At 45.5% G+C, this 113,463-nt stretch overlaps 13 protein-coding genes across 13 annotated transcripts; 5 read left to right on the top strand and 8 right to left on the bottom strand.

The window, feature by feature from the left end:
• Positions 1 to 1,456: 1,456 nt before the first annotated feature.
• On the bottom strand, positions 1,457 to 2,455 carry LOC101520063 (keratin-associated protein 4-2). The gene is made up of 2 exons (XM_058676488.1): positions 2,088 to 2,455; positions 1,457 to 1,712 (listed from the first exon to the last, which is right to left on the bottom strand). Exons 1-2 carry the CDS (start codon positions 2,453 to 2,455, stop codon positions 1,457 to 1,459), a joined length of 624 nt encoding a protein of 207 aa, XP_058532471.1.
• Positions 2,456 to 11,273: 8,818 nt separating this feature from the next.
• LOC101535744 (keratin-associated protein 4-1-like) lies at positions 11,274 to 11,852 on the bottom strand. Its single transcript, XM_058675823.1, has 2 exons — positions 11,785 to 11,852; positions 11,274 to 11,709 (listed from the first exon to the last, which is right to left on the bottom strand). Exons 1-2 carry the CDS (start codon positions 11,850 to 11,852, stop codon positions 11,274 to 11,276), a joined length of 504 nt encoding a protein of 167 aa, XP_058531806.1.
• A 5,076-nt stretch (positions 11,853 to 16,928) lies between these two features.
• Positions 16,929 to 17,414, top strand: LOC131482434 (keratin-associated protein 9-2-like). Its single transcript, XM_058676495.1, has one exon. The coding sequence runs from the start codon at positions 16,929 to 16,931 to the stop codon at positions 17,412 to 17,414; it is 486 nt and encodes a 161-aa protein (XP_058532478.1).
• A 4,491-nt stretch (positions 17,415 to 21,905) lies between these two features.
• On the top strand, positions 21,906 to 22,391 carry LOC131482433 (keratin-associated protein 9-2-like). Its single transcript, XM_058676494.1, has one exon. It carries the CDS (start codon positions 21,906 to 21,908, stop codon positions 22,389 to 22,391), a length of 486 nt encoding a protein of 161 aa, XP_058532477.1.
• A 7,159-nt stretch (positions 22,392 to 29,550) lies between these two features.
• On the top strand, positions 29,551 to 30,066 carry LOC101535979 (keratin-associated protein 9-2-like). The gene has a single exon (XM_058676492.1). It carries the CDS (start codon positions 29,551 to 29,553, stop codon positions 30,064 to 30,066), a length of 516 nt encoding a protein of 171 aa, XP_058532475.1.
• A 4,319-nt stretch (positions 30,067 to 34,385) lies between these two features.
• Positions 34,386 to 34,856, top strand: LOC131482436 (keratin-associated protein 9-2-like). The gene has a single exon (XM_058676497.1). It carries the CDS (start codon positions 34,386 to 34,388, stop codon positions 34,854 to 34,856), a length of 471 nt encoding a protein of 156 aa, XP_058532480.1.
• Positions 34,857 to 38,901: 4,045 nt separating this feature from the next.
• LOC131482435 (keratin-associated protein 9-2-like) lies at positions 38,902 to 39,372 on the top strand. The gene has a single exon (XM_058676496.1). The coding sequence runs from the start codon at positions 38,902 to 38,904 to the stop codon at positions 39,370 to 39,372; it is 471 nt and encodes a 156-aa protein (XP_058532479.1).
• A 10,078-nt stretch (positions 39,373 to 49,450) lies between these two features.
• Positions 49,451 to 50,419, bottom strand: KRTAP29-1 (keratin associated like protein 29-1). Its single transcript, XM_004599143.4, has one exon. It carries the CDS (start codon positions 50,417 to 50,419, stop codon positions 49,451 to 49,453), a length of 969 nt encoding a protein of 322 aa, XP_004599200.4.
• A 6,165-nt stretch (positions 50,420 to 56,584) lies between these two features.
• Positions 56,585 to 58,250, bottom strand: LOC101536470 (keratin-associated protein 16-1). The gene has a single exon (XM_004599144.2). The coding sequence runs from the start codon at positions 58,248 to 58,250 to the stop codon at positions 56,844 to 56,846; it is 1,407 nt and encodes a 468-aa protein (XP_004599201.2). The 3' UTR covers positions 56,585 to 56,843.
• A 5,598-nt stretch (positions 58,251 to 63,848) lies between these two features.
• Positions 63,849 to 64,157, bottom strand: LOC101520962 (keratin-associated protein 17-1). Its single transcript, XM_004599080.2, has one exon. The coding sequence runs from the start codon at positions 64,155 to 64,157 to the stop codon at positions 63,849 to 63,851; it is 309 nt and encodes a 102-aa protein (XP_004599137.1).
• A 13,110-nt stretch (positions 64,158 to 77,267) lies between these two features.
• On the bottom strand, positions 77,268 to 81,846 carry LOC101536721 (keratin, type I cuticular Ha3-I). Its single transcript, XM_004599145.3, has 7 exons — positions 81,487 to 81,846; positions 80,449 to 80,531; positions 79,847 to 80,003; positions 78,431 to 78,592; positions 78,219 to 78,344; positions 77,820 to 78,040; positions 77,268 to 77,623 (listed from the first exon to the last, which is right to left on the bottom strand). The coding sequence occupies exons 1-7, from the start codon at positions 81,832 to 81,834 to the stop codon at positions 77,506 to 77,508; spliced, it is 1,215 nt and encodes a 404-aa protein (XP_004599202.1). The 5' UTR covers positions 81,835 to 81,846; the 3' UTR covers positions 77,268 to 77,505.
• A 7,358-nt stretch (positions 81,847 to 89,204) lies between these two features.
• LOC101516155 (keratin, type I cuticular Ha3-I) lies at positions 89,205 to 94,418 on the bottom strand. The gene is made up of 7 exons (XM_058676487.1): positions 94,071 to 94,418; positions 92,648 to 92,730; positions 91,579 to 91,735; positions 90,554 to 90,715; positions 90,342 to 90,467; positions 89,984 to 90,204; positions 89,205 to 89,322 (listed from the first exon to the last, which is right to left on the bottom strand). The coding sequence occupies exons 1-7, from the start codon at positions 94,416 to 94,418 to the stop codon at positions 89,205 to 89,207; spliced, it is 1,215 nt and encodes a 404-aa protein (XP_058532470.1).
• Positions 94,419 to 102,271: 7,853 nt separating this feature from the next.
• On the bottom strand, positions 102,272 to 105,948 carry LOC101523582 (keratin, type I cuticular Ha4). The gene is made up of 7 exons (XM_058676490.1): positions 105,586 to 105,948; positions 105,402 to 105,484; positions 104,415 to 104,571; positions 103,530 to 103,691; positions 103,317 to 103,442; positions 102,918 to 103,138; positions 102,272 to 102,495 (listed from the first exon to the last, which is right to left on the bottom strand). The coding sequence occupies exons 1-7, from the start codon at positions 105,931 to 105,933 to the stop codon at positions 102,411 to 102,413; spliced, it is 1,182 nt and encodes a 393-aa protein (XP_058532473.1). The 5' UTR covers positions 105,934 to 105,948; the 3' UTR covers positions 102,272 to 102,410.
• Between the last annotated feature and the right edge of the window lie 7,515 nt (positions 105,949 to 113,463).

Raw genomic sequence — 113,463 nt, 5'->3', positions numbered from 1 at the left:
CCCACCAGGCACATCATCTCAGGCAAACCACTAATGCTCTTCTGGTGTGTCTCTTTAGACATTATGGGCCTGCACTGCAATGCAAAGGATTAACCCCTCCATACTTATGAGGCCAGCATCTCATGTCAGAGCGTCAATTTGAGTCCCAGCTACTCCTGGGAAAGCAGCCAAGGATGGTCAGATATTGGGCCCCTGCCACCCACTTGGGTAACCTAGAAGGAATTCTGGGCTTCTGGGTTTTTTTTTTCTCATGATACAGTTCCATAGGCCCAGGGATTTCCCCTTCCACCCTCTGTATTTCCCCTTCCTTGGGCTCATAGTTTGAGCCTGTCCCAACACCAGGCATTGTGGTCATTGGGGAAGTGAACCAGGCATTAAAAGATATCTCTGTCTCTCCATCTTTCTGCCATTTTGCATGTCAAATAAATAAATATTACAAGAAAATAAAAAGATAAATAAAGCATAATGTTAAGAACTAGGCAGAGCACAGGAACAGGAACATGTGGGCCTGAGTGGTGCCTGGGGTGGATGTGTAATGTCCTCCCATGGTGAACCAAGAAGCAGAGAGAATACCCAAGCCTACTCTCACAGCAACTGTCTTCCCATGGCAAGCTCTTGATGACCTAAACACCTCCCTCTAAGACACTGAAGTAGGACCAAACCTCCATTCTTATAACCAGCAATTGTTAATACCAGTCAGTTGACCATTAGCATATGATTACATGGATAAAGTACCCAAACCAAGTTTTGAGAGGGTGCCCAAATGGTTACCCAAACCATAGTAGGAAGGAATCTAATACAAGCAGATGAAATGAGCAGAGGTCTCCCATGAGACACTGGGCTTCAGTCCCTCTGAGTACTCTGGACGACTGGCACAAATCCCAGCCTATCCCCCACTCAGAAGGGCATCCATGAAGCTGTCTATTCACCACTTCCCATGTTTTGATTGAGGTCTGCTTTTAGAGGTTTCACCTCCTTCCAGACATGCCCCTCCATCCACAGACCCTGCTGGGGAGTCCAAGTACTTGTCCAAGCAGCCATGTTCTTATGGTAGAGTGAGAAACACCCAGAGCACAGAGGTATCACCCCTGTGGTTGTCTGTTACTGTCCCCTCTTCCTTTAGAGACGAACAACGGGAAAAAATGCCAAGACTGAAAGCTCCATAAACAAAAATAATGTGATGCGCTTATACATATATGCCTCGAAAATATAGATTTATTTAGGATGTGGGAATAGCTCCATACAAGAAAACATGACAGAAAACAAATATTTCAGTTGCAATGACTTGATGGTGCACATGTTTCAGAGAGAAGCAGTAGCATGATGAGGGTGAGAGAGCAGAGTATTTGGAGGCCAAATTAAGCTAAAAATTCTTTGAACACATAATCCAGCTCACACATGGAATACCCATAGAACATTAGTTTCTCAAAGAACAGGTATGTGGAGGTCCAAGAATTCAGCAGCAAGAACCACTAGAGCAGGTGGGGCGGCAGCAGCTGGAGGTGCAGCAGGCAGGCTGGCAGCACACAGACTGGCAGCACTGGGGCCTGCAGCAAGAAGGGCGGCAGCAGCTAGAGATGCAGCAGGTGGGGCGACAGCAGGTGGGCTGGCAGCATGGGGGCTGGCAGCAGCTGGAGATGCAGCAGGTGGGTCTGCAACAAGAAGGCTGGCAGCACGGGGGCTTGCAGCAGCTGGAGATGCAGCAGCTAGGTCTGCAGCAAATGGGCTGGCAGCACGGGGGCTGGCAGCACGGGGGCTTGCAGCAGCTGGAGATGCAGCAGGTGGGCTTGCAGCAGCTAGAGATGCAGCAGGTGGGTTGGCAGCAAGTGGGCTGGCAGCATGGGGGCTTGCAGCAGCTGGAGATGCAGCAGGTGGGTCTGCAACATGGGGGCTGGCAGCAGCTGAACACACAGCAGGTGGGCTGGCAGCAGCTGGGTCTGCAGCAAGTGGGCCTGCAGCAGCTGGGCCTGCAGCAAGTGGGCTGGCAGCACACAGACTGGCAACATTGCGGTCTGCAGCAGGAGGTAGGGCAGCAGCTGGAGATGCAGCAGCTGGGGCGGCAGCAGCTGGGCCTGCAGCAAATGGGCTGGCAGCACGGGGGCTTGCAGCAGCTGGAGATGCAGCAAGTGGGTCTGCAGCAAGTGGGCTGGCAGCATGGGGGCTTGCAGCAGCTGGAGATGCAGCAGGTGGGTCTGCAACACGGGGGCTTGCAGCAGCTGGACACACAGCAGGTGGGCTGGCAGCAGGTGGGTCTGCAGCAGGTGGGCTTGCAGCAGCTGGAGTGGCAGCATGTGGGCTGGCAGCACACAGACTGGCAACATTGCGGTCTGCAGCAGGGGGTAGGGCAGCAGCTGGAGATGCAGCAGCGGGGGCGGCAGCAGGAGGTCTGGCAGCAGCTGGGGCGGCAGCAGGTCTCCTGCTCAGAGCACACAGAACCACAACAGGAGTTGACCATGGTGTCAGAGGATGGAGGTGGTGTGTGGGTTTACAGAAGGTGGGTTTGACAGGTGTGGATGTCTCCTTAACTTGGGTCCTCTTTTATACCCTGCTGAGTGACGCTGTCACCAGGTGTGTTGTTCTTTTCTTGTTATTGTTTGTCTTGTAAGTAAGTAGTGTGATTATACAATTAGACAAGTGTGTTTCCTGGCTAAATTTCTTAAACCAAAAGGGAAAAATATTACTTCCTTTTCTTTACGTGTTAGAATTCAAGCCATCCACTCTTCTTGAATCACATATGGGTTGTTCTCTTTGAACTTTTAAGAGGAGAACTGTCACATGAGTTCCAGCCTCTTGGTTCTAGCTGCCTCAGTGTCATCTGCTTAGCACACACTATCTACCCTCAAGTGATGGTTCTTCAGGTAATCCAGGCTGATGAATCTGCTGACTCATTCGTTATGGGTCAGATTGACATAAGGTTTGACTGAAGCAGGAGACCATTAGTACAAGAAGGGGAATACTATTGCTACATATCCCCTTCCCTCCATGAATCAGGCTTCATTTCCTTTTTCATGGGAAACACAGAAGTGTTTTAAGGTGGAAAATTAGGCCATAAAATGTGGGTGTTTTGTGACCAGAAATAACCTCCAATGTGCAGTTTTAAGCCCTTTTTTGTGAACTGGTTGCAGAGATCAGCTATGCTACAAGTTTCAAGTGCCTCAACTCTGTGCACTTGTATTTTTGCCTTCTTTGTGTTTTCCTCTTTCTAGCTTTAACAAAGCATGCATATATACTCATACTGTGTTTTCCAATTTTAAACAAACATTTGTTTACTTATTTTAAAGAGAGTGGGAAAGGGAAAGAATGAATCACCCCAGGCAGGAGAGGGTCATGGAAAATTGAACTGAGACTTGCTGGTCGGTAAAAAACCACCATGCCTCTGCAAGAAGAGACTGAAGCAGTTTGTAATGGAAAAGACTTAGGAACTTCAAACTAGGAACTTCAGCTTTAGTTCACACTTCCTACAAACCATATACCGCCATTACACCTTGAGAGAGCCCCTGTGTGCAGGCACTGAAACAGTAACGGAATGTGTTCCTTGTAAAGAATGGCAGTTCAATCTTCTGAACATTCAGAACACATCTGGTAGATGTATTTGATTCCAGGATATGGAGAGAAATCAGGGTTAATGAAAAGGGCAGTTGCAGCAACAGTGGCACCTGGATCAATAAGAGCTGGTGAAGGTGACTTTGGAAATTTAGCGCCAAGGGGAGACAACTGAAGCAAGGCAGGGGTAGGGCAGCAGGAAAGGGGTCTATGAGACTGGACTTGCCTCAGAGGGCTGCATCAGGCTGGATGAGTAGACGGCTGCTGATGTGAACAAACATGAACAAAGGGTAACACCACAGTGAAGACCACTTAGGCAATGGCACGTCTCCTTCATGAGCATGGAGAGTTCACATATGAGCTGGTGTTGTTGAGAAAGATTCAAGAGTCGGGATGAAGGGAACTGCCAGAAATGGTCCAGAGAGTGCCTTTCTGCCCACAGACCCTTTACCCACCTGGAGAACTGACTTTCACTGCCTTTAGGTATGGCTGTGTTCTTAGCTGATTTCTGCTCCTGCTCTGGCCCTAATTTCCAGGTTTGTACAATCAGATGAACAGTCCAGGCTCCATTCTCCTGCCTGGAGCATTCTTCGCTGACTCTGATGACCCTGGATGCAGCATTTGATTAGAATCCTAAGGTTTTTCCTCAGTTAGAAGGAGAAGGAACAAAAGCAGCTTTCAAGTTGCTGTCAGGGGAGACCTGAGGATCCTAGTTGCAGCAAATGACAACCACTGCAAGAGTCCGGGTCGGGACAGGCGTTGTGGCACAGCAGGTGCATAGCTGCTGTTTGGGTGCCAGCCGCCAACATCACAGTGTCAGTTTGAGTTCCAGCTGCTCCACACATCCGATCCAGCTTTCTACTCATGTTCCTGGGAAACAGCGGAACATGACTCAAGTGTAGAGTTTCTTCCACCCACAGGGGGGATACGAATGGAATTCCTGGCTCCTTGCTTCTAGCTGGCCCAGTCCTGATCGTTGCAGCTGTTTAGGAAGTAAACCAGTGGATAGAACATGTCTCCGCTCTCTTTCATTCTCTCCCTCGCTCTCTCTCTTCTCTCCCCTCTCCTCTGTCTTCTCTCTTTTTCCTCTTTCACTCTTCCCTTCAAATAAATACATCGTTTAAAAACTATCTCAAGAGGATTAATTTTTAAATTGGCTTAAATTCTCTGGGGGGAATGATGATGCCCTGGTGACTGATACTCTTGTCTTATGTATTCCTGGAGAAAGCTAGCAGTCCTATACTAGCTCTTCTTTTCCATTCTGACTTTAAACAAGAACTTTTACGTTATAATTAGCTCCTCTAGATTCTTGGGTCTGTTTGTGGACTCTATTCAGTGTCAAACCTTGTGCCCAAGTCATTGAGTTAAGGGTCTGTAATATGGTTGACAGTTTTATCAATGTATAAATTGATGACTATTGTTTCAACTACTTTTTTTTAAAGATTTACTTGACTACTCATAATTCTCCTTCATTTTTCCTGATTACAATTATGCTTGACTGTGTAAAATCACATTTTAAAGGTATTTAATTTTTAGAAAGATTTATTTATTTTTATTGCAAAGTCAAATATGCAGAGAGGAGAAGAGACAGGAAGATCTTCCATCTGATGATTCACTCCCCAAGTGACCGCAACAGCCAGAGCTGAGCTGATCCAAAGCCAGGATCGAGGAGTTTCTTCTGGATCTCCCACACCCGGGCAGGGTTCCAAGGCTTTGGACCGTCCTCAACTGCTTTCCCAGGCCACAGGCAGGGAGCTGGATGAGGAGCAGGGCTGATGGGATTAGAACTGGTGCCCATATGGGATCCCGGCGCATTCAAGGCGAGGACTTTAGCCACTAGGCCACCGCACCAGGACCAAGGGCATTTAATTTTTAAGGAACGTAATTGACCCCTAGTGCTCATCTTAAAAAGGGTAAGCTCAAAATAACAAAGTGCCTCAAATGTCCTAAAGATATATAGATGGAGAATTTTTAAAAAAAAAATCCTTTTTCCTTACAGCTATATTCCTGGGTTAGGTCTAACTTCGTCAATGTTCAGTGACTCTTAGATCTTATTAGGTAGGCTTCAGAAATAAGTACAACATGAACTTATACACTTATAGCAACTTATTTTACCTGTTTTGTGTTTGTCTGCATTTCAGAAATTTACTGAGATATAAACTCTTGATTATCCAATAAAGTCGTTATTTAGATCTTCAGTTGTGAGATTAGAGTTCATTAGTCCAGAAAGAAGACAAGTCTGTTTTGAAAGGTGTGAATCCTAGAGGACTAAGAGATAAAGGAAATAAAAATAAATGGAATCACTCCAAGAATATTAGTAATAGCATGCCTTTCAACTGAAATTTTGGAAAATTTCATTCACAAGTAAGAGGCCCTGATACTTTTTTTTTTCCAAATAAAAACACATGTATTTGAAACAGTCAAGATGCCTTTCAACAGGTGCATGGTTAAGCAAGCCAAGCTTTGATGGATCTATATCATAGGCTACTACTCAACACTATGAAGCAACAAAGTATTCGTGTGGTCAGCAACTTGGATGATATCCGGGGAATTATGCTGTCCATAAAAGTCAATAACCAAAAATGGCTTATGTTTTCATATGTAAAATATCCTTGAAATAAAATTATAAAGATGGAGAATAGACTAGTAATTGCCAAGAATTGTAGGCAATGAATGGGTGAGAATGGGTATGACCTTTCAGAGATGGAACTGTGCATGGATTGTGATGAGGGTAACACAAATTTACACGCATAACAAACATGCACTGAACCGAACATACATGTACCACTGATAAGTTCTGTGGATTTCAAGTTTAGTTCTTGAAATTTGACACACGCTGTTATAACTATGTAAGCACTGACCATTGGGGGTAACTGGGTGAAGTATACAAGAGGCTTTCTTGTGTTTTCATTTCCATGTCCTGTGAACCCATACTTATTTCAAAATAAAAAGTTAAGAAGAAAATACACATGGTTAACTGAAACTAGAAAGGATCATACTTTTATTTGCCTATGAGGTGCCTTTGTTTCATTGACTTTTTATCACAACCTTCATATATAGGCACACACGAGAAAGCAGTGCTGGGTTCCAGACATTGAAATAAAGAATGGTTGGTCTATAATGCAGCCAGAATTCAGCCCCAATTCTAACGCCAAAGGCCATGGACTATCCTTCATACTGAGTATCCCCTATTTAAATTGATTTAAATCTTCATAGTTCATTGAGGACTTGTTTTTCCATGGCAGTTGTGGTCCTTCATTCTCCTGTGAGTAGTGTCAGATGCAAAGCAACCTCCCTTGAAGCCTTTTTCTGAGTTCTACTGTGAGGCTAAATTCTGTTTCAGGTTAAAACCTCATGCGTGAATGACAACTTAAGTATCCCATGGTATATTCTCTTAATATTGTAAGTGCAGAGAGAAAGAAACATGCAAAGGACATTGCATTAACATGAACTATTAAGGGGTGAGCAATTTTAGCAGTTTTGGATATTAAGAAATTTTATTGCAAACAGGAGAAATTATGACATGGAAATGGACTCCACAGAAAAATATTAGAAAGGAAAAAACATAGAAGTGGAACATTTGAAGACTTCTGTGTTCTGAACCAGAATTAGAAAGTCTAAAGCAATCTGACACACAATACAGCTGTAAATTCTGGCTCACAAGTAGTGTTTCTATGAAAGTCAATTAATAACACAGAGACAGGATTTTCTACATCTATTCATTGGTCTATTTATAAATTCAACGCATTGGGACATCCACATGCCCTGTTGAATAAATGCTCTTTGACTGGACTAAAAGGCTGGGGGGGGGGGGGAGAGAAGAAATTCCATGGACCATATCAGGACATTCAGTAACAAGAACTTTCACAGCAGATGAAATGGCAGCAGTTTGTTCTACAGCAGGTGATCTGGAAGCAGGAGGGACAACAGCAACTAGAAACACAACAGGTGGGTCTGCAGCAGGTGGTCTGACAGGCGCTGGAACCACACCAAGTGGGATGGCAGCAGCTGGAATTGCAGCAGGTGGGTCAACAGTATGTGTTGGGAAGGCAACTGTAGGTGCAGTATCTGGGGGGGACAGCAGGAAGGCCTCCAGCAGCTAGAACCACAGCAAGTAGGACAGCAACAGGTGGGCTGGCAGCAAGTGGGCTGGCATCACTGGAGCCTGCAGCAGCTGGAGATGCAGCAACTGCGGGCAGCGGGGGGAGGGACAGCAGGAAGGCTGCTAAAAACACAGCAAGTAGGACGCAGCAGCTGGTCCTGCCTCAGGTGGGCTGGCTGCAGCTGGGGTGGCAGCAAATGCCCCGGCAGAAGCTTCAGCCACAGCAGGAGCTGGCTGTGATGTCAGAGAGTAGAGGGTCTTGTGTTAAATTGCTAGAAGAGTGAGTTTTGTGATTGGGTTTCCTTAGTCTAGGTTTTCTTTTGTATTTTATAGTCTGTGGACAGAAGCTTCATCCTTGTTATTTATTAAATTTTGTAATTGTAGGTATTTTTGAAGTGTTAGATATTATACATATTCCCTTTCTTTGCAACAATTTTCAGTTTAACCTTTTTCACATCAGACTCTTTCTTCCTTGTGTATGTCATCTAGTTTTTGAGTCTGCAAGTTACTCCTCCACTGATGGTCACAGGACTGATGACAACTTGCTAGTAGGTGTCCTTTTTTTCCAACCATGACTCCAGCTATACCTACGCTGTCAAGTCTCCTAAGTCCAAGACACACAGCAGATGGGGTGGCAGCTGTGGGCACAGTCAATGGGGATGAAGGTATCCCTGTGTTAGACTGATGGCATGAGGCTCAAGGAGGATGAGAAGGTCCACCACTGTGACTCACTCTTTTTTTGTTATGTTTTTATTTTGAATGTTTGAATTTTGTGGTGCAATTTTGTATAGACTGGTATTTCCCCCCAAAAAATCCCACCCTCCGACAGATTTTCCTCATGTTGCTACAATAGTATAGTGTGACTCACTCTTGAACAACAAGGAAAGATATAGCTCCAGTGTGGGCTGGTGTTTCATGACCTGGAGAAGGAAATTCCAAGCAATGTATTTTGGAGTGTTTCCTAATGCTGTTAATTTGTATTCATGGATAGTATTACTTTATGTAAGTAGAAGACTTGCATATGAAATGCTTGTCTCTTCTTTCTGAAATAACCAGTTGAATACACAGATTACCCAAGAGTGCAATCCTAAAAATAAATATTTTCTTAAAGATTTATTTGTTTGTTTGAAAGGTAGAGATATAGAGAGGAAGAGACAGAGAGAATTAATATTTCTCAGCAATAAAAAGAAATGCACTATTGGTATACTCAACAGTTGGAGTGAATCACCAATTACACTGAGTAGGGAAACGCAATTCAAAAAATCTATATACCGTGTAACTCCATGTCTGAATAATCTCTGAAATGACAAAATTGCAGAAATGGAGACTCCATCAGTGCTTGGTAGAGATTAATGAAATGGGGGTGGGGCATGAGAAACATACAAATGATTTCAAAAGGACAACTGAAGAGATTCTTGTGGTGTTCTGTGATTGGTACAAGGAGTGGTAGAACTGAAATTAAAATAAACAAAATGAATTTAGTCTTTTTATATGCAAGTAACTATTTAAAAAATAAACTCAGATATACCTAGTTTGCTTTGACAGTTTTCTCAGTCCTTGACACTTGGAACAGATGTGGTATGCATGCACAGGAAGCTAACAAGTGAGAACTGTTGCAGTGGGAACCTCCAGAAGGCAGCAATTACCAGCTGACTATAAATAACTCGTAGCAAATAAACGATTTTTAAGAGCGTGTTTTTCTTTGGCACTGATGTCCTATTGTTCAGTTGGTATCTGGCAACAGTTTAATTTTTGATGATTTTTTTTTCTTCTTTAGCTAAATTTTGCTTCTAACTAAAGTCCGTATTTTGGGGACATTCACTATTATTCTGTAATGGAATGGAAATCTTCTCAAAGACAGGGAAAGGTGTGGTTAGTTTGTACTTCCAAAAAGACAAGAACTTGAAAAACACCGGAGATGAAACAATCAGAATATTGCCCTGGTGGCAAGCTGTATGGGGGTAATTTTTGCAAGACTCAAACTCACTTGTCAGGGTAAGAGTTCAATGTAAAACTGCAGCACATGCTGGGCAGAGTCTTCATGAATATGTGTTGGTGGTTTGCTTTGCCCATCACAAATGTTGACTTTTACTAGCACTGAGCGTAAATGCACTGTTAACGATAATCAAGCCCAGCAAATTTAGCAATGGTTTGAGTCCAGCTGCTCCATTCCAGCTCCCTGTGAATGCGTCTGGGAAAGCAGCAGAGGGATGAACCAAGTGCTTGGGCCCTTGCATCCATGTAGAAGACCCAGATGCAGTCACTGGGTCTGTCAATATGTCTAGCCACAATTTTCCACTGCCTCCCTCTGCAGGCTGTGTGACTCCTCAGTCACTCCCAGTGGCTTCTGCCAAATGTGTTCCATTGGAAAATGTCTGCTGTCACTGGTTATGGTTAAGATCTCTCGAACTTGTTATCAGTGTCAGGAGGATATGATTTTCCCAGTCTCCCCCTTAGCAGAATTTCTTCGTGCTATGGATTCATTTATTTTGCTCAGGTATCTGGTTTCCCTATGGAAGTGGCATCAACCAGGACAAGGGAAGCCATGGGGCAGGAGGAGACCTTGGTTTGCTCTCCACATCTGCGTGAGATGAGAGGCAGCTGCAGGATCCTAGAATATCCCATGTGCAGGCTTGTTATCCTGGCATCCTCTTGCCTAACCACCATCCAAACTGTCCCTAACATCTCTGTGGACGTTCCTCCAAATGAAGCTTTACTTATACACGTGTGGCTTTGTTGACTCAGAGCTTCCTCATGTGCCTGTGACTTTTTATCACAGTGTCATTAACATGAAAGGGATTGGAATGAGGCCAGTGAAGCTGAATTCCACACGGGTCAACAGCAACTGATTTCTTGGCTTCTCTCACACATGTTTACATAAGAATGTGAACAGCCCACCTATTCACCTCCTGACCCTAGATCTGCACATTTCCTCTGAACTTGCAGATTTAACTCACTCAATTTCTACAAAATTATTCCTGCTATATGACCCTTCTCCAAAACAGAAAGATCCCCTTCCGATTAATACTACCCAACATACACTACCTAATTTACAGGTTCCTAGTAGGGACCTCTGTGCCTCATGTAGCTTGATAGAACCTTCAGAGCCCAATAACGTTTTGCATTTGCTAGGTGACATTTCATTGAATAAGATGCCCCTGCTTAGCTAAATAATGTAGATTATCTTATCTTATCTTAGAGAATATATTAAATCTGATTTAAAACATAACATTACATCATATCAGAAAAATTCATTTTCTTTCATGTTGAGAAAAAATACACTAGAGAATAAGCTAATAAATAATCAGCTCCCCAAAATAACTGAAGATACAGGATTTCCTGATATAAAGATAATATTTATTAGAGGAGAATTAACATGTAATTGTGAAGATCACAGAAGATACAATAGTCACAAACCAGGGACTGAATGCAAGGAAGAAATCCATGAAAGATATGAGTGGGAGCAGTGTGATGGAGGTGGGCTTCTTTTCACCTGTTGCTTGGTGGCATAATAAAATAAAGCTAGATGCCATTTAACACCAGGAAAAATCAATATCAGTGACATTTTCACATTTGTGATATGTCAAAGGTTGGCTCATGATTGGTAGGAAATCTTGCAAGAGGAGCATCAGCAGCTGGGGCGGCAGCAAGGTGTACCACAGCAGGTGGTCTGCAAGACTGGGCGGGACAAGATGGAGACACTGGGTTGGCAGGTGGTCTGACAGATTGGGCGGCAGCAGCTGGACACACCACAGCTGGGACGGCAGGTAGTCTGGCAGACTGGGCGGGAACAGATGGACACACCACAGCTGGGACGGCAGGTGGTCTGGCAGACTGGGCGGCAGCAGCTGGACACACCACAGCTGGGACGGCAGGTGGTCTGGCAGACTGGGCGGCAGCAGCTGGACACACCACAGCTGGGACGGCAGGTGGTCTGGCAGACTGGGCGGGAACAGATGGACACTCCACAGCTAGGTCGGCAGGTGGTCTGGCAGATTGGGCGGCAGCAACTGGACACACCACAGCTGGGCCGGCAGGTGGTCTGGCAGATTGGGCGGCAGCAGCTGGACACACCACAGCTGGACTGGCAGGTGGTCTGGCAGACTGGGCGGCAGCAGCTGGACACTCCGCAGCCAGACTCCTCGTGACATAAGTCTTGGCCACAACCCTGGTCAGAGCAGACGGAACCACAACAAGAGTTGACCATGGTGACAGAGAATGGAGGTTCTAGGTAGATTTCCAAGAGAGGGAGATTCACAAGTGTGGAAGTGCTTTCCCCATGTCCACTTTTATACCCAGCTGAGGTGCTACAGTCACCTGGTTAAGGACTATTCCCTGTTATTGTTTATCTTTACAGATAAGCAATTATGTAATTATTTAACTGTGGGAAAATCTATGTAATAGCTAGAATGCATTCTTTCCTCTCTGTTTGTGGGTCATCCAATGCACCATTCCCCCCCTGAGTCACCTCTTTACTCCTTTATTTTGTGTCTCACCTCGTTTTAAAAGCTGTAAATTTTACGCGTCAGACTGATTGCTGCCTGATACGTCATAAGAAACTCAACATTCCTTGCGTCATTCTAAAAGTTTGGTGCCTCACATCAGTCCTCCAGCATGACAGTATTTCTCATTTTCTAAAAAATCTTTTGAGAAAAATAAACTGAAAATACTAGAAGAAAACTTTGAAAATTTTTCTTAAAATGTTTAAAATGGAATTACTTGAGTCTGAAAATCAAATAGAAATAAACAAAATTTAACTGCCTTGCTACTAAAAAAAACTTTAAAAGGCAAAAGAGCAAGCTGGGAATCAATGATAAACACTCACACCAATCTAACAGAAAATGAGCTAAGTTTCTTCACGTAAAATTGAGCAAAGAACATTCATAATCGTATCGTTGAAAAGGAAATTCTAATGCTTTTGAGCGTTTGAAAGATGTGTAGCCTTGTAACTTCAAAAATTTTAATGGAAACATTCACCCATCAATACTCCTACTGAATACCTACTCATGTCAAGTCCTACATGTGCTCTGGGGATTCAACAGTGAATAGTTGCTAACTATATTAATAAATATGAAATGTTTAAGTTTCAAACTTTAATAAATTAGCGAGGTTACAAATAAACACTTTCATATGCAGATGATGAGATCTAAAATGAAGCACCTTTTTCCAAGAGTAATGTAACAAAATCTTAAATGTAACATTATCTTACTGGTATTTTAAATTGTATTTAATGACATCTCAATGTATCCGATTTTGATATTTCCATGCTTTTTGACTGAATGATCTCACTTTTAGAAATGCACACGTAATCCAATACAGAACTCAAGAAAGTTCATTGCGGAATTGTTAATAAGAGCCACAACTTGACTTTGAATTGTTGACTGAATTTGGTTATCCAGGGAACATCCTTGCTACAGGAAACACGCATTAACATTTTAAAATGATGGGGCATCATTTAGTCATAAAAAAAATCTTTGAACTGATCTTGAAAATTTTCTGTAAGTTTAAGCTGTTTCAGTGAAGAGAAATGAAGTCTTCCATTTCCTTAGACCATCGCTCCCTATACAGACCTTGACTCCCCCTGTAGACTGAGTTATTCAGCAGTGATAAAGGAAAGAAGGGAAAGTTACACATGTTTGGTTGTACTGTTTTCCTGTCATGGATGTTTATCATCCTTAAATTTTGATAAAAAGAGAGATGTATTATTTTTTTAAAGATTTATTTATTTGTATTGCAAAGTCAGATATATACAGAAAGGAGGAGAGACAGAGAGAAATATCTTCCGTCCAATGATGCACTCCCCAAGTGACCAAAACAGCCGGTGCTGCGCCAATCCGAAGCCAGGAGTTCAGATTCTCTTCTGGGTCTCCTACGTGGGTGCAGGGTCCCAAGGCATTGGGCCGTCCTCGGCTGCTTTCCCAGGCTTATATTATTTTTACTGTTGGTGCTTTCTTTGTAGCCTGACAGCTTTTGTGAATATTCTGGGTGTATATGAAAATCATGGGAACTTATTTGTTAGGCCTAAGATGACACAAACATGTCATTTGATCCAATGCTTCTGAATTTATCACATTCCTTCCAAAATTCTACAGGGATTGTGTTTTTTTCAAATGATAATGTTTGAAATAAAGCATTAAATTCTCTGCTACATAATTTTCCAATAGTGGGTTAAATGGGGTGTCTTAGCAGGGCTTGGAAGCTGCGTTTTATCATTTTCTAATATTCTGCATTGGTGGAAGTTTTTGTAGTAGTCAGACATTCACAACCATTTTCTTACTCTAATTATTATCATGAACGTAATTTTTAATACAAAGCAATGTATCTAGTTGGACTCAGTAGAATATTCAATTCAGAAAACAATTTAGAAATACTGTTTCTAAGGCTTCATTTTATTTAGAAAAGTGGAATAATAAACTTATTTGCTAACTAAAAAAAAATTCTCTGCTACATTGTGATATTATCTTTTGCTGTTTTCATAGCTGTTTTACACTTAATTGAAACATGCTTCCAGATGTTTATAAAAACAATTAATATTTTAGCGATGTAATTAGTATCACCAGGAGATCACTATCAAGGTCAATCTAATTGAACTACAATTTCAAGGTCCTTTGTGTATTTAGTGATGTTTGGCTATCTGAAAGCATGGAGATAACCTAGCAATAACCCTGTCATAAAAATGACTGTGATGTTTTTGACGCTTCTTAGAAACAATTCTCCTCATAGTGATAGAAATATTCCGTGTTATATGATTCCCTTTCCCTTTGTTTTATGTTTTTGTGAGCTGTACTTATGTCCCTGATTTTTTACACTTAACATTTTATTTCTATGAATCTATACTTACATTTGAATATTATTAACCTTCAAGAGAATAAATTCCTCTTCCTTGTCAACACTACCGACATGCTGTGCCTGGTCCATGACCTCCCATTGCATTCAAGATTTCATGACGGGTTACCAGAGGGATGACAACTGCATCTCACGCATCCTATTCCCTTCGCAGCGTCCAATATCCTGCTGCCTGGTACATTATTCAGCTACCGTAGAAAGGAAGCTCTTCTTCTCTCCATAAGCTTAGTGGTAGATAAGGTGGGCAATCTGTGTTGGGGGAGAGAAAAGTAAATGGCTTTGCATATTTTAGCCTTTGATTGATCAACACAAAAATTAGTCTTTGTTCACTGAACAGAAATTCACTTTTTTCCAAATAGCACCCAGAATAAATAAATACATAAACGAGGGCTGGAAACCTTTCTGATATCAAGAGAGTTTTTCTTGAGTCACAGTCAGTCAAGCACACAGAATTCATTGCAGAGACTGAATCATACACATCAATTGTAGAACTAGCTGTCTGAAAGAAATAGTGTGGCAGCTTGTCATCTGACTGAATGCCAAGGTCATAGGTATAGGATGTGTTAATTTTATGTGAAATTAGTTTAAATTGTTGTCTTTAAAATTAGTTGCTTGGTGGTATGACCAATGTGATGAACAGACATCATGACAAGTCACCACAAGGCCATGAACAGTAGACAATGAGAAGGATGACCCACAGGTAGCAGAGCAGCTGACTCAGGGCTGGTGACCAGGAGGATATTCAACCACAGGAAGATTCACAGGAGACTGGGAGACAGCGGACAATCTGGCAGCAGCTGGACACGGCAGCTGGAGCAGTAACAGGTGGATATGTAGCAGGTGCTTTATCAGCACCTGGAAAAGCATCAGGTCTTCTGGCATAGTTCTTGGCCAGAATCCTGCTCAGAGCAGGTACAGCCAGGACAGCAGCAGCCCCTATTGTCAGGGGGCTAGAGGTTCTGCATGGCTTTCCAGGAGCATGAGACCCTGCAGTCTGGAAGTCTTTCCAAGTCTACTTCTTCACCCTGCTGGGAACTGACATCACCATGTCCAGAATTATTTTATTGCCATTGTTCATCTTACTAATTGATACATTGTCAGACATTCTGATTGTGGCATGATGTTGGTACCTTTGGTTTCAAAAACTTGCTTTTCCGATTTTTGATTCATGAACTCTTTGCCCTTATGGGTGACTTTAATCTTCTTTTTCTGCTTAGGTATCAACTCATAACTCCTTACACTTTTCAAAGTGTGCTCATTGATGCTCTGTGCTCACACAAAGTCCTTCTTTTATCCACTAATCTCTTACCTCTGCTCCTGAATGAGATGCATGGCCCAAATGCCTTCAACTTGTGCAATACATTAAATAGAGGCAGACAGAAAGGATTTAAGGCACATGGCTTCAAATTTTACTCATTCAGGAGAACTGATCATTCTCTTCCTCTCCCAATCTCTACTGAATTCTACAAATGCATTACAAATTATTGTTAGTCCAAGACTTTAGACTGGCAAACAAAGTTCTCCTTTATTCAGTAACTGCTTTGGTCCCCACCAAATGCTAAATGCATGCTCAGGAGGGAGATACTGATCCTCTTGATCTGCTCCATCCATTCATCCACTGCAGCTCCATTCTGAGTCAATGAGCAGCGGGTTACTTTACAGGATGAATTAGTAATGTCACTAGCCAGGTGCTGAACCAACAAATGTGGGTGTATTCACCTTGACAGCCAAGACGAAGAAACTGTCAGCCAAAACTTAGGTCAAAGTAAATGAAACTGCCCCTAGAAGAGCACGTTGCTGCCAGTGATAATAAGATATGATTTCCTTCAGAGTTAAAGATACCTGAGTCTCACATCAGAGTTCTCAGAGTACCTGGTTTGATTGCGGACTCAGGCCAGTGAATCCAACTTCCTGCTGTGTAGTCCTCAGAGACAACAACGGTAGCTCAAGTGATTGGGTCCCAGCAACCTGCAACAGAGAGAAGAAGAGAGTTCACAGTTTACAACTTTGACCCTGGCCCAGCTCTGGCTGAGGAAGACAAGAGACACGGCCTGTGGTTCTGACCTCACCTAAGAAAGAATGTACCTGTTAGAAAATCAAATACTACTGTACTTGGCTTTAAAATGAGGGTTAACATATATGGAAGAGGTTGACATATTTGTCCTTGCAAAAAAAAAAAAGGTTTTGTTATTTATCAAAAAGGGTAGATAATAAGTCAATTACACAAACAAAATTAAGAATGCTTAAGAAACAACTTCCTCCAATGGGTATTTCCCAAGGATTAGGGGGATTAACCTAAACAACAACAAAGACAAGTGTGCTTATTGGCCCAAAGTTTGAAGGTCCGGGGTATAAAAGGCCCAGAGTGGAGAGAAGCACCATATTCTCAGAAACTCACCTGGGAACAGAAACCCACCTTCCTCCCACCCCTGACACCATGACCGGCTCTTGCTGCTCCCCTTGCTGCCCACCCCCCTGCTACAGCACCACCTGCTGCAGGACCACCTGCTGGAAACCAGCCTGTGTGTCCTGCTGCAGCAGCGCCCCCTGCTGCCAGCCCAGCTGCTGCCAGCCCAGCTGCTGCCGCCCCAGCTGCTGCCAAACCACCTGCTGCAGGACCAGCTTCCAGCCCTCCTGTGCCACCAGCTACCACCGCACACCCTGCTGCCAGCCCAGCTGCTGTGTGGCCAGCTGCTGCCAGCCCTGCTGCCAGCCCAGCTGCTGCAGGCCCAGCTGCTGCAGCTCCCCCTGTGGACAGGCCGGCACCTGCACCCCTGTCTACTGCACCAGGACCTGCTACCACCCCACCTGCATCTGCCTGCCCAGCTGCTGCCCGCCTACCCGCCGCCTGGCTTGCTGTGAGCCCAGCTGCTGCCGCCCATCCTGCTGTGTGTCCAGCTGCTGCCAGCCCTCCTGCTGCTGATCCTACCACCTATCACAGCCCAGCTCTCTGAGAACCAACCCTGGGCCTGCACTCACTGTCGCTCTCCTGCCTTTCCTCTCATACAGCTCTTTCTCGGCTGTCTTCTTCTAAGGACTCTTGCACATCAATTTGATGCTGCGCAGCCTCTTGCGCCTGTTCTCCTTTTCTTTATGTGCTGATCGGTTCTCCACGTCCTAGCCTGCTTTTGCCTCTCTTCACTTGATGTGAAGAAGATGTAGAAATACAAGCCTCATCCTTTTTCTCCCAGCCATGGAGAAACACAAGCAAGAAACTAAAACCTGATGGATTTTGCTTAACTTTCCTCAACATTACAACATAAACATCGTCTCAAGTTATTACAACTTGTAGCGTGTTCTTTCCCCTTTTATTCTCACTCTCTGTTGTCTTCCTGCTGACAGGGATTGCCCCTGTTTTTTTCTAATAAACCTGAGCATCATGACTTGAATTCTGTTGCTGTTTCCTAGCGCTTATTCCATGAGAACTGCCTTCATTCCTCCTCTCACTTATACACACCCTCCCTCACCTCAAGATTGCCTCAAAAGATGTCCACAGCCAAGAGCATCTTTGACAACTTACATTCGAGAAAAAAAAAGTGGCATGCATAATGTCACCTGGCATGGCGCTTCACCCTTCATGTTTTACCTCCAAGGCCCTTTCCATCTTACCCCACATGATCAACACTGAGCATGTGGAGAGGTGTGCTTTGCCAGCTTCGGGTTCTCTCACATGAGACACCTGTGGGATACCTTTGTGCATACAAGCAGTGGAAGGTGAGGAACAGGGAAACACGGAGGAGCTGTACATCACCAGCATCCGTGACGGGTGTGAGTGTGACATAAAAGAGGGTATGTGAGTATCCTGAAGAACTATACAAAACAGCACACAGGGCACATGGAGTTGTTCAGACTCTGCTGCCTTTGAGAGAGCAGGGTGTCAGGAGCCATGTGCTGCCTGATCAGGTGGGAGAAACGTCATCCTCTTGATCTCTGAAGAGGTATGCCAGAGGACCCTACCTCTGGTCTCTAACACTTGTGCATCTTGGCAGGGGATCAAAGGGGTTTTTGGTTAATATTCATTAGGTATTACATACATAGCAAGTGCCATGTGCTGCAGGCAGCATTTCGTTCTCTAACAGTCTTTGGAGTAATATCTTCCTGCACTCATTTTAGAGCACGATGCAGTGCTCTCCAGGATTTAATAGAGCATGCACCAGCTTGACTGGCTGCACAATCTGTAAACAGCTTGGCTGACTTCTCAGAACCAATCAGTCTCTAGTAGGAGACACCAGTAAAGGTGCAAGGGACTACTGTGGCACAAAAGTCTTTCTTTCTATAAAAGGATTGAGCATGATTTTCATGTTTCTCTCAAGAATTGGAAGACAGGCAGAGTACTAGTTTACAATCTCTAGATTCCAAGGCCCTATGCCTTCAACAGCTAGGCAGTATTGAAGTCACTGTGACAGCAACTGTGTTTACACAGGGCAGGAAATCATCTTCTAGGACTCAAATTACTAATTTGAATTATTAGTCTGTATTTGATTTTCAGAGAAAGAACATTGAAAAGTAATATACACTCAGAGGAGAAGAAGATAAAACACATTTGATCTTATGGGGCAATGTTGAAGAGAAGCAAATATAGAGCCACCAGCCAAATGAACACCAAATATACATTGCAATCAAAACCAGCTTGAATAAGAGGGATGCCAAAAAAATCATTAAAAATACAACTGCAAACAGACTAGGATATGTTAAGCAATTTTCCCATGAATTCCTGCTGTTCAGTAGCAGAACATGGAGGTGAATTTTTCATAGGTTCTCATTTCCTGGTTACAGATACATACAAGGGAGAACCAACCAATGGATCTTATGAGTAGAGACACTGGCCTGGGTGGAGGTCACTGCAGACCATCAGTGCATTCTGTTAGAATAGTATGCAGGTAGCTATGAAGCAATTAGGAAATGATTCAGAGGAGGGTTGTAATGAGAGAGAACAGTTGATTGACAAGTCCATGAAAAGAGACTTGGATGACAAGTAACCCTGCTAAACTTCATGACAGCCATACTTGGCATGCTGTGTGCAGGGGCAGTAGTATCCTATGCAGAGGGAGGGCAGGTGCCCAAGGTCAGAGAAAGATAATGTGACTTCCTGTGAATAAGCAAAGGAAAAGACGGTCTATGACAATGGACACCAGACACAAATGCCCCTTTCTTTATGGTCACAAGGGAGCCAACCCCATGAGCAAAATGCACAGAAGGCTTAAAGCAGATGATAGTTAATGTCAAGATAATCTTTCATGTGGTTCAATAGACCAGGATATTCTGAGGCTATGAATTCAGACTTCTGAATAACTGGACAATCACCTGACAAGTTATCAGACAAAAGATTCACAAGTTGAGGTGAGCAATCTTCCTTATTAATTTTGAAGGGTACCACTGTTGAGAGTACATTTACCATGAGTCACTCATTTCTGCACTTTTGATCAGAACTGGTTCTATGAAGAGTAAACAAGAAGATAAAATAAACCAAGGCAACAATAATCAAGAAAAATTAGGGTGCGTAGGATCTGTAATGGATTTTACATATGAAATGTGCAATAACTGTAAAGTCTCAAATACTTTGAAGCATAGTAGGCCATCATGAGAAGTCTACACCTGCTGAGTCCTTAATGTAGTGGAAGGTAGAGCCTTCGATGAAAAAGTAAATTGAAACAATGTTATTATAAAAATTAAGAGAAAAATAAGAGGAAGGAAGAGCATAGTGGAAATTTCATTTTACTCCCAAAACTGTGCATATGAAATACATGAACTCTGTTGCTCTAATACAGTTTCTAAAATTTGAAAAGTAATAAGCAACAAATCAAAACAATGAACATCTTATTGATGGATAATAGTTAGGTTTGCTTTTAGAATCCTAAAAAAAGGACACTAAATATTTTAAATGTATAAAAATACATAATTTATGTTCACAAAATTTTAATAAAACTCATTTGAGAAGAGGAAAATCTTGACATTTTAGATGAACTCAAAAACTATAGTCAATGTCTTAAAACTCTGTGAAACTCAAAGAAGAAACAGCTTGAACACCAAGAAAAAGCTTGGGTAGAAGACTAGAATAGACACTTGCAGAAGGAAAAGTGGCCCCAAAAATGCCTGGTGTGCATTAATCATCAACATAGGACAAACATGAAGCACGACTCCATGGAATACGAAAGGCTCAGGACAAAATCAGAGTCAGCAGCACACACCGCTTCGTGTGACAAACTGAAACACTGCTGTGTGCTTTTAGCCACACATGTAACTATGCATTTCCCCTTACACCTCCATCTATATTCCCATATCCCTTACATCTCTACATAGAGAAGAAAAACAAATTAGGGCTGACAATTTCCCCCATTAATTACAATGCCTACATTGACAGGTTCAAAGATAAGTTCAGTGTAATCATAACTATCTCCTACTTCCCATGTACAGTTTGGGATGCTCACAGGGGACCACCAAGCCACTCTGATAGACATGGACAAGAATGTGGAGCTGCTTCCTGAGTCTCTGTGTCCTTTTTCTGCCTCTCCTCTTACATGGATCATGATCAGCGTGTAAAATTTTATGCCAGCTAACTTACACTCCGGTATCTATTTTTAAAAATATCTTTGATCTATTTAGCATATGCAGTTGCACACAGAGAAAGAGACAGAGAGAGAGAGATCTGCCATCTGCTCCCAAATGACTACAACAGCCAAGGATGCCCCAGAGCCAAACCCAAGAACACATTCCCAAGTCGATACCAGGAACCCAATTACTTCTGCATCAGCAGGAAGCTGGAGTCAGGAGCCCATGCCAGCCATGAAACCCAGGTACTGCAATGTGACACACAAGTGACCATGCTACTGCACCAAACACCCCTAAAACAAATACACCTGACTTACCTGGAAATGTACACAGTAGGTTGTCACAGAGAGAGACACCTGCCTTGAGTCAGGTAACTCTTGGGAATCAGACTTGAACACAAGCAGAGCTTCAATTCATCAGAACAGATTCTTCAGAATCCTACCCCTCAAGGCAGTGTCCAGTCTAAGCACAACGATGGGGGAAGCTGCAGGAGAAACAGCTCTCCCAGCCATCCCCAGAGCACTGGGAACCGTCACAGGACCAGAGGCTGTCACATGAGAGGAAATTATACTAATGAGGAGCTTTAACTTTCTCATTCCTGGGCATGACCTGAAACAGTATTCCCAACTAGGAAATAGACTAGACCACTAATTTTCAGAAACTTCAAACACCTGTTGAAAAATCTGATGCATCCTGGTGGTACCTCAATGTTTACAAAAACCACAGCAGAATACAAGGAAAACCTCTGCTCATTGGCCCAAAGTTTGAAGGTCCGGGGTATAAAAGACCCAGAGTGGAGAGAAGCACCATATTCTCAGAAACTCACCTGGGAACAGAAACCCACCTTCCTCCCACCCCTGACACCATGACCGGCTCCTGCTGCTCCCCTTGCTGCCCACCCCCCTGCTACAGCACCACCTGCTGCAGGACCACCTGCTGGAAACCAGCCTGTGTGTCCTGCTGCAGCAGCGCCCCCTGCTGCCAGCCCAGCTGCTGCCAGCCCAGCTGCTGCCGCCCCAGCTGCTGCCAAACCACCTGCTGCAGGACCAGCTTCCAGCCCTCCTGTGCCACCAGCTACCACCGCACACCCTGCTGCCAGCCCAGCTGCTGTGTGGCCAGCTGCTGCCAGCCCTGCTGCCAGCCCAGCTGCTGCAGGCCCAGCTGCTGCAGCTCCCCCTGTGGACAGGCCGGCACCTGCACCCCTGTCTACTGCACCAGGACCTGCTACCACCCCACCTGCATCTGCCTGCCCAGCTGCTGCCCGCCTACCCGCCGCCTGGCTTGCTGTGAGCCCAGCTGCTGCCGCCCATCCTGCTGTGTGTCCAGCTGCTGCCAGCCCTCCTGCTGCTGATCAGCTCTCCAAACAGACATGGTCTTCCCATAACACTAACCTGTCACTCAGGGAGCAATTTCAGGCCCAGGGTGATAGTCTAGTGGATAAATCCTTGCCTTGCATCTTGCGGTTCCATGTGGGTGCCGGTTTGTGTCCCACTTGCTCCACTTTCCATGTAGCTTCCTGTTTGTGGCCTGAGTTACTAGTAAATGATGGCCCAAAACTTGGGACCCTGCACCTAGGTGGGTCCCAGAGCAAGGTCCTGGCTCCCGGTTTCAGATCAGCTCAGCTCCCCATTTTGCAGCCACGTGGGGAGTGAACAATGAGGCCCAAGCTCTTTTTCTCTGTTTCTCCTTCTATCTATATATCTGCCTTTTCAATAAAATAATTATAATGATAAAGTTAATCTTAAAAAAAGAAGTAAATTATCTTTTTCTGCTGTGCTGACCTCCAAAATGCTCTACCCAATACTGCTGTTACTGCTGTCTCTGACTGTGAGTCACTGATGGCATGCTAAATACTTCTTCCTGATTGCCTCCTTCCTAATACCATCTTCGAAAATGCTCAATTTTGACTTTGAGTCCTCACTTTGACCTTTAATTTCCTCACTCATTTCCCCTAGATACGTTTCTCACAGGTTTGTATAGCTCATCAGAACTCGTCACAATCGTAGTTTCTCTTTCAGTGTACCTCCATGTCTTATATCCTGCCCTCCTTCCATCAACACTTGGTGTGATCTTCTAAGTAAAAGCATTGTTACCTGTGTATTTCTTAATAAACTCTATACCATCCTTCATCAGAGATTGTGTTTTGGTTTCATTGTACAGTATTTCCTGACTCAGAACCTGGAATACACATATTGCAAACATATTCATAAATGCATTATCCATTCAGAACTCCCCAACAGCCCACCAGGATTTTTTGCCTCCATTTAGTTTTCAAACTAAATGGAAATAAATAGATGTCAGCAATCAGGGGAGAATGGGTGTAATTGATTTTATTTTACCTTAATACTTCTTATTTAGTCGCTTAAAAAGTGGGGGTGGCAAGAAGAGAAAACTTTCACCTACTATCTGCTATTTCATTTCCCAAGTGACCAGAAGAGGTAGGGCTAGGTCATTCCAAAGCTGGAAGCCAGGAATTCCATCTGAGTCTCCCACACAGGTGTCAGGGGCCTGAGCCGTTGGACCTTCTTTAGTTGCATTTCCAAGCACATTGGCAGAGAGCTGGATCCGAAGTGGAGCAAATGGGACTCAAACTGGTGCTAATAAGGGATGCCTATGTTGCAGCTACAGCTTAACCTACTGCACCCCAATGCCAACCCTATGAAATGTGATTTTGCAGCAAGAGAGATCAAGAAACAAGGTGTCTGACCAGAGGTGGGACCTTTTGACAGTGTCAATCAGATTGTACTTGTATAATCACAGTTAATTCCAACAAGTACAACATCAAGAAGGTCTGGGAGAGAGAGATGTTCCCACAGCCTTCCTCTTTAACAGAGGTATCCCATAACAGAACAGGTTATCCTGAGATATGAAGTGATAACTTATCCTTAACTAAGCAAACACCTGGCAGACATCATATATTGCACTGGGGTTTTTCTTTCCTGTGGGTGAAAAGTAAGAGGGTGCCCTTATGGCACCTTACATTACTGAGTCCCTATGAGTCTTGCACAACTGTATCTTGCTCAACCAGTACCACCGACTGACTGACGCTTGCTAATACTGCTGTCATCCTCTGTTGTCCATGTGCACTCAAAGAAATAGCATTTTATAAATACACAGTGTCACTTAACTGCTATCCTTTCACTTGGGAATGAAAGAAAGTGAGCTTCCAAAGGTCTCCAAACTTATTTTTAGTTTTTCAGTCAAGCTACCTAGGTTAGTGATTGATGCTTGTAGACTTAGAAATCCAACATTTTTTAACCTTAAAAATGATGAACCACTTTTGAAGAAACAGCAAATGTATACATCCTCCCAAAACAAATATATCTAGTTACTAATCATAATGATCAATGTCATAAGTGAAATTGTCATGCTCTTCTTAACAAATCATTCCTCTAGGAACAAATGTGTAAAAGGGAAGCCAAATAACAGCCAGGAGGTTATTTTCTGAGCAAGGAATTAGAAGAAGTTAGAACAAGTGAGTGTTCAGTGAAATCTTATGCATTTATGACAAGATAATGGCTTGTCTCTGGAACTGGAAGACTTCAAGTTACAATGTCCCTCTTGCTACAGGGACAGCAGTGTCTCCCCTTATTCTAAGCTTCCAACTACCCAATTGTCATTTTTAATATGTATTTTTGGGCCCCACGTGTTAGCCTAGTGTCTAAATGTTCGCCTTGCATGCACCAGAATCCCACACGGGCACCAGTTCATGTCCTGGCTGCTCCACTTCCATCCAGCCCCCTGCTTTGTCACCTGGGAAGCAGTCAAGGATGGCCCAAGGTCTTGGGACTCTGCACCCATGTGGAAAGCTCTAAAGAAGCTCCTGGCTTTGGATCGGTTCAGCCCCAGACATTGCAACCACTTGGGGAGTGAACTAGCAGGTGGAATATCTTTCTCTCTGTATCTCCGTCTCTGTACATTAGCCTTTCCAATAAAAATAAATTAAAAAAAAAGAAATGCACTTCTGTTCTTATGAACTTCAAACAGGCTAGAATAAATTAGCCTTAAAGTTATTCTACATCTTTAGTTGTGCCTCTGGTATAACACAATGCCTAAGACCGAGCAGTTTGTCAAAGAAAATTGGTTTATTCGGCTCGTGATTCTGATGGCTACATCACCACCTGTCAGAAGGGTGAAAGAAGAAGCAGTTCTGTGCAAAGGGTTGTATGACAAGAGGAGAAGCAGCAGACAAAGCCAAGAGAACCTCATTGACTTGTTCTCTGGATAACTAATCCAGTCCGCCTAAGACCTGACTCATTCCCTTGAGATGGGATTAATCCATTCATAAGAGCAGAACCTCTGACCTTCTGCTAGGCAAGGTCATTCAAAGGCTTCTCCAAAGAGAGGTCATCCACTGTTTAGGATGCCCTCATCACACCTAAATGGCCAATGGGAATCCTGCTCCTCACCCAGCTTCCTGCTAGTAGCTCCAGGGAGGCAGCAGAGAATGATTCATGCGCATGTCCTCTGGTCACACATATAGGAGGCCCTGATGGAGTTCTGAAGTCCTGGTTTCCACCTGTCCCAGGCCTGACTCTCTTGAGCCCTAGCTTGGGGTACACAACAGTTGATTTTAAAAAAAAACTCTACCCTACTGCCAAGGAGACCACGAGGAAATGGAGTGCCTTCGGAGACCAAGAACTCTGAGGTCAATCACCCCCATTTGGATCTACCACATGGGATGGAAGAAGCCCAAATCCTGCCTAGCAGGTTCCAAGGTCATCGGAACAACAACCAGGATCCCTGAGGGGTCCACAGAAACAGAAGAACAGTAAACTTCCTTCGGGACTAGGGAGAGGAGCTTTCTCTGGTCCTTGCCTGCTTTCAACTTTGGGTCCCCACCCCCCTCTCGTAATAACCATCAGGAGCGCTCCAGAAACCCCTCAAAACAAACAAACAAACAAAACTAGAATAGATAGACAGAGAACAACAAGGAAAGCTTAGAACCAGACAGGAAACGGTCAGCGGGGATGCACTTATACCTCACTGGGTGGGACACAAAAATTAGTTACTCCTAACTGGGGTATGGAAGATTTCTCTGCACACCCCTCCTAAACATGCTCACCTAAACTGTTGACCTATATCCTGTTAGAATTATAGAGTTAGACCACCCGAAAAACAGCCAGGTTCAGCGAAATCATGCTTCAATGCTATAAACTGCTAAAGACTAAAATTAAAATAGGCATGAGACAGCTGAATAGCAATCTAAGCCATTTTAAGGTGTATAGAATACGGTTGAATGTAAACCAAAATTGAAATGTCTATGAAGAAGTCACAGGTTATGGTTGAGAACCTGCATTTTCCTATTAACATATTGGTTAATCAATACCATGTCAATTAATGCCATAATGTTGTAAATGGTTGGAAATATTATGTTGGGACTTTTAATTGATTGGAATGATACTCTGCCGACTCTACCTTCAGACCAGAGATGGTCTCACCAAGAAACCATTGAACTTACCAGGACAATAAGATGCTAGACTTTATGCTTGGTAACTACCTCCAATGAAAGATGTCAACTGAATTTGAACTATGGAAATGCAACAAGGTGGAGCAATCGACCGTGGGGGGAGGGTTTTGGGAGGGGCGGGGGCAATCCCAGTGCATAAAAAAATGTATCACATAATGCAATGTAATTAGTTTTAAAAAAAGGAAATGCAATAAAAATCTGTTAAAAAAAACTCTACCATTCTCTCTCTCTCTCTCTCTCTCTCTCTCTCTCTCTCTCTCTCTCTGTATCCCTATCTCTCTCTCTCTTTCTCTCTCTCTCCCTGGTATGTGTGTGTGTCTATTTCTCTCTGTGTGTCTGTGTCACTCAGCCTTACAAGTAGATTAAATTAGTAAATTATTTCATTTTCCTCCAGCCTTCCACTGAGAACAAATTTCTCTCTCTCTCTCTCTCTCTCTCTCTCTCTCTCTCTCTCTCTCTCTCTGTATCCCTATCTCTCTCTCTCTTTCTCTCTCTCTCCCTGGTATGTGTGTGTGTCTATTTCTCTCTGTGTGTCTGTGTCACTCAGCCTTACAAGTAGATTAAATTAGTAAATTATTTCATTTTCCTCCAGCCTTCCACTGAGAACAAATTTCTAGCCCAATAATCCTACAGAGACTACTTCTATCCAAACTGAAGCAAAGCATCTTTGCACAATGTTGCTTTATTAGGGCTATGAGATATTGCAGGCTTATCCATTGAAAAGGGAATTCTTGTTCTTCAAGTGCTGATATGTCATCTAGTCATCCTTAGAAATACCAATACAGGAAACCATATCACAGCCAAGTTTGATCACAGGACAATGGGTAATCTATTGAGCTAAGCTTTTGTAGAAAAAATAAAGGAAGCTGAATAAGAACAGGAGATTCAATTTATAAAACATAGTTCCACATACATGTAGCCATAGTCACATTGGAACATTAATTGATGCTTTTTTCTGACATGTTTACTGAAAAAAAAAGCTAGAATAGTAATAACATCTCAATGCATTATGAAATTGCATGTTACAAATTTCAACACATTTTTCAAGATAGAATACCCCTGAAAATAAGAAATAAGAAAATCCTAGCAACCATAATGAGAAGATACTAGAAAAAGACAGAAGGAATTATATTTAATTAAGAAACATATGGTCATATTGAAAATATACAGGTATCCAGTGCACCATTCTGCTGCATTCAGTTCATGCTGGAGACCCGTTCAGAGGCCAGAGCAAAGAAGCACTCCTAGATGAAACAACAGCTGTAGAACAGAGTAAGCCATGATCATTTATACATGGAATGCCTGTACATGTGGAATTTCTGTAAGGAAATCCCATTTGTAGCAATGTGTTAGAAATAATAATGGAGTTGAATATAAATGAACACACAAACATGATTTTTTCCTAAGTCAGTTAAAAATAAAAGTTTAAGATTATAATACACACAGTAGCATTAAAAATAAAAACACCTGGAGGAAAATCTGAAGATAACCAAGATCGCTATGGAGAAAAGCATAAACAGTTTGACAAAGCAAAAGCAAATGCACAAGCAGTTCTACTCCCAGGTAGAGTTTATCCAGCAGAAATGGTGAGATACGTTTACCAAAATACCCTTACCAAACTATCCAGAGAAGAACCATTTTTCGTATTTTAATAGTCTCACCCTAGAAACAATCCATGTGGATATGGACAGTAGAGGGAACAATTCAGGAATGTCATCTTCACAAAGTGGAGGATAATACAGTGGAGAGAATGAACAGACTCTTAGAATAACTGTCACAATGCTCATGTGAAGAGCAAGTAGCCAGTTCCACGCGATTCCACCTCAATCATCCTTGGAGACAATCAAAACTGAGCAGCAGTATTCCTGAACTGCTTATATACACTGGAGGATGATGAGTGAAGTGTCATATTTTTAACCAAGTAGAACTCTGTTCAATTTGTGACCACCTAGCAAGCTGGTAATTAATAATCTGGGTGCTTTGGAGGCTGTGATGTTGAAAGGGATAAAAGGAACTTGTATTATAAAAAATAGAAGCACCATTATTAGACAAATATACTAATATGAAGTGTTACCAATAGGGAATGCGCAGTAGAGGAGTATATGAGAACTCTCTGTGTTGCTACCTCATGTGTTTTGTTTCACAAATTTAAATCTGTGAAGTAAATATCTTAAAATAAAATCAATATTATAGCTCAAAAGAAACTGAAGCATGTGAGAACTCCCAGCTGCTTCAAGTGTCACTTCTATAACTTGAGTCTTTCATTCAAACAGAAAGGATAAAGAAAAGAAAGATGCATTTGTTTGCTGGTTAACAGGTTAAGTCTATAGTTACCAACAACCTCAGCATGGCTCAAACTTCCCTAGTTAACATCCAACGTATGCCTCAAGGGGGGAAGACTACTGGTCACCTAGAACATATCTGTGCCAAGTCCCCAGTGAATTCCTCCACCTCACCCATTGCTTTGGTTCCACATTGTCATTGAAACATGGACAACATCTTCTTCCCAAGTCTTTGACAGGAGATACACAGGTGGTCTGGCTTGTACAGACACAGGTGCTGCTGGTGGTCAGGCTCAAGGAGCCTGCAGTGAGCAGATTAAAATCCACACACTTCGGTCAGCAATGTGCACTTGTCCAGGGACCTTCCCTGCCTATACACAGCCAAAGGACTGAGGTAGGCATTGCAAGCTCCCCGACAGTCTCAGCCGGCAGGAACCAACATATGACCAATGATGATTAAAGCAGGAACAGGGTTGATGATGTGGCTGCCTTCCTTTTATCTAAAAGGAAGCTTTTATGACTTGTTCTCAATTAAGGAACAAATTAAGCACTTACTTTCAAGAGGTCCTTAACATCTGGAGAACTTCCTCCTTGAAAACAACATGATCATGGGAAATAAATGTAAACAAGAAAAATCTCTGCTCATTGGCCCAAAGTTTGGAGGTCCGGGGTATAAAAGGCCCAGAGTGGAGAGAAGCACCATATTCTCAGAAACTCACCTGGGAACAGAAACCCACCTTCCTCCCACCCCTGACACCATGACCGGCTCCTGCTGCTCCCCTTGCTGCCCACCCCCCTGCTACAGCACCACCTGCTGCAGGACCACCTGCTGGAAACCAGCCTGTGTGTCCTGCTGCAGCAGCGCCCCCTGCTGCCAGCCCAGCTGCTGCCAGCCCAGCTGCTGCCAGCCCAGCTGCTGCCAGCCCAGCTGCTGCCGCCCCAGCTGCTGCCAAACCACCTGCTGCAGGACCAGCTTCCAGCCCTCCTGTGCCACCAGCTACCACCGCACACCCTGCTGCCAGCCCAGCTGCTGTGTGGCCAGCTGCTGCCAGCCCTGCTGCCAGCCCAGCTGCTGCAGGCCCAGCTGCTGCAGCTCCCCCTGTGGACAGGCCGGCACCTGCACCCCTGTCTACTGCACCAGGACCTGTTACCACCCCACCTGCATCTGCCTGCCCAGCTGCTGCCCGCCTACCCGCCGCCTGGCTTGCTGTGAGCCCAGCTGCTGCCGCCCATCCTGCTGTGTGTCCAGCTGCTGCCAGCCCTCCTGCTGCTGATCAGCTCCTCATGGAAACATCATTTGCACAAGCAGCCTTCTGACTTGCCATGCCTGTACAAATTCGTGTCTCATCTTTGCTGGAAAATAGCATGTTCTCCCCAACAAATCTGTTACCCGTCTGCCCTTTGGATCTTCTGAATCAGCTAAAGAGAGCAGAATGTACACATCATCCTGATTTGCTTGCCTTCATGTCATGTGGCTCATGATGCAGCCTGAGAAATCTTAGTCATGAAACTACCAATGTTGCTTAAACTGCAACTCCTGATCTTTATCTCTTCCACTACGTAAATCAGTAAACTTCACAAAAGTATACAATATTTCTACAAGTCATCAATCAATTTTTAAACTTTGTTTTATTTTTCTAACTGTACCCTAAGTTCTTGTGTCCTAACTTCTCATTTCTTATCCACTTTGAATTGTTTTCAGCAGTACAGGCTGTCCTAATAAATCTTTGAAAAAAAATCTGATGAATATTTCTTCCATGTTGTGTTTCTTCATTCTACTATGGTAGGAACATTCCGCATGTTTTCCCTCAGTTAAAGAATCTGTGACATTTTATTTCTCTAATCTATGAGGTGTTTAGCTAGAGACAGACATCAGAGAGTGAAAGAAATCAATGTACCCAAAGATAAAGGTGCCATCCACTGATTCATCCTACCATGTACCCACATAGTAACGGCTAAGTCAAAGGGTAGCTGAACACCAGTGACACAATAGATGTCTCCCACAGCTGCAAAAGAAACCCACATATTTGAAGTAATCATTGCATTCCAGGTACCTGTGTAACAGGCAGCTGGAATCAGGTTCTGAGGCTGGGAATTTAACTCAGATATGCAAAGTGAGACGCGAGCACCACCGCTGTTAGCCCAAACCCTTGCTCTGCTTAGTAGAGTTTTCAGGGTGGATTGCGTTACCATCACCATAGATCTCTAGCACCTGCTTGCCCAGCACTGCTGACATGTGACAGGTTGTTGACTCAGTCCCCGTTTACTCTTCCTATCAGCTTTGGAACCACTGCTCCCTTCTTCCTTTTGTGGGTTTGTGCAGTGTCCTCATGTGAGCACAGCCTTTCAAGCGTTGGCCTTCTGTTTCTGGCTTACTTCAGTTAACATCAGGACCTCAAATGCTGTGCATGTGTAACCTGCTGGCTAGCCTGCTGGTTGATGGGAGCATTCCCTTCCTTTGAAGGCTGGATAATGTTCCATCACAGGCATGTACCACATTGTCCACAGTCATTCGTTCATGGATGGACATGGCTGCTTTCACAGCCTAGCTGTTGTATGTACTGCCGTCATGGGCATGAGAGTGCCAACATCTCAACATTCTGATTTCAATCCTTTGAATAGAATTTCCAGCTTCTCTGGCGCTTCTACCTGTAATACTTTGGGGGGATTTCTGTACTTTTTCCCACAGTTCCCATGCCATTTTTCACTCTCACCCATGACACAGTGCTCTAATTTCTACATGTCCTTCTCAAAACCTTTTAGCTGTTGTTTTTATTTTTGCATGAGCCAAACCCAATACTCTAATCTTTCATTTATTCCAGAACAATATTCTAACATTTGCTGGGGTCTCAGGCATTCGGAACACATGGTTGTGGGTAAGGAACTAGAAACCTTGTGGAATATTGTTCCTCCCCAGTGCAGTGCATGGCTGGGCACTGCCAACCAGTGTTTTGTTCCCCTCCTGAATCCAACTGTGTATGACTAACCACCCTACTCCTTTCTCAGAAATGTATGCTCAGTTTACAAAATCTACAGCTGGAGCAGAGCAAATTTTTCTCATCCTAAAGTCATTCCTTCTCCTTCAGAATCTTCTGCATGAAATGGCTATGCTCCTGTTGAAGTCACTCAGGTTCCACTGTCCAAGGGACTCCTTCATTCCTTCCCCATTTCCTGATTGATGGCACCGGGAAGTGCTGTGAGACTTCAGATAGGTTAGTGCAAATTCTCCTTTGGTCCATCCCACCATCACATGTACGAGCCAATTATGATATTACGTGGCACACAAGTTTCATTATAATTACTTGTCACTTGAGCGTCATCATTAATTTCTCTTAAAGCATAAATGTGAACTCCAGAGGAGTAGGACAGTCTTTAGCGTGTTACAGGGGCTCTCATGGATTAACACAACACTGTTGTAGCGTCGACTAGGCATTCATTGCAGCAAGTGAGTCTGCGCTTCATTGTCTTTGTCTGTGGAATGCAACAATGCTCAGTTCTTTGGATACCAGTGCTTTTCTGGAATCCTCTATATCCCGAAAATGGGCCCATAGGACTCAGGCACCTAGTGAAAGAATTGTACCTCCAAGCCTATACCCTACACCAGCACTAGTAGTGCTTTTGTGGGGTATGAATGTGCCTTCAGCAATAACAGCCCTGGGAGCCACATTAAGGTCCTATTGTACATGAAAGAGTGGCTATCTTGCCATTGTGCTGGTCCCAATCAACACACTTTCAAGATAGTGTACCTTAGCACATAAGAAATGAAGAAGTCTTTATCAGTTTATGAAAAGAATCTGCGGGCCCAGGGCGGGAGCCTAGTGGCCAAAGCCCTCACCTTGCATACACTGGGATCCCGTATGGGCACCAGTTCTAGTCCCAGCTGCTCCACTTCCCTTCCAACTCCCTACTTGTGGCCTGGAACAGCATTGGAGGATGGCCAAAGACTTGGGACCCTGCATCTGCGTGGGAGACCCAGAAGAAGCTCCTGGCTCCTGGATTTTTCAGATCAGCTCAGCTCTGGCTGTTGCAGTAACTTGGGGAGTGAACAAGCTGATGGAAGATGTTTCTCTCTGTAAGTCTGGTTTTCAATTTTTAAAAACTTACATAAGCAAAAAAAGGCAATATTTTAAAAGAAGAATCTGCAAAAATGAGCATGGATATTGAATTCTGAAATACCAAGGACATACAAAAAATTGCACTAACTCATTATATTCAGGATTATGCTGGAGAACCAGGGAGTGAACTAGGACTGGAAAAAAAATGAAATAATGCTATGGGTGCAAGCATTATATTACAGCAAATTCAGTGGCCACATGGGACTCCTGCAACCCATATTAATGTAACAAGCTTGAGTTTTAGCTGCTGTGTGATTCTGACCAAGCGTCCTATTAATTTGAGAGAACCAAGTGGAGCCTGAGGCCTGCCCAACCCTGGCTCTCATGGCCACGTGCGGCATGAAGCCACAGGTAGAACATTAATCTCTACTATCTATCTATCTCTATCTCCATCTAACAGCTATCTATCATCTCTCTATATCTATTTTGTCTCTAACTCTACCGCACCCCTTTCAAATGAATAAATGAATCTTTAAAAAAAATAAAAAATAAAAAAATAAATGAATCTTTAACAAAAACACAGGGTGTTCTGAAATTTCCAAGTTATCATCATGCATACATGATGCAACAATGCATTTAAAATTCAAAAAACAAGACTCTTTTGATAGACTGTTAACATAGTAAAGGAAAAGAACAAAACAGAACGGGGTAGATGGCAGGAATACATAAGAAAAATGCACAACCTGAGAGCTGACATTGATGGCTCTGCTGGTGAAGGAACTGAGTTAGAACAAGAGTTAGCAACTTGTCTCAAATCACCCACAGCTGCCATGAGTCATCTGAGAATCACGCTGGACAATCCAGGATGCATGGGATCCCCAAAACATCTATCGGCTGATGGTTTTCTCCTTCTCTTTCCACCCATCTGCATTGGTTTTGTTCCATCACCCAGTACATTGGAACAAACAGCTACCTCCCAATCGTGTATCATACAACACGGATTTCCAGTTTCCCACACAAGCCTACAGAGCAGACGCCCGGGCTAGTCTTGAAGCAGGTGTTCCCTGGGTGAGCAGACCCAGACTCACACACTCACCTGATCACTGTGGCCTGATCGGCAGCATGTCCCTCCCCCAGACACTCCCCACACAAGGACAACCTGCACAGGGACTATAGCACAGACCCTCCCACCACAGCAGGAACTGTCACATGACCACGTGGTGGTCCCAGCAGCAACCATGCTGATGACTTGATCACCTTCCTTTTGTCTCTAACACTGGCTCCACGATTATTCTCAATTAAGGAACAAATTAAGCACTTACTTCCAGAAGACTCACAGCACTTAAGAAAAAATAACTTCCTCCTTGAAAATTCCCAATGGACTGAGGACACTATGTAAACAACAACAAGGAAAAGTGCTGCTCATTGGCCCAATCTTTGGAGGTCCGGGGTATAAAAGGCCCAGAGTGGAGAGAAGCACCATATTCTCAGAAACTCACCTGGGAACAGAAACCCACCTTCCTCCCACCCCTGACACCATGACCGGCTCCTGCTGCTCCCCTTGCTGCCCACCCCCCTGCTACAGCACCACCTGCTGCAGGACCACCTGCTGGAAACCAGCCTGTGTGTCCTGCTGCAGCAGCGCCCCCTGCTGCCAGCCCAGCTGCTGCCGCCCCACCTGCTGCCAAACCACCTGCTGCAGGACCAGCTTCCAGCCCTCCTGTACCACCAGCTACCACCGCACACCCTGCTGCCAGCCCAGCTGCTGTGTGGCCAGCTGCTGCCAGCCCTGCTGCCAGCCCAGCTGCTGCAGGCCCAGCTGCTGCAGCTCCCCCTGTGGACAGGCCGGCACCTGCACCCCTGTCTACTGCACCAGGACCTGCTACCATCCCACCTGCATCTGCCTGCCCAGCTGCTGCCCACCTACCCGCCGCCTGGCTTGCTGTGAGCCCAGCTGCTGCCGCCCATCCTGCTGTGTGTCCAGCTGCTGCCAGCCCTCCTGCTGCTGATCAGCTCCTCTGAAGAACTGTCATCATTGCACAACAACCTTCTATCAACTGAATTAACTCTTCAGAGACCAACTCACTTCCAAACTTTTCTAAAACCCAGCCTGCTCTGTTTGCCTTAAACATCATCCACCAGCCTGAGGGTTGCAGAGCTGCCTCCTGATTCTCTTGTTAGGCCCTATGATCCCAGTAGCATCTTTGCACGTCCTCGATTTGACATTCTGGGATGGGTTTGACTCCTGAGTCAATACCTTCCCTCTCTTCCTTTAAGAACTTAGGAAAACAAGCCCTCACGCATTTCTTGTAGATTTCTGTATCTGACTGTGCTCTGCATAATCATGTCTACTTGTTTCTTATATCCTGATGTTTCCCTTTTTTCATCTCTCTGAGTCATTTTTTGAGTGGTAGGGATTCTTCTCTAAATGTTCCTTTAATAAATTCTGAGCACGTGTTCATCCTAAATTGTGTTTTGTTTGATTGCCTAGAGCTCCTGACATGGGATTTTCATTCATGCTGCCCAGATAACATTGTCCATTCAGAGTCTCATAACAGCCTCTCACAAATTACTACCCCAATTTCTCAGAAAATGTCATTGTGATCTTCTGTAGCCATTGATTGGAAGACATAGATTCCAGACTTCATCTTCTCACCCTGCACAAGACACTTCCCTTTCTATCTCAAGAGGAGCAGACATGACATTAGGACTCAGCACCACAAGGGACCACTTGTCTTCAAGAAAAGAAGGAATAGGGTCTGGCACAGTAGCCTAGTGGCTGAAGCATCTTGCATGCTCCTGGATCCCATATGGGCGCCAGTTCTAATCCTGGCTGTCCCGCCTCCCATCCAGCTCCCTGCTTGTGGCCTGGGAAAGCAGTCGAGGGTGGCCCAAAGCCTTGGGATCCTTCAGCCATGTGGGAGACCCCAAAGAGGCTCTGGACTCCTCTCACAAAGAAGAATTAGATAATCGCTTGTAAAGTGCAGACTGGACAGCATGCAACATTAAGGCAGTTTGTCTCCCTAGCCAAACTGTTATTAAGAAAATCAAGTAGGGACAATGTTGGGTATAGGGTACCTGCCATGAACATCTGTGACTTTGAACAACCATCTCACAACCGTCCACAGGGGCAAACACGACCCACTGTGTTTTGTGAGATGAATATGAAGCTTCTGGGGAAAATGGAATTGTGTGCTTCCAGAGAGATCAGAAGAATGGAGAAAAGGAGAAAGGTGGGGGATTTGTGCATGTGTAGGAGTTGCAAGAGGCAGAAGGCTGGTGCTGCTGAGTGTCAACTCATGGTGCAGCCTAAGCATTCATTGCTGGAAGGATTGAGAATGGCTCTGAGAGGAACTGGAACACTTGGAGCCTGACTCACCTTCTTCCAACAGTGGAATAGGGCATTTTTCCCCCACATCCTCACCAACATTTGTTATTTGTTGATTTCTGTATGTAGGCCATTCTCACACTGAGGTGGAGCCTCAGTTTGATTTTCATCTGCACTTCGTTAATGGCTAGGGAGCCAGAACATTTCTTCATATGTCTATCAGTCATTTGAATTTATTCTTTTGAAAAATGCCTCCTCAAATCCCAGTGAAGTGGCCTAGTGGCTAAAGTCCTCGCTTTGAACATGCCAGAATCCAATTGGACACCAGTTCTAATCCCAACATCCCCATTTCCCATCCAGCTCCTTGCTTGTGGCCTGGGAAACAGTTGAGGATGGCCCAAAGCCTTGGGATCCTGCACCCCCATGGGAGACCTGGGCAAAATTTCTGGCTCCTGGCTTCAGATCGACGCAGCACTGGCTCATGTGGTCACTTGGGGAGTGAACCATCGGGTAGAAGATCTTTCTGTCTCTCCTCCTGTCTGTATATCTCACTTTCCAATAAAAATAATTAATTTAAAAAAAATTCAAAGAAAAATGCCTCCTCATTTTCTTCGTTCATTTCTTAACAGGGTTGTTTGTTTTCATGTTGTTGAATCTCTGAAGCCTAGATGAAGTTCCACGATCCTGGCTCAGGTCTGGGCCAGACATTGAGGGCATCTGGTGGATGAATCAGCAGGTGGAAGACATCGCTTCTCTCTCCCTCCCTCCCTCCCTTCTTAGTACATGTGTGTTCCCTCTCTCTGTCACTGTGCCATCTAAATGAGCAATATAATAATTTTGTTTACAAAAATCGCATGGGCTGTCATGCTTTTTGTGTTTGTTGAACAGTTGTCAATCTGCTATTACCAGGCTGCTATATGATTCACCGATCACACACACACATTCCCCAAGTTCTCATCAGCAGTAAGGTTAGCTGAAATGTTCACATCCTGCAAGTTAAACTCCTCTTCCAACAGTCTGAGTTGAGCAATCAATACAATTCTTCACTCCTGGTCTCTGGCATAGTGCAGTACTGTTGTGGAAATGTCCAAGCTCTCATGTCAGAAAATTGGTCAGGGTGTTGCTGCTTTTGTCCAATGTGCAAAATAACAAAGTTCAACAACTTGGCTGCAAGTTTCTTCTTGGAATTCCCCTACTTGTAATGATCAGAGCGGGCCCCATGGGTTTTAAAGTACTCCTACTAAAAGAGAATCGTTATTTCCAAACCGCAACCTACATTAGCATTGCTGCTGACCTTACAGAACACAAAAGTGTCTTCAGAAATACCAATATCAGGAGCCCCATTAAGGCCGAATCCATTTTTGGGATACAGTGAGAGAATGAATCTTCAACAAGACATAAAGGAGTCAAATCCAACATCATTTGTGTGTCTGTATGCATGTATGTGTATGTGTATATATATATATATATAACCATTTTCAGAAACACAAGCTTTATTGAGCATATTAACATTAATCAACACTTTACCCACATTTAATGAAAAGGATATAATTATCATATAGTCTATTTCTTATGCTGGTAACAGTAAGATGGAAGGACTCCCATGGTGATATTCCATCAGGTTGGAAGATAATCATTTTCAACCTTTCACATGAAAAAAATACCTTCAAAAAACATTGTAATCATGTTAGGCCTAGAGGATAAATAATATAATCTCTCAATAAACCCGATTCTGTCTCAGAAGAGAAGGAGGGGAGACTGGAGACAGGCAAAGAGAGAAAAGAAAAGAGAGGGAAATGAAGTAGAGAAATTAGAGGTAGAGATGAGAAAGAGGGCAAGAGCAAAGAGCGTGAGAGAGATGACAGAGATTAAAGAGACAGGAACGCACACACAGCAGGCCCAAGCTGGGTGCTAGCAGCAAAGGTTGGGATTTCAGCATGCAGATCCTGCCTGTTTGCCTGGACCAGCAGCAATGACATCACAGAAAGCAGCAATGACATCCTAGAAGGCTGCCTATGCTCAACCAGGAAAGCCCCAAGCCCTGGAAAATCAGAGGAAATGGCACCTATCACTCAGCTGACACTTTTCTTGTTTACATATACTAGTTCTAAAAACTTACACCCACTTGTATGAACTCAACTCCACCACTCAGAAACAAAGTATCAAGCATCCTCCTGCTAAGTGTGTGAGATAGAACCAATACCGAGTCTGCACAGAACAGACCCCTGGGTTAGTCTTGAAGCAGGTGTTCCCTGGGTGAGCAGACCCAGACTCACACACTCACCTGATCACTGTGGCCTGATCGGCAGCATGTCCCTCCCCCAGACACTCCTCACACAAGGACAACCTGCACAGGGACTATAGCACAGACCCTCCCACCACAGCAGGAACTGTCACATGACCACGTGGTGGTCCCAGCAGCAACCATGCTGATGACTTGATCACCTTCCTTTTGTCTCTAACACTGGCTCCACGATTATTCTCAATTAAGGAACAAATTAAGCACTTACTTCCAGAAGACTCACAGCACTTAAGAAAAAATAACTTCCTCCTTGAAAATTCCCAATGGACTGAGGACACTATGTAAACAACAACAAGGAAAAGTGCTGCTCATTGGCCCAATCTTTGGAGGTCCGGGATATAAAAGGCCCAGAGTGGAGAGAAGCACCATATTCTCAGAAACTCACCTGGGAACAGAAACCCACCTTCCTCCCACCCCTGACACCATGACCGGCTCCTGCTGCTCCCCTTGCTGCCCACCCCCCTGCTACAGCACCACCTGCTGCAGGACCACCTGCTGGAAACCAGCCTGTGTGTCCTGCTGCAGCAGCGCCCCCTGCTGCCAGCCCAGCTGCTGCCGCCCCAGCTGCTGCCAAACCACCTGCTGCAGGACCAGCTTCCAGCCCTCCTGTGCCACCAGCTACCACCGCACACCCTGCTGCCAGCCCAGCTGCTGTGTGGCCAGCTGCTGCCAGCCCTGCTGCCAGCCCAGCTGCTGCAGGCCCAGCTGCTGCAGCTCCCCCTGTGGACAGGCCGGCACCTGCACCCCTGTCTACTGCACCAGGACCTGCTACCACCCCACCTGCATCTGCCTGCCCAGCTGCTGCCCGCCTACCCGCCGCCTGGCTTGCTGTGAGCCCAGCTGCTGCCGCCCATCCTGCTGTGTGTCCAGCTGCTGCCAGCCCTCCTGCTGCTGATAGTTCCTCAGACCACTGTCTGGGGCAACCATCTGTGGTAACCATTCAACCAGTTCCCTGAGCACTGCCCCAAGCCTCTTTCTCAGGTTTTGCTGAGATCCACATACTGCTGCCATCTTCCCATTAATTTTCTGGTTAAAAGGCTTGGTGTCTGCTCTTGGTAGCATGCAGCTGATGGGCCTTAGTTTAAGGATCTTTGTTTCTTGTCACTCACTATTATAGGTGCAGGTCCCTTTGTATTTTCTTGACCAAACATCATTGTCTCACCCTCAATAAAATAACCACCATTTTCTCTTTCAGTAACCCAAGATGCAAATCCTTAGGATGATTTTCTTCCATTTTTGCATGTTTATTCATATTTTGTTATCCCATTTGCTTTACTATACTGATAATTCTTTAGTCTTACTTTTTTCTTTTCATTTAAACCTTGTATTGTCTTCCTAGCTAATGAAAATCTCCCTTATTCCTTTCCAGTAAATTCTTTGCTATCTTCCATCCTATATTGTGAGTTGACTTTTTTTTTTCAGCATTTGCTTCTAAGACTTTCCATTCATATTTCTTTTTTAAATGTTATCTATTCTGTATCTGACAACTAATCCTAGGTTCACAAAAACAAGTTCACCTTCTCTTTTCCATAAGGCACCCCTCAAATGCTCCCTTGTAGCTGGATGTGGAAAGAATTTGGTCAAAGACCCAATGCCTCTGGTGCAGTTCTGAAATATTGACATTTCTGTCTTTCTAAATAGACACTCACACACACACACACACACGTATTGTGCGCGCACACCTGAACCCAAACACTAGGAAGGGTGCTTTAGAACACCTATCCGCATGCATATGAACATTTCTACATGCAGTTTTTCTTTCCATGTATGTTTTCCTATTTTTCCAAAATTCCAGCAACCACTCACTGGTACACGGTCAGTTTAGGTCTGTTCTAGAACCACGCCATTAGGTTTCATCATCCATTCCCAGTGCTGGGTTGGCAGGAAGACCCTTGCACTTTGACACCAGGGGTGCTACTCAGGGATGGTCTCTTTCCTCTGGCCATGCGCAGTGTGGCATATGAAATGGCTATCAAGTGGAGTCCACATCCATAACCCATGTTCCATGCCATCCCTCCCCAGTGCTTTCTATTGACCAGATGTTGTTGCAGTAAGTGAGTATGGGCACAATCTTGGAAGCCGAGCTAACGACACCAAGGGAGGTTCTTTGGTTCATTCAGAATCACTGCAAAACACTGTCCTGTATAAGACAAAGCTGAAGCCCAGTTGATTCCAGGCGTGCCTAGAATTCTGAAGTGCCTGCCTTGCTCATAGCACAAAAAAAAGAGGTAAGCTGGAATAATGTGACTCATTCCTTAATCTAAAGCAAGATTCTTCTGCTCTGGCTCTGTCGACAGCAGGGGCCAAGGTGCTCTTTGATGACAGAGCGGAGTGGTGCTGCTCCGTGCACTGAAACATGATGATAAGTGCCCTGGTCTCCACCTGCCCACTAGGTGCCAGTAGCAGCACTACCCAGATGTGTCCTGGGGAGCCAGAACGCGGGCAAAAGGATAAATGGGTGGCCCGGTGCAATAGCCTAGCAGCTAAAGTTCTCATCTACCATGCCAAGATCCCATATGGACACCAGTTCTAATCCCAGAGCAGTCCTGCTTCCCATCCAGCTCCCTGCTTGTGGCCTGGGAAAGCAGTAGAGGATGGCCCAAAGCCTTGGGATCCTGCACCCACGTGGGAGACCTAGAGGAAGTTTCTGGCTCCTGACTTCAGATCGATGCAGCACTGGCCATTGCAGTCACTTGGGGAGTGAATCATTGGATGGAAGATCTTCCTTTTTGTCTCTCCTCTTTTCTAGATATCTGATTTTCCAATAAAAATAAATCTATTTAAAATAAAAGGATAAATGAGAAAATCACAAGCATGGAATCTATAAATTGTCTAAACAGATAGAACTGTATAATTATAATGGACACTTAAAAACTCAAGGATGTGAAAGTAATGTTATAAGGATAATTTATAAATCTAAATCTACACATTGGAAGAAAAGCTCAAAATTAGTGAGTCAAATGCCCCCATCTCTAGACATTAAAAGAAAGGAAACTGTCCTGTCCAAAAAGTTACATAGGATAAAAAAGCAAATATGGAAAGTGAGACTGGAGATAACTAAAATGGATGCTGATGGAGAAAATGAACTTACATAGCATTAGAGGTTTGGGATTTTTTTTTAAGTGAACAAAATTGGTAAAAACTGGCAAGATTGAGCAGTTAAAACTGTGAATCATTAAGTGATACTATGAAAGAAAGGGCTGGCACAAATGTGGATTAAACACATTTTTGAGAGGATATGAAAATAAAAACTATTTTGATTATCTGTTGCTATGTTACAAAGTATTAACAGATAATAACTTATGTTCTTTTCTTTGGCCCCACATGATATTTCCTTGAAGAAGACAGATGTTCACAAGGCACGCATGGACAAAGGATTCATCTGAAAAACACATAGCTAGTTCCCAGTAAACACAAGCAACTCTTCAGATAAATTAGACAAAAGGTGGAGGCTAGAAATTGTACAAGAGAGGAAGTATCTGCGGCCAATAATATGTGAAACATGTTCAACATTGCAAGTCAACACAAAAATACAAATGCAAACTTCAACCAGATCCTAACTCACACCATTGTATCAGAAACAGTTAAAAATACTGCAATACCAAGAAATAGGGAGATTACGGATTCAGTAACATCAACGAAGGTCAAAAATACAGATCCTGCAACTGGCACAAATGTGAAGAAGAGGTGAGGGACATCTAACCATCTCAATCTCTCATGGAGAGCTCAGTGTAAATGGAGTAGAAAGGTTTTAGGCATGCAAGTGAATGACTGTGAACTTGATTTTAACAATGAAAAGGACCTGGTAAGCCAACTGTGCTACGTGTTTGGACCACCTAAACACGTGTGTTGGGCCCACTGCAATGGCTCATTTCACTAAAAGCACAACTTACAAGCACAGGAATCCCATACGGGCACTGGTTTGTGTCCCAGCTGCTCCACTTCCAATCCAGCTCCCTGTTTATAGCCTGGGGAAGCAGAAAAGGATGGTCCAAAGCCTTGGAACCCTGTGCCCATGTGGGAGACCAGGAAGAGGCTCCTGGCTCCTGGATTTGGATCAGCTCAGCACTGGCCATCGTGGCCATTTAGGGAGAGAAACAGTGGGTGGAAGATCTTTGTCTCTCTTTTTCTCTGTAAATCTGGTCTTCCTTTCCAATAAAAACAAATAAATCTCTTTTCAAAATGTATTAATAAGTCAGCAAATTGCTTGTTTTTTTGGAACTGCATTCTATAGGTAGGAAAATACATACCATGCTTGCAGAGAAAAAAAAATTTGATTTCCTAACCCAGGGCACTGAAATGGAGGACACTGAAAAGGATAAAGGGTGGTTTGTGCTCAGAGGTGCTGTTATGAACAAGCAGTCACACGTGCTGCTAACGGAGGCGAAGTCTGGAGGACCAAAACTGAGAGCAATATGGAGAAGCTCCTGGAAAAGCTTTTAGAGCGGACCCACTCCCTCACCCCCAACTTCCCTTTACCCTGGCCATGAATTTTCAGTTACTCAACTTTCAAGCACTGGATCTGACCACTCCTTGGCAGGAAGTTTATCAGGATTCCTTCCATGCTTGAGATTCTTGAGGCCTCTGAGCACTCCCCATCTTGCCCCATCATTACTTGAAGGATTGATTGTTCACAAGTTGCTATCATTCTCTCGTGTAAGCAGTCAAACACATCATGCTTGAAAGGAACCATAAACACTGTCATGAGAAATGACACTTGTTGGGAGGGGTGGGGCGGATTGTCCTGCAACAGAATTCCTTGTCCTGATAAACTTTTCGGAGTCGGTCTAGCCATTAGATTTTGTTTACACTTCAAGGGTGAAGCCACCTCTGGGAACAGACTCACCGCAGCCAAGCCCATAAAGCAAGGACACCTGTTTATTAACTTACAGCAGAATTAACTGGCAGAAACTTTTTAAGCATCCTGTGAACAAGGAACTCATACAGGAAGCTGAAGAAACCAAATGTTGCACAGTATTTGATGAATTCATTTCACGATAGGTCTCTCCAATGGAACTTGAAAACTCACAGTCCAGTGAGCAATTCTGACTCTCGTGTGAGCAGTTGCTTGTCTGGGTGCTTCAACATTCGCTTCAGCACTTACCTGCGCTGCAAGTTTCCATGGTTCACCAACATTCTTGCTGTAATTCCAATAAAATTCAGCCCCTGAAACTCACTGATGAATTTAAACCCCAAAGTCTTACGATAATGGTACTGAGAAGATGGAAACTATCCACTTATGGTGTTTTTAGGTGGCACCTTAGTTTGGATTAGATCTTCAGATGGAGACCCCACGATCAAATCCTGGTGCTACATATAAAGGGACACAGACAAGGCACACACTCCCTTCCTGTTACACGTGATGCTCTGCCAGGTCACAGGACTCCGTCAACAAGAACATCTTCACCAGGGGCTAAGCCAGTGGGGGCCTGCCCCACCTTGGACTTGGATGAATCTTTTCCCTTCACGAAATAAAAGCCATATCCTCAAAAGACTGATTTGTTTTCAGGTCCTAGTACCATAATGGATCAATATTCCCACAAATGATGTTTTTTTCTGGTTGTTTCATTGTTCTTGGGTATTTTTCCTGCCTTCTTATGGTAACTTTGTATAGCTTTCCTGATTCATCCGATCACCTCTCCCGTCTTGAAAGCTCTAATGAGCCCTTGAGGATGCCTTTTAAAGGTTCACAAAGCACTTCCATCCTCTCCCCAAACTCTTTGACAAGAGGCCTAACTGATGACAACTGGATAAGGAGGATCATTGGAGGGTGTCCCCAGTACAGGAAATAAGTAAGTCAAGTTGTATAATCTCCTGCCCCTGACCAACGCCAGAGCTTAATCAGAATCGTCACTTCCTTCCATTTTGGCAGTTTTCTTCTCATACCAACAGATGCAAGCACTTCTGGGTAGTCACTGGGTTGTTGAATCCTTTTGTCATGGGACTGACTGCTTCACAGAAATCTAACACACACACACCAAAAAAAAAAAAAAAAGAAAAGAAAAGAAATCTAACACAACGGCAGTCATTGACACATCTCGTAATGAATATTGTGACTCAAATCCAAGTCTTTTGCCTTCAAACCACCACATATCTTGAACATTTTGGTCTCCGGGAAACCCATCCACTCTTCTCCCCTTTTCCAGTCCTACTGTACCCAACGTCTCCAAGCACTTGTCTGAGTGTCTCCCTTGCTCCCTGATTGCTGCCATCCCATTACTCAAAACCACAATTTTAGGTCATTTACACAATTTCTCCTCCAGCTACCTTATTGCCAAAACCCAGGGGGAAGATCCAAAGACTAGACTCAGAACAACTCATATTTACAAACAACCATGGAAACCAGGCCCTAGACAGGAGGGCTTGCCCAAACTCAAAATTGACATCACCTCTTCCTAATTCTAACACTGCAAAAATCCAACTTAGAGGCATTTTCTAGTTTCCTGTATTACCTCTCCCCAGGCCTTCTGCTCTGAGAATTTGTAATATACAATCAGAATGGACCCAAAGCATACACCAAACAAACTTAAGTTGTATAAATCATGTAAACTGGATAAGGAAAGCATGCATGTCTGTCTAGCCTTTGTTATGCCTGAATTCACAGACTGTAGGCTGTGCAGGCCAGAAACCCTGTCTAGAATCTCTTTGTAAACAGAGCATTCCTTACCCAAGGTGAGGGTAGATAAAAGCCAGGCTCTTCAAGCTTTGTCAGACTCCTGCTTGAAACAAAGATTAAGATGGAAAGGGACAAATTGCAAACATCATCTTTAGGTTTGAGTTCCAGTAAAATCAATGCAGTTCTCCAAAGATTAAATGCCCAACAGTAATAAATAAATCAAGGCCAAAAGAAATTACTGGATATGTACAACAGGCAACTCCATAAGACAGAAAGCAAACTTCCTGTGACAGCATTTTCTCCAGTTAAAAGTAAGATTTCATTTAATATGTATTGATAAAGTGAATGTTCTAACACAACAGGATTTCTCAAAGTGACTTGTGTATTCAAAGAATAATATTTGGACAGGATCGTTTAGACAGAAAATTGGAAATTGGGACTAATGACCTCATGTGAATACACACAGCAGAGAAAAGCTTTTCACTTCTTTAAATGAGTTCGTTTTCCCCACCTTGGACAAATTGCTTCTCAAGTTCTTGAGATGCCTTCCAAGTGAGAGCACCAAACCCTGCCTAGTTAAGTTGAAGAATCGATGGATTCCCAAAACACAGGAAGCCTGGATAGATATTCACCACAGAGACCATTTTCGCTCAATCTGAGCTGGATAAACCAGACATTCTTCTCTCTCAGGGAATGGTGAGCATCACAGCATTAACCATGTATGCACCAAGGTCTGCACTGTGAGAGTTGACCCTAAAATGACTTAAATCATCTGTGATGACACAAAACCATTTCTTTCCTAGCTATTGCACAATTTGCTGTGACACAATAGGAGATTTGTCATGCCTGTTGCTTGTAATGGCATTTCTAGGATTTTCTATATTTCAAATAGTTGAATCTTAATTATGTTTCATCCTTGAGTCACTTTTTCCTTTCATTTGGCTCTGAACTGCTAAATATTAACTTTCTCATCCTCTGTCCCAAACAGCAGAAAATCAGTGAATGGAAAATTTCTAAAAGGAAATACCAGGGGTAAGGAGAGATTCTGACTAAGCCATCTGAATGTGGTTCTTACAGGAGACAGGTCACGGCCAAGGTGACCAGAGATCATCTGAAGCATGAGAGCCCCTGATCAGAATTGGGAGTTGAGGGATTCTGCCGATCTTATAAAAGTGCATTTTATAAAACTGGATTCTATGAGGAAGAGCACAAATGGACCTAGCAACAGATTCAAGAACCTGACTAAAGTATAATCAAAGAACCCTTGTCTGTTCTCATTACCTTTCCAGAAAAGCGTTGGACTCCATGTCCCCAGTGATGGCTTGGGTTTAGCTAAAAACAGCCCTAAGACACTGGGTCTGAGTGTGATTCTCCATCCCCTACCTCCAAACCTGCTGATTGTCTTCAAAAAGACTGGCTCACTTGACCACCTCTCAAATATCTTTCTTTTGTATTTCTCCATAATTTGTTTCCTACCCACCATGATCATGTCGAGTTGTCTTCTTTGCTAAGCCATTTGCAAATTTATCGCCTATTAAACTGTACTCATTTTCATATGTCTCACGACCCGAGTGATGCACACAACACATCCTTCATCAGCCCTTGGATATAACAGACATTTTTATACTGCACAACTGCTCAGCTGGGTCTATAAGTCTCACTTAGAGCTGCATGAAAGCTTGAGTCAGGAGTCCATCTGAAGAGCAGCCCTCTTATCTTTGTGCCCCTCTAGACTACACACGATAAAGAACTGTGATCAAGTACTTTTCCACTGATAACTAGATCCAGGGCTTTGCCATTCATTTATTTCTGATAAAGTGGGTTCTAAGAGGAAACTTACTTTCTGGCATTATGGGACCCTTGTTATAAGATGATCCCATTTATACAGGCAAATATTGTATTTGGAATATATAGTATGTGGGAAAGACTCTGGGCATATGTTTTCTCATATTTGGGAGCCATTTCTACATCTCAAATACCAATACCCATCCTACTTTTCTAAGTTATGGCCGTGAAGATGACTCACTCTTGCATCTTGAATCCCCACACTGGCCTTCACAAAGCTGCCTCAAGCATCCCACAGATGCTTCTGTCCAGTTACCTTCTTTATCAAAACTGCAGTGTGGTGCAACGACTCCTGGAGTGCAGCGGAAGCTTCCATCGCCAAGCTTGGCCAACAAATTCTCTTCTTAACATGCCACACTTCTGTCCTACATGATCTTTCTTGCACTCTGCAACATCATGATCAGTGGAGTTATCACCTGTTCTTAATGTGATATGGCACCAACTGGAACAAGCACCATGGCTAGGAATCTAACATAAACTGAGCCAAATTTCATACTAGGCTTGTGCTCAGTAGAGATTCTAGATATGACACAACTGGAGGTGGCTGAAACAAGTTTCACTGATGAGAATGTGTACTTCACAGAGATCTACATTTAATGAGATTGAAATGCCAGAGTTCCATCAACATGTAACAACAGAGCAAGTCCAAAGGCTTAAGGTAGACTGTTGAACTGATTTTATCACGTGCAAATTGGGCATCCACTCTTCAATCATGCTGCGTATAAAAGCCCAGAGGACTTTCCCTTTGTTGAGAAAAACAGCACTGATAGGGGCAACTGAGTCCTTCAGAAGTTTTGTCCTAGTTGGTCGCCCATTGTAGGCCAGTCACAATAGTAGGGGAGGCCACCAGTAAGATTCCAGAATTCAAGGAGGTTTCGGGAATTCTCAGTGGCAGCAGCCAGGGTAGGCACATTGACCATGGAAGACAGCAGGGACACATCCACCATCAGAATGGCTTGGCCTATGGGACTCCCAGGACTGACAAGTTGATCAGGGTGTCTCCAGGAATAAAACAGATGGGCAGCACATTTAAGCCTTACCTGAGCTACCCAAGGTAAATTTAGGGTCTGTCAATCAAAAACCTGATGGAGTGGTCATGGTCTCCACCCAAGAGCTTTTACACAGTTTCAGACCTAAATCTTGTCTATGACCTGCAGCCCCTTGACTGAAGGAAAGGCACCTTGCTTGGAGGAAACCGCCTGCCTTGTCCTACAAGAACACAACAGGAATCCTCCCCTACGATACCCCCAGGAAAGAAACTCAACCATCTCTAAACGTTCAGCTTCAAAACTTCAGCAACAGAAATATAAAACACAATCAGAAGTGCCCTTTCTTCAACTATTTTTAAAGCTGTCTCTTAAAATTTCAAAACCATAGCAGAAAGTGCTGAAACAAAACCCAAAGAATTTTACCGTTCACTTAAAATGGCCATTCGGTGAATGAATCATTAGGATCTGTTGAAATGAGTTATCCCCAAGTGACTCCATGACTGATTCCCCTTCTGCATGTACTAATCTACAGCTTCCTGAATAATGCCTGTCTTTGACTTTCCACATCTACTTACTGTGGGGAAACTGAGGCACTCAGTGGTAACAAGGTTGGAAGCCAATAAACATCTGTTTTTCTTCCCTCCCAGGCCCCTGCTACACTTGCTGATCACATAGGCCCACGGAGAGAGGGACCAGGATAGCTGGGGCCAGAGGGACTGGGAGGACATCTGTGTAGATGTGTAGAAAAGGGAAGACATGTGCTCAGAAAGTCTTAGCAAATACACCAGCTGCATTTTCAAGAATTTATTTGAGAGAGTAAAAGACCAGACCCACTTTTGACCACATTTAAATTTATTTTTTTTGAGAGAGAGATAGTGAGAGAAAAAGAAGCAGGAGGGAGGGAGGTCCGATCATCTGGCTCACTTCCCAAATGTTCACAAGGGTCGTATCTGAAGCCAGAAGCCAGAAACTCAGCCCACCTCCCCAAGTAGGCGGCAGGCACCCAGTTACTTGAGCTATCATTGCTGCTTCCCCACAGTCCACTTAGTGAGAAGCTGGGATCAGAGCCAAAAACCAAGTCCCTCTTTTTGTTAGCAATTGGCAACAAAAAAGTCTTCTGAAAAATGGGACAAGATTGAATGAAAGAAAGCTGAGACAAGGCTTTGCTGAAGTGAAATGACTTGGCGACATCAGAAGATGCTAGCTGTAATGTGAATACTGCTTACCCTAAGGTTATCTTTGATTAAGAAAGCTCTCTCGGTGGCTGGACAAGTTTCTCATCAGCCCCGAGGGGAATGTGGAGCTGGACTCACAGTAAAGTTAACAGCAATGACATTCATACTGAGATGACGGTAGGCACCCTCAGGGTGGCTGTGCACTTGGGAACAGACCCTTGGAGGAGGTGTGAGGAGTGCACTCTCACCCACATGTTGTCTTCTGGAAGGAAGCTGGACCCTGAGCTGGCTGTCCTGTCAGAAAGTTGGCAAGCAAGCACTTGCCCTGCATAGACTGGGAGAAGTTGATCAGAAGTAATCAGCACCACCATTGCACAATTTGCCTACGCCTGTCACACAACAAGTTGGTTGCCAGGAAGGAGATTTGCAACCACTATGGTTGTAGGAAGTGGGTCTACTGCAAGTCGGTGGGCTGGAAAGCAAAGTGCCACAGGAAACTGATTTGCAAGGGCTCTTTACAGAAGCAGGAGGCTGGCAGCTACCCACTGGCTGGCAAATAAAGGATATGCAGGAAGCTGGCTGGCAGTGAAGCAGCTGGCAAGGAGGGGATACACAGCAAGCAGGACTGCAGGAACTGAATATGCAAGTCAATGGTTGGCAGGAAAGCGGCACGCAGGGCACTGATGAGCAAGGCTTGAAAACACAGTAGACGGGTTGGTAATGAACTGCTTTGCAGTGTTGATCTTTGCCACCAAAGGGCTGACAGGAATCTCCTTGGCAGTAGGTTGGTGGGCATGGGCCAGTTGCACAGACGACAGGAACATAAGGTGTCTCAACATAGGGTGTTGCTTCAGAGCTGGACGGCTGGCAGGATCTAGCATCAGAGCAGCCTGACTGGCCACAAGCTGCCGCACATGACCCAGACACACAGTCAGACTCCTGGCAGGAGCTTTGCTGGCAGGGGCTGGCATCACAACACTTTACCTGGCAACCAGTGGATTTCAAGCAGGACCGCTGACATGAGCTATCCAGACAAGGAGACCGGCCAGTGTCCTGCTGACTACAGTCTGTGCGGGAGCATACGGGTTTGCAAACAAAGCCCACACAAGTTTCTGGAAAGCAGGTAGATTGACAAGCAGCAGATCCACAGACCCTCATGGCATTGCTGGATGGATGACAGTTTTCTTGGCATGTAAACAACTGCCATGTCCTATTCTGGCAGGAACTGGGCAGACACATAGCATTTGGGGAGCCTACAGAGGCAGTAGACACAGCTGGAATGGCTGTGGCATTCCCAGGACGACAGCTGTTTGTCATGGTGCAGGTGCCAACCATGCTGGGAAGTTGCAAATTCTGCGTGCCTGAGTCTAAAAGGCATCTCATCACAGGTGCTTTTATAATCCTTCCCCGGGAGGTGCCAGCACTACATGTGGCATCTTTCCTTGTTGTTGTTTTTGCTCCATTGGCATACAACATCTGATTAGCAGGCTTCAGGACATGAGAGATGTCCTCATTTAAAAAGAAAAATAAGTGTGTCTGTTGTGTGCAAAGCTTTGTTGGCTGAACTGAGGTTCACTGATGCTGCTCTGGAATGGGCTGTTTCTTTTACAGGTTGTTCCCTAGCCTTGCTGAAGCAGGTGCTGCCCAAGCTACCCTCTCATCAGGAGGCCTTCACTCAGCCCAGCACCTGCTCTTCCTCCAGGAGAACCTCTCTACCCGACTCAAATGATCAGGAAACAAAGTGCTGACCCCATCTGGGACAGACAGCGCCAGAGAAGGGTAGCAGGAAATTAGGCTGTGGATGTGTTAATATCCGCACCTCTTTCTAGAACCTTCTCATCTAACTTTCCTGGAACTTGACTAGTCCCACTACCACTAAGAGCAGTGATGGCTTCTGTTTGTTGCATCGTTAAAACATACCAAACCCACAGCAGCATTCTTCATTGCATCTTCTCAATGACCATAATAACAACACTTCAACGAATCTGTGGGTAAAGTGGAATTAAAGAGTGAATTTTTATATCGATTTTTTTAATTTATTTTTAAATTTTTATTGGAAAGGTAGATTTACAGAGAGAAGGAGAAAGACAGAGAAAGATCTTCCATCTGCTGGTTCACTCCCCTAGTGGACACATGGCCAGAGCTGAGCCAATCCAAAGCCAGGAGCCAGGAGCTTCTGGGTCTCCCATGTGCATGCAGGGTCCCAATGCTTTGGGCCATCCTCTACTGTTTTCCAGGCCACCAGCAGGGAGTTGGATGGAAAGTGGAGCAGCCAGAACACAAACTGGAGCCCATATGGAATCCCAGCACAGGCAAGGCAAGGATTTAGCCATTAGGCTATTACCTCAGGCCCTTATTTAACAGTTTATTCATACTATGCATTTTTCATGAACTTTTTTAATGCTTCTTATATGCATGTATAGCAAAATTTGTGGCATCAAATAAGCTTAATTTTTAATTATATGTGTCCACAAACTCTGAAATATTCTCATATAATTGTCATCCCTATACCAGAAGCAGCAAAAGTAACTCAGAGTTTAGATCATGCTCCCCAAATTCTGCAAGAAAGAGTGAGTAGAGATAAGATTCAGACTCATCGTCGGCTGGCTGCCACACTGCCGGACCTCCTGACTTTGGGGTGATGGGAGAAGGAGGACTTCAAAGTAGGGTTGGGAGATGGACGTTTGCACGGCAGCAGCTGACTCATGAGCAGATCCCCGCAGGAACCACAGTGGGTTCATCTGCCAATGCCAGTGATAGCAAACAGAAGATCAAACTGATGTGAACACTTACCCCATTCATCCACAGATCCAAAGGCAATCTTTCCACTTGTGAGTTTTTAAAACTGAAAAATGCTTCATCAAGAAGGATTAAATTCTTACTAGAGAACCCAAGAGCTAATGCAATCTATAAGAACACCACGGAGTGGTGCAGGAGCAAAGTGGTCTTTGAGTTCACTCAACCTCTTTCAGGAAGAAATCTTAAGGGGCTTTCCTGACCCTTCTCCTTTTCTTCTGGCTGTGTCCCCAGCCACTTTCACCAACCACATTCAACATTGCAACCCGTACTACTCCATGTTCCAACCCAGTTCAAGTTGGAGACATAAAATGAAAGGTCCTGGTTTGGGAGGTCAGCCCCGGCTGAGCTTGATTTCTGGCTCTATTCCCACCTGCCTTATGTTGGACGTGTTAGCTAATTGCCTGAGTCTCCAACAGACCTAGAGTTCATCAACCAAGCTACTGTGGCTTCAGTGATTGTCTTCTTTGGTGGACTTGACAAATTGCAGGAAATGCTGAAAGTTCTCGAAAGTCCCTTGCACAGCACAGTTATAAAATGCTTTCTCTTTGGCACCTTTCTCCTCCTTTTTTTCCAAATATTTTTTATTTGTTCAAAAGGCAGAAAAACACAGAGAGTATCAGATAGAAACACACAGAGAAAGAGGGAGAGAGAGAGAGAGAGAGAGAGAGAGAGAGAGAGAGAGAGAGAGAGAGAGAGAGATACACACATCTCTCACCTGTTGATTCTCTGTCCAAATGCCCACCATAGCTAGTGTTTCAAAGACTGAATCTAGGAACTCAGGGCTCAGTCCCAGTTCAGTCTCACACAAGGGTGGCAGGTCCCAAACCATCACCTGCTACCTTCTAGAATGCCAACTCGCAACAAGTTGGAATGGATAGCAGAGGCTGAACTAGAACAAGGGCACTCAGAAATGAGATGCAGGCATCCATGTGGCAGCTTCACTGCTACACCGAAATCCTACCTTCCATTTAAAAAGAAGAAAAACTTGGCTGAAGAGACTGGTGCCTGGAAAACCTTCATCCTTGTCATTGAAATACCCTTTACACCATTTCTATGTGGGTCACACTGTGGGTCACTTCTGCTCTCCTTCTGGCATCCCTTCCTGCTGGCGTCTTTCAGACTGTAGGAATCCCTGTCCTGAGCTTCATTCCTGAACACTCTTCACCTTCCAGTAGGAAACAATTTTTGTCTTACCAAGTGGATCAAAATGGGACCATGAGTGAGAAACTGCACCAATTGCAACCTGGGAAAGGTGCTAGTATCCCTATCATACTTCTACCATTTCTAAGCAATCCATTTTCACATCATTTTTTTTTTCTTTAAATGGTTCTGCTCTTGTCCCTATTCCTCCTCGAAAAATTTTCCCTTAAAGATGGCATCCATTTGGTTGTAGTTTAAGACACCAAAGACATCCAGCAATCACAGGAAGAATAGGATCATCCTGAGATAGGCTTTGTGGTCCAGTGTATTAAGCCACCAGAGTGTTTAATCGAGTCCCAGTTTCTCCACTTCAGATGCAGCCTCATGTTCCCCTCCTGGGAGGACATCTGATAATGGCTCACATTCTTAATCCCTGTCACCCACATGGGATATGAAGACAGTACTCCAGGTCCCTGACTTTGGCTTGGCCCAGCCCTGGCTATTGCAGGCATCTGGAGAGTCAATCAGTGGATGGAACATCTCTCTTCCTTTCTTGGCCTTTCTCTCTCACTTTCTTTGCCACTTGACCTTTCAAATAAATACTGAACAGCAACAACACAAAGAATACAATGATCCATAAAATGCATAGGTGTTGGACAGAAATGGGCTTTAGCCACTACGTATTGCTAAGTATGACTATACAGAATATTCTGTTTCTCAATTCATAACACACATGCACACACATACATATGTATATGTATGGATACACAAATATTTCAAAAAATCATGCAAATGGAATGAAAAGATGAAATCTATGCATAGGTGAAAAGGAGGAAGCTTGGATCCCAACCATGAAGACTCCCAGACCTTCACCACAAACTATTAATACGAGCAACAAAGACTATATCCCAACTGCCAAGGAGGCCACAGGGAATGGGATGCCCTCGGAGGCCGAGTACTCTGAGGTCACCCACCCCCAACCGGAGCTTCCACAGGGGATGGAAGAAGTCCAAACACTACCGCGCAGAAACCAACGTCATCGGAAAGACAACCAGAAGCCCTGAGCGGTCCGCAGAAACAGAAGAACAATAAATGTCCTTCGGGACCAGGGAGGAGAGTTTTCTCTGGTCCGAGCCTGGCTCCACCTCTGGACCCCCGCCCTCCCTTGCAATGACCATCGGGATCGCTTCGAAAACCCCTCACAGCAAACAAACAATCATACAAACTAAAAAAAAAACTAAAATAAATAGACAAACAACAGAAAGTAGAGCTTGAAATCTGACAGGAAAGAGCTGGCGTGGATTGGCTCATGCCTCGCTGGGTGGGACACAAAGATTAGTCACTCCTCACCATGGTGTTGAGGATTTTCCTGCACACCCCACCCCCCCCCCCCAAAAGAAATGTTCTGCACCTTAAATGTCGACAAATGTCTTGTTAGAGTTACAAGCCAGTCTAGATTATCCTAAAATCTGCCAAGATCAGCAAAATTATACTTCAACACAACAAATGGCTAAATACTAAAATGACAGCTGAATGGTACCTTATAGCCATTTTAAGGTATATAGCACCCTGTCCTGTATATAAACTAAAATTGAAATGTCAATGAGCTAATCATAGGTTGTGGTTAGGACTTGCTTTTTTTTTTTAACATACTGGTTACTCAAAACCATGTCAATTCCATAATATTGCAAATTGCTGTTGATGCTATATTGGGACTCTTAATTGACTGTGATGATATTCTACCAGCTCTAACTTCGGACCAGAAATGGTCTCCCCAAGAAACTGCTCAACCCATCTGGACAATAAGTAGCTGGACTCTATGCTTGGTATATGTTTGCAAGGAAAGAATCTTGATTGAATTTGAACTGTAATACTGCACCAAGGTGGAGGAATCCACCGGGGGGAAGGGGAGGTGGAGGGGTGGGGGATTCCCAGAGCCTATGAAACTGTCACATAATGCAAAATAATTAATAAAAAAGAAATCTATGCATAGTTTTTTCATAACACACATTGTTCTTGAAGTTTTTGAAGATTCCCTCATGTGTGATGTACTAGGGCTTGTTTATATCCATAAATGTAGTTTGTAAGGCTCACCCATATTGTCATACATAGCCATGCCTGGTCTTTCTCACTTCTGTATAATATTCCGCTGTGTGAATTACCATGACTAACTCATCTATTGATGAGTACTTGAATTGATAGTCCTTCCAATTCTTCATCTTTAAGGCGGGGGGAAAATAGGAGATAACAAATCTTACCTCTCAGGATCATTTTGATTGACATGGAGCACTAAGTCCAGTATTTGGCCCAGTGTCTTAAAACCCTGACAAACTCTTCCCTTGACTTTCAAAACATACACGTTGAATCTCAACGTCATGGGGAAATAGTAGCTCCAACACCAATGTAAAAACTAAACTTCACTTTTAATTTTTTTTTCTTCTACTGCTATCTAATTCAGTGGTTCTCAAACAGATGTTTTTTTAATCCAACTGGCAGTGGCCATGGATAAGCCATAGGAAAACCTCCATGACAAGGAATTAGCCAACCCCCAAAGTCAGGAATACCAGAGTAGAATAACCCTGGTCTATCTCCTCCCATGCTTGTGACTGCCCAAGCTGCATCTCGAGGATAAGGAATAGCCCTTCATTCTGTGCATTAAATGTAAGGGGTGACTGCTTGGAAGAGCAGATTTTTCAAAAAGATATTAACTGAGCTTGTGGCAAGAGTGTCTCATGGTGAAGAGGGGAACATAGGCAAAGTTCTCACCTGAGAAATCCAGAGTTACCTTAAGGTCTTTACTGTAAATGTAACTCCACTTGTGGTTTTTCATTCCACTGAGGATCTCAACATCATTGGCTTTTCCCTTTCTTCCTACGCCCAGAACCATGATCTGCTATTGATTTGCCTACACCATGACCAGAGGACATTCATAACCCAATGCTCTTCGTGTTGGCCCTACTCCTAACTTAATTACTTGCCTGGCATGCAGAGCCAAGCATGGACAGTTCTCTGTCACTTGACCTAAGAGCTCACCTGCTCTGAGGACACCTCTGCCCAGCCTCACCTAATGAACAGTTTGCTGACAAACCCATTCATTTGTATTCTCTGCCTAGGAAACTCCTCCTTCTCTGTGTGTGACTGTTTAATTTCTTCTTCTCTTGAGAGATTCAGCTGCAGTATCACATTCTCCCATGGTTGCTCCCCCAACTTTACCTTGCTGAGGTCATGGTGCCCTAGATTGAGCACAAAGGAGAGAAATAGCTGATTCATTCCCTGTCTGAGCAGGGATGGAGAATTTCGCCTTTTCATTACTAGCACCTAACAACTATCTAATAATGCCAGATGGATGCATGGATGGAGTTACTCTCAAAGATAAACATAGTAACTGATAAGATGGTGGCATTAAAGAGAAGAAATGAGAACACCATGTAACTTCAACTTAGCCACTTTTATTAGAGTCAAATACATCTCACTGAGAAAGTCCCCAAGGAATACAAGTACATCCCACAACAGAGCAGGTGCATCAGGACAGGAAGTATCAGATGACAGGAAAGGGCCAGACCATGTAACCAAGCAGCCCTTCTCAGCTTAATGGCAGCAGAAGTCAAGAATCCCTAATACTTTCACTCTCAACTAAGGCCCAGGAAGCCTTCACTGAACCATTAAGACACTGATATTTCCAAAGAGTGCTTTGAGGCATAAGCAAATAATAAGTGATCATGCAGAGAGAAACAGATTCGTGCTAAGTCATCGTGAGCTAGCTAGGGGCTGGCTTTGCAGGAGTTGCTGGGCAGGAGCCAGCTCAGCGATTGGCAGGCTTTCCGGCAGCAGGCTTGCTGGCAGCAGGCTGAGGGGCTGCAGCCTCACGGGTGTTTGGGGTGGTGGGTTTGGCCTCTGTGGGCTGGCAAGGACTCTCTTCAGTGACTTCGGTCTTGCAGGGGGTTGAGTCAGCGCAGTCGGGTTGGCTGGAGGTGGACTTCTTGCAATCTCGTTTACAGGAGTCAGAGTCGCTGCAAGGCTGGCGAGAGCAGACAGGACGGTAGGAGTAGGAAGTGAAGCAGGCGGGGCGTCGCAGGATGGAGTAGCAGGGGCGGTAGCAGGCAGGACGGTAGGAGATGGATGTCAGGTAGGGCTGTCTGTAAGCAAAGGGTCCAGAGCAGATGGGGCGGCAGATGGGGCGGCAAATCGGGCGATAAGCAAAGGAAGTGCCACAAGGCTGCTTGCAAGAGCTGGGTATGTAGAAGGTTCGAGCACAGGTTGGTTGGCAAGTGGCAGAGGCAGAGGATCCCGGACGGCCACACAGAGGTTGGCAGGAGGAAGAGGGGCAGGAAACCGGCTCACAGCAGACAGAATGACAGCGCTTAACTACGTAGCAGGTGGGTTGGCAAGGACTGGGCACACAGACACAAGGTGAGCAGGGACTGGGTTCAGGACAGACGGGTTGGCAGATGCTGGTGACACAACATGGGGGCTCTTGACAAGTGCTAGAGGCACAAGGAGGCTCACAAGGGCTAGGAACACAGCAGACGGGGCGGAGACAAACAGGCTCACAGACCAGGGCCACACAGGTGGCTGGTTGACAGACGCTGGGCTCTGAGCAAGGTGGCTCACAAGGACTGGGTTCACAGCAGACAGGCTGGCAGCTGCTACCCTGAGAGCAGACGGATGGGCAGCAGCTGGGTGTTGGGCACACTGGCTGGCAGCAAGCAGGCTCACAGAGCAACGGCTGGCAGGAACTGGACACGGTGCAGAGAGTTGGACAGCAGCTGGGCTCACAGATGAGTGGCTGGCAGCAACTGGGCTTGCAAAGGATGGGCTGGCAGGAAGTAGGCACACAGAGAACTGGTTGGCAGGAAGTGGCTTCACAGCACACAGGCTGGCAGCAGCTGCTCATGGAGCAAGCAGGCTCACATAGGGTGGCCTCACAGCACACAGGCTGGCAGCAGCTGTTCTCAGAGCAGGCAGGCTGGCAAAGGGTGGCCTCGCAACACACAGGCTGGGCACAGCTGCTACTCATGGAGCAAGAAGGCTGACCGCACTGGGAATCACAGTTGGATGACCCACAGTTGTCTTCACAAGTCACCAGCTGCCATGTCTGGCTCTGGCAGGAGCTGGGCAAGCAGATGGGTCCCCCACAGCTCACCTCGGTGGAGCAGAGAGAGATGGCTGGCACGGAGGGACACTTCCTAGAACAGCAGCTGCCAGGCATGGTGGAAGTGGCTCTGCTTCCTTGTGAGCACGGAGAGGTGGCGGGCTGACTGTGACAGCTCTCCAGGGCCCTCACCTTTATACCCCCATTCCCAGCACGTGCTGTTTGGGCCCCTGCATCTTTTCCTCATGGCTGCTTGGGCTTCTTTGCAGAGGAACATCTTATTACACCAGTGTTTGTTGATCTGGAGGCTGTTTAGCTACCCATTAAGAAGCTGTTTGTTGAGTGGCTTGCTAAATTTGGACTTCTCAAAACTACAGGTAGTGTTGGAATAAGCATCATCACTTCCTAGCTGGGTGAACCCTGTTTCCTAGCATCATGAACAAGGAAAGAACATAACTTGTCGTTTATCTACCTTTTAGTCTTATATCCCAGACCCTGGGTCGAGCACAGGAGATGCTTGCAAAAATAAGTCTTCTGGACTCAGCTCACAGATCTCACTCTTGTGGGAGGCAGACAAGCATGCAGGCAAACTCAGCAACACAGGAGTGTGATGGTAATGCCACAAAGCCATGCAGGAACTCCTGGAAAGCAGCAATGAACTCAGTGAGGAGGGGATACTGAGGCTGGATGTAAATGCCACCCACAACAATGATCTGATTTGAAATGATCAGCAATCCCATGAGTCAGAGGTTGTTTTTCCCCATTACAGGTTAAAAAAAAAAAAAAAAAGCTAGGGATGAGGAATCGGAAAGTTTGCAACACTTGCTGAAGGTCACCGAAGCCCACCCCATCATCATCCAAGACCACTGTCCCTTCTCCCCACCAGTAGTCTAAACTGACCCTTCTCAGGACGCTTTGTCAAAGCCACACATCATCGTCTTAGCCTGTGATGCTGCCCTTTTGCTCTGTGGACAGCTCTGCCTTAGAAACTCTGCTCCCCCTGTCCCTGGAAAGTGCTTGGCCCAGCGTCTCCACTTCCTTCTAGCAATATCCATGCATCCAGGAGTCCTTCTTACCTTTGAGGTTATGAAAGCCCCTAAAATAAAGAGACTTTCATAACCAAAAGGGGGGAAAGAAAAGACAAGGGTTACTTACGGTTGTCTTTCAAAGACATGCTGATGCTCGCTTCACCAGTACATATACTAAAGACGCAATGAACAAGAAAATCATCTTTGCCATTGTTAGAAATGGCATGAAAAAAATGAGCCCTTAGTTTCTAAATCACACAGCCCCACATCTTTGCTCAGCTACGTTCTTTCATCACCTGTGCAAGAGACAGGCTCCCTTGGAAAAGCAGAGACACTGCTTTTTCTCCCCACCTCGCTGCACGTGTTGCTTGTTGTGCTCACTCTCTTGCTCAGTTTCTCTTTTGTTCATCCAAGCAGCTCAGTCAACATGGAGCTCTTGGTGAGGAATACGTAAAGACTCGCAGTTCTGTCCACAAGGAGTTGAAGTTCAGAAAAAAGACAGACACACTCCTGGGTGATTCCAGGAAACCATTGAGTACTGCAGCAGAGAGAGGCTGGGTGCTCTGAGGGCACCAAAGAGGAACCAATGTGATTGCGTGGACCTTCCCAAGCGGCAGGATGCCACTGCACAACACTCAAGGAGACAAGATCAAGGGAGGTGGTGAAGGCAAGAAAAGGGTGAACTGTGGGAATCAGAGAAGGGTGCTTTGGGGGAGCAAAATACTTAGCCAGGACAAATAGTACATGGGGACAAGAAGAAACTAAAGGGGGTGCTTGACCACAAAAGACCTTGAGACCCATGATTGAGAAGCTGGGCCTTATTTCCAAACATAGGGAGGAATAGCAAGATAGATCAGGCTTTCCCTTAAGTAAGATCTCCCTGGCACCCTGGCTCCAGGGATGCTAGGTGGAGGGTAAGTCTGAAGGCACAAAGGCTGCGGGACCTTGGACAACGATGCAAAAGCTCCCTGGTAATAGCCTGAACTGGAGTAATCTGCGAAATTTTGAAGAGGCACAATCCACAGGCTTTGGTGGTTCCAACTGAAAGATTAGAAAGAGAGAACGCCGGTCTTGGAGTTGTGCCTCCCTAGCAGTGGGGAGGGAGTATTTTTGAAAGCTCTGTCATGGATAAAGCAGAGCAGCCCCTCCTAGCTCCACTCTTCTTCCTCAGCTTCGCCAGCCATGGAATTTCAAGGGAAAGTGGCCCCCTCCTAGACTCTCTCATCAGAGAAAAATCACACACACACCCCCATTAGCTCTGCTGGAATGTCATTGCCTCAAACAACCCTTCCCTAGTCCCCAACCCTGTGTTATTCTTCTTGTTGGCCCTTATCACCTGTCAACATTGGAGAAGCACCAGAGGACAAGGACGTGGTCTAATTGCTGATGTGTGACACACAGGACCCAGAGCTGTGTTTGATACACCAGAGATGCACAATGAATACCTACTGGTGGAATAACAAGGACCTCTGGATTGCAAAGAATGGCAACCCCTTGTCAGGAATTCAAAGAAACTGCTACATCCACTGGTACATGCAAGAGACATGACCGTGGACAACAAGAGGAATCAGCTGCTCTGAATCACAAGCACTCGATGGAGATCCACCAGCCTCCTAACAGGTGCCTCCCACTGTCACACTCCTGCTCTGGCTTCTGGATTGGCCAGAATGTTAAAGATGCAGTTTGCAGGAGGCCAATCCACAGCAGACCCAAATCTCAGATTCTTTCCAAAAAAGACACTACCAATACAATTATTTTTTTTTTTAGGAAACCAAGTAATGAAAATACTATAAGGTAACACCTGCTAGAATGCCTAAAATAAAAATAAAAAGAATGATCACAAAAACAATGGAGCAATTGGAGCTCTCAGACATTTTGGTTGAAATACAAAATATTAAGCCACTCTGGAAAATAGCTTGGTTGTTTTTTATGAACCTAAATATTTGCTTACAGTTTTGCGCAGACATCCAATGCCTAGACTATTTCTTCAAAATAGGTAAAAACTGTGGCTGACATTGTGGCACAGTGAGTTAAGCCACTGCCTGAAAGGCTGGCTTTTGTATGAGAGGCTGTTTGAGTTCTTTTAGCTCCACTTCTGACCCAGCTCCATGCTAATGCATGGAGAAAATCATGGAGAAAATTTTTCCATGCTAATGCATGGGAAAATCAGTGGAAGACGGCCCAAGTATTTGGGCCCCTGCCATCCACGTGGGAGGTCAGGATGAAGCTCCTGGCTCCTGGCTTTAGCATGGTTAACCCTCAGCCATCTCAGCCATCTGTGGAATAAATTAGCAGATTGAGAGGTTGAAGATCTCTCTCTCTCTCTCTCTCTCTCTCTCTCGCAGAGACTCTGACTTTCCAATAAATAGATAAATTTTGACAAATGGGAAAAGGCAAATAAATCAAATCAAATGCCCACACAAAAACTCATTCATAGATGTTCACGGTAAGTTTATTCATAACAAGCCAAATGCCATCAGAAGGTGAACATATTTTCGATGTAAGTTATCCTTACAAGAGAACACTATTCAATAAAAACAAATGATGACTACCACAGGTGATCAACATTCAACAACTCTCAAAATGTCTGTTAAGGGAAGAAGAGTTCATGCTGTATAATTTTTTTCCCTGAAAATCAGATAGAGACATAAATAGCAGATTGAGGGCTTAGCATTGTGACACAGCAAGGTGTCGCTTATAGGAGCAGCCAGCTCTGGTCCAGCAACTCTGATCTGACCCAGCTCCCTGCCTGTGATCCCATGAAAGCAGCAGAAGATGTTCCAAATTCCAGGCCACATGAGAAACCTGGATGGAGTTCCTCTTAAAAATAAAAAAGAAAGAAAAGAAAGAAAAGGAAATCCTCACCAAACTAAAGATTCAAATCCATAAAGCATTTTATGTATGCTAATTATATCTCAATAAAGTTGACCTACAAAAATGAAGCTGAAAATCTTTTAAGTTGACAAAAAATATCGGGGTCCATGATGTTGCACAGTAAAGTAAGCCACCACCTGCAGCTGTAGCTTCCCACATGAGTTCCGGCTGCTCCGCTTCTGCTACAGCTCCTGATACTGAACTGGGAAAGCAACAGAGGTGACCCAAAGTGTTTGGATCCCTGTACCTACACCAGAGACCCGGAAGAAGTTCCCGGCTCCTGGCTCATGCCTGGCTCAGCCCAAGCCGTTGCAGCCGTTTGGGGAATGGACCAGCTGGTGGAAAAACGCTCTCTCTGACTCTCTCTCCTCTCTGTTTCCCCTTCTTTGTCTCTCTCTATATAACTCTGCCTTTCAAATAAATATATAAATCTTTTTTAAAAAGACAAAAAATATTTGCAGCATCACCCTACGTGAGTTTGTAAGGAATCTGGAAAGAGCCATGTCAGCCATGGGGAGCTTGAAGGGGACTGGCTGTGATTTCTACGTTTTTCATATTCTCTGAGGTCATTGTTAAGTATATTCTCAGGAGAAATGCTTTCATCAGTCAAATGAAATATTACTGTGTCATAATAAAATAAGTGGTGTTCCTCCAGGCAGGAGCAGGAGTTTTACTTACATGTGTTTGACAGCATTCCCCCCACAAGAGGCAGAATCAGCCATGATTTGAATTATAGCCTCCCACTGGAGCTGCACACCTGGCTTGGGGAGGAATGCAGGCAGTAGATACTCACTCCCCCCACCGATCTCCTCCCTGGGGAATCCAGGATAAGGAACCTCAGCCTGAGCAAGCAAGACTGGACCCAAACAGGAGGCTGGGAAGCCACTGAGCCACAAGAGAACTTCCACTCAGAATCAAAACCTGCACCAGAACTCAACCAGAACTCTCATCAAGCCAGACAACTGCCCTGGCTGTCCAAAGGACAGTGCGGAAAAACGTCAGGCCCTGGGTCAGAACTGACTGGGGCCCCAGCAGCCACCCAGGAGTTCGGGAGAGCCTCCTCCCCACCCTCCACCCCGGCGTGCTGTTGGGTCCCTAGGCTCTCTCTCAGGTGAGGCCCGGGAGCCACAACCTGCTGCCAAGTGCCAATGAGTACTTCAGGTTCCAGCTTCCAGCCCACAAACGTCAGTGCTTGCATTAGAATTATGTGAGGTTCTTTGGAGAAACACAGAATCTCAGGTCACACCTCTGTTCGTTTCAAGTCTGTTTATCAGTGGGTTTTCCCCTGCCCCACGCCCCCTGAATCTCCAGCTCTGATGAGCCCTGAGGTGGATTCCGCATTGCTAAATCCCTTGTACTGATGCCAGGTCAAGGTTCTAACTTGCGTCTCCAGGAGGGGCTGAAGGAAGAAGCAAGAGAACAGCTTAGGTTATGTCAGCATGCTCAAATTTATTCAGGGGGCGAGGGTACCGATCTTTTTTTTTTTTTTTTTTTAATCTCAACAGCAGCAGAAGGCTCAGTCCCAATGACACCTTGAGTACGAAGGCGCCGTGGTTAACTTCGTGCAAATCAAATCATGGGGATTCACCCTTGGAGCTTCTGGAATCACTCTGCTGGGACCAAGTTTTAGCTTCTTGCCAGGACATGGCACCTGTTCTCCAGAGCCTTAAGCCAGTCCTCCTCTACAGATCCCATGGCAGCCAGGACACTGTCTGGGGATGGGCATAGAAGGTTCTGGAAACAAGGTCTGTCACCATCTGGAGCTCATGGAGGCTTGCACAGGGATAGCCTCGAGGCTGGTCAGACAAGGTCTTCATTTCGTGTCGCATACAGCTGTGGGCTGGCAGCACACGGGGCCACAGCAGCCGGAGCCACCACCACAGCAGCCGGAGCCACCGCAGCAGCTGGAGCCACAGCAGCCACCTCCACAGCCCCCGCAGCCCCCACAGCCAGATCCACAGCAGCCACCGCCGCAGCTGGAGCCCCCGCAGCCACAGCACGAGCCGCAGCAGCCGCAGCACGAGCCGCAGCAGCCGCAGCAGTTTTGCTGGCAGCAACACTCCTCACAGCAGTCTTGTTCCTGGGTGCAGCAGTTGAAGCAGTCCCCTGGGCAGCACCCCATGGTCCCAGATGGTCAGGTCGCACAGATCGAGAATGCGGCCGAGGTTCCCCAAGTCTGACAGTGGCCAGCAGGGCGGCCGCTTTTATAGCCCCTCACCTGGGGGTGTGGGCACCAGAGCCAGGATGTGTTCTTTGTTATTATTTATGCCAGTTGCCATAAGAACATCTCATTAACTGACTGTTTATTTTCCAGCCTTGAGTACCTCAACTCGTAAAAAGAGCCCCACTCGTCCCAACTGCTGTTTGTCCAGAGGGGGGGGAAATGCATCTTTCAGAGGACCTGTCATTAGCCCAGCTGGAAGAGAGGAAGCGGAAGTTAGCCACTGATTCCGGCTCTGGAGCCAGCGGGGAGCTCCAGGCTCAGCCCTCAGGCGGCAAGAGAAGACCCCTCCACGTGACCATGGACTTCATTTCTCAAGGGGGGCAAAGTGTTTATGCTGGACACCCTGGATCCCTCTGCCATGGCCAAGGCCAGGATTGGGCTGCTTCAGGAGGCACGGTTCACAGGGCTCCTCCCAGGGGAAGTGCTGTCCTCATCCCCGCCCATGCGAGGAAGGCAAATATTTGGTGGGAGGAAGGGTGGTATGTGGAGTGTGCCGCACATTTGTTTGGGCTTGATCGGCGAGCATCAATCATGAGTAATAACTGACTTGTGAGACGGAGAGAGACTCATCATAAAACTGCAAGAGGCTGTGTGGTGAAGTGAGCCCACGCGTGTTTCTAGACACAAGTGGCAAGAGCACTTCCCCAGCCCTGGGGAAGGAAGGGAGGAAGGGAGGGACATGGCTAGGAGCCAGAACCTGGTTTTGCATGGGAGTGATGTAAGAGCACCAGCCTTGGTTACCATCTAGCAGAATTTGACAGTCTGCACCTCAGGGAGTAAAATGCCTTTGGAAAGAATCTAGAGTCCCTGAAATCCGTGCGTAAACTGTGAGATGGTTCAACTCTTCATCTCCATGTTGGGCTTTGCTTGACTGTCAATTCTCTTGGAATGACAATGATAGCTCTGACTCCTCCCGGCTCCAACCTCCTGGAATACAGTAGCCAAAGGGATGCAGAAGTGGATCAGGGATGGAGCCAGCCCTTCCTGACTCACTTCCCTTTGCTTTTTTTTTTTTGCTGAGCCTGGATATAAAGCAAACTCTAAGGAGATTTAGAAGGGTTGGGAGTAAGAGAGAGGAGGGACTGCAGGTGGCAAAAATATTGCCTGAACCTAACAAGCCAACCAGGATTTACTTCACAGGACATGGCATCTTAGAGCTGGGAAGAATTCCTGAAAAATCATCAGATCAGGTTTTCTCAACCCAGGTTGATGTCATAGTTGCCTACGGGTGAGGGCTCTTGAAAAATACAGATTCTGCAACCTGCATCCTAGTTCAACCAGAATATGTGCCCATGGAGTCTGAAAAAACCATGTATTCCAGTTTCTCAAGGGATTTGAGCTCTCCAGTATACTGAGGAATGCTTATAGAATTTCATTCCATCCCAACTATCACCCCAAACACCTGTGTCTCCCAGAAGACAATACCCAGGACTGCAGAGGACTTGATCATAACAGACCAATCCCATCCCAGATTCTCCCATCTCTTGGTCTAGTGTCTCTTCCATAATACCACGGCCACACATGGCTTCTCTAAGTACGTCCACAAAACACACATCCTTTCATTTATGCATAGGTCGATGATCTATTTTATAACAGGTGATATATTCTCTGGGGACTTGATTGTCCCCCGAGGATCATGGGAGGTAGAAGGTCTCACGTCAGGGCATGAGGCCTCATGGACGGTCCTTGAGTCACAGGGGCCTCTGTCCAGGAAGGAAATGCTGGTCTCCAGGAGTGACTTCCAGGGTGTGCTTTGTTTTTACAACCTGAGCCTGACCCAGGAATCTCTGAGACTTCCTCCTTGACGACATCTCTCCTGCCATTGGTGATGTCACCTGCCATGAGGCCCTCACCAGAGCCCTGCTGGAGCTGGGGCTATAACTTTGAACCTCCAGAAGGGTGAGTCCAATCAATCTCTTTCTGCTCCAAAGTTGCTCAGTTGCCAGAATTCCATCTCACTATCAGAAACAGACTAGCACAGAGTAGGATCTGTAGTAAGAGCACACAGCAAAAAGCTCTCACCTTCCCGAGGCCTGCCCTTCCGCTTTCTTCCCTCCTACCCACCCCCTGTTTTGCTCCCACAACCAACCTTTTTGTGTCCAAATTTCCCATAAAACAGAAATTATGATAATAATGTTAATCTCATAGGGCTGTAATGATTTTGTGAGTGTGTATATACATGCAGTTTGACAAACATTAGCTATTACAGAGGCATCAGCTAAATGGATGCATCGATTGATAGGTATAGATGTATTTGTGTTCCTTATGCTAATGGTTGCATACAGATACACCACTATTTTTTATTTTACAGAAAAGGACTTTTCTAATTGAAAGATATATATAGGAATCTAGGTGTGGGGTCCCCCACCCCAACAGAACAGGAGGTAAAGCAGGGTACAACCTTATAACAGGCAAGTCGGGGGCCCTCCACGCATGGCTGCAGCGTGCCACCTGCTCTGGGGCTCGATGGTGAGGAGCCCAGCCTGCCATGCCCGGCCCCCTTTCCTCAGGATGGGTCCTGGGGGAAGGCAGTACAGGCAAAAGAGGAGGAGGCAGTGGGGTGAACGTTAACACTGCCAGCAGGGGCTGTGATGGATGTCTGAGAAAGAAACAGGGAACACAAGTCAGCATGACTGTCCAAGGCAGTCTGTGAAAAAAAAAAAAGGGAAAAAGGCAACCAGAAGCTTGAAGTGTGGGGATGGACAGGAAAGTGACAGTGCGTGGGACCAGCTCCTCAGCACTCGTGTCCCATCTGAGAAAAGGGGGACAGGGCTGTGTGTGGATAGGGGAAGGGTCGGGCGAGCTGCCCCAGCCCGTGTTAGGTGGCTGAACAGGGAACTGGAGCTCCCTGCGCTTAGTCTAACTGGAAGGTGATGTCATCACCACTGTTGTAGGGCCCCAAATCCCAGGTAAGGGCAAGGTGGGCCGGACCCCTGAGAAGATGAGTAGGTGGCCCAACCTCTCCTACCTTCATCCTGCACCCCAGAGAGGACTCTCCAACCTAGTGAAGGAGCTAGCAAAGGAAGAGACGGAGAAAAGTGGTGTGGGCCCCACCTGGTGACACACTTGAGTTGGCTGGTGGTATCTTCAAGCTCAGGCACCTGCTGCACTGGCCATACCTGCTGCTGCCAGGGTCTGCCCCCTTGGTTTCCTCATTTGGAATCACAAAGTTTTCCTGCCCATGGCAGCACCTTTGTCTTTGCTTTCTTTGGTGTAAGATGTAGGCACTTTGGGGACCTTCTTCTCAGGAGTTTCTGGGGACTGTTTGCATGGTCTACCCTGGCAGTACCATCCTTTTCCCACTTGAAGGACAGGGTTTGGCTGGACCTGGAACTCCACTTGCTCACCTTCCCAAATGAAAGAGCAGTAAGGGTCATGGGTCAGGAGAGGCCCATCGTATACTCCAGGACCGGGCGCAGAGGACTTGCTTGGCACCGCAATCATGGCAGTCAAAGCCAGCAAGCACAGATGGCTCTATAGCAATGTACTAACACCAGAAACGGCCTGGCTCTCGAGTCCCATTAGAGGGCCTTGCATTGTTTTCCCCGACAAAGTGGCTTAGCATTCACTCCACATCAGGGCTGAGGAAGTTCTTCCTGGTAGTACACAGCACCAGTAACTTGGTTACACAACTCCCTACTGAAAGATGTTTGAGTTGCTGCTGATATTTGGCTCTGACACCCCCATTGCAGTGGGCAACTGCATGCTTACTGCATTTCACACCTACCTTGATCTCTCGCTGCCATAAACTCTTAAAAGAGAAGTTCCTGAATGAGTGATTTCTTACATTGGTAATTGAGATTGGATGCTGCCAAATTACCCTTCAGAAAGCTGGATCAGTCTACACTCCCCTGAAGCAATGTGTGAGACTGTGTCTCTTCATTCTTCAGTAACACCATATGTTATCAAGCAGTAGACACAGCCAATCTGATAGAAGGCAGGATCCTGGGAGGGTTCCTATTTGCATTTCTAGTGTTGCGATGAAATTAAGCAATAAATCATAGACTTGGATGCTGTTTATGTTCTGGGAATTATCTTTTCATCACCATTGCCATTTTTCTGTTCAGTTGGGTTTTTTTTCATTTGAGTAATAGAAATCCTTTGTGAGATGAACAATGGAAATTTTGTCTGTAATATGAGTCATATTTTTCAGTCTGTCATTTGTCTTTCTGAATTTATGTGTTTCAAGTGTAAGCATCATACCTGCTTACTATAGAATTTCTGAAAACTGCAAAAGCCCTAAAGAAAACAAAAGTATAACCAAAATAATAGCAAAAATTATTGCTATTCTAGCTGTGTTCTAAAGTTTTACTTACAAATATTGACATGAATATATATACATATGATCATTTGCAAATATATGCCAATTATAAATTTTGGATTTATATTCCAAGATCTGTGAAAAATAGGAGGTTTCAGGTAAGTGTTGGGGACTCTCACATCCCTACCTGAATGCTGGGTTCCAGTCTCAGCTCTGCTTCTGGTTCCACCTGAATGCTAACACACAGTCTGGGAGTACGTCCTGGCCACCTGTGTGAGAGCGCCTAATCGAATCTGGGGCTCCTGGCTTGGACCTGGTCCAGACCTGGTTCCTGCAGACATCTGAAGACTGAAAGATCAGATGAACAAATGTATCTCTGTGTCTGTCTCTGTCACCCTGCCTTTCAAGTAAATTTTCTTTTATTGCAAAGGCAGAGAGGAGGAGAGACAGAGAGGAAGATCTTCCATCTGATGATTCACTCCCCAAGTGACCGTAACAGCCAGAGCTGGACCAGTCCAAAGCCAGGAGCCAGGAGCTTCTTCCAGGTCTCCCATGCGGGTGCAGGGTCCCAAGGCTTTGGGCCATCCTTGACTGCTTTCCGAGACCACAAGCAGGAAGATAAATGAGAAGTGGGGCAGCCAGGATTAGAACCAGTGTCCATATGGGATCCCAGCACACTTAGGGTGAGGACTTTAGCCGCTAGGCTACCATGCCGGGCCCTAAAATAAATATATATTTTAAAATACAAGGTGTCTTTAAAATTTTTATGGGAATGTATGCTATGAAAAAAAAATGCATGGATTTGAAACACACCAAAACAAATTATCTTTAAATCCCGTTTTCTGTAGATTTTTTAAATACCCTTGTCTATTAATTTTCCCCTTAGATTGCAATGAGCTATTTCCAACCCTCATGCCAGCTTAGCAGGGAGGGGGGTGAGAAAAGGCAGGAAGCATTCAAGATTTCTCCCCTCCTTCCATCCTTCACTTAGAAGTAGCATCTGGGTTGGAGGGGAAGGCCACAGATGGTGTGATAGCATTAAGAACAGCAGGATCACAGCAGGCAGCCTCTGGAGCGCACATGGTCCTCTCTTCCCCTCTTGTGGCAGCAGCTCAGCTCCTCGAGTTCTCCTTGATCTCTTGCCCACAAGGTGTGCAACCTCCATCGCTCCAAGCAGGTGGCTGGAAGGAGCTGGCCCCGAGACCACCGCCTTCTCCCTGAACACGTGATTGAGGCAAGGACTTGAGTCATTTCTAAGGGGCAGACAGCACAGACTGTCCTGGGTCCTGCCCAAGCCCCAAGGAAAGAGGACAGGGAAAGGACTTAGAGAGGAACAGTAGCTCTGTGGGTGCGTCACAGTCTCCTCCTGACCTACAGCTTTCACGGCCTGAGTCTGGTGGTGCAATGTGCACCCTTCCTACTATACTGAACCTGACACGCGCCGCAATATGTTCCCGATGGATAACAGCATCAAGTGTGCTTGTGAAGACCAGGAGGAAAGAAGACGACCAGTGGTATGATTTGGGTATGGGGCAGGAATTGTGAAGCCTCCAAATGGCATGCTGGAATAGACCTGCCCACCTGGGAAAGGAAACGCTGTGCATAAAAATATCATGGACACAACGGCAAGGAAGTGACTCCTGGGTACAAGTGTTAGAAGTGTCACAACGTGTTTGAGTGACACATAAGAAAGCTAATAAACTTAGCATGAAACAGGTTCTTATAAATGAACTGGGAGGGATGAGGAGCTTAATAGAAAAATCAGTCAGAGATGGCAATTTCCAAAAGAAGAAATGAGATTGGCCTATAAAATAATGCACTAATAAGTAAGGACAAATGAAAACTGCGACGAGGCTATAATTGGCCCACTCAGCTGGCAAAGCGGATCTTAGAAAGTGAAGTCACTGGTGTGGGTGAAAGTGCTGTGAAATGGATAAGAATGGGGACCATTTTTCTGGAGATAATTTGTTTGTATTGGTAAGGCAGATTAATACAGAGAAGGAGAGACTAAGATCTACCAGCCACTGGTTAACTCCCTAAATGGCTGTAATGGCCAGAGCTGAGCCAATCAGAAGCCAGGAGCTTCTTCTGGGTCTCCCACACAGGAGCAGGGTCCCAAGGCTTTGGGCCAATCTCCACTTCTCTCCCAGGCCATACGCAGAGGCTGCCTTCCAAAAGCATGCCGGTTTTCCGCCTTTGGGAACTGGAATGCGTGGTGCGCAGGAACCGGATGCCTGGGCGGCACTCAGACGCGCCGTCTGTCCTGGCGACCTCTAGTGTTCACTGCCTGACATTACACATACTGTTCCTCTAAAGGGAAAGGCATAGGACGCGGGCCTTGCTCAGATGTGGGCGTCACCAGCAGCAGTTCAGCAAAAACTTGGCTGAATGTGAGTTTATCCTACTTTCAAGACACTGATTGCAATCATGTGTCCTCTTTTGGCAGAGAAGAGGACACGTTATCAGCCCCTCCCACGTGCCTGGCCCTGCACTAGACATGTTCCTATGTTTGTTTGGTTAATGTTGGAGACAACTAGATGCAGCATAACCTTGTCTGTGCATAAGGAAACGGGGACTGGTAGAAGTCAAACACTTTAACAAGCAGATCCAGAGACTGGGTTTGAATCTGCCCAGCCGTTTCTTTCTCCTTGCTGCGACTTTCCTGCAGGAGCCACAGGGAATTGCCTGATTGTCCTAAGAAAGGTTCTCATGTCACAATATCTTCCAGGGACCCCAAGAGTCACAGTCACAGAGAGAAAGATCTTTCATCTACAGGTTCACTTCTCAAATGTCCAGAGCCAAGATAATCCAAAGCCAGCAGCCCCGAGTTTCCCACATGGGTGCAGAGACCCAAGGTTTCAGGCCATCCTCCACTGCTTTCTTGGGCCATGAGCAGGGAGCTGGATGGGAAGTAGAGCAGCCAGGTTACAGACAGGTGCCTGTATCGGATCCCAGTGCTTGCAAGGTAAGGATTCAGCCGTTGAACCAATATGTGCGCCCCAAGCCAGAGATTCTTTAAAATCTAGGCTTCAATATAATCTGGTGCCTTTCAATCAGCCTACTGAATTAGATATGCAATGAGTACGGGCTTGGGAGAGCACCTTGGCCCAAGCAAGAGGCATCCTTTCCCACCAGGTCGTTCCTTGTCACCAACCACAGACTAACAGAATGCTCACTGAAGTAGGCATGTGGGGCATGCTGCAGATTCACTCCTGCTCAATGACACGCAGGGCATTAGCACAGGTGATCAACTGTACCTCAAAAGCCAGGTGAGCTCTATACAAGCCAGAGACACCCAGGCCTCTGCAGAGAAGGGACACAACGAGCTGGCCGAAGCTGGGTGGCCAGGCAGCAGCATGAGTCAAGTGCACGTGGTGCTACACCCTGGGCCCACACGTCAGCACCCAGAAAGCCCAAGATGGATCTCACCAGAAACTGCCCTGTTTGTGGCCAAAGCACTTTAATTCTCCACTGAAGCTGTGGTTTCCACTGGGCTTGATTCCAAAGATCTGCTTCTTCCCATAGTTCTCTCTCCATGACGTTTCACGCTGCATCCCGCAAGTGGCACGACTGTTCACAGAACGGGAATACACAGCTTCCATCACAGTGTTGAGGCGAGGAGGACTTGCTCCTTTGTTTTGGAAATGGACAGACCTGTGCCTTCCTGCTTCCTGCTCTTCCTGCATGCTCCTGCTGCCGACAACTACAACCACTCAGCACAAGACCCTCTCAAGCTCCCTCTTGGCTTCCTCCTTTCACCCAGGCATGTTTGTAATGCCTCACTAGGCACCTGTTATGTACCTCCCGGGCCTCTGTCAAAGGGCACCACAAGGAGCCATCCCAACACCTGGACTCAAGGACCCAGGCTGAGTTCTAGGAGGGGCCAAAGCGTGAAGCAGGCAGCCCAATTGTCCTTAAGAGCTGTGCAAGGTCAAGGACTGCCAACTGCGAAGCTGCCTCAAGGTAGAAATCAGCTTCTGTGCTGCTTGCCAAGCTAGGCTCCAAAGCAGGTGGCAGCCACACATAAAGGGAACCTTCCTCTAATTCCCCTAATGGCTCACCTGGGCGACTTAAGACCCACCTGGGGAAGAAGGGTTCTACAGCAGCAAAGATGAAGACGTGAAAGGCTACATCCAGAAGGGCTGGAGCTGCTTGTGAAACCAAGGGGCCCCTTGGACCTGGAAGTGGGAGACAAGGGTAAGGTCGTGGCAGCATCTGGTTTATTCATGGAGGTCACTGCCATGGGTAACTTCCTTCTTCCTGTGTTCTTCCCTCTTCCCCTCCCTCCCTCCCTTCCTTCCTTTCTTGCTTCCTTGCTTCCTGCATTCATGTCTTCCTTCTTCCTTCCTTCCTTCCTTTGCACTTCCTCCCTCCTTCCCTTCCTCTTTTCATGCTCCCCTCTTTTTTTGCCCTGTCTCCTCCTCTCCTCTCCTTCCCCATTTTCCTCCCTCTCTTTCGCTTTTTCTTTCCTCCAGTGCTGCAGGAATGGGAGACCTCTGTCCAGGGCACCACAGTAAGATAGTATTGGGTTTTCCAAAGTCCTTGGGGTCCACAACCAAATGACCTTCACCATATCTCAGCTTTGAGATTTCTTCCCTCCCCAGCTTCTGCCTGTGGAACACCTGCTATCCTGCCAGTCTCTAGGTTTACATTTCAGTTCATGAGATGTTGCCTTGGGGACCCAATGACAGAGCAGTGGTCAAGGACAGACTTGAAGCCCCTACCCCATGCTCTCTGCTCCTGGAACACCCCTTTCTCAGGGGGACTTGACTTGTGTCGGTGCATACTACGCACCGGCACGCACAGCATATGGGGTGTTTCCCGTGGTGGCCTGGCCCCCAGTCCCTGCCTGTCTCCTTCACGCTGGGACTCCCAGGTGCCAGTGACTCCCAGGTGCCAGTGACCAGGCTGCTGTAACCAACATTCCCCTCACAATCTCTTCCAGGCCAGCACAGCCAATATCAAGTACAATTGTGAAGTCAGCTTGTGCAGGCAGGAAGTTATTATGAAAATGAGTGAAAATACATTAACTGTTAACCAGGTCTTTAATGAGAAACTTAATTGTTGCCTTTCATTGCAGAAAATAGGCCCGGTGCAAACCAGCTCCGACAAGTCACTGGAATCTCTGACCTTGATACCGTCAGGCCTGGGCTTGCCTTTCCTCTTCCTGTTAGAAAACTCTCCTGGTGATGATCAAACTCCCGCCTGTGTCCTGATCGGAACCAGACCTCCTCCTTGTGACGCCGCCTGTACACACACACAGGTGCACTGGATTCTCTCACACCCTCAGCACCGAGCTCAGCTCCTACAGTCATCTTAGGCCTGTGTGGCCTCTCCCTTTGCCCTTAGCTGTAGACAACCTGAAGCTGGGTCCCTCCTGGGGATGAAAGGGCTGAGAAAACAACATCTTTGAACTTAAGGCTGTGGGTCCCCTGGCTTGAAATAGGAAAGACAATTCCCTCAAAGGCACTGAGGAGTGGATGGAAACTGCCTTTCCTACACACCTCCTGTGTATCACTGTCGGAATAAGCGCCTTTACCAGCATCAGCTCATTGTTTCCTTATAAACTATGAAGTAGTTCTTTCTGTGCCCACTTTACAGCTCAAGTGACTGAGGCTTGTGAAAGCCAACGAACGCAATGAGGGCTGAAATTCAGATAAAAGTTTCAGTTGGGATAGAAAACCCTCAAGTCCAAGATTTCTCTAAGACATAGAGATGTTTTCATTGAGAGAGAGAGAGAGAGAGAGAGAGAATCTTCTATTCCCAGGTTCCCCAAATGGCCACAATAGCCAGGGCTGGGCCAGGCTGAAGCCGCAAGTCAGGAACTCCATTCAGGCCTCCCACAGGGGTCCCAGTACATGCATCATCACCTGCTGCCTTACCGGGTGGATGGTAGGGGTCCGGACCACGATGGAACCGCCAGGACTCAGACACTGAGACGTGGGATGTCAGTGGAGCAGTACCTAATCCCCTATATCACAGTGTCGGCCCTAGTAACCATTTTTAAAAAGTTCTAGCATGCGCACACCCAAGCGATATGGCCCAAGCTCTAGTTCCTCAGGGCCACCACCATCTCCGCTCACACTGCCAAGGAAAGCCGCTTCCTGGCCACACTGCCACCTCCTGGGTGCTGCTGAACACATGTTGGATTTTCTTGTAAGTGTGTCATTGCTGGGAAAGGCTGTAAATTTTTCTAGATCTTTAACTTTCAGAGCTGTACTTGTCCCTATAGGTAAGAATGCAAAGTGCACATGAGAGAACACTACCTCCACACACCTGCCATGGGTCCAGGCGTGAGCTGGAGGAGGCCAGCCCAGGTGCCAGCACGCATCCCTGACAAGCTGTTGGCATGCATTTTGCCATAACAGAGACAGGCCCCATTACAGTCACCTGTTCTACAGTGGGAGTGACTGCTGGCACTTTTTTTCCCTAATATTTGTTTATTTGAAAGTCAAAGCAACACAGAGAGGGAAAGGGAATGAGGAAGAGATCATCCATCCACTGGTTCACTACCTAAATTGCTGCAGCATTCAGAGCTGGGCCGATCTGAGGCCAGGAGCTAAAAGCTTCTTCTGAGGCTGCCATGCCGATGCAGGGGTCCAAGGACTTGGGCCATTCTCCACTGCCTTCCTAGGCACATTGGTGGCAGGTAGCTAAATTGGAAGTGGAGCAAACCAGCACCCATGTTGGATGTTGGCACTGCAGGAGATGACTTTATTCCACAGCACTGGCTCCTGTGGGCACTTCTTGTCTGACTTCCCTGGCTGGGGAGTGTGGGCAGCTATGAAGCGTCAAAAGAATTCCGAAATATGCTGTACTTGATCTATAACTGTCCTACCCTCCCAGCAAGCTGTGCAAGGCTCCAGTAGATCCATTTCCACTCAGCTGCCCAAATGCATGAGAATGTGCCCAGGAAAACCACTCTTTTCACTCTTACAAGTTTTCCATCTGTATGTAAAATACATTCCCATCTTGCCCATTCCCTGCCCATCACTGCAGGCACCCTGGCCTCCTCCTCCTCCCTGCAGGACTGCCAGCCTCAGTCTCTACCCTGTCCCTCCTAGTCCCCTCTCTCTGTTTTCAGGCATCAGTGCCAATGTCACCCACTGGAGAGAGCAGTACCGGGACCTGTCATCATAGTTGGTGTCATCAGACCACGGCCACTGTCCTGCTCTGTTTCGCTCTAGGTCCTTGTCATGACCTAGACGTGACCTCTTGATGAACCCAGTCGCTTGCTATTTGATCAGTCTCTCCTCCACAACTCAGCCCCACAAACTGTGGCTTCCAGGTCCATGGAGCCAACACAATATATTCTTAATTACATCTGTACTGAACATAAACAGCCTTTTTCCTTGCCATGATTCCCTTAGTAACATTCATGTAATAACTACTGACACAGGATTGACAAATAATCTAGAGATGATTAAAAGCATGCCACATGCAATAAGTTAAACCACTGCCTACAGTGCTGGCATCCCATATGGGAATACAGGTTCAATTTCCAGCTGCTCCACTTCTCATCCAGCTCCCTGCTGATGCACCTGGGAAAGCAACAGAGGATAGCCCAAGTGCTTGATGATGTGACAGCAAAACAACAGCAGATGGGGCTGCAACCCCAGGCTGACCAGAACACAGAACAAAGCAGCCTCAGCTCTTCATCAGCTGGAGCAAGCCCGAAGCAAAAAATAAACAAACAAACAAAAAAACAAAAAAACAGACCAGGTACACACCTACACAAAGTTCCAGGCCCACATCTCCCAGTGATGGGAAGTCTCCAAGAGCCCTGAAGGCTAGTCAGGAGAGCCCAAGGCACTACCTCTGCCAGTCCAGCAGATCCTGCCAGACCTCTTGGCCACCAAATCCCTCTACCCTGGCTGTTCTTCCCATCGTCTGCTCACAACCTTTCTGCTCCGTGTGTGTGTGCATGTGTGTGTACACATATGGCAGGCACACTAAGAGGCTTCAAAGATTCACGGAAAGCCCGCCTTATTTTTTAGTTCCATTTTTACATAATCTCTCTAAAACTCCCTCAAATATGTCCATGATATGTGGGCACACATGTGGACCAACAGAATTTTGATTGACTTTTTTCATTTTTATTAAAAGAAAGAAACAGAAAGAAAAAGATCTTCTCTCTGCATAATCACTCCCCAATAGCTCACAGTAGCCAGGGCTGGGCCAGACCAAAACCAGAAGCCTGAAACTTAATCCAGGTCTCCCACTTGGGTAGCAGGGACCCAAGTAGCAATCCATCACCTGCTGCCTCCCAGGGTATGTATTAACAAGAAGCTGGATTAAGAGACAGAGTTAGGCCTGAAACTAGGCACTCCGATCTGAGATGTAGGCATCCCAAGCAGCGTCTTACCCACAGTACCAAGTGCCCTGCATGGAATTCTTCCTTTGAAAAAACTCAGATTAATTATTTATTGCAGGAACCCACCACCACCACTGCCTCACCCGATAGAAACGCACTGATCACCGCATTTTATGAAAGCAACCCTTTTGGACTTCATACATGAGACAGAAACTACAGTTTTTGTGCCAGCATATGAGTTTATTAGGAGAATTCTACAGAGGATTTTCATCGCCTCTCCATAGACCAAAAGAATGACAAGGAAGATGGATCCCAGTTGCGTTCTGTCTTGTTGCATGCCCATCAGCTGCACCACACATCACACAAGTCTTCTTAAGGCTTTTAGATGAGTTTTGTTAGTACACAGCGTAGTCTGAAAACGTGTCCTTGTGAACAAAGATGTCACTTGATCCTGGTGTGGGTTTCTCTGTGTGACTCAGAAGGCAGACTGCAGGGTCTGGGCTGAAGGACAAGGCCAGGGAAGTTGGAGCTCTATGAGAGCTGTCCCTGGGAGCTGGTACTCTTGGAAGGATCTCTACTCCCCAGCCACAGTGTGTGGTCATGTTGGAGAAGCTGGGCTGGAGCTGCACTGGGGGTTCATAGGACTCCTCCTCCAGCTGGCAGCAGGGCCTTTACCGCCCAAAGGTGTTGCAAGGCCCACACCGACCACGCTGCACACAGGGGTTGGCGACACAGGGCCCAATGGGTTTCTCACACGCATTGGTGGTGGCACAGGGGTTGCTAGGGAGCCTGGAGACAGAGAAAGATGGAAACAAGTCAGAGCAAAACAAGCGAAGTTAGGGAGACACTGAGAACACTGCCTGTGACAATACCATTCTCCCTGGCACTGCTTCCAGCACAAGTTAGAGTGACAGGTGCTCTGCATCAGCAAGAATGCTCCTCCTACCAGCGCCCTTGTGTGCCCCCATCAGCACCCACTACTCACTTGCAGTCCTCGCTCTCCAACAGGCCCCGGTACGTGTTGATCTCACACTCCAGCCGTGCACGCACGTCCAGCAGCACCTGGTACTCCTGGTTCTGCCGCTCCAGGTCAGCCCGGATCTCACCCAGCTGCGACTCCACGTTGGTGATCATGCATTGCACCTGCGACAGCTGGGAGCTGTAGCGGGCCTCGCTCTCTGTCAGCGTGTTCTCCAGGGAGTTCCTCTGTGGGGAGACAGAAAAGGGGTCACAGGGCTGCTGCCACTCACAAGGGTTTCTCCACAGGCTTGCAAGACAGCACAAGCTTCAAGATCCAGGAAGGGCCCAACACTCTAAGGGCATCCTCAGTGACTCCACCTCCCCACCTTTGCTGTGCACACTAGCAGGTGTGAGAGGAACCCACCAGGTTGTGCTGGGCCTGCAGCTCGATCTCCAGGGCGTTGACCGTGCGTCTCAGCTCAATGATCTCAGCCTGGTAGGACTGCAGCTGCTCTGAGCTGGACACCACCTGCTTGTTCAGCTCCTCCGTCTGCAACACCCAAGGAGAAAAGACAGGATCAGTCCCTGTCCTAGGGCCCTGGGGTATTGTGGGAGTTCAGGTGCTTAGATTCCCACCTGTGTGGCGAACCATTCCTCCACTTCCCTGCGGTTGGTCTCCACCACAGCCTCGTACTGGCACCTGGTCTCATTGAGCACACGGTTGAGATCCACGGTGGGGGCAGCATCCACCTCCACGTTGAGGCGGTCTCCGATCTGGCAGCGCAGGGTATTGACTTCCTGAAGGAGCAAGGATAACGATTTCAATAACACCAAGAATCCAGGTGCTCTTCTTATAATGCCACAATTCCAGTGGTAATCAGCATGACGCCTCCAGCAAGCTCTGTTCCCTCTGATCTTCTCATTAGCCAGCCACTGGCCAATCAGTGTCCACTTTGCCAAGTGACTTCAAGTCCATGACACCTGTCTGCCGTAACCTTCAGTGCACCACTCATCCTCAAGGGAGAAGCAGTTGTTTGACCTCGAAGCTGAGACACAGTAACCACACCCCAGTTTAATGTGTGTGTGGAATTCCACCCAGCCCCTAGTGTCTGACTCTCAGTATGGCTAATAGATAAGGCAGATTTTGCTGAAGAGAGAGAACAGGATGTTCTATCATCCTGTTGTAGGATGATATTCTATCATCCTAGAATAGACTCAGTGCTCGCTAGTGGTTTGTCAATTTTGTGGGAAGAAATATGTTCTGTTGTCACTAGGATTTTGGTGGGTGTAACAGCTGAACTGTCTCATCCCTGCCACTGACTAACGAGCTTCTGGAAATTTCTTGAAGGCTTGCTTGATTTCTTCATTGTAAATTAGGAATTGCCTCTAGGGTCTACAGCAGCCAGCCTGGTGTTGGACACATGTAGGCACTCAGTTAGTATTAACTGTCACTAGACTGACTAACGAGCTTCTGGAAATTTCTTGAAGGCTTGCTTGATTTCTTCATTGTAAATTAGGAATTGCCTCTAGGGTCTACAGCAGCCAGCCTGGTGTTGGACACATGTAGGCACTCAGTTAGTATTAACTGTCACTAGTTGTCCTGGGATGCTAAGTTTGCACACTCTGTCTTCTATGTACAAGTCACCGAGTAGTAACAGGAAAAGGAAAAAAAAAAGAGGTAACCTTTGTGCCCTGTTCAGCCCACTCTGCTGGGTCACCCTCGGCCATCCTGTCCTCTGCAGCAACAAACTGCAGTAAGGACGGAGCCCATAGCAGAGTTTGCCCAAAGATGTGCTCACTGTTTGGTGGCTGACCTCCCCTCACCTCTTGGTTTGGCAAGTTTCTTCGCTCTGCCTCCCTGCTGCTGCCAGAGGAACCCTAATCCCTGACAGGGGATTTTGGGGGTTATCATGCTCTCCAAATCCCTTTCTGTTTGGAGAACAGCTTCCTTGGCTAAAGGTGCTACAGCAACAGCCTCTCCCAACACCTGTGGCCCACGGAAGCAGGCAGGCCCCAGCGAGCCTGATCCTGTCACTCCTCAGAAAACTTCACCTGCTCGTGGTTCTGCTTCAGGTACAGCAGCTCCTCCTTCAGCGACTCCACCTGCGCCTCCAGGTCGGACTTGCACAGGGTCAGCTCATCCAGGATTCTACGCAGCCCGTTGATGTCGGCCTCCACCAGCTGCCGCAGCGACCGTTCCGTCTCATACCTGAGATCACAGGAGGATCAGGGACAGGCTGGCACTTGACTCCCCTTGGGCTGGGTCTGTCAGAAAACTAAGAATTTGGGCTGGTAGTTTTGAAGTCACCTGGTCCATTCAGGTTTCTTGCACTAATTTTTTTTTTTAAAGAGCCAGTGAATTTAGGTGGGGAAAAGCCATCCATATACTTCCCACATGCCCATGACGGAGCTCTGTGCACAGTATCATCAAGTGATCTTGCTGTCTTCCTGACACTCAATGGGACTGGGGTTGAGGCCTTAAAGAGGAGAAGCAGGGAGAAGAGTCCAAAGCCTGAGGAAGGACCTCAGGCTCCAGTGGACCATGGCTCTAGGCATCTTGGGGAGAATATCTAGAGAAAGCTCGGCCAGTGATGGTCAGTATTGATATCGTTAAGAAAGAGGACAGAGAAGCTGCACCCCACGGGTCTACTCACTTGGTCCTGAAGTCATCTGAAGCCAGCTTGGCATTGTCGATCTGTACCACCAGCCTGGCATTCTCAGACTTGCCGCACAGGATCTAGAAGCCCCCACAACAGTCCAGAATGAGCAAGGACTTACTGATTTCTATCAACGGCAATCCCTACTACTAGGCCTATGTGGAAGGAAAAAAATAAGAAATCAAAGGATCTTCTTGAGACTCTTAAACACACTCCATATGGAATTGAAGTGTTGAACTTGAAAGGAAAAGTGCTGACATCAAAGAAAATATGAACAAATCTATAATTCCTCCCTTTATTTCCTACAGAATATGACTGAAGGGGTGGCTGTGAGTAATCATTTACATGAAGAACCTATGCCTATTGTGTGCCCCCTTTGCTTTCAGGAGCTGAGGACACAAAACAAAGCAGGTATTGGATTCTGCCCTCTGGAAAGTATCAGTGAAGTGAGGGCATATCTGGAACCAAGCAATTGTGGGGGACTAGGGCACGATGGGGGTGTAACCGCACTCTCCCAATCTTCCTGAGTGACTTAGTACTCCGCTTTCCTGATAGTCCCCCACCATTCTGGTCTTGGCCAACCAATTTATGTTCCCACTGTGTGCCAAGAAAGTCCCAGAAAGACTGAGGTCTGCACATTGCCATCAGGATGGCTGAGTATCCAGTGCAGGAAGGTCACCAGCGACCAGAGCAGTTGGAAGCCAAGGGGGAGAGACAATGGTACCCTCCATAGGAAAGATCTCGCCTCCTCAGCTCCCTTTTTAGGTTCAGTCCTTTTCTTTTACCTCAGGGTAATCATTTCTAAACTTGCAAATGCAAAGAGGCAGCATTTAATTACACTGTATTTATGCAAAGTGTTCTGCCTCCACTGAGGCCAACACTATGCAAATCCTCAGGTCTAACAGTCCACAGCTAAAAGAACTAAAAGGACGTGGGCCTTGGGGGAAAAACAAAGGAGAAGTGCCACCCAATCGCACTCAGATCCCAGAAGCTCCAGCTGGAGGCCCACCACACCCCACTTCCCACCCGCCTCACCTTCTGCTGCAGCTCCTCGATGGTCCGGAAGTACGACTGGTAGCTGGGGCACAGCAGGGGCTCCTGGGGCTGGCACCTCTCCTGGATCAGGCTCTCCAGTTCTGCATTCTCCCGCTCCAGCTGCCGCACCTTCTCCAGGTAGCTGGCCAGGCGGTCGTTCAGGAACTGCATGGTCTCCTTCTCACTGCCATTGAAGGAGCCCTCACAGAACCAGTTGCAGTTGCCCACATTGGCAGGGATGTTGCAGGCCCCGGGCAGGGTGCAGCTGTGGCAGCTGGGAGGTACACAGGGCCTGGAGGAGCAGGTGGAGCGGCAGCTCATGTTGGACAGGCAGAAGTTGTAGGGCATGGTGCTGGGAGGAGAGAGCAAGATGCTCGGCTGGAGATTGAGTCCAAGTTCTGCAAGTCACAGAGCTGTGGGTCTGCTTCCTCTGGGGCACCTTTATACCTGCCCCTCGGAGGGTGTGGACATAGTAGGTGACCTTTTTGTTCCTCTTTTTGTGATTGTCAAAGCTCTCCCCTTGTGTTTGTTATGTGTTTCCCCAGAAGAGTCCCTCACCTCATAAAAGACTTTACATGGGCTTCTCGCTAAGTCAGGACTCCTGGTCCATGCTGGGTGCATCATGAAGTAAGAGCTTCGTGGTGCAGCTTCAAAGGGTTGGACTCATGAAAGCCTTGACCTTCATTAGTGGGGTGTGGAGGGCCTAAGGGACAGTGTCACTGCCCAGCTTCCCGGCTTGAGGGCTCCAACTCCTTGGCCCTGCTTGCTGAAGTGGAGACACACTGCTCTTGTCTACAGATCCTTGTCTGAATGCACCATCTCAAACTCATGGTCTCCAGAGGGAGGAACTGGGGTCCCTTCTGAAATAACCTGACTGCTGGTGTCCCTGCTTCCTGACATGGTGAGCCATGATCATGTCGATGAACCACATGACAGACACGCACATAGGTGATTGTTTGTCCAGAGCAGGGTACCAGGTGCTATGAGGAGGGGAAGAGAGAACCAGTTCAGTGTTCAGGAGGAGCCAGTTCTTGCTGAGAACCTGCACAGGCGGGCCCACAGATTGGTTGGACACTATCCTCTAATATGATCCCATTTACTCCTTATAACCCTTCAAGGGAAGCAGTGCCATCCCCAGTGCACAGAGAGGCAAACTGAGGCACAGGGAACAGGGAACTGGAAATCATGAAACCAAGAGTCCAACACAGAACTCTGTTCTGTCCCACTGCTTAAATGAAAGTGTCCTATGTCTTTCTATAACTTCTCCAGCCCTTCCACCACTCTGGGCTCTCATCGTCACAATAGTTGTGTCCTCTTTCCCTCTCTCTCTCTCTCTCTTTCCCCATATGTGTGTGTGTGACTTCTGCTTTTCTTATTTTTATTTATGCATCTATTCATTTCTAATTGGAAAGCTAGATTCACAGAGAGGAGAGACAGAGAGAAAGATCTTCCATCCACTGGTTCAACTCTTCCAGGTCTCCCACAGAGGTACAATGTCCCAAGGCTTTGGACCATCCTTGACTGCTTTCCCAGGCCACAAACAGGGGGCTGGAAGGGAAATGGAGCAGCCGGGATATGAACCAGCATTCATATGGGATCCCAGTGCATTCAAGGTGAAGATTTCGCCACTAGGCTACCGTACCAGGTCCTAATTTGCTTTTCTGTTTCCAGCCCTAGGCATCCACTCCTCAGTAGATACTGTTGAATGGTTGTGTGGGGGATAGACGGGATAGGCAGGCTTCTAAGGAGCAGAGAGGTAAAAAATAGAAACTGGCCAATCCAAAGCCAGGAAACAGAAGCTTGTTTCTGATCTCCCACATGGTACAGGTGTCTAAACATTTGGGCCATCTTCTACTGCTTTCCCAGGCACATCAGCAGGGAGCTGTGTTGGAAGTAAGTAGCCAGGACATAAACCAGCACCTATATGGGATATCAGCATTATAGATGATTATTTTAATTGCTATGCCACAACATTGGCCCCTGATACGCATTTTGAGCCCGAGTGTGGAGTAATGGACACTGCTGAAGGAAATGTTCCAAAATAAATGCCAGTGTTAGAAAGGAGATGGCAGGGACACCAGGAAGATCATTACAACAGTCACAACAAGCAGTAGTGAGGGGCAACAAGGAATTGTGGGACTTCAGTTTAAGACCTGAATGATTGTGACAATTAGGCCCTGAGTGCAGGGGTAAGAGTTAGAGAGGTAAGCCAAAGGGAGTGGACAAAAAAACAGCAAGTAGCAGAGGAGAAAACTTTAGAGAGATCTGCATTCATAAGCTAGGAGAAGGCCAAAAGAACAGGAGAAATGGCGAAAAAGAATGAAGAGAACCATGTCTGGCATTCCAAGTGAATGGGGAGAAAGGAAAGGATAGCCAATGACCACAATTGGACCCCCATGAGATCAGGACCATGGAGAGGGTCTTGGTTGCATAACCATGAAGTTGCCAGGCCCCTCTAGGGGAGGGACCCACAAGTGGGCCCATTGTGTCAGCACGTGTTTTGGTAAACCAGGGTCCACACTGAACTTGGGTCAGCTGAAACTTCAAACACACGCAGAATGGAAATGTTTGTGCTTAGAGAAGTTCTGCCACAATCCATTTACACACCTGATTATAAAGCTCAGGTGCTTGGGTCTTAGTGACATGGACTCTCACACAATAATTGCAAAGTGTTTCAAGTAGGTTGGGTGTCAGACTTGTTTGAACTTGATGACTCGTAATAGTTTGTGATTCGAGAACAATTATCCCAGAAGCATAAGAAATTCAAATAGCCTATGCATATGACACCTTGTCTGCTTTGTCACGTGAGCTTTATTTGAACTCCTAAAGAGAGATAATGAAGGGAAGAGAGAACCACATGCCTTGGAGGGCTCCTACAATCCTTGCTAGCAGAGGACAAGGATGAGATAAAGAAACACACTCCCCAGGTGACTCCAAGCCACACAGCTGCAGCCACAGATCAAAGTCCAGAGTGCTTCAGTTCTGGCCCTTGACTCTTATGTGCCTCCCTTCTACCTCCTAATATATTGCAAATACCAAAATGCTCCAAAGGCAGAAGAGAAAGCTTGGAACAAGAGGAATGTCAAGGATCTTTATGACCACCTAACCCACCCTTTGGGATCCCCCCATTAGGGAAATCGGGGCATGGAGTGAATAACTGGTTTGCTTGCACTCATGTGGTCAGAATCCAGATGCAATCTACATGTGAGAAAGTAATCTGTAATCCTGTATTTACAATATCACAATCTATAATAGTGAAAACATGGAAACAACCCAGAAGTCTGTCAAAAGAGGGGTGGATAAAGAAAATGTGGTACATCTACTCTGTGAAGTATTCAAGAATTGAAAGACACTATTAAGAGGCCAAATATAAGAGTTGTGAGTGTCCCAGAAGGTGCAGAAAGAGAAGCTGAGTTTGCAAATGTATTTAATGAAATAATAAAGGAAATTTTCCCTAATCTGGAGAAAGAATTGGGAGGCAAGATCCAGGAGGGGCACAGAACTCCCAACAGGCTTAACCAAAAGAGATCTTCACCAAGACACATGATCATCAAGCTCTCTTCAATCGAACATGAGGAAAAGATCCTGAAATGTGCACGTGAAAAAAATCAATTGACATATAAAGGAATGCCAATTAAACTCACAGGAGATCTCTCACAAGAAAGTCTACAGGCAAGAAGAGAATGGAGTGACATATTCCAGATTCTAAAAAGAAAAAAATTGTCGGCCTAGGATAACATATCCAGCAAAGCTTTCTTTTGTCTTCGAGAATGAAATAAAATTCTTCCACAGTAAAGAAAAGCTAAAAGAATTTGCCTCTTCCAAACATGCCCTACAAATGATACTTCAAGACGTTCTAGGGAAGGGCCCGGCGGCGTGGCCTAGTGGCTTAAGTCCTCGCCTTGAACGCCCCGGGATCCCATATGGGCGTCGGTTCTAATCCCGGCAGTTCCACTTCCCATCCGGCTCCCTGCTTGTGGCCTGGGAAAGCAGTCAAGGACGACACAAAGCTTTGGGACTGCACCCGTGTGGGAGACCCGGAGGAGGTTCCTAGTTTCTGGCTTCGGATCGGCGTGCACCGGCCATTGTGGCTCACTTGGAGAGTGAAACATCGGACGGAAGATCTTCCTCTCTGTCTCTCCTTCTCTCTGTATATCTGACTTTGTAATAAAATAAATAAATCTTTCAAAAAAAAAAGATGTTCTCTTGACAGAGAAGAGGAATAGAACCAAACAAAGCCAAAGGCAAACGGGAAGAACATCCCAGTAAAATGACAACAGAAGACTAAACCAATGAACAACCCATTCCTAAAACGACAGGACCAAAGTACCATCCATACATATTAAACTCTGGATGTAAATGGTTTAAGCTTAATCAAACTTCATAGATTGGTAGGCTGGATTAAAAAACAAAACCCATCTATTTATTGTCTAGAAGAGACACACTTCACCAACAAAAATCAGTGGAAACTATATCACATGGGATTTGATGTTTTCGGTTAGTTTCATCTCTTCAAAACACTTTCTTCTGATTAAATCATGCAATGACTCGTAAATCATAGAGTAGCATCATTTTCTTCAAGAAGGTTCTTGGTTTTCATGTCTTCAGCTACACGTTAGTCATTTAGTAGTATGTTATTTAACTTCATGGTGTTGTTAATTTCTTTTTTTCTCCCTGATGTTGATTTTATTTTGTGGCTTTTCATTTAAGGGGATGTAAAGTAGCTGTGTAATGGAAACTGTCATATCTAGTAATATGTTATTTAACTTCATGGCATTGTAAATTTCTATTTTTTCTTTCTATTATTGATTTTGTATTACAATTTTTCATTTAAGGGGATGTACAGTAGCTGTGAAATGGAGACTAACTTCCAGATGTGAGGATACAATGTAGCATGCATTTCTACTTCCAGACAAAGATGGACTTACAATGAAACTGTTCGCTATATCTTGACAATAGGATGCTGGACTCTCTGCCATTGCCCATGCCCGCAATGATGGACATATGACTGTGTATGAAGAACTATATTTTAGTAATGATATAGAGGAACTAGGTGGGAGGGAGGGAAATGGGGAGGAGATAAGCGAAATGCCAGGAGCCTATGGAACTGTATCATAAAATGATAATAATAATAATAAAATGTAAAAAAAAAAAGTTTGCACTTTGTGAGGGTAAAAAAATACACGAGGGAGATGGTGTAAATACAAATAACGAACAGCTAATAGCACCAAAATCTTGTCCCGTGAATTTTCAGGCCTTTTTGTACTTGAGTATATAACTGGAGTTTTCCATATTTAGCCATTAAAAATGGAAAACGTGGTGTTCCTTGTCACACCACGTAGCCAATCACAGATAACATTCACACCCCTGTGCACTTCACCATCAGCATGCTTTGTTGAGTGTGTGAGCGGTCACCAATTTGGCTTTGCCCTGAGAGTCGGTGATTTCTCTGGTCCTCTCCTCTTCACCCAAGAAAGTGCTGCGCTGTTACAGGAACACAGAATGTTCTCCTGGGGGCACCTTTCTCTCTGATGAGGCCTCCCAAACATAGTGACAAAGTTTAATGCTTTGCATCCTTGAACATTAAGAATAAAACATATTCACCATGGTAAGACAACTAAGCCCCCACTCCCAAGGCAGAGAGCAAGTGCTTAGGAAGTTCCAAAAAATTTTTTTTATTTGTTTGAGAGAGATTGAAAGACAGAGAACTTTCATCCACTGATTAACTCCTGAAATGCATACAACACCTGGAGCTGAGTCAGGGTGCAGCCAGAAGCTGAGGCCTCCATCAGGGTCTCCTATGGATGTGTCAGGGAAGGGCTCCAAGAACTGCCACAGCTGACTCCCAGGGTGTGCATCAACAGGAAGTTAGAATCAGAACCAGAGCCAGGATTTGACCCCTGGCTCTCTTATTTAGAATGCAGGCATCTCAAATGATGTCTTACCTGCTAGGATGAACGCTGCCCCAGTCTCCATGCCCCTGACAGCACGTGCCCAGGGTGCTCTTTTTCTTGTGCAAATATTTTAAACATTGAGACTCCCCCTCTTCCTCAAATTATTTAGAACCAAACTAAGATGTTTTTTTAAAGATTTTTATTTCTTTTTATTGGAAAGGCAGATCAGATTTACCGAGGGAAGGAAAGACAGAAAGATCTTCCAGCCACTGGTTCACTCCCCCAGATGGCTGCAAGGGCACAAGCTAAGCCAAACCAAAACCGGGAGCCAGGAGCTTTTGTTGGGTCTCCCACATGGGCACAGAGTCCCAAGACTTTGAGTCATCCTCTACTGCTTTTCCAGGCCATGAGCAGGGAGCCAGATGGGAAGTGGAGCAGCCAGGACACAAACTGGCTCCCTCATGGGATCCCACAGCTTACAAGGTGAGGATTTAGCCATTGAGCCATCATGTTGGGCCCAGAAATCAAACTTTTTTAAAGATCTACTTATTTATTTGAAAGGTAGAGCTACAGAGAAGGAGAGACATAGGAAGATAACCCATCCACTGGTTTGCTCCTCAAAATGCCACAATGGCCTGGGCTATTCCAGGCCAAAATCAGAAGACAAAAGCTCCTTCCAGACCTCTTACATGGGTAACAGGAGCCCAAGGTCTTGAGCCATCTTCCACTGCTTTTCCCAGGCCATTAGCATAAAGCTGATTGGAAGTGGAGCAGCTGGAACTCAAACCAGTGCCCCTATGGGGGTGCTGGTACTGCAGGGGGCAACTTAACCCATTGTGCCACAGCACCAGTCCTAAAACTGCATTTTTTTCAATTATTAAGTATTAGTAACATTTCAAAGTTGCCCTATTTACCATCATGAGTTCTTCAGGATTTCCCACAAAGGAGAATTTCTGACATATTTGGTGTGCTAACAACTCCTTGTCTCCCCAGGAGCAGGTACAGGCGCTGGGCACCTGCTTGAAGCCAATGTTATTCTCTCGTAGCCACACCTCATGTGTAATCAGGCCACAGGGGAAACCCCATGCCCAGCCCTGAGATCGCTCTTTCCTCTCCAGGTGAGGAAGAGAGAAAATTAGCAGCATAGTTCCAGGTATCTGGCAGGTGTTCCACAAATGTTAGCTCCTGCCTTCTGCTTGTGGGAATTCAGAAAGAAAATGTGGAACCTCTTAGAAATGGTAACAGTTAGCCAACAAGTATGTTTGTCATATTCAGATACAGCCTCTTCTTGCCTTGGTGCCCTGGCTGGTTTTGCGGCAGGTCTGAGTGAGTGCTGGGCTCATCGTGGATAATGAATGTTAATGAATCGTGCCGAAGACCTTTGAGGACACACCAAGCTATAAAGTCCTTTTCTGCTTTCAAGTGGCTTTATAAGACGCACGCATAGAGTGAATGCTGGGGAAATAATGAATACCAATGAGAATGCTGTCTGCTTTGCAAGAGGAGAGTTTATTAGGGGTTCTGCAGGGAAGGTAGAAGCAGCAGAGGGAACCACACAACACCTCCCATGACGCTTTCACAGCTCAAGAATCCTGGTCCACAAGAACACAGATGGACCATGAGAGAGTGGTCCTGAGTGAAGAACATCCGATGGCCTGGGCTCTGTGCTCACCGTTGCATTGATGAGCATTCGTTCTCTGTCCAGGCCATGATTCCTAGTAATGCCTGGGATGGGGTCCTGAGGCTAAAACAGGTCAGGAAAGGTGGGCTGGACTATGGAAATCTGAGCTGTCTCCATGCGTCCTCCTGCTGGCCCTGGGTCATCTAGCATCCAAAGGTACTGCAGGGCCCACAGCGAGGGCGTGACACACAAGGATTGGCGACACAAGGACCAATGGGCTTCTCACATGCGTTGGTGGTGGCACAGGGGTTGCTGGGCAGCCTGGAACACAGAAACATCAGCTCATCAGCATGAGGAGAGTAACTCAGAACACAGGAGCAGCTCGACATCTCAGGCAGGAAAGCCTGGCTCAGATCACTCCTGCTGCAAAGTGCAGAAACAGCAGCAGAAGAGCCGAAAGAGACAGAGGTGGAACCCCAACGTTTCCTTCTATAACCCAGAGACATGAAGTCCCTTCATGCCCCAATCCCCAGGCTCCTGGCTCATCAAAGGGCACTAGCCATGAACCACAAGGGTGTGAAAATTCCACCAGATTGAGTTTACAAAACAGTTCTTTGGCTGCCAAGTGCTGCACATCTTAAGGACTGAGTCATCTGCCCTTTGGAGGATCAGAGCCCAGATGTCAAAGATGCTATCATGTGTCCATCTCTGCCCTCCTCAGGTGACCCCCAGAGCTTTCCCTTTCCTAACACAGCCAGGAACATCTGAAGAACCATTCAGTGGAGAGGATAGCCAAGCCTTGTGACTCTTTTGGAATAGAAAATATCTTTAGCCCAAGTAATGATAGCAACAAGGAGGTTACATTTCCCACTGCTATAGTAAAATACATTGATCTAGGCAGACATTTCTAAACCATGATACATGGAGTCCTGCGGTGGAGCCCTGCATGTGCCTTGAGGGGTGCTGAAACACAGGTACTCACTTGCAGTCCTCGCTCTCCAACAGGCCCCGGTACGTGTTGATCTCACACTCCAGCCGTGCACGCACGTCCAGCAGCACCTGGTACTCCTGGTTCTGCCGCTCCAGGTCAGCCCGGATCTCACCCAGCTGCGACTCCACGTTGGTGATCATGCACTGCACCTGCGACAGCTGGGAGCTGTAGCGGGCCTCGCTCTCTGTCAGCGTGTTCTCCAGGGAGTTCCTCTGTGGGGAGACAGAAAAGGGGTCACAGGGCTGCTGCCACTCACAAGGGTTTCTCCACAGGCTTCCAGAGGTGGCACCCCAGTGACTCCACCTCCCCGCCTTTGCTGTGCACACTAGCAGGTGTGAGAGGAACCCACCAGGTTGTGCTGGGCCTGCAGCTCGATCTCCAGGGCGTTGACCGTGCGTCTCAGCTCAATGATCTCAGCCTGGTAGGACTGCAGCTGCTCTGAGCTGGACACCACCTGCTTGTTCAGCTCCTCCGTCTGCAACACCCAAGAAGAAAAGACAGGATCAGTCCCTGTCCTAGGGACCCGGGGTATTGTGGGAGTTCAGGTGCTTAGATGCCCACCTGTGTGGCGAACCATTCCTCCACTTCCCTGCGGTTGGTCTCCACCAAGGCCTCATACTGGCACCTGGTCTCATTGAGCACACGGTTGAGGTCCACAGTGGGGGCAGCGTCCACCTCCACGTTGAGGCGGTCTCCGATCTGGCAGCGCAGGGTATTGACTTCCTATGTGTGCAGAAAAAGTAAGGAATTAACCCGCATAGAAGTTTACAGATAAACTCTCCTTGAGGGAATTTGATGTGATGAGGAGATGATTGCAGTGAAAATGAGGAGGCATGAGCTGAAGCCTGGTTGAAAAAAAACCCTGGGAAGTAAACTCTGGTGGGCAAGGTTCCTCTCTGAGGTTTTTTCCTGCCTGTATAATGAGGCTGTTTAGTAATGTGATAATAATTCTTTCCCCTCTGGGCAGGTATGTTTTCTTCTTTATATTCTCTTTTCTCAGTGATAAGCCTGACATGACCATCGATATCTAATATTTGCAGCTCAGATATAGAAAAACAAGATGCACGTCTTTCCATTCATTTCATGTCCTCTGCCTTCAAACACTGCCCATCAGAGCCTTATTGAAGGTAAGCATTGGAGAGTTGAGTATTACATTCAACCAGGAGATCTGCATTAGTCATTATTTAAGTTCTTCTAATTTTCCCACCCATCCTTTCAACCATCCATCTGCTTTGCCAGATTGGGTTATAGTTAACTAGGTTTCTAAGGCTCTATTCTCTCTCTCTTTCCAGCTTTGGCCCTTCGCCTGGCAGACCTATTCAGAAGACAACAGATCTTATCAAACACCAGAATGTATTGTAAAGATCTTTATGTGGACATTTGGTCATCCATATTGCCCCAAGTAGAAATAGGGGAGATAACCACACACTTTCTGTAAAACAGATAAACATGTGACTTGTTTCCTATCAATTCCCCAACCATGTCTTGAGCAACAGTGAAATGCTGGTTTTTAACAAATCCGAATTCTTTCTTACCCTGCTTAGGGAAGTCACAGAGCTCTCACAATTAGGCTCTGGACCTCTTACCTGCTCGTGGTTCTGCTTGAGGGACAACAGCTCCTCCTTCAGTGACTCCACCTGCGCCTCTAGGTCGGACTTGCACAGGGTCAGCTCGTCCAGGACCCTGCGCAGGCTGTTGATGTCAGATTCCACCAGCTGCCGCAGAGACCGTTCCGTCTCATACCTGTGCACACAGCCCAAGGCCAAAGGTCAGAGGGGAAAAAATGCTTCCTGAGTGTTACCATCTGATCTAACCACATCCATTCTGTTTCAAAGTATGCTGAAATTCTTTTCAAATATTCTTAAAGGGCAAAGACGCCATTCTGCCAAGCCAGAATGGTGTCTGGATGCTGCCTGTGTGGAGCCTGACCTACCATGAACTCCACCAAGTGCACTACCAGAGGAGCTCTGCCATCTTGCCCTGGTTCAACAAGCCACTGAGCTTCGTAATTTTGCTATCAATTGTCCCACTGTCCCTTCTAACCACCTGAGAAACAGAGCAATAAGAAAAGCACTGAATTAAAAGTCAGCTCCTTGCAGTTCTGCCTCTCAGTGGCTACAGAGTAATTCCTTAATCTGTCAGAGACTTGGATTCCTCATCTGGAAAGTGAAGACCAAATGAACACTGCATGATGAAAAACAATGTGAGTGAAACCACCTTGTAAAGTCCCGTAGAATGCAAACAACCTCTGTGAGGGTAATGGGCATACCTAAATATATCAACTGGGTCCCTGAAATAAGTTTTTGCTTCCAATTTCTGTGATTAAAGAACTTCTTTCTGATGAATTGGTAGTGACAGACATATAAGAGACATGTGTGAAAACCACTTTTAAACTGGCCTAGATGCTGAGTCGAGAAGGAAGAAGAATGAGTGACCTCTTATTCTGCTTCAAACCCAAAACATAGAATCCCAGCCCTCGGCAAGTAGACTTGACATTGAACCCACACTGACCCCCTCCACCCCACCTCCCCACTGCAAGAATCTTCCCAACATCATCCAGAAGCTTCTGTCTGCACATTGCCAGGACAAGGTTCCATCACCTTGCAATTAAGCCTGTGGGTCATGAGACTGCTCTAATGTTTAGAAAAATCTTACTTGGTTCTGAAGTCATCTGCAGCCAACTTGGCATTGTCAATTTGCACCACCAGCCTGGCATTCTCAGACTTGCCACACAGGATCTGGGGACAAGGTTAACCATGCAGTGAGTTACATTAGAAAGAAATGCCCTTGCTACGGCTTTCAGCCGCCTGGCTTCCCAACAGTGTTGAGTTGCTTTCAGGTATTCAGCTTGGCAATGAGAGGGAGTACACTCAAAGAAATAAACATTGCAGAAACAGAGGAGTGGAGGGGAAATGTGGCACATGCCCCTCGGGTCTGCCCCAGTTTCCTGCAGGAACTGAGCTGACCAGGTAGCTGGACCCAAGCTGGTGTGGCCAACCTTATCAGTTTGCTTGGAGCTGAGCAGATGCCTGGGATGCTAATATTAGAAAAGCTCCAGGTAAACTCTACTCCCATGCCACTTCATTCCAGTCCTGTTGGCTCTCCGCACATTTCTCACAGTACCCTTGTCCATGTTCTTGTATGAAGCTTCCCCCTCTACCTCAGATGCCTTTGGCTACCTCACACCTGGCAAGAGCTCTTGCATCACCCACTCAAAGTGCATGAAGTTCACACTTTTTGAGACCTTTGCCATGGTCATGGTTTCCCACACCCCTCCATCTCTTCTATTGTGGAGTGCTTCCTCATCCACCTAGGCAAGAGGTGGGTGTTTTTCAAATGCAGGTAAATATATAAATGATACTTCAGCTGCACATTTCCTTTCTGGCACTCACTTCGCAAGGACTACAAAACAGAAGACAGCCAATTCTAAGAACAAAGGGCCTACACGACTAGATATTCCTGGTCATCTTCCAAACCCCTTCAAATATTGCCTCTTCCATGGAGCACTTCCCAACCATCCCCAGGAATTAATCTCACCTCTATGCAGCCTTTAGTTGCACTCCCTAATTCTGGTTGCAAGGTCCAACTTGTGCCTTGTGCCCACCCTGATGAGATGCTGTGTGTGACTGTATGCCTGAAGGTGACTTCTGTAGTCTGTGACCTTGGCTTTGCTATAGACAGTTTGTCTTTTGCAGCAGCTTTGAAAGACTTTAAGTATTTGAGATTTCACTCCAGAAATGCCTACTTCAGAGAAATAATTCAGGCACCCATTATTGCTTAATGTCTCAAAAAGCCAAGAAGGTCATAAGAGATCCAAGAAATCACATATTTAGTCTTAGTCTTAGGTAAAGAGCAATGTAAGATTGTCATGACTAGTTTTGAGCTAATACCCTATTCTGTATGCTGTATATATACTTCTCTTTCTACTTTATTCCAAAGTCAGTATTCTAAGTTAATGAATTATTTGTCTCCATGATTCTCAATATTAATGAAAAACAATCTCAGAACCATTCAGAAATTGATACGTAAAGGTTGGGTGAACAGTTCATTAAAATGGCATGTGGTGCCCACCCCTCACCTTCTGCTGCAGCTCCTCGATGGTCCGGAAGTATGACTGGTAGCTGGGGCACAGCAGGGGCTCCTGGGGCTGGCATCTCTCCTGGATCAGGCTCTCCAGCTCCGCATTCTCCCGCTCCAGCTTGCGCACCTTCTCCAGGTAGCTGGCCAGGCGGTCGTTCAGGAACTGCATGGTCTCCTTCTCACTGCCATTGAAGGAACCCTCACAGAACCAGTTGCAGTTGCCCACATTGGCGGGGATGTTGCAGGCTCCGGGCAGGGTGCAGCTGTGGCAGCTGGGAGGTACACAGGGCCTGGAGGAACAGGTGGAGCGGCAGCTCATGTTGGACAGGCAACAGTTGTAGGGCATGGTGTGAGGAGGGAGCAGAGCTCTGAAGATCAGTTTCCAAGGCTGATACCTCTTGTCTGGTGTAAGCACTGTGCCTGTCCAGGGCTTTATATTCAGCCTGCAGTGGGTGTGGTGATGAGGTAGAGCGTTCGTCCCTTTTTACCCTCTTCACCCATTTTTTCCATGTGTTGTTTAGCCACCTCACATGAGTCCTCCACCTCATAAAACAACTTACTCTTGCTTCTTGCTATGTCAGGACTCCTGACAATCATGCTGGCTGGTTTAGTAACAGCATCATGCTTTAGCTTCAAAGTGACCAACCTTGCCACCAGCCACATCTGTTCACAGAGCACTGAATTAGAGTGACAGCTCTGGCCTGACCTCCAGAGCTGGGGGCACCAGGAAAGCTTGGGGCCTCACCTAACCAGTGCTCAGCTGGAACTCTGGAAAAGAACTCTTCTGAGGGAACCCCTCTGGTCACCAGACCATGTAGTAGTAGGGAACCCTGGAGACCATTCTCAGGAAGGACTTACATATCTACCTGGTTCAATGTGCCCCCTCGCTGTTTGATCCTGGCAGGTGGAGACAACTCTACTCTCATACTGAGATGCTTCTGGAAACCTCCCTGGCTCCATTTTTACTATTATTCACTGTTGACAAGGACAGTAAGAGAACTAATGATTTTGGAACACCTGCTGTGCACAAAACTTTGTGTAGGCTTAGTACCACTATGCTTCAGTGATGGCTCCTGCTTACTAAGTGTGCTCGGTACACCAGGCATTGTGCTAGGCACTTCATATGCATCATCTCCTTCAGTCTTCATGAAACCCAGCAAAAGCTTATAGATGAGAATATTAAACTTCTAGGAAGTCATTCAAGGTCAGCTAACTCCTATATAGAGCCGGGTTTCAGGTACTAATGTCTCCAAGTCTAAGGGCCATGCTCTCTCCAGCACACTGCCCTCTCTCCCTTTTCTAATCTTCTTACCACTGAGACACAATAATGCAGAAATGGACTGATCTCAATGCAACTCAGTCCATGCTGATTCTACATTGGAATCAGCCAAAAATTAATGAGTTTGTTCTTCTCTATCAAGGAACCTAAGTTATTGCAATGGACATTTGCTAAACAAGAATGCACAATACTCTCTTGAGACTTGAACCAACTCTCTTGGTTCACCTGAGCCTCACTCTTCAAAGGATCCCCATGCCATGGTGACAAGGCAATGTTTCATGTCCAATAGGAAATGTTGGCCAACATTCTGCTCTTGTGCTATTCTGAATGAAGCTATGAACTATGGATGTTTTATAACAGTCCTAAAGTATTTCTAAGTGTTCAAACATGAAGGGTACTCCTTAAGGTAGTCCCTTCTGGAAACCACATGCTAATTCCTACCCTGCCGTCCTTGCTCAGACCACCCTCTCTTCAAACCTGTCTTGCAGTCCCAGATACATTCTTTTGGTTGTCTTCATGGGAGGCAAATCTTCAGCTTTTAAGGGTATATTTATTTTTGGAACCAACCAGATGCCACTTGAAACCAACCAAGCCTTTTGAGTCGGATAAACAACCAAGCTGAGTAACATCTTTAATGGATCAGAAAAAAATTGTGACTGTTAAAAAAAAAAAAGAATAGCACGCATTTTCCTGGGTGCAAAGAGAAGCTTCACCTTGCTCTTGACAAGGACTTCTTGGGAATGAATGTGTGATCTCCTAACATGACAACATTAAGAGACACTACCTTGTACAACACTCACCATGGATTTATAAATTGACAAATGGATTCAGGAGCCATTTGTAAAATGAATGGAAACTTATTTATGTAGACTCTCCAAAGATCAAGACAAGGACAAATGCTAAAACATTTTCAGCAGTACACAGAGGATAAAGAATGCTAGGCTTCATGCTTAGTATGAAAGCAAACTTTGTGCCCTTCTGCCTGAATCTCTGCATATAAAATGCTCTGCCAATCCCATCAGTGAGATGTGGAATAGGTGCGTGGGATTAAAATAGGATTAAAGAAGTCCTATTGGATGGTGTTAAATAACATAAAATGAGTAGCTAGACCCATTAGTTTTTCACTATCTCCTGTCCTCCTTTTCTTCCATGCCCCAAGATTCAAGAGGAAAACCTAGAAATAGCACTTTCAAAAGAATAGAAAACGAATAGTGTGTTATAGAAGAATAAATGCAATTTTCAGTATCTATGGAGTTATGAGGCATTTTCCACCTCAACCAGACTGCAATCATCTGAAGGTAAGACACCCTGTATCTTCGATAGCTGGATGGCAGAGCTCAGAAAATACAACTGCACCGTATCTTGAGTAGATATAACCATGGATGCTGCATAGCTACATGGCCATTAAACGCTGATGGCTAGAAGGGGTAAGTGGGTCTATTGAAGAAAAAAGCCAATTAGCTTTCCATAATTCAGGAAGGTAATTTCTTCTTATCTAATCCACTTGGTATGTATTATGAATTCTTACCCTTAACTAAGTGATGGTACTGTCTCTGGTCAATGGCCTTCAATAAATATGGTGATTAAATCAAATCCTAACAAGAAGGTTTTATACCTGCTCGTGTAATTGTGAGGCAGACGCCATGGTTGGAGCTTCTGGTCCCAAGATGTAAGCAACCTGCAGTTGAGGTTTAAGGACGTTCTTTATTACAGAAGCCAAGGCTGCTTCCAGGGAGAGGCCACACACCCTCCCCCATAGCTCTTAGCCATGGGGTGGAGTTGAACCAGACTTCTGCTGAGGCCAGCCACCCCATGATTTGACATTAAAGGCATTAAGACACCTCCCTCCTCCCCAAACCATCTTATCTAATGGCCAGGTCCTACTGCTTCAAATGTAATAAATGTAAAGCGCACTGTTTTAGAAATGCAAAACAATAAATTGGACCACTTACAGAATAACTGCGTTATAATATTTACAAATGGCAAGGACAGTCCTTGAGTGGTATCATCACACACACACTGAGCAAAAAGAATCATGTGTGTCAAACAGGGATCTCAGAGAGAAGTTAGTGAGTTCTCCGTCCTGTATCCATGCCAACTGTCCTACCAGGCCAGTCTCAGAACTGCCTACAAGAGCAGGAAGTAAACCTCCCACAGCTAGTCCATAAAGGCAACTATAGCTAATGTACCAACCCCCAGCCTTCCTACATTGAAGGGAGAAATTGTGATGATAATCCAGAAACCAAGCAAGTACATTTAGCTCTCTATTCAACAGGACTTCTGAAGACAGACAAGCAGGAGAAATGATGGAAAACATTCCAGGTCAGTAGAAAGATGGCTTGAGCAAAGACAGCTACCAACACCTCAAACTGGGCTTCAGAGGATATAGCTCCAAAAACTTTCTCCAGGAATGGCTATGCTACTCTTACACTCAGTTCCGGACTCCCAAGGGAAATGGAGCTATGGGGTCTCCAAGAACCAAACAGTGCCATAAGGAGCAAAGCTCATTGATGCTATATTTATAGCTTTGTCTAGTCTAGAAGAGAGAAGAACATCAAACACCCCAGGACAATGTCATTAATGGGTGGTGCTAGCCTTGATGAGAAAGCTGGATTCAGGAACCATTTGTAAAAAGAATGGAAACTCTCCATAGATCAGGACAAGGACAAATGCTAAAACATTTTCAGCAGTACACAGAGGATAAAGAAATCTGGGCTTCATGCTTAATATGAAAGTGTTGTGTCAAACTTATATTAAGCTCACTGTCAAGCTGGTGACTTGAGATAACCAAAAGAACCACCAAATGATATCTTCCTTAACTTAGTGAACCATAGATTCTGTTGTCTTTCCTCCTGACCAGAGATCTCCCCATTTCTATATCCAGTAGATCTGATTCTCAAATTTTTTCTTTCATTTCATTACCCACTCTCACATCAAAACTCTTAACTTTTGTATCTTTTCCATCACTTCTCTATTTCACTCTTCATCTACAGAGCTAGATGCCATCACTACCCTTGCAGACCTGGAGAAATCAGAGCTGAATCTTGTGTCAGAGGCTATAGAGAGCCCCATGTCAGCTCCATCATTTCTATCAATAGTCCTCAAGGTTCTTCTAGGCTGTGGCAATTCCATCTATCTCTTAACTTGGGCAAGTCCATAATACATCTAGTCTCTCCATTGGAACTCTCTCCATTAGAGACTCAACTGTCATCAACTCAGGCTCAAAAACTTCAGGCCTCTAGTAGTTGCTTATGATAGTTAATTTTATAGCTCAAGCTGACTGGGCTAAGGGATTCCCAGACAGATAGTAACGTATTGCTTATAGAAGTGATTTCTTTTAAAAAAAAAAAAGATTTATTCATTTTATTACAGCCAGATATACACAGAGGAGGAGAGACAGAGAGGAAGATCTTCCGTCCGATGATTCACTCTCCAAGTGAGCTGCAACGGGCCGATGCGCGCCGATCCGAAGCCGGGAACCAGGAACCTCTTCCGGGTCTCCCACAGGGGTGCAGGGTCCCAATGCATTGGGCCGTCCTCAACTGCTTTCCCAGGCCACAAGCAGGGAGCTGGATGGGAAGTGGAGCTGCCGGGATTAGAACCGGCGCCCATATGGGATCCCGGGGCTTTCAAGGTGAGGACTTTAGCTGCTAGGCCACGCCGCCGGGCCCTAGAAGTGATTTCTTAAAAGCAATTAACATTTGGATCAATCGACTGATTGAAAGAACACCTCATCAAGGTGAGTTGGCATCATTCAATATATTGAGTACCCAAACAGAGAGAAAACACAAAGGAAGGGAAACCTCTCACTCTCTTCCATTGATTTTGATTGGAAAGGCAAATTTACAAACAGCGGGAGAGACAGAGAGAAAGATCTTTCATTCACTGGTTCACTACCCAAATGGCTACTATGGGTGTCTCACACGTGGGTGCAAGGTCTCCTCATCCACTATTTTCCCAGGCCATAAGCATAGAGCTGAATTGGAAGTGCAGCAGCCATTACTCAAACTAGTGCCCAGATAGGATGCCAGAGTTTGCAGGCAGATTAACCTGTTGAGTCACTGTGCTGGTCCCTCTCTTTCATTGAGCTTGGACATCTGCCTTCTCCTGCCCTCTGACATGGATGCTCCTCATGCTCACACCTTTGGGCTGAAACTGAAACCACACCCAGAGCTTTTCAAGACCATCTTGGCAATGGAGGTTGTGAAGCATTCCAGCTTCCACAATTGTTTGAGCCAATCCCTTACATTATACCTTTTCTAATATGCCCCTATTCTATGGGCTCCATGTCTCTCAAGAACACTGCTTGATACAGTGCTCAATCCGTACTAATTTCCTTCCTTCTTTCCCCATAGTTCTTCCACCTCCAATCAAGTCTACATATCCAAAGCAACACCTCTAAAATTCACTGCTCCCTGTCCTATTCTCCTCCACGCACATCAGATCTTGATGCCATTCATCAGATCCCTTAGTAATCTTCCTTCTTTTTGATGCAACTCAACCAACTTCTAGGAACTGCAATGCCTCAGTCCAGGCAGAGTGGTCAGATATATAATACAAATACTATATGCCAATCCACAGAAAACTATTCAGAGAACTCTCAGATTTGGTCTCACTATCACGCAGGGTTTTTCTTCCACTACCACATTTATTCTCTGTTCCAGGCTTGGAATTAACTGTGCAGTTTCTAGTCATAATGGTCATTTGGGGAGTGAATCAACAGATAAGATCTCCCTCTCCCTTTTCTTCTTCCTCCTGATTCCTTTTCTCTTCACCAGGCAAAGTTCATGCTTGGAAAACATCCCCTTTCTCGGATCTGCACATGCTCATCTGTTCAAATGGATCCCTTCAAACCTTATTTCAGAATTATGCTAATATCACATGCTAATAGTTGATTGAAGTTCAAACTATAGGATGTATATAAAGTTTTAATAACCTTCTCATGTATCCTCATTAGTGCTATTCTCGCTTGTTTATTTAACCCATGGTACTCCATGCCTTAGAGTCTTCAGTGGGGTGATGGTATTGTCCTTTGTTGTGGTGCATGCAGTTAACAAGACAAGCAGACAAAATGCATTCAAACATAAAATTTTTGTTTCCAAAATCTTAATGAGTGTATACCCTTCTTTTTAAAGATTAGTTAGTTGAAAGGCAGAGTTACAAAGAGGGGGAGGAGATGGAAAAAGATTTTCCACCTGTTGGTTCACTCCCCCTAGTAGTTACAATGTCCAGAGATAGGCCAGATCAAAGCCTGAAACTCCACCAGGGTCTTCCTCATGGGTGCTGGGGCTCATGTGTTCATGCCATCTTCCACTGCCCTCCCAGGTACATTAGCCGGAAGCTGGGTCAGAGTGGAACATCTAAGACATCATGAGAGGACAAGACCATAAGACTGGTGCTCATATGGAATGCCAGCGTTGTAGATGGCAGTGTAACCCACTGCACCATGATGCCAGTCCCTCATGCTTCATCCTTCTTGGAGCCTCTTCCTAGTGTTCTCCATGAAATCCCCAATTCTTTATTTACACCTGTTTACACTGATGTTTGTCTATGAGGGCTATTATAGGTTGTTATGCCCTCAAGGTTGTAAGCGTGCTATGAGCTGGGACTGGGGTTCACTTACAAGTGTTTCTCAGGAAGCCCATCATATCTGGTATACTCAGTAGATGATTGACTGTAGTTGTGTGAATCAGACAGAGATAAATTGAATGGATAATTGAAATTATAGACTTGACTACTTTCAAAAAAAATTCAGAAATGAGGCAAGTTGGGGGTTCAGTAGGATTACTATTTGTTAGGAATATTTTGTGAACAGTGGCCTTTCTTAGAATTACAAAAATAAAATGATTACAAAGCTTTGGAAAAACATTATAAACATGAGCAAAGATCCAAGGAAAGAATAAACTTGAAGGGGAGAAGGAAAGAGGGTTAACTGCACTGACAGTCTTTTTAGAAGGCCACGTGTTAGAGATAGCAAGTAGGTAAGAAGATGGAGCAATTAAGCAACCTAAGGTTTTTTCCCAACTGAATATAACTTAATGGCTTGAAACCAAGTAAAACTGGGCTGTGGGAAACCGAAAACCTGAAACTTGAGTTGAGCTAAGGTCAGAGCAGGACTTAGGAGTCATCAGCAAGAAGAATGACAGAGGGCTGAGGAGTTAGGTCCTTACTCCATTTGGGAGAAAAGAGGGAATATAGCTATTGAGAAGAGGTGATGAGAGAAATAAGAAGAGGGCCCAGAACCTATGAGGTTACAGAAATCAAGGAAGATAGGTTTTAGGGGAGGAGCAGGCTTCTGTATAGGTAATGCAACTGCAGTGAGGTGACAGGACAAGATTGTGGCTCTTTGAATCATTTCTACAGAATCTGGTCTTCAGGAGGAAGGGAAGCAAAATATTCTAGTCTGATGAGGATGGCAATGGACACTAGCAGTGAGGTTTAGGGAAGATTCGCAGAACTACCAAAGACCCTGCAACCAAGGCAAGACAGGTATGGATGCTTTCAGCAAGTCAACTCTTGGGGACAGCATCCCAGTAGCACATCTCTGCCTCTCTATACGTGTTTCCCGTGGAGCATAAAGGGCAGGGTCAGTCCCACCACCTGCATCTCATCCTCCTAATGTGACAGTAATTTTATGAAACAGTCATGATGATTAACTTATAAGGCATGAATATGAATGAGAAATGCAGTTACTATGCCAGAGAAATAAAGTTTATTGGGAAGTAAATTGAGTAGCCTCCTTACATTCCAGAGAAAACCAAATATGAAAGGAGAGCAGGAAACATGGTGCACACAGGAAACACCCAAAAGCCATCAGGAGCTCCTGGTGTGAGGAGCAAAGTGCTGTCGGGAACAGCAAGGCTCAGCTCTCCATCCAAAGGCTTTCTCCTGGTGTGGGAAGACGGTGATGAGGGGTTTGGCTCATTGACTCCAGAAAGTGCTCTGACACAGGGAACACAGCACCAGGAACAGGGATGTTTTTCAATGGCAACTGAGCTCCGGCAAAGACAAGACCTAAGGATCTTGCCTGGGGATAAGCTGACAGGAGAGACAGGCTTTTCAGTTACAGCACTTCTGAGAGCTGCCACATGGTCCACAGGAGCTGCCGCAGGCATTGGTGGTGGCACAGGGGTTGCAGGGGAGCCTGAGGGGAAGAAGGAGATTCAGAATGGATTGGTAAGAGGCGTGGGGAGAACACACAAGACCTTGTCCTTAATGAAACAATCTGGATTCTCAGAGGTTGAATCAGAGTCTGTTTATTGCCAAATTCTCCTCTCTCCAGCAAAAATGGAAAATACAAATACTACCTTGTACCTTCAGCTGCCTTGGCCAGCAGTTATCACTGTGCCTAGCCATCTCTCAGTTACCACCTAACCATGGGCAGCCTCCAGGGGCACAGGCTGTTTCTGTCACTTTGCCATTCCACATTTGAGTCATTATCGCAATCACAGGATATATTGTAGACCCTCACTTAATGTATTTTATTTGGCAAGTTGACAATCAGTCCACAGTGTCCTACAACCCCACCACTCACATTGTCCCAGAAATTTTTTGCTGCCTACTCACTTGCAGTCCTCGCCCTCCAGCAGGCTCCGGTACGTGTTGATCTCGCACTCCAGCCGTGCACGCACGTCCAGCAGCACCTGGTACTCCTGGTTCTGCCGCTCCAGGTCAGCCCGAATCTCACCCAGCTGCGACTCCACGTTGTTGATCATGCACTGCACCTGTGACAGCTGGGAGCTGTAGCGGGCCTCGCTCTCGGTCAGCGTGTTCTCCAGGGAGTTCCTCTGTGGGGAGACAGAAAAGGGGTCACATGGCTGCTGCCATTCACAAGGGTTTCTCCACAGGCTTGCAAGACAGCACGAGCTTCAAGATCCAGGAAGGGCCCAACACTCTAAGGGCATCCTCAGTGACTCCACCTCCCCGCCTTTGCTGTGCACGCCAGCAGGTGTGAGAGGAACCCACCAGGTTGTGCTGGGCCTGCAGTTCGATCTCCAGGGCGTTGACCGTGCGTCTCAGCTCAATGATCTCAGCCTGGTAGGACTGCAGCTGCTCTGAGCTGGACACCACCTGCTTGTTCAGCTCCTCTCTCTGAAACACCCAAGGAGAGAAGATAGGATCAGTCCCTCTCTAAGAGACCCAGGAGCATTGTGGGAGTTCAGGTGCTTAGATGCCCACCTGTGTGGCGAACCATTCCTCCACTTCTCTGCGGTTGGTCTCCACCAAGGCCTCATACTGGCACCTGGTCTCATTGAGCACACGGTTGAGGTCCACGGTGGGGGCAGCATCCACCTCCACATTGAGGCGGTCTCCGATCTGGCAGCGCAGGGTATTGACTTCCTGTGCATGCAGAAAAGGAAAGGAATTAACCCCAGAAATATACCTGCTAACTTCCTATTTATAGATGTGAACACAATACCACCACAAAAGCATTCAAACCCTAATCATTCACAAAGACAGGCATATATCCCTGCCAAACAGGAAATCCCCATCAAGTCCTTTTCCAAGCAAGTGAAATAAATTCACATTTCCTTAAGACTAAGTCCAAAGTCTAGGGCCTGTGGAAGTGCTCATCCACCTCTGCATCTTTGCTCAGCCTCTTCCTTGGGTTGGAATTCCAAATATTGCAGTCCTCCCCTTTGCATCTGAGAAGAGCTCACTAGGTCCTCCCAGGTTCACTCATGTTCTTCGCCCATCCTGCATGATGCTCATTTCCTGTCTCATGTTCTATCCTTGTGTCAATGTGGCTGACTTTCCCCAAGACTATGAGTTCTTTGCATGCAAAAGCCAGGCCTCACACCTCCTATTCCCTCCATCTCCACCAAGTTCAAGGTCTACCAGGGATCAACAGAGAGCAGAACTCAGTGGATGTCCTTCCTGGTCATCGCAAGCAGCTATCCCGCTGCCACACACCTGATTGACAATTGAACCTCATGCACTCCTTGGTAGGAAGATGCGATATCATCATTGCGAGCTCACTAAGTTCTTTAGAGAAGATCCCAGACTAGAGATCCTGCCAATAACTGCCCCCTGATGCCCAATTCTAAAGGTTTTGCTTCCTACCTCCTCGTGGTTCTTCTTGAGGGACAGCAGCTCCTCCCTCAGGGACTCCACCTGAGTCTCCAGGTCGGACTTGCACAGGGTCAGCTCATCCAGGATCCTGCGCAGGCTGTTGATGTCGGATTCCACCAGCTGCCGCAGGGACTGCTCTGTCTGAAACCTTCCAACACGAGGGAAGGATTAGCCAGGAAATAATCCCACCTTCCTCTTTTGTGTTTTGTTTGAGTAGGATTGTCCTGGATCATTGAGAACACAGTTTGCTGCTCCTGCCCTCCCACCTGTTTCTCTCTAGCTATGCAAGGAAGAGGCCAGAGAGGCCCCTGGCTCATCCAAACGCAAGGAGGTGCCCATGAGACTTCTCAGATGCAGACTGTCTCTGGGTTCTGAATTTGCTGATGAGTAGATCACCATATCAACCCATCGCTCAGCAAAACCTTAACTCCATTTCAGTTCTGACCCGGGGGGTTTACGAGGCCCTTCCAAAAATATCAAAACACATTGTGCATACCCAATTCAAAAATCAAAAGCCCAGGTCTTTCTGAGCACTGACAAGGGCCACAAGTGCAAAATTTCCATGCGCAATCTAAGATGATGCACTACAGGCAAATACAGGTGCACTAAAAATATCACATAAAATTTACCTACATGTCATATGTATATGGAATGTATAGATAGAGAGAACACACATGCATTTCATGTTTATACTTGGATTCCATTGCCAAGCCATCTCCTTTGTAATTATAAATGTCCTGAAACCCTTCCGTCCCCAAGAATTTTGGGATAAGGGACATGCAATTTGCTTCAACTGAAGAATCAGTCCATGAGACTGATCCTTCTTTGACACTGATTTGACAAAAGCAGTCCTAAGAGGAAGAATACACAGAAAGTAGTGGCTTCTTCTTCCCTCCTAGATATTAGACTCATACACCATGGGGGAGCCTTGGAGGCTTTGAAAGTCAAAAGTAATTTGGCCCAAGATGATTAACATACTTGGTTCTGAAGTCATCAGAGGCCAGCTTGGCATTGTCAACCTGCACCACCAGCCTGGCATTCTCAGACTTGCCACACAGAATCTGAAAAAAAAAAATGTCCTACTGTGAAGTCCACTTCAACTTGAAATGTTTCACTGTTCCGAGAGATCCCCATAAAATGGCATGTGGTGCCCACCCCTCACCTTCTGCTGCAGCTCCTCGATGGTCCGGAAGTACGACTGGTAGCTGGGGCACAGCAGGGGCTCCTGGGGCTGGCACCTCTCCTGGATCAGGCTCTCCAGCTCTGCATTCTCCCGCTCCAGCTTGCGCACCTTCTCCAGGTAGCTGGCCAGGCGGTCGTTCAGGAACTGCATGGTCTCCTTCTCACTGCCATTGAAGGAACCCTCACAGAACCAGTTGCAGTTGCCCACATTGGCAGGGATGTTGCAGGCCCCGGGCAGGGTGCAGCTGTGGCAGCTGGGAGGTACACAGGGCCTGGAGGAGCAGGTGGAGCGGCAGCTCATGTTGGACAGGCAGCAGTTGTAGGGCATGGCACTGGGAGGGATAGTGGGAGAGTAGGTGAGCTGCTGGAGGTGGATGTGAGATTTGAGTCTCTCCTTCCTCCATGACCTTTTTATACCCTAAAATGTGGGTGGAGAATTGGCACATAACTTAACTTCCTTTTCTAATGCTTCAGCTAATTTTTCACCAAAATATGCTAGTTAGAAGCTTCCAAAATAATAATCCCATAAAATTATTCCATTCAGCTTGTGTCACACCAGGCTCCTCCTGGCTGTCAGTGGTTGATGAAATCAGAGTTTCATCAGATGGCTTCAAAGGAGGCAGAATAGTCACAGCCCCAAAAGTCTGTCCCCATTACTCAGAGGGGAGGACAACCAGGAACATGGGGTGGAGTTGTTTGGGAATCTGTGACTCCTAATCCATGAGGTCCTGCCATTGCATTCCCTACTGTGAGTGTGTGATCTTCCAGGTGTCCCTCTCTTCTCAAAGATGCCCACAGATCAATGCTCAGTTCACCATGTTTTTAGATCATAATCTTATTTGCATTACCTGTAAGGCTCCTGAGTTTTACAGTTGGTTGCTGCTTAAGTACACTGCCAATCTATGGAAAGATTGAAGACAATGGTGTGTTGGTGGCTGGGAAATAAGAACATAAAATGAATACTGACTGACAAAGTGGGAATAACATAAAAAGAGAAAACAGACAGCTAAGGCCTACAGGCCAAGTTCAACCTACTGCATTGTCTTGTGTGTGTGTGTGTGGCATCTAATAGAACACAACCATCTCCATTTGTTTCAGTGGTGTCTAGTCATTGCAGACCAAGACTACAGAGCCACGAAGCCTAAAAGACTCACTTTCCTACCCTTTACAGAAAACTTTTATCCACCTGCATGGCAGCAAGTCTGTGTATATACAACAGACAGAGAAAGTGCTCTGTCCTGAGTCCCAGACTTAATCCTCTGAGGATATTAGCAGCCTTGGCAGTAGGAACACACCGCCTGGAGGTGCTTCCAGGACAAGTCCCAGCACCCATGAAGATGTGCTCTGTTACTGCTGGAAGCACACCATGTCTCTGGCCAGTGCATGTCTCTCGAGCACCCACTGGCTGCCATGCCCTGCGGAGTCTTCCTTTGCCAGTGTCAGTCTTAACTGTGTCACCATCCACTCCTCACATTCTTGTCCTTGTCCTTCTATTTTTGCTAGAAACTGTCATAGTTCAGCGTGAACACCAACTCTTACTTCCATTGATTTTCTCTGTTCTTTATTTTTATTTATCTCTGCTTAACCTTTACTATTTCCTTTATCAGTTTCATTTGCTCTTTTTCTAATTGTATGGAGTATAAAGTTAGGTTGATTAAGATCTTTCTGTTTTTTAGCATAAGTTTTTATTGCTATAAATTTTCCCCTTAGTACTGCTTTTGCTGCCTCCCGCAAGTTTTGATGTTTGGGTTTTCATCTTTATGGACCACAGATACTTTTTAATTTCCATTTGATTTGTTCTCTTATTCAAGAATATGTTGTTTAACTTTTACATGTTTGTGGATTTTCCAGTTCTTCTGCAATTACCAATTACTAGTTTCATTCCATTGCAGTAGGAAAAGATATGTGATTTCAATCTTATTAAATATGTTTAGGCTTGTTGTGTGACCTGATATGTAATCCAGCAGGATAACATTCTGTGTACACTGGAGACGAATGTGTGTTCCGCTCCTGTCGGGTGGAATATTCTGCATATGCGTCTGCCAGTTCCATTGGTTCTTTGCCTTGTTCAAGTTCATTGTTTCTTTAGTCATTTTCTATATGAATATTCTATGAATTACTGAGGTTGGGATATCAAAATCCCTTACTGCTATTCTGTTTTGTCTATATCTTCATTTAGTTCTATTAATTTTTGTTGTGTATGTAGTGCCCTGCTGTTGACTGTGTATATATTCATAATTGTTCTGTGTTCCCAATGAATCTTTTATTACATAAAGCAGTTTGTCTCTTGTGACAGTTTTTGACTTAAAGTCTGTATTATGTGACCTAAGTACTGCCTTTCTCTTCTTCCTTTCCATAATTTTTAATTGCCAATTTTTAATTGACATACAATAATGATGTACATTTACTGGATAGAGTAGGATTCTATCCCTTCATTTTGGGTCTTCAAATCTAAAGTCAATCTCTCATAGATAAAACAATTACCATGAATCTTACTTCGTTTGTTTTTTCTTAATCCATTTGACTCTCTGTGTGTTTTCAGTGGAGAATTCTATTCATTTACACTTAAAATGATTATTGAAAGGGAAAGACCATCAGTATTCCATTTCTGGCTCTGTCTCCTGATTCCAGGTTCCTGCTAGGGCAAACCCTGGAAGGCAGTGGTGATTGGTCAAGTCATTGAGCTCCTGCCACCCATGGAGGAGAGCTGAATTGAGTTTCTGGCTTTTAGCTCTGACCCTAGCCAAGTCCCAGCAATGGTAAGGAGTGGGTTGTGAACCACAAATAAGCGCTCTCTCTACCTTCTACTTCTTCCTCCTCTAATCCTCTCCTCCCGCTTGTAAATTAAAATAATAAGAATAATAAGAATAATAAACTATGCTGGATTCCACCAGCACTTCAAGGCAAAGAAGACAGAAGCAGGTGCCTTTATAGCTTGACTATTACACCTCCTAATCTAGTTAGGGATTTCTCACAAAGGGGGAGTTTGTGCACTTTTGTTGAATTACCGTGCCCCAGAGGGCCTAGTATTCCCTATTTAGGTATCTTCCTGACATCATCACTACCCCCCCAAAAAAATCACTCATTCAAAGTTATATAACGTGGATCCATATTCTTATCTATGAGTTCAGAAAACTCAGGGATTTTTTTTCCATCTAAATTTGGTTTTTGTTCTCTCTTAAACTTAAGTGATATCAATGCTGCCTGTGTCACAGTTTGTCACGGAGCTGAGTGAGATTCTGTGTGTAAGCTTGGTCAGTCAGGCAAGGGGATGATGATGATAATGACTTCTATAAATTTCATCCTTCTTTTCATTTTGTGAAGAGTCTATTTTAATAAGCATACACCTGGACACATTGCCCATGTGAGCCACGGGTAATGACATCTGGGTGCTCAGATTCCATTATTGTCTCCTTGCGTCAGAGATGGAGAATCTGAGGTATTGGTGGGGCAGGGAAAACTTGATTTGTCCAAAATGACATGAGTAAGTAGATGCAAATCTAACTGGCTCATCATACCTGTGTGAATTAGTGCAATAAAATACAAGAACTGGGAGAAAACACACAGCAAGGTCCTGGATTCCAATGCAATTCTGAGTATACAGCGAAGAAACCACACCTAGGCTTCCTGAACATGGCTTTACTCCCCAATAAGCTGGGAATTACAAAGTGCCAGGTCCCTCAGGCAGGCTTGTCAGAAACTGTGACGCCTAGAAGTATAGGGACAGGGTTTTCCTGGACTGCCCTGCTTGTCTGCTGTGGGTACTGAGTAAAGCCTCAACCTCCAAGAACACAAATGATGGCTTTGACCTCAGATACAGGCATGGAGAACAGTGTGTTAACTTTATCTCATAACAAGCATAAAATAGGGAAACTGAAGGGAAAAAATCAGCAAAAATATTCAGCAGGTGATTGTGCTACAGTGAATACAGGAGAGCAGGTTGCTTTTTCATGTGTACTTGTCAGTTCTTTCGTATGTATTCCCAGGAGTGGAATTGCTGGGTCGTATGGTAGGTAAATTTTCAGTTGCCTGGGTATTGTCCATACCAACTTCCATAGTGGCTGCACCAGCCTGCAAACCATGAGCAGTGGAGTAAGGTACCTTTTTTTCCCCACATCCTCACCAGCAGATGTTGTTGGCAGTTTTCTGTATGTAGGCCATTCTCACTGGGGTTAAGTGGAATGTCGGTGTGGTTCATATTTGAATTATTCTTATTGCTAGGGAGCTTGAACATTTTTTCATATGTCTGTTAGTCATTTGTATTTGTTCCTTTGAAAAATGCCTGCTCATTGCCTTCACCTACCTCTTGTTTTGTTTGTTTTGTTGTTATTGTGTTTCTGGAGTTCTTTGTGTATCCTGGATATTAGCTCCTTATTTGTTGTGTGACATGCAAAGATTTTCTCCTATTCCTGTTGGTTGCTTTTTAACTTCACTGATCATTTCCTTTGTTGTGCAAAAGCTTCTTAATTTGATGTAGTCCCATTTGTTTATTTTGGTCTTGACTGCCTGTGGTTTTGATAATTTTCCTACAAAGTCTTTGCTTATACCTATATCTTATAGATATGCCCTATGTCTTCTTCTAATAGTTTGATGGTTTCTGCGTGTAGGTTTATATCCTTTATCCATTTAGACTTTATCTTTGTTTATGGTGAAAGGTGAGGGTCATGTTCCTTATTTCTGTAAGCTGCTATCTAATTGCCCCAACAGCATTTGTTGAAGAGATCAACTTTTTTCTCTGGGTTGTTTTCTATTCTCTTGTTGAAGATTAGATGATTGTACTTGTGTGGGCTCTTTTCTGGTGTTTCTATTCTTCCTCCTTGATCTTCCTCTCTGTTTCTGTACCAGTACCAGGCTATTTTGATTACTATATTCCTATAATATGTCCTAAGGTCTGGAATTGTGATCCCTCTAGCAAGATTCTTGTTCTTCAAGATAGTTTTGGCTAGTCATGGTCTGTTGTATTTCCAGATGAATTTTTGTATCATTTTTTTCTTTTCTGTGAAGAGTGTTCTTGGGATTTTGATTGGGATAGCATTCTATATATGACTTTTGGTAATGTGGACATTTTGATGATGTTGACTCTGCCTTTCCAGGAACATGGTCTATCTCTCCGTTCTTTAAATGTCTTCTATTTCTTTGTCCAATGTTTGTAATTTTCCTCATAGTAATCTTCCACATCTTTAGTTAGGTTTATCCAAGAAATTTAAGCATCTTCTCTGTTATTTTTTATGGTATTCTGTTATTTTTAAAGGGACCTTTCTGATTAGTTCCTTTTCAGCCCTGGAGTTGTTTGTTTATACTGGGGCCACTGATTTCCATTCATTTATTTTGTAGCCTGCCACATTACCAAACTCTCTTATAAGTTCTTGCAGTTTTTTATTAAGTCTGTTAGTTCTCCTACGTATAAATCATGTCATCTTCAACATGGAAACAACCTAGATGCTCACTGAAAAAGGACTGGATAAAGAAATTGTGGTATATCTACTTTATGGAATACTATTCAGCTATTAAAAGTAATGAAATTTTACAATTTGCAACCATGCAGTCCCAGTTGGAGACCATTATGCTCAGGGAAGTGAGCCAATCCCAAAAGGACAAATATCATATATTTGCTCTAATAAAAGTCAACCTCCAGCAAAAATGCAAAACAGAAAATAAAGGTAAGCAAACACCCACTTGTAATCTCACAGATGAGGACCTAATGGAAACCAGAGTATTAGGAATCAAACAAAATTGACAGAATTCATCTCCACTACTGAATAAAAGTAGGCTCCTGGTGAAACATCTAAATATACCTAGACAGCAAAATACAAAACTCTATCATTGCCTATACCAACAGTATCATGACCCATGTAAAGAGCAGAAAGTTTGAGTCAAGACTACAACTGGTAGGCTCTTTTACTACAAAAAACAGGGGACAGTGGGGGAGGAGAGAGGTCTAGGGGGAAGAGAGAATGCCCTATACCCACAAAATTGTAAGATGGAAAATAAGGATAAAATAATTCAGCAGGTGAATCTCGGAATAAGTTTGAGAGTTATAATTCCCCCACCTTGTTAATATTAAAATTTAATATAAGAAGTGTCTGAGAGTAATAGATGTAGCTGGCTAGGAGTTGAGTCCAGGGAAGCCTAGAAGCCAATAAAACAAGCCATGCCATGTAACATATCCAACTGGGACATTTATGAGACAATGGGCCTGGGGACCAAAGAGTGACAATTGATACTGCGTAAACCACACACTCTTGAAGCAGAGCTAGAAGAAGAAAGAAATGGTGGGATGAAAACCAGTAAGACAGAAAGTCCAATGTTAAATGTAAAAGGCAGGAGAGGGGGGAATGACCATACATTGCTACTCTCAAGAAGCTCAGCTATTGTTTTTAGTTGATGATAAAGTTATCAATAATCATGATAGACATCTCTAGTTTACCAGATGAACCCATAAACGCGATGTTTCCACCTCCTCCTGGCAAATGCATAAAGCAGGTAGAGAACAAATAATTAACCCCACCCCTTACATCTGAGGATACCAAAGGTCAGAGAAGCCACATGCCCTGGCTGGGAACCGAGAGTTGGGAAGAGAGTGGGTAGATCAGTGCTGGAAGCCAGGTCCTAGACCTTGGGTCTCAACCTGACTCATCAGAGTCTCATGACTTGTGGAGCTTCTACAACACCCTTGGGAGCAGCCAGGCTGAACCCCAGACCAGCACAACCAGATGCTCTGAGAGCAGTCTGCAGACAACATGGTATTTTACATTGCAGGGAGGGATTCCAGAGCATGGCCAGGGTTGAAAGGCATTGGTCTGCTCTGTGCTGGATGACAGCGACAGATCACCTGGAAAAAGTAAAGAGCTGCCTGAAAGGGTTTAAAAAAATAAAGAACCATTTTTATTTGAATTGTTTATATAATTAAGATATAGATACATAGGTTAGGGTTTTTGTTTCTGAAAATAGTAAGATTTACAAATCTGAAATTTTTTTCCCCAACCAGAATTAGCCTTCCTTCCAGAGTGCACTCTCTTTCCAAAGTGTGTTTAGAACTTGTTGCTTAGACAACATATCTTTTAAAGCCTGTGTCCTTTTGGAATGGACCTTCTCCTTTCTTAAGCCTATTGGAGAGAAATGAACTACTTTTAAATAACAGATAATCAACTTAGATCCTTTACAAAAATCCATATGATCATGGCTCCTAACTGAGCCTAAGACCAAATCCTGAAAAGAATTGCCAGAAGTTCGCTGGATTTGCATGTAGGGGAAAACTTTAAAGAAGGTCATTGACCTGGATGTTTCCTCGTATTCTGAGTTTCTTAAAATTTTTAAGATTTATTGACCTATTTGAAAAGCACAGGAACAGAGAAAAAGAGAAACCGAGAAAGACCTTGCATCTACAGATTCACTCCCCAGATGGCTGCAACAGTCAAGGCTGGGTCAGGTCAAAACAGAACCCAGGAACTCTATTCAAGCTTCCCACATGGGCAACAAGGATGCTTTCTGGAATCTGAGTTTTAAAAGTAAGAAGCTGTACAGGCATTTGATGCAGCAGTTAACATGCCTTTTAGGGCACCACATCCCACATCAGAGTGCCCAGTTCACTTCCCAGTGACTCCACTTCTAATCCACCTGCTAATGCACACCCAGGGAAGTTGCAAGTGGCTGCTCAAGTTCTTGGCTCCCCCTCTAAATTCCGTGAGAGACTGGATGAAGTTCCAGGCTTCTGATTTTGGCCTAACCCAGGTTTGGCTCTTGGAAGTATTTGAAGCATGAACAAAATGACAGAAGCTGCCATCTGTCTCTCTGTCTCTTCCCCTCTGCATGTCTCTGTCTTTCAAATAAAATAAAAAATAAATTAGAAAAGAAAAAT

This window comes from Ochotona princeps, chromosome 17, assembly GCF_030435755.1.
Source record: "Ochotona princeps isolate mOchPri1 chromosome 17, mOchPri1.hap1, whole genome shotgun sequence".
NCBI classification, from domain to species: domain Eukaryota; kingdom Metazoa; phylum Chordata; class Mammalia; order Lagomorpha; family Ochotonidae; genus Ochotona; species Ochotona princeps.
The sequence above is the reverse complement of the archived record's forward strand: the minus strand, read 5'-3'. Positions and strand labels throughout refer to the sequence as shown.

Coding starts and splice junctions, on each gene's coding strand:
- LOC101520063 (XM_058676488.1), bottom strand. CDS start 2,455: ATGGTCAACTCCTGTTGTGGTTCTGTGTGCTCTGAGCAGGAGACCTGC. Junction 1,713..2,087: donor TGCAAGCCCCCGTGCTGCCA/GCCCATTTGCTG, acceptor CATTTGCTGCAG/ACCTAGCTGCTGCATCTCCA.
- LOC101535744 (XM_058675823.1), bottom strand. CDS start 11,852: ATGGTCAACTCTTGTTGTGGTTCCGTCTGCTCTGACCAGGGTTGTGGC. Junction 11,710..11,784: donor CAAGACTTATGTCACGAGGA/GTCTGGCTGCGG, acceptor TGGTGTGTCCAG/CTGCTGCCGCCCAATCTGCC.
- LOC131482434 (XM_058676495.1), top strand. CDS start 16,929: ATGACCGGCTCTTGCTGCTCCCCTTGCTGCCCACCCCCCTGCTACAGC.
- LOC131482433 (XM_058676494.1), top strand. CDS start 21,906: ATGACCGGCTCCTGCTGCTCCCCTTGCTGCCCACCCCCCTGCTACAGC.
- LOC101535979 (XM_058676492.1), top strand. CDS start 29,551: ATGACCGGCTCCTGCTGCTCCCCTTGCTGCCCACCCCCCTGCTACAGC.
- LOC131482436 (XM_058676497.1), top strand. CDS start 34,386: ATGACCGGCTCCTGCTGCTCCCCTTGCTGCCCACCCCCCTGCTACAGC.
- LOC131482435 (XM_058676496.1), top strand. CDS start 38,902: ATGACCGGCTCCTGCTGCTCCCCTTGCTGCCCACCCCCCTGCTACAGC.
- KRTAP29-1 (XM_004599143.4), bottom strand. CDS start 50,419: ATGACAAACAGCTGTCGTCCTGGGAATGCCACAGCCATTCCAGCTGTG.
- LOC101536470 (XM_004599144.2), bottom strand. CDS start 58,250: ATGCCTGGCAGCTGCTGTTCTAGGAAGTGTCCCTCCGTGCCAGCCATC.
- LOC101520962 (XM_004599080.2), bottom strand. CDS start 64,157: ATGGGGTGCTGCCCAGGGGACTGCTTCAACTGCTGCACCCAGGAACAA.
- LOC101536721 (XM_004599145.3), bottom strand. CDS start 81,834: ATGCCCTACAACTTCTGCCTGTCCAACATGAGCTGCCGCTCCACCTGC. Junction 80,004..80,448: donor TCAGATGACTTCAGGACCAA/GTGAGTAGACCC, acceptor CTGTGATCTCAG/GTATGAGACGGAACGGTCGC. Junction 78,593..79,846: donor TGAAGCAGAACCACGAGCAG/GTGAAGTTTTCT, acceptor TTGCTCCTTCAG/GAAGTCAATACCCTGCGCTG.
- LOC101516155 (XM_058676487.1), bottom strand. CDS start 94,418: ATGCCCTACAACTGTTGCCTGTCCAACATGAGCTGCCGCTCCACCTGT. Junction 91,736..92,647: donor GCAGATGACTTCAGAACCAA/GTAAGATTTTTC, acceptor CTGTGTGCACAG/GTATGAGACGGAACGGTCTC. Junction 90,468..90,553: donor AGGAATGGTTCGCCACACAG/GTGGGCATCTAA, acceptor TGGGTGTTGCAG/ACGGAGGAGCTGAACAAGCA.
- LOC101523582 (XM_058676490.1), bottom strand. CDS start 105,933: ATGCCCTACAACTGCTGCCTGTCCAACATGAGCTGCCGCTCCACCTGC. Junction 103,443..103,529: donor AGGAATGGTTCGCCACACAG/GTGGGCATCTAA, acceptor TGGGTGTTTCAG/AGAGAGGAGCTGAACAAGCA. Junction 102,496..102,917: donor CTGGAGGGCGAGGACTGCAA/GTGAGTAGGCAG, acceptor TCTTCCCCTCAG/GCTCCCCTGCAACCCCTGTG.